Source organism: Arvicanthis niloticus, chromosome 15 (assembly GCF_011762505.2).
Source record: "Arvicanthis niloticus isolate mArvNil1 chromosome 15, mArvNil1.pat.X, whole genome shotgun sequence".
NCBI classification, from domain to species: domain Eukaryota; kingdom Metazoa; phylum Chordata; class Mammalia; order Rodentia; family Muridae; genus Arvicanthis; species Arvicanthis niloticus.
The window spans coordinates 21,144,080-21,287,858 of NC_047672.1; the positions used below are offsets into that span (position 1 = coordinate 21,144,080).

Consider the following 143,779-nt stretch of genomic DNA (forward strand, 5'->3'; position numbering starts at 1 on the left):
CCATAGTATATTATTTTCAAACTCAATAAATAAACAGAATTCAATGTAAACTGGAGACTCTGGTTTCATTTTGTTTTTCTTCTAATTGAAGAAATAGTAGTGCAAAATTAAGTTAGAATGTAAATGGAAGCTTCTTTTCTGCAGTAGGTGCTGCTCAGGATGAAAGGGAAAGCAAGAAATCACATACTTCCCTGGGGCACTCAGTAAGGAATGCAGCCTTGTGCACATCTAAATTTTATCCCAGTGGAATCCATTATGGACTCTGACCTCTAAAACTATGAGGTAATTATTTTATCTTGTATTAAGTCCCAAAGGTTGTGGTACATTCTTATTTCAGCAATAAGAAACTAAAATAGGCACACATTCACAAAATATGAGAAACTTAGAAAATTTATAATAATTGTCAGGATCCACCTAGGAGAAGTTCTTGATCTTAGCCATTGATTGGTGTAAGGTGGAATCTCAGGTCATTTTGATTTGCATTTCCCTGCTCGCTAAGGACATTGAACATTTCCTTAAATGCTTCTCGGCCATTTGGGATTCCTCTGTTATGAATTCTCTGTTTAGTTCTACACCCCATCTTTTGATTGAGTTGTTTGTTTTTTTAAATGTTAGCTTCTTGAGTTCTTTATATATTATGAACATTAGTCCTCTATGGATGTAGGGTTAAGTCCAAGTGGATCAAGGACCTCAACATAAAATCAGATACACTGAATCTAATAGAAGAGAACGTGGGAAAGAGCCTCGAACTCATTGGCACAGGGTGGGGGGAAATTTCCGAAACTGAATGCCAATGGCTCAGACTCTAACATCAAGAATTGATAAATGGGACCTCATGAAACTGAAAAGCTTCTGTAAGGCAAAAGTCATAGTCGGTAGGATAAATCTACAACCTACAGGTTGGGGAAATTATAATTTTTAACTTTAAATGAACCTGTGAAGTTAGTGGAGGGTAACAAATGTTTAGTTAGATAACTAGTATTAATGGAAACATGGAAACATCTCTGTTGTTACTTAATTAATGATTTGCATTTATGTTTAAACTTGTGTGAACTCCAGAAAACGATGCTTGGAATACCATGTGATCTATTCTCTTAAAAAAGTACAAAACCTAAAAATGATGACATTAAGGAGACTTATGTAATGGGTTGGCCTAATGTTGCTTGTATTCTAACGCTAATTTGGGTTCCCCAAAACTGTCTCAAAGACTAGAGTCTGAATAGAAGACACTGATGGACCTTGCCCTCAGTTAATTGTAATTGGTGAATAAAGATGCCAGAAGCTAATAGCTGGGCAGAAGAGTAATAGGTGGGGTTGAGTTTTTTCAGGGTTAGAAAGAGAGACCAGTAGGAGGGGAGAAGAAAGAAGAAGCCACCATGGAAAAAAGAACTAGTAGAAGAGAGAAGGCTGCCTTGGCCTATGGGCCAAGAGAACATGGCTCAGAGGGCTGCCTGGTTGGAGTTGAGAGCAGCCCAGATGGAACATAGGAAATAGTGATCGATAGTTGGGATTATCCATGGGGAGGTAGACTCTAACAGCATGGAGGGCAGGCAGTTGCCCAGCAATTGTGCTGTGTAAGGAATATTAAAATATAAAGGTAGTGTGTGTATCTTTCATCCAGGAACATAAATGGTCTAAGGCAGGTGGCAACCTATCTTTTATTAGTAATTACTACAGACAGAGGGAGAAATAGATATTACAGCAGAAGGCAGAAGAGTAGAAGAGACGTAGGGTAGGAGCCAAACAGAAGCAATAGACACAGATAAATTTTTTAAGAGATAGGTTTTTCCCTTTTTTTCTTTCTCTTAGAATTAAAGATTAGAATCACTTTGCAAAGTGTTTGGCTTTTCCTGCAAGTAACTTTCTCTAGCTGACAAAGAGTTAAATAAACTCAAATCCTTAGGATGGGGAGGAGGAGTACCTGTAAAGAAAAGAACATAGTACCTCTTTACTTAATTCTTCCCCTTCACCCCAACACTCAGTCCCCTACTCCTGACTGTTTAACAGTTGGATAGCTTCTGGCCTTAGAATAACTTAGACAGAGACAGGTAAAATATAGAAAGCAACCTTTATTCTTGCAGAACAAAGTACTGCCACCCTCCTCAAAACACACACACACAAACACACACACTACCACCACCAAAGCTCTATCCCCTTGTCTACCTTCCAGAGCTCTGGGGCTAGTCTCCAGCAGGTAATTATTGGAATATACTGAGATGTGTTAGACCAATTTATGAGTAAGCTCATAAAGACAATGAAAAACAGATTTCATTTGATATATTACATGATAAATTTTATGGAGAAAGGCAAAATTTTCATTCACCATTCCCTGCACCACCTATGCAAGAGGAAGGTAAAATAGTGCTGAGATTGTTTTTATATGTTTGATGGACAGATTTTTAAAAGGTTATCATTTCTCAAATCTTGTATTTCCTAACAAATGATTGAAGCTATGTCAGGGTGCCCCTATCCATCATTCTCACAGTGTCTGATGAAGGAACAACTGCTGCCTAGAGAAGTCAGAAATGTTCCTGAATAATCTAATGCACAGGTTAGCCCCAACCACAAAGCATTATTTAGTCCAGTATGTTAATAGCTACTAGTTTGTTAAGAATCCATGGGTTACAGTGGTGTAATGATGACACAAATTTTTGGGGAATAACTAACCACTTTCCAATTGGTTGTAAGACACATTCCACAAGATATTATTGCCTAAAACTATTAACTGGGTCAATAACTCATACCTGAGTAGCTCACAGCCCTAGAGGAGAGCTTACTATACTTATTCGGCAGAATACATATAGTAGTAAACTATACACTAAGTGTTTATCTTTCCAAGCATAAATTTGGGTACCTCTTCATCTTCATTGAAGAAACACATTTTTCTTCAGTAGACGACTATTAACACAGTAACTTACAACTGGTAGAAGTACAGAGAATAAAGTATGGTGTATTGCTTTAGCCCAAATAGGTCATCTATATTAATCCTCATCCCAGGACTGAGGAGTCTTCTCAGAAAAAGGACAAAAAGGATGGCAAGAGTCAACAATAGTCGATGAACTCTGGGAAACATTGACTTCTGGTCATGACAGAGATATTGTACATATGAACTCACAGACATTGTGATGCCATGAGTAAGTCCAAACCAGCAAAAGTCCCAACATATATGAAAGGGGCACACAAAATCCCATCCCTACCTGAGGAAATATTGGCAACTGTTCTAGTGTGCAGAGGGGAAAAAAAGCACTATGTATCTCTAGTAGAAGGGTTGTTACCATCCAAGAGGTTCTGCTTTGTAGGGAGTGGAGGAAATCTTAGGTGGGTGAAATTCTGAGTAAATCCCCACTATTGACCAGGACACAGTTATGTCAAGGAGACCAAGGCCTCAGAGCTGTTTAAATCAGCAAAGCCATTTCCCCACATGAGTCAGACTCAGAAGAAATGGCAAAGCTGTCCTCAGAGTCATTGAGTATGGAGTCACTGACATGAGTATGAGTGATTATGGACAATTAATCAGTATGTATACAACCTGACAACTACAGCTCCCTCCCCACAATGTTTACCTGGAGACACCGTCTCTAGAAAATAGCTTGCCCCACCCCTGTGTCATACCTAATAAACATGCTGAGCTTCCAGGTTGCAGGTGGAGACAGACCCCAAACTTAGCATTCCTGTACATGTGTCTCTTCTATTTTCATTTTCTTGATGGTCCAGAGGAACAAAGGACAGGGAGTAAGAGACAAAGACAGGAGATAGAGAACAAGAGAGAAAGGGAAGGGAACAAGATAGAGGAAAAAGGGATATTTGTCCAGGAAGAACAAATGACTGTCTCTGAATAGAAAGGAGACAGACATGGCCCATAGAAAAATGGCAGTTTACACAGAGAAAAAGGGAAAGCCTATGTTAGGATAAGTTGGGTTCTTTTCATTGAGCATGTTAATTAGGGTAACCAAAAGGAGGCATTTGATTTCTAGACTTCAATACTTTGATAGCTGGACCTAGGTAGTAAACCTCGTGGGGAAGAAGTGGCCAGATAAGGGAATAGACCTTAGTGACTAGTATTAGGACTTGCAATCTAACAGTTTAGCAAGTAAGAGGAAAGCGGGGAAGGGCAAAGCCTGCCAGAACCTTGTTTGCCATGCTCAGGTCTACTAGAGCCCTCTAGAATCTAACAAATCTTCAAAGTATAATAAGTAATATAGAGTCTGAAGAATGGGGAAAAAATTGTAGTCCCTCAGTATACCATTAAAAAGTCCTGACTTCATAGGAAATCCAACTGACATAAACAGGATAGTGCTATTGAAAAAGTAATTCCAGTGCTAAGAAAAGGGAAATAGAAGATATAATAATATAATAATATAATTTAAAGAATTTTCAGAGACTTAGTCCTACATTTGTCTTACTGAGATTTTTATTTGAACAATAATTTTTATGTAATTGTGCTTTTAAAAGAAAAACCCCAAGTGATAGTTTATGGTTAATAATTTTTGAAGTTTTATTCTGAAGTACTTTTCAGTACCCAACTTTTTGAAAAGTTGTGTGTAGTGACTTTATTAAAACACTGTTTCATCTTCTCACTGAAGCAACAATACTTTTCCACCTTTTACTGAAAATGCCTTTCGCACACATGAAAGGTAGGTCATTTCAAAAAATATTTGAATTTACATAAGGTCTAATCCATTGTGAAAGTACAGTTAAAAGCCATATAAAACAAAAAGTAAATAAATTTAGAAAAATGTGTGACTATGCTAATCTGTCACTGTATAACCAGTGCTCTCACGATCTCTGCTTCCTAAGTAAAAAAAAGCTGAAAACATATTCACATAAAGACTTCAGATAAAGGGGGAGTAGTTTAAGGGTAAACATGTCATGGAATGGAGAAAAGTTACAAACATGTATCCAAGGGAACAGTCACAGCTCAGAGGATACAGCCTCTTCCTGTGTCTTCCTCTGTGATAATGACATGCAGGTATTATGTAGGTAATACCACTCTTGACTCTGTCCTTTTGTCATTGAGATCTTATACATTTTGTCATAATTTGGGGATTTATTTTGCTTCTACCATTTAGAAAAAGGACTTGTAAATTTCGTAGCTATTAGTCCAATTTAATATTTTACTTAGACACCATATATGTATGTATGTATGTATGTATGTGTTTATATATATATATATGCAATAAAGTCTTTTAGAAATTGGTTGAAGACTGTCTACTAGTACCTCGAATTTAAAGGTTTCATTAACTTTATAGTAACTAATATATAAAAACCTTTGGTTAATCCCTTTAAGGATGAAGAGCTTCATTTTATCTTTCTGCAGTTGTTCATGTTAGCAGAAAGCCATTGGGGCTACATGTAGATGGTTATATACAATAACATCTTAAAGGCTTTAACAACCATTTCCTCAAAATGTTGACTCACTCAGTAGCTGACTCTGATTATATAGAGTATGCATTTTTTGACCATTTCTACAAACCAGAAAAAAATTGCATTTCCAGCCTTCTAGAAACACTATAAACTTTTCTGAAAGGTATTTGCATACATACCTGTGGACAAAGTAAAAGTCAAGAAGAGGTTCATGGCATGGTTCATGACATTAAACAATGCAAGAAAATTGAAAGGTTAGTGGGTTTTTTTAATTGTCATGCCGTATAAATCAAGATTGAGTAATGGTGGGATCTCAGTGACAGTGCAGGTTAGCTCCAGTGTATACACTGCTGGCATAAAAATATACCCACACGTCACACCCCACAGTCACTCAGCCTCCTGCATAACATCACCAGTCATGACATGTCAGTCCCACCCTTGTCTCCATGGCAATAACTGTCACATTTGAGTTGGGTACAGAACAGAGAAACAAAGCCCTTTTCTTCAGCGATGTTCAAGATTCCTCAGGTTTTCAGTTTTGATGTGAACCCATAGAATTGTCCCAGAAGTTTCTGCCAAGCCCCCTTCACTTCCTTATTCCTTAGACTGTAAATCATGGGGTTCAGCATGGGCGTCAGAATTGCATAGAAAAGAGAAATCAATTTTTCCTGAAGGACAGAGGGGCTGGAGTGGGGCTGAATGTAAGTGAAAATGGCCATGCCATAGCAAAGGGCAACCACAGTGAGGTGGGAGGCACAGGTGTGGAAGGCTTTCCTTCTTCCCTCTTTGGACTGGATTTTTAGGATGGTAGAGATGATCTGGATGTAGGATAGGAGAACCAAGCAGAATGGGGTCATCAGGAGAATGATGCTAGATACCATGATAGCAACTTCATTGGCAGAGGTATCCACACAGGCCAGCCTCACCACAGCAAGAAGCTCACAGGATATATGGTCGATGTACGTGTTCGTGCACATGGGCAGTTGGAAGGTGATAGCAGTCTGCATGACTGAGTTGATGGAACCACCGACCCAAGATACAAGAGCCATCTTACTGCATAGTCCTGTATGCATTACGGCAGAGTATCTCAGTGGATTGCACACTGCCACATAACGGTCATAGGCCATCATTGCTAATAAGACAAACTCAATACCTCCTAAGCCCAGAGAGAAAAATAACTGGGCTGCACAGCTCAGAAATGGAATTGTTTTGTGTGAGGCAAGAAAATGAGCCAGCAGCTGGGGCACTATGCTTGTGGCATAAGACACATCCACCAAGGACAGGTTGGTGAGAAAGAAATACATGGGAGTGTGGAGTCTGTTGTCCAGTCTGATCAGAACAATGATGAGGAAATTCCCCAACACTGTCACCAGGTACATCAGCAAGAACAGGATGAAGAGAGAGACTTCAGTATTCCAGTCACTGGAGAGACCAAGGAGGATGAATTCATGCATCCATGTCTGGTTGTCTGTTCCCATCGAAAAATGTTCATCTACACTGAAAGTGAAACAGATGTTCATCAAGAAGCACAAAAATAATACTTTTGATTCATCTGTGTAACCTTCCCATCTGCCAGTCAGGCACTTGGAATCATGATGGGCCTGATTCCAGTGTGTATTGTGCTTACTGTGGCTCAGAAGGACAGATGAGGGCCTTCATGTAGACATGATTTGGTATCAGGCGAGTCAGCTAAAGCCTGAAGATTAGATGCTACTACCATGCTAACAGCCTTACCACTTCGATAACCCATCTTCAGTTCTAGAATGAGCAGAGCATGGTCCATGATATTAGCAGATAAAATAATGAGCAAAAAAGAATGTAATTGGACTGGGAAGGAAGAGTCTTAAGCCATGAACTAGACTTGTCTCAGTGAAATGCATTAATCTATTATACAAGGGAAGATTTGGAAGAAGTAAGGCCTGCAGAAGGTATTAGAGAACCAAGACGTGAAGCAGTTTTATTGTGCAAGAGCATGACTTTGGTTTAATGTTAAATACACACACACACACACACACACACACAATTAATAATACAAACCTATACATAAGTTCAAATGTGGCTAACATGAGCTAGAAACTTTAAGCAATGAATTGAGGAACTGACATAGTTATATATGAATGTTAGTAGCAACATGACTTCCGTGTTGAAACAGCAAATATGATCTTCCCTCCCATCCCTCCTATGAATTCAGTCACAAATATCCCAGGAAGTAGACTTCAATACATCTCAGAGCTCACATTTGGTTTCAACCTTAAGAACTTAGGGAGCAGTGAGACAAATGGTCCTTTTGAAAGCCTTTCATCTCTTCAGCCTTCAGTTAGCAGGGAAGATAATGGGATTTTTCTTTTCACCTTTTGAGTTTGTTGTTAAGAATCTATCCTTTTGGTGGCTCAAGAGACGAGGCACCATTCATTGCTCTTGCAAAGGATCAGGGTTTGGCTTTCAGAACCTACATGGTAGCACACCGCCATCCATAATTCCTGTTCCAGGGGATCCAGTACCTTTTGACACCTGCAGGCAACATGCATGACAGTCTTGTGGTGCCCATATATGCATGTATGCAAAACATTCATACACATAAACTAAATAAATCTTTTCAGAAATATTCAACTCTATACTTTGCACGTAGTTTTCATGAAAGTAAGAATAGAGATGTTTAGATGATGTAAATAAAAGAAAAATATTTAAAGTCCAATTTTAATCACCCAGGCCAGAATAAAGTAAGAATTTTGGTGCATGTGTCGTTGAAGAGAGGTCACCATCTTGATTTTGCTGGGCAAGAACCTTTTCAGTAAACCTACTATATTATAATTTGAATGCTGACAAGAATCTAGTTTCATTTTACTTTTTAAATTGGCTCATTCTTGCTTCATGCTTGCCTATTGACTGACATTCACTTCATCAGCACAGAGGTGGGAGGGACTGAGGGCAGGAAGAAGCTTGGTTGGAGTTAAATCTCCAAGCTGGAAGGGTGACACTGTCACTGCTTTAGCTCTCTTACCAGACAATGAACAAAAGAGAGCAACCAGTTCCAGAAATTTCTGTGTTGTACATGGTCTACCCAACCACATGCTCTCAATCAAGTCCTCTCGAATGGAATGTCCTCCTCATAACCTGTCCCCTTTTCACAGTTCCTCCTTTGCTGCTCAGTCCTGTTCCTCCCACGTGTACTTACCGTGCTGCTTTTCTGAAATCACAATCAACCTGTGAAAGCATCTAACTGTCATTTTAAAAGGGACATTCAATTTAGAATTTAAATTCAAAAAGTCTTTTTCAAAAACCCAGTTCATTAGAAAAGAATATTTCAGCAGATGAGTGATGACTATGTAGTAAGTCTGGCTTGAATGGAGTCCTCTCCTCTGTTAATCTTACAGATTCACTTAGCACCACTCCGCCAGAAGCTGCCATGTCAGGATGCATACCACCCTCCCCATTTCAAATTGCCAAGCAAGAGGATGGAAAGACACAGAACCGGAATGGAACACTGGCTGGTGATTGGTGCCTGCTGTACTAGCCTGCTGCCTGAAGATCACGCAAGTGTTTGACTCACGTGCTCCTCGTGCCCACCTCCAGCGCCACTACTGCCAGGTTGTGTTAATAAGCCTCATATGCTTTGCAACCTTTGTAACGTCTCTCTAAGGCCTGGAGGAAGCTACATAGGCTCCTGGAGTGTATACACACATAGCCTGAGTGACTGAAAGGGTCACTGGTGAAATTAAAGTTGGGAGATGAGCATGCGTATACAGAGTTCCTGCGCACACAGGTGCCAATTCTTAGTTACAATAACTCATTTTGATTTCCTGCTCTCCACCTCCCTTTTCTTTCTTTCTCCTTATCAACCTCACATTTCTTTGTTCTGGAGTAGGCATCACCTTCACATTTCTCTCTCATTATAGAAAATATGCATATGCAAATCTGTGTTTGGGAAACTATGTTTATTATGTATGTATTCTAGAATTAGTGCACCTCGTGACTGACTTCCACTGTCCAGATTCTCTTCCTATTATTTGTCTTATAAACTATGGAAAATTCTACTCATTAACTTACAAAAATTCAAAACTTATGATAACCTGCAATCATTAAGTCCACAGATTTTTTGTTCTATGTTTAGTCTGCCTTTATTCTTAAGCAAATCAGTTCTATCTATTGCTCATCCAGTGTTCAGCTTCCATTTTAATATTCCTCTCTATTTTGCTCAATTCTCTGGCAGGGTTGCAGTGAGCATTTCCCAAGACCGTGTGCTCAGAGCTTGTACTCCTCTCTTCTATTATTGTCTGGGCAATGTTGGTTTTGCGACCTTTATTATCTAGTTTATGCAGCCCAAGTTCAATTAATTCTACAGTAGTCTCCCAGACTTTTCCCTAACATAGATCAAACAGCTTAATGAATACTTCCTAAATCTCTCACCAATGACTGCATTCATCTCCCTACACACTAGATTATTTCCAAACCTTTTATATTAATAATAATAATCCCCCCTCCTTAGATACATATTACATATCTCTTTAATCTTTCTTTATTTCACTACAAATAAATGAGGGTCCAAATACTGATTTCATTATATACCACTCCGGTCAGGGAGCCAGAGCTTGGTCTTTGCAGCCACAAACAGTCTGTAGGTTCTATTGATCTCCCTAAATTTATGGTTTCTCATGGGCATAAAAAGCATAAAGTGGAACAAATGTTTGCTCTATTTAAACAAGACAAAAAAAACAAGACTGTATGCTTTGTCTGCATAAACAAGACAAAAAAAAAAACAACCTATGAGTCAAATGTAATCCCATAGCTGATGTTAAGAACACAGTGGCATTGAACAGTGAACATGGTGTCCATGTTCGTTTTACTGAGCTCTCCCTCCTACACAACTGGACTGCATGTCCTCTGTTCAATATTTTATCAACTGCAGACATTTCACCTGTTTGCTAAGCATCCTTCATTCTCCTGTGATGGATAACAAAATCCTATTTTGCATTATTTGAACCATAGTATCCACATATTCACCACATCTCAACACCCTGTTAAATATCCCTTTAAGATATATTGATGTGTTTAAAACGACCTCATCAATCAGAACATCATGTTGAAACATGACCTATACCCATGGCTCACTGCCTTCTCACTGACTGAGAAGAAAGGACTTTCTTCTACTATGTTTTATAAATTATAGTAAGGCAGTATAGCTATTGTGGCCATAATGAATACAACATAGTAAATACTACAGCAAGAGAAACTTTGCAACTAGGGGATAGTTTAGGAGTAAAGGCATATACTTACCATGTGTGGGGTCCTGGGTTTAATCCCTGGCATGAAAAAATAAAAGAAATAATGAAGGACAAAGAGAAGAGGGGAGGAAAAGGACTCTTGAAACATTCTATGAAATATTATCCCCTCTGTCTTTCCTATTACACCACTATCACCAAGGCTCAGGAAGCATCTCAGATGATGGGGAAGAGAGGTTGTAATATGCAGAGGTTGGGAGGACTAGAACAAGACCTCTGAACTCATACATTTACAGTATCCATAGTTCCATAAGTCCTGCACAAGATCATACCAGTCAACATCCCAGCATGACAGCTGATGGTCATTAGGGAAGGCAGAGTCAGTTTTCTTTAAGGATATGGCCCTGGTAGGTGGATCATGCTCCAGTGAATGGCCCCACAATCATGACTGTATGGACAACACACATTTTATTTGTCAGGCACATGAATAAGAAATGATTATCTTTGTTTGGCCCTGGTGAAAATTACCTTCTTGTGCCTTTGAGAATTATCTAGTAATTACTCACTGAAGTAATTTATCAAGAATTAAGTGTGTGTTCTGTGACAAAGAAACAAAAAGCAAAAAAACAAAACAAATAAAAAAGAAACAAAAAAGCACCCAAGACCCTTTAGAAAACTTCTTTATGTAATTTTTAAAAATCAAACATTAGTCAGTAAACCCTTTTTTAATGAAGGAAATCTGTTCAATGATTACATAGAAAATGTCATATTTTTATCATGATATTTTTAATCTAGTTCTGAACTATAACAAATCAAATATGTTCTTTCACTAATTCAATCTTATATACTCAGCCACTATTTTACATACAGTTTTTCTTACATTCTTTATTTTCTGCTGCTTTATAACTTCTTTAGTTGGAAGTATCTGTGATCTGGAAAAATATGAAAAGTAAGGAATTATTTCTTACAGCCATACAAATTGGTGTAAAAACCCAGATTGGCATTTATCTACACGGTGTAGGTGAAGTTTAACTTTAGATTTTCCTGCTTTCCTTGCTCTGAGTTTGTCTTCTACATGTCACCGCTAAGCCATGTAACATTATGCAATGCTTTCCATCTCTCTGCACTAAAAGACCTTTTAGAGGACAGGGCTCCTCCCTGGAATCACACTTTTCTCCCCTCGTTTTTTATCCAGAACATTAAAAAAAAATCAGGATTTGATGTCCAGTTACATATATTTCTGTGCTAAACATGGTGATTTGGTTACATTTTCTGTGAACACTTGGTGTTTTAAGGTCTTGAATTCAGACATCGCTTAGGCTGTTGTCCAGAGGAAACTCCTATTCTCACCCAGTCCCTACATCACTACAGAAGGCCTTCTTATTCCAAGTAAGAATAGAATTTCTGAAAATAAGATCCCCATCATGTTTTAGCTGGCACACTTTCCTCATACTGGGTCCAGCATAAATGATACATTAAAAGAAATGTGATCAGCTGATCATTGGATCAAAAATGAGAGACATGACCCATAGATATTCACCTAACAGCAGAAATGCTTACTCAACTGGTGCCACACAGTCATCACACGTGAGTCTGAAGATACCTTCTGATGCTTCTGTTCATATTGCTTTCTAAGCACGTTTTAATGGCATTTAGTATTCCTTGGTGCCAACATTCCACAAATGCCTATGCAAAGACAGAAGCATCCAGGGCTTGGAATTTGGTTATCATTTCCTTTCCCAATAGTCACTATCATATTATATTAACCAAACCAATGAATGTATTTTGACTTTAATTTCTGGTTATTTCTGTTGGCTAGATGCTTTCATAACTTATATGCCACCATATCTCTCCCACGGCTCTCACACATACTGAGAAATAAGTTTGATTTAGGACACATAACAGCTTTTCACAGTATTAAAAAATTTCCCAGTGCCCCTTCAATCTTAAATTTAGAAAAATAATTCTTTGCATTATTTCTACTAAAGTAAATACTAGGTTATCATTGAACTCTTTGCCTCACTCTTAAATTACCAAACTGTAGTACAAATTGAAGTCAGGAATAGTGAGACCTCAAAAAACCTTTTATTGTTAAATATTGTTTTAGCTATCCTGTGTTTTTTGTTTTCCCATATGAAGTTGAGACTTGTCCTTTTAAGGTCTGTAAATAATTGTGTTAGAATTTTTTCTTTTTAATTTATTCTTCTCTTATGTATTACATCCCAACTACAGTTTCCTCTCCCTCCTCTCCTTCTAACTTTCCCCCACTATCTCCTCTCTCCCCTAGATCCACTCCTCTTTCTTTTCCCTTCATAGAATAGCAAGGCTCTCAAAGATATTGATCAAACATGGCATAAGAAGAAGTTACAATAAGAGTAGGCATTTCACCTTATATTATTAAGGTTGGGTGAGGCAACCCAGTAAGACATAAAGTGTCCAAGAGCCAGGCAAAAGAGTCAGAGACAGACTCTGCTCCCACTGTTAAGAGTCTCCTAAGAACCCCAAACTACACAGACATAACATATATGCAGAGGATCATGGACAGACCCATACAGGCCCACTGATTACAAGTTCAGGTTTGTGAGCCCTTATGAGCTCTGGTTAGTTAATTCTATGGGATTTTTTGTGGTGTCCTTGGTCTCACAGCTTCTACAATCCTTCCTTTCCCTCTTCCACAGGGTCCCCTGAGCTCCACCTACTGTTGAGCTGTGGGTTTCTGCATCTGCTCTCATTGTTGCTAGATGAATCATCCCTGATGATAATTATGATTAGGCTCATGTCTAAAAGTATAGCAAAATACAATGAGGACTCATTTCATTGAATTTTTCCCCAGTATTTTTGCATCTATTCTATGTCTCTGTGCTGTCCTGCCTCTAATTCCTGGGCCTCCAGGCAGTGTCAGACATCCATTCCCTCTCACGGCATGGGTCAAAAGTTAGAGCAGTCATTGCTTGGCCACTCTCGTAAATTCTGTTTCACCTCTACCCCAGCACATCCTGCATGTAGGACAAATTGTAGGTTAAAGGTTTGTGACCGGAATGGTATTTTAATTCCTCCAATGGAGGTCTTGCCAAGATACCCACTTTAGGCTCTATATCCCCCATTCCTAAGAGACTTTGCTATGGTCACACACGTGTGTACCAGGGAGTTTCCAATGCACTAGATTTCTATCTTACCCCTGAAATACACCCAAATTATAGTCATCTATCCCAGTCCTCTCTTCCTCTATCTCTCACCAACCTGATCCCTCCTACTCCCATCCCTAACTGCCACTAGTCCACCTACAAAATCTATTTTATTTTCATTTTTCCGGGAGATTCATTTATCTCTTCTTGAGCTCTCCTTGTTATTTAGCCTCTCATGGTCTATGGATTATAGCACAATTATCTTTTACTTGCCTATTAATAACCATTTCTAAGTGAGTACATACCATTTATGTTTCTGAATCTGGGTTGCTTCACTCAGAATGAATTTTTTCTAGTTCTGTCCAATTGCATGCAATTTTCATAACGTTATTTTTTAACAGTCAAGTAATAATTAATTGTGTAAATGTATCACATTTTATTTATCCATTCTTTAGTTGAAAGACGTTAACGTTGTTTCCAGTTTGGGGCTATTATAAATACAGCTGCTATGAACATATTTGAGCAAGTGTCTTTGTGGGAAGATGGGGCATCCTTTGAGATTATGTCCAGGAGTGGTTCAGCTGAGTCTCAAAGTGGATCAATTTCCAATTTTCTGAGAAACTGTCACATTGATTTCCAAAGTGGCTGTACCAGTTAGCACTCTGACCAGCAACGAAGGAGAGCCACATCTTTGCCAACATGAGCTTTTACTTGTAATTTTGATTTTAGCTATTCTGACAGATTAAAAAAAAAAAAGAAAAGAAATCTCAAAGTCATTTTGATTTGCATTTCCCTGATGGCTAAGGATGTTGAATATTTCTTTAGGTATTACTCTGCCATTTGAGATTCCACTGTTGAAGTCTCTGTTTAAATCTATATCCTAGTTTTAATTGGATTATATAGTTTGTTGATGTCTAGTTTCTTTAGTATTTTATATATTTTGGATATTAGTTTCTGTCAGATGTGGAGTTAATGAAAATCCTTTTTTCATTCTGTAGGCTGCCATTTTCTCCTGTTGACCATGTCCTTTGCCTTATAGAAACTTTGATGTTCTGTTCAGTAGGGTGTCTCCTATGCCAGAGCATTCAAGGCTATTTCCCACTTTATTACCATATAAACATGGTATGTACTCACTTAGAAGTGGTTATGGTGTCTATGGGTGGCCGGATTTATGTCTAGGTCTTTTTTCTATTTCATTGATCAACCTGTCTGTTTCTATGTCAATGCCATGAGGTGAAATCAGAGATGGTGATACTTCTGGAAGTTCTTTTTTAGTACAGGATTGTTTTAGCTATCCTGGATTCTTTGTTTTCTAGATAAAGTTGAGTGTTGTTCTTTCAAGCTCTGTAAAGAATTGTGATGAAATTTTAATGGGGATTTCACTGAATCTGTAGATATCTTTTGGTAGAAAGGCCATTTTATTATGTTAATTCTACCAATCCATGAACAAGGGAAATCTTTCAACCTTCTCATATTTTGCTTTAATTTCTTTCTTCAAGTATAAATATGGGTTTATTTGCATTCTTCTAAATGCAGACATCCAGTTTGACCAGCACCATTTTTTAAAGATGTTGTCTTTCTCTTCCCAATATGTATTTTTGTGTTCTTTATCAAAACCAGGTGTCCATAAGTCTGTGGATTTATGACTGGGTCTTCAATTTGATCCCACTGATAAATAGTCTATTTTTATGCCAAACCCATGCTGTTTTCATTGTTATATCTCTGTAGTACATCTTGAGATCATGGATGGTGATATTAATGAGAAGATCACATAGGTTTTTTTCTCTGTGTATTCATATGGTGGGTTATATTTACTGATTGCCAAGAACCAGCTTTAGCTAAGTCGTTTCCTGAAAGAAGGGATATCTGGTAGTGGCAAAACAAAGAACTCAAAGTCAAATCATGGGTCCAAGGTGATGGCTTATGTTCTTCTTAAGATGGCTTTCCAAACTGTGCTCTCTGTCTCTGTCTCTCTGTCTCTTTGTCTCTTTCTCTGTATCTCTCTGTCTCTGTCTCTGTCTCTGTCTCTGTCTCTCTCTCTCTCTCTCTCTCTCTCTCTCTCTCTCTCTCTCTCTCTGTGTGTGTGTGTGTGTGTGTGTGCGTGTGTGTGTGTGTGTTCTGCTCAATACACATTTTCAGATTGCTCTCTGTGTTCTGCTCTGCTCAAGACTTCTTTCTTTTGCTATTGTAAAATCCTTTTAGATAGCTCATCTCTTTCAGATCAAAAGCCCAATTTTTTAATTTACATATCAATTCAGTCATTACCCCCAGGTTCCCATTTGATTATCCCATGAATCAGCATCCCAGGACCCTAGCTCCTTGATTCTTAGAAAAAGAACAGCAAGCACAAAAACAGACAATAAGATAGCTGGATGGGACCTTGCTCTAAAATTACCATTACTTTGTAAACATAAACAAAAAATTCAGCTGGGTAGGACCTTGCCTTGTGATCACCACTCCTTCCTTTATATCTATAAAGCTCCTTCTACAATACATATTGCATCCTTATATTTTGCATAGTTGAGAAATTATGTATTTTCAAACTCATGCTTTCGGCATTCTTTCCCACAGCCTTAAAGGCTGTCCTGAAAGTCACAGCATTCTACCATTTTGCTGAGACATAAATATGCCCTCATCTCCCACATTAGTGCTGCCTGGGATTATCATGAAGTCACTAACCTTGCAGAAAGGAAACTCCTTGGAGAAAAAATTACACACGATTCCACACACAAGCCTTTCACACATTGCAACCATCAACACTCGTGGAGGCCCACACCCTGCTGGCTCTGTTTCAAGGGCAGGAACAATGTCATGCTGCCCCTTATACGTGGTCAAGCAAGACTCAGCAACTGATTTTCATATGGTGAATTAGTCTTGCATCTCTGGGAAGTTTTCTTGGATTCTGTTTACATGTATTTTATTGAATATTTTTTGAACCCATGTTAATGATAGAAACTACTCTGTAATGCTTTTTCTTTGTTGAGTTATTATGTGATTTGGATGTCAGCATACGCATACACGTGTCCTCTTAAAAGCATTGGAGAATGTTCCTTCTGTTTCTATTTTGTGGAATAATTTAAGGAGTATTGGTGTTACCTCTTCTTTGAAAGTCTGGTAGATTTCTGTACTAAAACTGTCTGTCCCTTGGCTTGTTTTGGTTGAGAGACTTTTAATGACTGCTTCTATTTCCTTAGGAGTTATAAGTCTATTTAATGTGTATCTGATCTTGATTTAATTTTAAGGTAAATGGTATCTATTGTAAAAAAATTTTTTTTCTTTTAGATTTTCAAATTTGGTAGAGTACGTGTTGCTAAAGTATGTCCTTATGATTCTCTGCATTTTCTCTGTGTCTATTGTTATGTCACTCCTGTAGTTTCTGATTTAATTAATTTGGATATTCTGCCTCTGTCTTTTAGTTTAGACAGGGTTTGTCTATCCTGTTCATTTTCTCAAAGAACCACCTCCTTGTTTCATTGATTCTTTGTAATGGTTTCATTGTTTCCACTTCATTTTGATTATTTCTTGCCACCTACACCTCTTGTGCATGCTCACTTTTTTTTTCTTCTAGAGTTTTCAGGTGTACTGTTAAGTTGCTAATATGAGATCTCGCCAATTTTTTATGTAGGCACTTAGTGCTGTGAACTTTCCTTTTACCACTGCTTTCATTGTATCCCATAAGTTTGAATAAGATATATATTCATTGTCACTGAATTATTAAAAGTCTCTAATTTCTTTTTTTTATTCCTGGCCTGACTCATTTTTCACTGAGTAGAGATTTATTCAATTTCCATGAATTTTTAAGCTGTATGCTGTTTCTGTTGTTGGTGATATCTATCTTTAATTCATGGTAGTCTGATAGAATTCAGGGTGTGACTTTTAACTTTCTTGTATCTGTTGAGACTTGCTTTGTGTCTGAGTATGTGGTCATTCTGGAGAAATTTCCATGAGGTTCTAAGAAGAAGATATATTCTTTTGTATTTGGGTGGAATGGTCTGTAAATATCTGTTAGGTTCTAACATCAGTTAAGTCCAGCACTTCTCTATTTAGTTTTTGTCTATATAAATTGTTCATTGGTGAGAATGGAATATTGAATTCTCCCACTGTCAGGAGCCATCTAGGAAAGGCTAGGAAAAGCAGGTAACCTTCCTGACTGCGACCTACCTTTTTGCATGGACTAACAGGTGAGCTCTGAGAGACAAGGTCCCAAAGAGACTTCATCTCAAGATTGCTTCTTGCAGCTGATATGCCTTTCCTGTCATTATTAAATTAATATACTAATCCATGGGCATTAACCCACCCTACTGAGCAGATTTTCTGCAGATCAACATAAAGATGAACTTTCATGAATTAATGCTGTTTAGATGAATTAAAATTTTTCTAGAGTTCCTGATTTGATTCAAATAATCTTAGAAATTAAGTTTCAAGAGATGATTGCTTTGCTACAAAGATGTAATAAAGTTAGACTCAGGAATAGAATGTGACCACTTCTCATAATACTAAGTAAAAGCTGCATAATAAGGAGTGCAACTAATAGTTACATTAAAAAAGAAATAGGGTTGGAACAAATTTGTGTCCAAAGAAAAATATTCATTCTAGGTCAGATCCAAGGATGAAGATACACATGTCAACTATGATAAGACAGGGCCATATGAAATTATTGTTTTGAACTTATAATGAGCTTACAGATGAATCACTGCTTTAAACTTAATTTGAACTGGGGAGTGGAGGGCAGATCCAGGATTGACCTTTCAATTCTCACCATTAATTCCCACAAAGCAGCAGACCCACATTTTAAAAGAAGCACTACTACTGCTTAAATCGCATATTGATCCTCCTATACAGATATTGGGATGCCAGAAGCCTGCCCCAGCAATGGTTCTCCTTAGAAGATGCCAATGATGGTGGAGCATCGGTGATAGGCAAAACTTGGCTTTATAAAAATTGCTTAGTATATATAATATTTACACTTCTTGATTCCTCATTATTCTGGAGCCAAAAGCACATGGCTTCAGATAAATTAACACTTGTTGCTCAACGAGGGGGGGGGGGGAGAAGGGTGATTAAGTAAAGGATTTCTTGCTAGTGTTCCCTGCATCTCTCTCCACTCTGTCTCTCTCTTAGCTCTGCCTCACTTTTCCCTATTCAATCATAGGCCTCCCTCTACAAATAGATTGGTCAGGGAAATTTCTGCTACACAAGCCCTCTTATCAAGGCTGGACAAAGCAACTCAATAGGAAGAAAAGGATCGAAGAGCAGATAAGAGAATCAGAGACACCCTCACTCTCACAGTTACGAGTCTCACAAAAACACCAAGCTAAGCAATCACAACACATATGCAGAAAATCTAGCACAGACCTATGCAGGTTCTGATTGTGGCTTGAGTCTCTGTGAGTCCATATGAGGCCTGCTTAGTTGATTCTGTGGCTGATGTTCTCCAGTTATACTGAATCCTTCTGGCTCCGATGATCCTTCCTCTTCCTCTAACATTGAGTTCCTCAAAATCTGGCTAATGTTTGGCTGTGGGTCTCTGTTGCTAGAACAAGCCCCTCTGATGGTGATTGTTTAGTCATTGATCGGTGAGTATAGCAGAATATCAATAGGATTCATTTCATTGACTCGGATTTGTTTGGTTTGGTTTGGTTTGGTTTTGACAGTTGTGTTACAAAATATAGCCCGTTCAGGCTTCATATCCTTAAAGTTTCCTTATTACTAGGAAACTTTACTAGGTCACCCTCATAGGTCCCAAGGAGGTTCCTGGAAGCACTAAGTGTAGGATTTTTCAAAACCTACTTAATAAGGGTTCTTATATGCTTCAACCTTCCTTCTATCCCACCAAGCAAAGGTAGGGGAGAAAGATGGTTAATTGGACAAGGGGGGTGGACCTGTTTAGAAGTAATTATTTGGGGCAGTTCCAATCTTTGTTTTCAGGATATCAATGGTCTAGAAAACATTAAACAGGAATCAGTACATGTGGCAAATGCCAAAAACAAATCAGTATCAGCAGCTCAATCCAGAAGAAACCTCAAGGCTCTGGCAAATTGGCACAAGTCTGTAGAAGTGGCAAGAAGTAGTCAGAATACCGTGAGAAGTTCTTTGGCCCATTTTTCTTTACCAAGTCACATAAAATGAAGATTAGAGAAGACCAGAAAAGTGTTGCAAAGCAAACCAATACAAGAGCATAGTCAGTGGTTCTACTTATACTCTTTCCAAATATCGAATGTCCTCTCAAGTGTCTGTCTCAGCAAAACATCCTCTCATATGTCAGCTTCAGCAAAACATCCTCTCCTAAAGCAGCTTCCAGAAAAACATCACATGACACCGTTTAGTCTCCAAAGAAAACAGAAATTTCCACTTCACTAGGTTTCTACATTGCCTACCTAATGGCCCCAATTTCAGTTCTCTCTCCCTGTACTCTCTTCTTCTGTCCCTCCCTCCTTCACTTAACCTCCTTTGTGTCCATCGCCACCAGCCCCTAGTTCACTCACAACCTATTCTATTTTCCTTCTGCAGGGAGATACATGTACTTCTACCCTTGAGGTAAAAAAAAAAAAAAATGCCTATTTTTGGAGGGATGTCTCTCAAACCTGCATTTCTGACAAAGAGAGAAAGGGAGAGAGAGAATGAGAGAGACAGACAGAGAGAAGGTAAATAAAAAGGAAACTTAATATCTTTTTTTTCCACATAAGCTTACATGATAGAGTTTAGGAGTCCTTGACTGCTTGAGCTCCAAGGCTCTGAAATCATCTGAGACTTATCTAAATTTTGAGGAAACCTTTGAAGAGAAAGTTCATAAGTGTCTTCATATTGGATCACATACAGATCTCAGGAAGTACAATAGCAACTGCATTAATAATGTGTGACTGCCAGAGTCCCCTAAGGAACTCATTAGTGTTCATTGCTGTCACCAATCCTAACCCTCAAGAGAAATACTTCCATGTTGCCTTGTCCCTATGGAAGGCTGTTCCCCTCTATCTCTCTCTGTTTCTAAATGCCATTGGAGACTTTTTCCTTCAAGGTCACAGAAGCCACATTCATGGAGCTTTAGGATGTTCTCTGCTTCGAGCTTGAATTTTAGTCCTCGTGTGATAGTCTGTGAGTAGTCATCATGCTTGTTTGCCTGGGAAACAAAGCCAATCTCATTGTTAACTCTAAAATAGATTTATCCTTCCATAGACCAGAGAACAGTTCCTCATATAGCAGTATATGCAGGGGCAGGGGAAACTGTGCCAGTGAACATCTAAGTATGTTTTCACAGTACTGTTTACCTTCCAAAATCAATACTCAGTGCCCAACAACAATTTCATCTTCCTGTCCATGCTGGCAAACAACTGTCTATCATCTCAGGACTCACATGTTCATCTTCTTTCCTGCTCATGCACCTATTGCTAAATTCTATCATCTACATGCCATAGTTTATATACTCAGCCTTAAATTACTATCCCAGTAGCAAGATCAGCTTCTAGAAACCAAGGAAGAAACAGAAACCAGAGATAAAATCTAACAATCAAGTTTTTTTTTTTTTATTTTCATACTCTATGTCCACAACTAGTTCTTTTCTTTCTCCCTCCCTCTCTCTTTTCCTCTCTTTCCCTCTTCCCATCTCCCCCTATCTTCCTCCCTCACCTATCTATAGCTACTCCTTTATTGTTTAATGCACATTATTAATTTATTAGGTTGGCTTGCTCCTACTCTTTTCTTCTTATTCTGATCATTTTCATGCAAGCATACATCAGCATCTCTATGTAATACTCAGTGTTTTCTGTTTGTCCACATGGAATTCACTCTGAGCAGATCTAGCTATGCTCACTTCAGCACCACTGCCACACCTTAGTTCAGATTTGTCTGCTATCTCAGTACTGTTCCTGAAGCAACAATTTAGTCCTTCTTCTGGTGATTTCCTCTCTAGCTCATTTGCCAGGGTGATAGTTCAAATACTAAATCTAATCACGCTCTATCTCTACCTCCAAATCTTCACCAGCTGTCCAGTGCTCCTGAGGTGGAGTTGAATAACTGGTAACTTGGCATCAGAAACACTCCACAGTCTGACCCCTAGGGACCGATTTCTCAATACTTACTCTACAACGCTTGCTCCACATATAACTGGGCTCTCACTCTGTCTTCCATCATTGTTCTCAGGCATAGGTTTTTCTTCTGCTTGGATTGCTTATATTCTAGATTCTTTGGTATCAGTTTTCTGGCTTTGATCTTGTCACTTTCAAGATATATTTAACATATTCTTTTTAGACAAACCTTTGTGATGTTTTCCAGGTAAGTTTTGTATTGGTTACTTTTCTGTTGCTGTAGTAAAATACCATGACCAAAGACAACTTACAGATGAAAGAGTGTGCTTTGAGTTACAGTTCCAGAAAGGTTGTTTATAATGGAGAGGAAGGCATGACCACAGGTACCTCTAACTGGGAACTGGATGGTTGCATTCTACCAGCACCCAGGAACCAAAGACAGAAAACTAGAAATAGAGTGAGGCTATAAATTGTTAAAGCCCACACTGGATGACATACTTTCTCTGGCAAGGCTGGCCCTCCTAAACGTTCCATAACCACTCCAAATAGCACCACCAAATGGTCACCAAGTATTAAAATATATGACTGTATGGGAAAATTTTCTCAGTTATACCACTCTTGGGCATATACCCAAAAGATGCTGCACCATAATGCAGGGGTACATGTTCCACTCTGTTCATAATGGGTTGATCAATGGTAACCAGAAGCTGAAAACAACCCAGATGTCCCACAATGGAAGAGTAGATACAGAAAATGTGGTTCATTGACACAATAGAATACTATTCAGCTCTTAAGAATGAGGATATCAAGAGTTTTGCAGACCAATGGATAGAACTAGAAAATATCATCCTGAGTGAGGTAACTCAGACTCAAAAGGACATGCATGGTATGTATTCACTAATAAGTGGATATTAGCCCAAAAAAGTACAGAATACCCAAGATACAATCCACAGAACTCAAGAAAGTTAACAAGCAGAAGGGCCCAGGTGAGGATGCTTCAATCCCACTTGGGAGGGAGAAGAAAGTAATCATGGGGGTCTAGGGGCAGAGGGAAAGAGGGACCTGGGTGGGAGAGGGAACAGCAAAGGAAAAAGGGGGACATGATCAGGTATGGTGGAGGGAACAGGAGTAAAACCCTGAGGGCCAGCAGAATGAATGGAAATATGCAACCTCAGGAGGAAGGTGGTGGGAGAACCCTCTAGAATGTATCAGAGACCTGGGAGGTGAAAGACTCTCAGGACTCAAAAGGAGGGACCTTAGATGAAATGCCCCTGCAGTAGGGAGAGTGAACTTGTAGAGTCCACCTCTAGCAGAAAGACAGGGCATCAAGTGGAGGGAAGTGGTTGCCATCCCACAGTCAAAAACTCTGACCCAAAATTGTTCCTGTCTAAAAGAACTGTGGGGACAAAAATGGAGAAAAGACTGAGGGAAAGGAGGTCCAGTGAACATCTCAAGGGAAGGCTCTAAGGCCTGACACTATTACTGATGCTATGGTGTGCTTACAGACAGGAGCCTAGCATGTATGTCTCCCAAGAGGCCCAACAAGCAGCTGACTGAGACAGAAGCAGATACCAACCACTGGGCTGATGTCAGGGACTTCTGTGGTTGAATTAGGGAAAGGCTGGAAGAAGCTGAGGAAGAGGGCTACCCCATAGGAAGACTAGCAGTCTCAACTAACCTAGACTCCTGAGATCTCTCAGATACTGAGCCACCAACCAGGCAGCATACAGGAGCTTGTCTGAGGCCCTTGACACATATAAAGCAGAGGACTGCTTGATCTGGCCTCAGTGAGACAAGACATGTCTAACTCTCGAGAGACTTGAGGCCCCAGTGAGTGGGGAGTCCTGGTGGAGGGGATATCCTCTTAGAAACTGGGGTTGGTGTGGAAGAGAAATGGGATGAGGAACTGTGGGAGGGCAGACCTGGAGAGGCATAATGACGGGACTGTAAAAAGGTAAAACTAAATAAATAAATAAGCAAACAAAAAAAGCGCTAAAGGTCTCAAACCCACAATTCTTCTCACACAGATTCTCAAATTCTGGGGTTACAAGTCACATCATACTTGGTTCTTGGGTTCTTTTAAACAGGAACATTCTTGCATGAGAGGCACATTTTGTAACACTTGCAACATCACTAAATTATCATTTCATTGTCCATCATCACTGCCATGGAACTACACCCTTAGTTTTCAGGAATTACTATGGAGTCGTCCAGTGTGAGCAACATGCAGTAAATAGTTCACTGGTATTGCTTCAATTCAAGCCAATCAGAACTTAGTCTGTTGGCATTGTCATTTCTTAATATATTTGCCTAACTTACAAAACTTAGAATAGTGTCACAGGAAAATTTCAAATCAAATGTCAAAGGGTCTTGGGATTACATGAGCTTTAAATTGTGTACCCTGGAGTTCTTTATCAGGACACTTAATCTGTGCCTTTTTAGATTAACAATATTTCTGACATTCTATATATTATCTAGTGTTTAAGATGGCAATATTGTTTCCCAAGTTTCAGAGAAAAGTTGTGAACATTTTAGACATCAGAAATATTTGTTAACTTTCTACATTTTCAGTTAATTAACAACAATTATACATATTTATGGAGTACAGTGGGCCATATTTATGAATGTATGTGACAACTATTATATAGTCAGAAAAATTCTTCTTAGTACTGTGATACTGAAAACTGTGTGATATTATGTAAAACAGTCTTTTCTTTGACAGTACAAGCCTCCTTTGGAAACACCCTTTGGCTATATCCTTATCAGAATGAAGTAAGACTTCACTTGATCCTTTACCATTTATCCTTTTCTGTACTTAAACAGACATGGTATACTAAGTAGTGGGAATCACACAAAAACATTTCAATCAGCCTTGATAAAAAATACTCTCTTCATCATACTGACTCATTATTACATGTGACTTCCATTTTTTAAAAGAAGTCTTCAAAAGTGAAAGTGAATTTTGTTTTTCATTGGAACACCAAAATTGTTTTCCATAATTGGTTTAAAAAGAAACGCCCTCATCCTACATAACACTAACCAGGTCTATGACTGCAGACAATAGGATGAATTAACTGCCGTCAGCCATAAGGTGGAGATGACGTGCAGGAAGTCTTGTCACAGCCATGATTAGCTCTATGTACACTCTGCTGTGACATAAAAATACACCCACACTTCACTTCCCAGCAGTTACTCAGCCTGCAGCATAACATCCCCAGTCATGATGTGTCAGTATTGAATCTAATCACCCGTATCACCATGGCAATGATTGTCACATCTAAGTTGGCTGCAGAATATAGAAGCAAAGTCCTTTTATCCAGTAATGCTCATGATTTTATGGATTCACATCAGATGTGAATTGTCCCAGTAGTTTCTGCCAAGCCCACTTCAGTTCCTTATTTCTTAGAATAAAATAAAATACTGTAAATCATGGGGTTCAGCACAGATGTCAAAAATGCGTAGAATAGATAAATGAGCTTTTCCTGAAGGACAGAGGGGGTGAAATGGGGGTCTATTATGTGAAAATGGCCATGCCATCGCACAGAGCAACCACTGAGGTTTGAGGCACAGGAGTGGAAGGTCTTTCTTCTTTCCTCATTGACTGGATCTGTGGTTCAATGTGTATCATCCCCTTTGGACTGGATACTGGAACTGGTCTGGATGTAGGATAGGAGAAACAGCCAGGATTGTGACAGAATCTGCATCAGTTCAGAAAGCCTGAATAACAACTTAGATAATACAAGACAATTTTTGGAAGCTCCACATCTTCACTGGCCAACCTTAGTTTCTAAGATGTAGAGATTTGTGCCTTGTAAATTAGAGAAGGGTTGAACAAGAACTCAAGGTTCATTCCTCTTATATTTTGCTCTGAATGCCCCTCCCTAAAGATAAGTGCAGTAAAGCCTTGCTTTACTAACCAACACCACTTATAAGAAAACCCAGTCTCCACCTTAGCTCAGTAATGGATCAACTGTTGTGGCCTCCCTGTCTTCTCTGTTCCCATCCCTAGTGGATCACTCAGATATGCTCCTCCAACCTTCCTTTCCCTCATTCATCCACAGACCCAAAGAAGCTAAACAAGAAGGAAGGCCCAATTTAGAAAACCTAAATCTCACTTAGAAGGGGGGATAAAATAGTCTTAATATGTATATGGAGGGAGGGAACAGGGAGAGAAGGGGGATGGGGAGGGAAATGGGGGCTTCGGGACCAGGTGTGGGGAAGAACATGCGAGATGGGTAGGTTGCCATGAGAATGAATGGAAATCTGCCAGTGATGGGGATGAGGTGGAGGGCATCTCCAGGATGAGACAGAGACACCCGAGAGTCGAAGGCAATGACCTTAGCTATGAATCACGATATTGGGGATATAGAACCTGGAGAGGTCACCTCCTTTAGCCAGGCAGAAATCTCAGTGGGGCAATAGAGATATCAACACACCCACAAAGCTTTCAACCTAAAATTTATTCTATCTACAAGAGATGCAGGCACGGAGGACAGAGCAGAGACTGAAGGAATGGCCAACCAATAACTGTCCCATCCCATGGGCAAGCACCAGTCCCTAATACTATCTGCACTATCTGCTCTGCAGCAATCTGTTTGGGTCCCTTGAAGTGGAAGTGTCTAGATATGTCATGTGATGCAGAGTCACATGGTGTTTCACTAAGACAAACTCACATGCTGTTTTCCTGAGGCACAAACCTGTAGGAAGACACGTGATTTTTGGAGAAAGTATAAATAGGACTCATTGAACAATGACTGCATACTTGCATATCTAGCTTTGAAATGCTTTGTTGGTCTCAAGTCTTCATCTTCACTGATCTTCACTTTGTTGAGCGAGGCAGGGCAGAGGACTTCTCCTGTCATCCCTGCTGATTCTGGTTGCTCCCGCGGACTCATTGCTCATTCAGTGGAGGCCTGACTGTTTCTGCAAGATCATGCCGCCACTGCTGATTCATGTTTGGTATCCTGACACTACTGAACTCCACTGAAGTTATCCTGACAAACAGTGATTGGAATAGCCCCAAGGGAGCACTTCTAAACAGGTCCACAACCTTTTGTCCTATTTACCAACTTTGTTCTCCTACTGTTGGTTTGTGGGCTAGAAGGGGAATCGAAGTGTTTCTGAACCCTTATTAAAAGTAGGTTTTAAAAATCAAAACCTAAAACCTCTCCTCACTCTCTGCCTCCATTCCTAATGAACTAATCAGGTACTGATGGAACACTCTGCTTTCCTTCCTCCTCTGAACTCCCTCAGTTACCCCTTATTCTAGTACATCCATATTACTAAATATTAACTTCTAACACCTGGAAACAGATTGTACCCAAGGCCTCAAATGACCACACCTAGCAGGCTTCTCAAAGTGTTTCCTCTGTGATAACTCCACCCTCTTCAGATCTAGTAAGGACAACAGAAACCAAGGAACAAAACATTCACCCAGTAAAGACGAGAGCAGGTATCAGCATCCAGAATTACAACATCCCCAAACCCAGATGCCCAGACACTAGTGTAAAGACACAGTCACTGACAGCAAGGACAATATGTCCTGTAAAGGTGCACAGGATCATCTGGTCTTTGTCACGCAAGTACTTTTATGGCAGAACTTGGCAAAATGAAATTTGCTGAGATTGTCACCAGAGGCAGCAAACAGTTCAGTTTCCAGATTTGGTAAATGTTCTAGATCTGAAAGTAGCCAGGGTAGCAAGGGGGGTTCATTACATTATGAAGTTCAGACCCAGAGTACTACAATGATGTCTCCACAGAATCAATAGTACCAGATCAGTTTTGAACATTTTCCCAACATCTATCAACTTGGAGGCTAGTTCTCAGACACTATATAGGCTTTTTAGTACCTTTCAGAAATGTATTTTCTGCTCACGTTAGCCCATGTTTACTTCTGTAACTCATTGCCAAGGAGAGTAGAAGACAATGATGGGTGATAGAAACACGGAGCATAAGCCAGTGAGATGTTCCTTTAAATTTTTTATGTTGAACTATCATAATAAAAGTTAAAAATGAGAATATTTGTTTTATTTATTTTTCATTTGCTCATTGGAACTGTGTTTTAAACTGTGGCCCAAGCTATAACCACAAGGAAAAGACCTTCAAATGATGATTACAAAACTTAGCCCATGAACCCAGGCATCAGACTGAGCTTTTTGAGGCTGCAGCTGCTGGCTTCCGTCAGCCTTGCCCTAGAGATGATGACTCAGCCCAGATAAGAAGCACAAGGCCTCCCAGGCTGTCAGCAGTGGCCTCTCTGGACAGCTTTCCAAGTCTATCTTCTATCCTAAGCACTCAGCACCAACTTACAGAGATCCATTTAGATGTCTTTTATGACAGCCTGTATTCTTTAGGAAACTCTCACCGTCTCCTCTCCTTCCTCTCTCCCTCTCCCTCTCCCTCTCCCTCTCCCTCTCCCTCTCCCTCTCCCTCTCCCTCTCCCTCTCCCTCTCCCTCTCCCTCTCCCTCTCCCTCTCCCTCTCCCTCTCCCTCTCCCTCTCCCTCTCCCCCGTCCCCTCCCCCTCCCCCTCCCTCTCCCTCTCTCTCTCCTTTTTTTCTTTATTTCTTTTTAACCATAAACTCATAGGTTTTGACAAAAGAGGATGGAAGGATTTGTAGAAGATCATCCAAGACCAGTGGGAACTGGAATAGCCACTGTAGAAACTAGATATAACTCTGTTGAGGCTGTTCTAAATACACAATACCTTATTGTTATTATAATTTACATATGCATAAAATACAAAATTTCCAAATTTGTCATTCTTTTCCAAGTTTCTGTTGTCTTTCATTATTCCAAGGTATAGGGATGTATTGTAGCCTTGTGGTAGACTATTTTCTTATCAGGCTCAAGACCTAGGCTTAAATCTCTTCACCTATAAAAAGCAAAAACAAAATGAATGACAACAACAACAAAACATACTCAAATGAAAGTCACTGTCATCTTTGGTTATCTATTGGGAACTAGTTCCCAGACTAGCTCACTAGACATGAATAGGTCAGCATAGCATAGATCACATGATCTATGTCCACCCATCCTCTGCCATGAGCTTTGTGTCACATCTAGAGTCCTTACAAGATGCAATGCCCATGCTAAGTTAGTTCAGCGAGCAATGACAAGGAAGAAAGTCTGAAAATGTTTGTGCAGATATACTTTTTCCCAAATATTTTCAAACCTCATGGGTTGAGATGCATGTTTGTAGAAGCTTGTGGACACAAAGGATGGCTCACAGCAAAGAGCCAGAAGACAGCTCTTGAGCCATTTTGTAGAGTGGCTCAATTTTCTTTCATAATGTTGAATAATTAGGCTAATAAGCAAACAGAATAAATGTTACATTGGTTTTACCTAACAAATCTAAAAAGAAAGATCCAAAATAATCAAATTCCCAGGAATTTAACTGCAAGCCAGAGCAAAGCCCACAGCAATAAAATGGTTGTCAAAAATATGTAGCACTGAAATCAATAAAAAATCACAGTGACATAGCAACTGCATATACAAATGAGGTAGGATAACATGACCAATTTTATGGGGAAAAATAAAGGAGAGAATAATGAAGGTCTTAGAACTCACAAAATAGCTATACAGGTTCTGCTATAACCTATAAGACAAGAATTGTATTTTAAAGCATTGCCTTGTTTAGCTTGTGTCCCGGAGAGTCACCACAAATTACTGTGCAGAAATTAAAAGTAACATTTTAAAAAGAGCTAGTAATAGCCTGGACATACAACATTTTTGCTATAATGCTAAAATTATGGACCTGCATATATAGTTTCTTTGTTTTATAGCCCCGCCAGTAAACCATTTAATCATTATCAACCTTTAGTCGTATAAAATGCAGACAATAATATCTTCCTTATCTGACTGTGTGAGAAAAAATGGCAGCTGTATACATGCTCAATTCTTTACAGCCATTGTAAAAACTACATCTTCCTATGGTGCTCATCACTTAACAAATATCATTCACATTTTAAATGATTTATTTCCTATCTACTTAGATTGAGGACTTGATCACTAACATACTTCTAGGTCCCAGAACAGTGTCTGGCATACAATGTTCAGACATTATATTTGTAAGGATGTATCTACTATAAGGAAGAGCACAAAGGAGTCTTGTGATGGGCCAGTACCAGGTATTGATTAGTGTGCATGCAAACTTATTCACATAATAAAATGACATAAAATGATACAGGTATGTGTACAGAGGAGCACACTCAAAAGTGAGGAAGCTCCAATCAGCTCTGCAAAGTATACTAACCCTGCTTCCTGTTTGTAATACATGAAGCTACACCCAGCATGGTTCTTTTTGCAACGTCCTCTGAATCTCTATTTCAAAATTAAAAATCGCGAATGTTTTTATATCACATTTTATATGTTGTGTGTTTGCACATATATGTGCCACAGTGTCCGTTTGGAGATCAGAGGTCAAACTGTGATTGGGTCTCCTCCTTCCACCTTGTCCATCCCTGGGATTGAATCTGGTTGTCAGATTGGAGGCAAGCACCTTTACCTTCTGAGCCATCTTGCCAACTCTAAACGTCTTGAAAAGTTTAAATTAACCAGTAAGGCAGAGCTTAGAGCTGTTTTTCCCCCCTTAGTAAAAAATTAAAGTAGAGATAAAAAGATTTAACAATGTTGAGTAGCTTTCTTTTACAGTGAAGGAGATTTATTTTACCTTTTTATTTAATCTCTTCATGGAAAAAATATAAGGAGCTCTGAGTTTATTTGTTCTTTGGTTTTTTTCTTTAACTATTCAGTCCATCTTCTTAACAGGAAGAGCACTGAGATAATCTTTGACATGTAAAGGCATCTACTCTCCCTAGCTCCAGCTCCTGAAGTCAAACTCTTAATTTTCAATAAGGTCAGGGTGGCTGCACAGCATACCAAACCTCATGGATTATTAGGAAAGGGGCCTTGAAATTTTCTGATACAAATAATCCTCTCTAAAAAAAAAAAAAAAAAAAAAAAAAAAAAAACATTGCTCATTTTTCCTTCTGCCTTTCTCACAATCTGTTTGTCCAAAATTTAAATATCCCTGGAAGATCATATTTGCTTATTCTTGGCTACTTTGCCAAAAGGAATTTTTTTTCTCCTTACCCCTCCCATCTGAAGCTGAAGACAATGGTCTCTGTCATTTGATCCTAATGTCCTTGCAACAGCAGGGTTCATGATTAATAGTTCACATTCAAAGAAAGCAGCTCATCTTCTGACCTTGTGTTTATTTATTTCAATGGACAGTAGCCTGCATTTCTTTATTATCTTTAGTATCTGTGTGTACTTCCTTATCTAATATCCACTTGTTGATCATTTGTAACTACCTGGCAGATGTAGACACCTCTAAGCATGTATTAAAAAGTGCTTCCAAGAGGAAACTTTGCCAGATTCAGTACCTCAGACAGAACTTAATATTTTGAAAAAGAATAATGTAAGGAAGCTAATAGAATGTCAAGCATTTTTATTTAAAAACAAACAAAAAAAAGAACAAACAAACAAAAAACAGCACCGCTCTGTGATTAAAAACTCCTGTAAATTTCCTGTGGTCAGAAACACATTCACCCAAATGACAGTCCCTCCCACCTACCCCATCAAGTCTCTGAAGATGCATCTCATCATGGAACTCCTGTTCTAACAATGATGAGGAAGCCTCACTTCTAGGCTAATAAGTAAGGATCCTTCACTGAGGCTATGTAGAATCTTCAAAATTGCCAAGGCTATCAAAGCCAAGGAAAAATTGAAGACTGAAGATTTAAGATATAAGGCATTCAAACATCTTATGACCTGCAGTCATAAATACCATTTTGAGGACAACTGGCCAATCTCAAATTGGATATGAAAAGTCGATATTGGTAATGTAACAGTGGTAGGCATTTTGTTGTTCTGTATTACTTATAAAATGGATTTTCTTGCTACTCAGAAGGGATTGAAACATTTAAACAAATTGATTTTAAATGCTTAAGTGTAGCAGGATACTTATTCTGCTACATTGTATTCACAGTGGAGCTCGGTGATTAGGCAGTAGAAGAGGAGGTAGAGCTGAAAGAAGAGAGGAAGGGGAGGGGAGAAAAAGAAGGGGAGGGAGAAATAGAGGAAGGAGAAGAGAAGAAGGAGGCTATCTGCCGTGGAAAACCACGGAAAGCTGTACTGGGTAACAACTTCAATCAAAAGTTTAGATAATGAACTCTAATTGTGTGGGCTTCTTGTTGATTGAGCACTTCTAAATATATAAATCCTTTAGATAAGCATTAAGCTTTAAGAGTCTCATTTCTACTGGGTACTGTGAGGATGGCAGGTATTGTCTGGGGTTCAGCTGAGTTTTGTGGATGCAGCATGGTGGATTGGCAGTGCCATCCCCCACGCTGGTGTCTTGTGGTTGCCAGGGCCTGCACATCTAGCTAGCCAGAGCCCCAGACAGAGCCCCAGACAGAGCCCCAGACAGAGCCCCAGACAGAGCCCCAGACAGAGCCCCAGACAGAGCCCCAGACAGAGCCCCAGACAGAGCCCCAGACAGAGCCCCAGACAGAGCCCCAGACAGAGCTCCAGTCAGAGCTGAGGAGCAGCAGAAGCATGGTGGCTGCCTGGGACCAAGCCAGACAGGTTGCCATTTTCTAAATATCATCCCTACACTTAGTTTTTCTCTGGTCTTTAAACTGTGTTACGATTTGGGTGATTTTTAACAGCAATGGAAGCATCTATCAAAAGCAGTTTCACATAATCTTTTGTCCTCTCTAATAAAATGGAGTTGATTTTCTCTGCATTCAAAAGAATCTATTACTAGACCATATCTCATAATCAGTGTCTAAAGAAGCAACCGCAGACCATTGATTCTGTGTCTCCCTGGAACAGGCTGTCTTCTAGGTACATCACATTGTAATGTCATGGGGAGAAAGGCTGTTTCTACCCTTATGTGAGATTAGGAAGAAAGGCTGGCCTTTATTATCTTGTCTTTCTAGTTGAATTACTCACAAAAACAATAACATGCACAAATTTTTATTATTACTAAAATCCAATTTGGAAATTTAAATGTCCCAAAATTTCTAGAGATGTTGCTCTTAAAGTTGATTTTAAATAACAGCTTTAATTGAAATGTATATTCAGCTTCCAAATTAATAGGAATTCAGAAATATTTGATAGCTATTCCAAAAGAATTACCTAAAATGGAGGTGGAGGAATTTTTCAGATTTTCAAAGGTATACAATATAAAGAGTCACATGTGTAGACATGTGTATGTGGTGCACATGTGTATGAGTGTATTATGTACACGCATGTGCACATAGAAATCACCACAAAGGCAGTTCAAGATGCCGATGCAGAAGAGATTGAAAGCCCTTATGGATGGTGCAGTGGTTGTTTGTGAAACTTTCCAGCCTGTGGACAAGTGCTTCCCTAAGTAATATTTGGCCTTGCCACAGCCACATGGAGAACCTGAAGGAAAGCCAACACTTACTAGAGTCGTTTACCAGCCAAGTCTTCCTAGTGGTTGGCCTCACAAACTAATTACTTGCCCCCCAAAAAATAAAACAAAACAAAACTGAAAGCCATTACAAGAAGAAGATGTAGCCGAAATACAACATGCTGAAGAATTTATCCAAAGTGGTTCATTTAGACACTTCTCAGTGGTCCTTGTTACTAAAGATTTTTGTTAAGCTAAATCTAAGGGCAACACACTATACACCCATTCCGTGTGGTTCAAATCCTCTGAAGAGGGACAGTGGAGACTATATATCAGGTTTCATTAATCTTATCAAGCCCTCTAACCCCTCTTCCCATAAGGTGGTAGTCTAGATCTGACCGAATACTTCAGGTAGAGAAGACTGGCCACAGTGGCACACTGGATGCCAAAGTGACTGGTTGTTTAATTGTGTGCATTGAACGAGTCACTCATTTGGTGAAATCACAACAGAGTGCTGGTTCTAGAAATTCTGACAGGTGCCCTGTTTCAGCGACCCTCACTTAATGCTTCAGTAAAGAGGCAGCTTTGAGTAAGGACTATCTATGAGAGCGAAAGGATAGAATAGGATCCTGAAAGAAGATTAGGAATCTTTTGGGTAAGCTGGGAAGTTGACACCTACATTTGGACACTATGCATACACTTTGGCTTGATACTAGGAGTTGGTGGTCAGATGCAGGAACTTTGGAGGGTGAGTTCTGGAGTCATGAGGTAAAAGGACCACATGGTGACAATGCATGATGTCCTCGATGCTCAGTGGCTGTATGATAACCATGAGCATGAGAGTTACTTGCGTGCTGTTTACCCTTTGGGAAAGCTGTTGACATCTCATAAATGTCTGGTTATAAAAGATAGTGCAGTGATTGCAATCTGCTATGGGGCCAAGATCATGCTTCCTGGTGTTCTTCAATATGAGGGTGGCATTGAGGTCAACCAGGAGATTGTGGTCATTGCCACTAAGGGAGAAGCTATCTGCGTGGCGATTGCATTGATGACTACAGCAATATTTCTACCTGTGACCATGGTACAGTAGCCAAGACAAAGAGGATGAGCATGGAAAGAGACACTCATCCTTGCAAGTGGGGTTTGGGTCCAAAGGCAACTCAGAAGAAGATGATGATGATCAAGCAGGGCTTCTGGACAAGCACGGCAAACCCACAGACACGGAACCAGGATTACATTGACTACAGTGGTTCTGGCAAGAAAGCACCGGTTGTTGAAGCAGTCCAAGCTCCTCAGCTAGCTGCTGAAGCAGTAAGCATCATAAAAAGGAAGCAGGATAGTGAGAGTAGAAGTGATGGGACCCCCCCCAACAGTTCCCCAGTTGAAGAAGGAGAAGAAGGAGGAGGAGGAGGAGGAGAAGGAGGAGGAGGAGGAGAAGGAGAAGGAGAAGGAGAAGGAGAAGGAGAAGGAGAAGGAAGAGAAGGAGAAGGAGAGAGAAGGAGAGAGACGGAGAGAGAAGGAGAGAGAAGGAGAGAGAAGGATGAGGAGGAGAAGGAGAAGAACAAAGAAGAAGAAGAAGAAGAAGAAGAAGAAGAAGAAGAAGAAGAAGAAGAAGAAGAAGAAGAAGAAGAAGAAGAAGAAGAAGAAGAAGGAGAAGAAGTTGTTAGTAGTAGTAGAAGAGGAAGAAGGATAAAAGACCCAAAACTATGCTAGAAAATGGGGCGAGGCCGGAGATGGAGACAGTGACACCCACCACCAAATAGAAAAAGAAGAAAAAAGTAAAAGTGGTGCAAGAGATCTCTGAATAGTATAAACCACTTCTTGAAGCATTATGTCCCGCTGGGAGGAGAAATAAAAGCCTTACTGAAAAAAAAAAAAAAAAAAAAAAAAAAAAAAAAAAAAAACTTTTTGTTAAGTGGGTACTTGAGTCCATGCCACTCACCATTTCTAGTGTTAAAAACATAGGGGGTCCACAAGATGCCTCATCCTTAGCTTTTCTTTTGGAGACCTTCCAAGTGTTTTGCAATTCTGTGTCCCTTGCTCAACTCAAGTTGCCACATTGCTGGGATTGCCCTTTACCCACCAAGGGGGACATCATGCAGTGAACCATTAGAGATAGGATTACAAACCCAAATGCCTTCAAAGGTCAGACACTAATTTATGTGGCTACCACAGTGAGAGCTGCTGGGGTCTGGTGTGTCTGTGGATCAGAATTGTGTGAGAAGAGCTGTGGAGACAGGAGTTTGCAGACTACCAACTGTTTCCAGCGGACCAGGGCTCCTTGCAGCTGAGCTGGTGCTCACCTGCCAAGACAGATGCATTGTTTCCTTGCCAAAGCCTCCTTCTCTCAAAAAAGACAACCAACAGAATACATGCCTGAAGCCTTCCACACACACACACAGAGAGAGAGAGAGAGAGAGAGAGAGAGAGAGAGAGAGAGAGAGAGAGAGAGAGAGAGGGTAAGGGACCATTTTTAATTTGGGTTGTTCCTCTGTGGACAAAGGAACTCCAAAATACAGGCAGCAGAAAGGGTTTGTACAGATAGAAATAAAAGCTAACAATGAAACTTGGGTGTGCTCGTGCGAGTGTGTGTGTGTGTGTGTGTGTGTGTGTGTGTGTGTGTATGTGTGTGTGTGTGTTGATGTGTGGGTATAGGTGGAGGCCAAAGGTTAACTTGGGTATACGTTTTCAGGAGCCATGCATCTTAGCTTTGTTGTTGTTTTGTTTCATTTTGTTTTTAGACAGTGGTCAAAAGCTCACCAAGTAGATTAGGCTGGTTGTCCATTAATGCACAGGGATTCATATGTCCCTGCTTCCTCAGTGCTGGGATTACAAGCCTATGCCACTACATCCAGCTTTTTACTTGGGCTCAAACTCAGCCCCTCATGTTTGTATAGCAAACAGACGTTCTCCCTAGCCTACAGATCACTGGGCAGCCAACCCTCCCTCTATTCCTTTCCTCACCCCATTTTCAGCATCTTGGGTGATGCAGAGATACATTGTCAGTGCAGGGACCTCTTCCCTGCTCAGTATGGAGAAAACAGAAGTTATACTGTCCTTCACCACTGAGGTCCTTGTCACAATCCATCCTCTCCCAGCTCCAGTACTTCTCCTCTTCTGAGTGTTACATGCTCTTTTCTAAGAAGTGGTTGGCCCTGGAGAAAAAGAGGGAAGAGGGGGGCCTGGGAATTCTAGAAGGCTTTTCTCACACATTATCACAGCGCGTTCCAATTCTTAATGCAGCAGAATTTGAAGTGGTATTAAGTGGTTCTTAGAGATGAAGGCAAGTGTTCTGTTGATATGATCTGCCCACTACTCATTCTGCCTATGGAACTGCACTATCTCAGGGAGAAAGCTGAGCAATCCAGGAGGGGAAAAGAGGACATGAGAGACATGGCCTCAAAAAGAAGGTCAAAGAAAAGAGGCCAGCTAGAACTGGGGAGAAACAGGACCAGGCTACTATCAGTCAGGTTATAACCAAAGCACACTGTGACAATGTGTGAGAAAGGTCTCCTCAAATTCCCAGAGGATGTCAGAACTATAATGGGAGCCTGATGCTGCCTCCCCTCTTTTCTCTTTTTCTCCAGGGCCCAGTCCTACTTGGCAAAGAGCATGTAAGTAACACTCAGAGGAAGAATGGGGCATGCAGGGGCTGGGTGTGGCTGGGGCTGTGACAAGAAACCCCAGAGAATGATTTGATGTTAAGGTAGGTACCAGCGAGCAGAAGGTCAGTGATGAAGGGACCCACATTGCAAAGAGAATGTCCTAGTCACAATAGAGTGAAGTCAGTCAATGTGACAGTATGACACAATCATCCATGTCTGGAATTACCTGTCCCCTTTCAGGTTAAAATAGACATTTGCATGATCTTTGTCACATGTGCTGGTAAAGTCTTATTTTAATCCTGATAGAGACAAATATCACAGAACCCGGCCAAAACATCCTAACATACCTTTGGTGAAAGACACATGATCCCATAGAAACCATATATCATTTTAGAGCTTTGTAGGATACAATGCTACAGAACCAAGAAGTTGTAGTCCAGATGGAATTAGGCTTGCTAGTTATCTGACCCCAAGCTGAGAAGTCATTTGGATAAAACCAGTGGAATAGATACCAGGGTCCCCTAAGGAACTAAAAGTATCAGAAAGCTGAGAAGATGCCATAGCAGAAGTATAGGGTGGAGTGATGAGCCCGCTGTTTCTACAGACAGGACAGGTCCCAGATCAGGGAAAGTCAGGTAATTTGAGGCATTCTCTGGAAACAGGAGAAGGGAGGAAAATGATTCTCCCTTTGATTTTTCCAGAAAGAATGGTAGCTTTGCCCAGTGGGACCTATGTCAGGCTTCTGATGTACAGAACTATAAGATGCCGGAAGGGTGTTGCTTAATTCACCTCCTTGTCTGGCAATTTGTTGTAGCAAACACTATTAACTCATACACTTCCTAGTTTATGAAACAAAAGATACAACAGCTTCAAACTTTAGATGTTTGGGACAGTGAGAAGGCTCAGCGGGTAAAGGCTCTTTCTGCCAAATCTGACAACCTGAGTTTGATCTTCAGGACTTTCATTGTAAAAGGTAAGAACTGTGTCCTACAGGTGGACATTTGACCGCCACACACAGGCTAAGGCTGTGGCATGATGCACTCCTTCGTTAAAAATGTACACTCAGGCACACATGTGAGTGTGTACACACAAGCATGCATGCACATACTCTCACACACAATTAACGATGGGTGGATGGATGGATGGGTGGATGGATGGATGGATGGATGGATGGAATTGAGGGAAACTATGCAGCAAAACTTATTTTTAAAAACTCCAGGACTTTTACTGGCTTACCTAACTTGTCATATAACACGAGTTCTATTTTATAGTAATTCAGTGGTTGTGAATGCATGAATCAGGAGCTGACGTGTTCACTCTTAGTCTTCCTCTTACGTAAGATATAACAAAATGTGATCACACTCTCTTTTACCAAAACTTGACTTTTTCATTAAATTTAATACAGGACCTATAGATTTAATTCTTCTCTTAATGTAATTGTGTATAATTTCCGACAAAGCTCTATTGTTTTATCAGTGTTCTATTTGTTCAAAATGTTAAGCCTTATTATTTATTTATTTATTTATTTATTTATTTATTTATTTATTTAACAAATTGGCCGGCTGCACGTCCAAGGACTTGGAACGTCATCTCCATCCTAGATATAGGGTTGCATCTTGGAACAGAAATTGACACAAAAGAGAGCCTCTGAGATCTGGGGGCAGAGAGCCTAGCACCGCCCACATGCCCGTGTGGCCAATCAGCTCTCGGGACGGCCCATTGCTTGCTCTCCTTCTCTGCCAGTGACTTTCCACGTCCCCCAGCCACTGGTCCACCGCCCATTGCCTTGCAGGCCTGAAGCTTCCTCTCCTTGAGAAGCCTCATCCGTAGCCGTTGTGCCTCTAAACCATCATCACTTCAAGAAACAGCAAGGCAGAGTGAGTCGGGGGTCAGCGACCGGGTCTGCACCAGGAGAGGCCTGCGATGACAAAGGCCACTACCCGAAGGGTGGGGTACTTCGCTGGAAAGGGGGCGGGAGGTGGCGAGTGTCCTGGGGCTGCGTGGGGAACTGATGTGGGCACTCCGGGGCGTGCTGAGGTGAGATCTTCCTCTCAGTCCCTTTCTGAGCTTTCCTCTGCTTTAGATATCTCCTTCAGTCTTTCTGCATTGTTATTCCTTAGCCAGCCAGGAACTCCCTCCCCGCCGTCCCCATTTCCTTGTTAAGTGGTATGTGTTCAGCAGGGAGCCTTTGGGATTTAATCAAAGGAACCACAGAGGTTCCAGAGGGAGACTGCACACAGAATTCTTTAAGGGCCACACAGTCTCTGCTTAGCCTCCTGCCCCCACCCCCAGGTAAAAGTCCTCTCCCTGTCCTTTAACCACCCAGGGGCCTAGAGTGTGTTTGCTCTGAGAGATGGGTGGGAGGATGTGGGCAGGGTGCTGCTGGAATGGGTGTGGGGCTTCTGGAGAACGCAGGTCTGCAATGCCTTCGACCTGCAGCAGTAGGGTCTTAGATTACCCAGTTGGCAGATAAGACAACCCCCCAGCAGGCCTCCTGGGTTGGCCCAACCTGAAATGAAGGACAGAATGGGGGGAGGGGGGAATCTTGCCAATTAGACAATCATGGAAACGTGTGGAGGAAGAATCCCTTAACAAGATGAACGAATGTCTCTTGTCTATGGGCTGACCAGCCAACTATTTGTCCATTCTCCAAAGGATTTGCGGACTGATTGCGTTTCGGCTCTTCACTTTTGTTTGGCTTTGCTTTAAAGATTTAAGAATAAAAAGAATGTATACTATTCCAAAATGGTCTAATCTACAAGATAATGAAATAAATGCTTGACCGTCTCTTGGGTAAAAAATAAGGCTTTAATAGCATGTTGGACGGCCTCATTTCTGACCTCCCCTGCCTGAGACTTGGCATCCTTCTCCATTTTCCTTTGAATTACGCTGTTTGGCATAGTTCTACGTTTGTGTGTAAAACATACATGGGTTACTTTATGACTCTGTCATGCTTTCATATCATGAATATTATCCCGTATGTTCTTATATTTCTAGGATTCACCCTTGCTTATACCTCTTTTATTTTTATTTCTTACAGGTTTAATACCCTATAGTTATTCTACCATTGGGCATTTAGGATTCTAGCTTGGGGGAATGCATTCATTTTGTTTATGTGACAAACTATCCCAACATGTAACAGCATAAAATCAATAATAAACAACAACAAAGCTTCTAATATTTTTTTGCCACCTGCCAGTTTCTGTGGATCTAGACTCTGAAGTCTCTGGTGGTCCTCCCATGCTGTAGTAAAGGGGTATTGGCTCAGCCTGACTCAAGGCTCATAGGAGCTAACACAGGATTGTTGTAAACTTGGGATCTCCCTGGTTTTGGCTGGACATGTCTTTCTTTGTAGTGTGGGCCTCATTACAGACACTTGCTGTGACATAATTTCTTGCTTTCTCTACCGCAACCCCAGAGTGAGGGTTTGCCAAGAGAAAGGCAAGAACCAGAGTATCTTTTGCTTCTCTAATCTCAAAAATGGTATCTATTTTTGTCACTTCTATTCTTTAGAAGTGATTGATCCCAACCCCATGGAGTGTATTTCACATGGGCATGGACACCTGTATACTTGCAGACAAACATTACAAAGACTGTCTACTATGGCAACCACTTAGTGTCCTCTAACACCCATGACTATGTGTGCAAGTGCTTCTTTAGAGTGTGCATCCAAGAGTAGAATAGATAGGTCATAGAATTTGTTAGGTCATTTCTAAGTTCTTCCTCAAGTGCCAAACTAGTTGGCACTCCCCCACAGCAAAGGATCACAGATCTTGATGCACCACAGACCTGTCATAACAAATTATGTTTTAAGTCTGGCGAGTATGTAGTGGTAGCATTCCAGTGGGATTTTACTTAGCATTTCCACACAGCTAACAAGGCAGGCTGCCTTTTGTATATGCTGATCAAGTGGCTTTCTGTCTCCATTTCTGATACCTGGTTTGTACGTATTCTCCTAGTAAGTTGTTTTTCTGTACCTAATTGACTCATTGGAGTCTTTATACAATCCATGTCTTGGTCAAGATCTAAGTCTTTGTATGTGTTACAAATACCTGCTTCCAGACTGCTTCTGGGATTTTTCTCTCTTTATCGCTCCGTGCCTCTCAGTGAAAATTTTATGTTTAAGTTACTAGAAATTTCTTTTATCATTTGATAAGAATTGTATCTTCAAGAATTGTGTCTTTAAGGGGCTGGAGAGATGGCTCAGTGGATAAAGGCCCTTGCTGTGTGAATGGGAGGATCAAAGTTGGAATATCAAGCTCCCATGTACAAGTTGGGCTGCTATGGTAGCCACATGTAATACCAGTATAAAGAGAACAGGAATGTCTCCCCCACCCCAAGGCAAAATTATTAGCTAGACTATCAGATTCTCAATTTTAAGTCCAGGGAGAGACACTGCCTCAGTAAATAAAATGAAAACAATTCCATCCGTTGTTTCAGTGGCTGTTGAAAGCATTGTATAATTCATCAGGCTGAGATGGCTCAGCTGTTCATGGTGCGTACTCCCCTTCCTGAAGATCAACAATCAATTCTCAGCACTCTCAGGTAGTACACAACCCCCTGTAACCATCTGCCATCGACCTCTGGCCTCCACAAGTGGGAGCACACATACACACACACACACACACACACACATGGATACCACACACACCGAGGCACACACACAGGACACAATTGCATCCTCGGGATTATAATGCAACCTACTGTTTTGTTCTCCAATGGATTCTAATGGCACCAATGGTTTTGCATTTGGCATTCAGGCTTAATCCACAAGAAAACTGTGGAAAAATATGGATTCCACACATATGGGAAAACGAATCAAGTTTTCCATATGTGTATAATTTTTTTAGGCTCCCTACTCTCATTAATATACTGGTCTTTATATATTAATTTCTTGTCAACCAAATTTGATAGAATTAGTTAGTCATTTTATTTACCAGTTACCTGCTTTCAAATTTGCCACACGGACAATAATATCATCTAAAAATCGTGACAACTTTGTTTCTCTCTTTATCTGCATATCTTTAATCTTTAATTTCATTTTCCTTCCTTCCTGCTTTGGCAAGGCCCATCTGTACCCTGCTTAGAAAGGTTTTATTATGCAGACTTTTAAAATAGCTTATACCATCATTATCAGGTAAATTCTTCATTTGGCAAGTATGTTTGTCTAAGTGAATGTTTCATCAATTGTTTCTGTGGCTATTGGGAGCATCATGTAATTTATCAGACTAAGAGAAGGCTCAGCCATTGAGAGTATATACTCCTCCTTACCCAGGATTGGAGGTAGCTCACTACAGGCTGTAGCTGCAGCTCCAGGGGAGCCAACACCTTTCACCTCCATGGGATTCTGCACTCACATGCACACACCCACACACATACACACAGTACAAAATAAAATAAGCCTTTTAAAAGCAGAAGGTATCATGTAATTCTTTCTGTTTAAATATTTTGGTGACAAGGCATAGCATTTAACTTATAATAGTAAGCTAGCTGAAGTCCCTAGAATATCAGTGTATCTCTAGTGTGTATGTCATGGTACTTATTAATAGCACCCCGAGACAAGCATTATTTACATTTATGTAAGCTAACATTGGTCTACACTTATCGTTTTCTGTACTGTTCTGATCTGCCATTGGTATCATCTCAAAATAGCACGGGTAATGTTTTTATCTTTGGCTCTGTTATAGAAAATCTTCACAATATTGCAATTATCTAATCTTTGAATAGTAAGACTTTCTGGGATTGGAGTTCAGGGGATTTTAGGCTTGTTGGTTCAATTACTTTATTATAGTGAATGCTTTTCTTAAACTAGCTATTTGCTTTTACTTTTGTAAGTTAGTTAGAATAAAACAATTGGTATTAGGACTATCTTGTACCTCACTGGTACAAATAGGCAAAATTATGCTCTAATTGTATTTTGAGAGAAAAGTTTTATTTTAACAGGAAGGGTGATATGTAGGAGGAGCTAAGGGGGAAGGAGTACCGAGAGGAAGAGAAGGAGTAAGGAGAGGAAAAGAAGAAGGAGAGGAGAAGCTAGGTGATGAGAGAGAGAAAGAGAGAGAATGGGGGGCATGGAGGCAGATGTTCACGTGTCTCCACCAGTCAAAGATAGTTGATATATCTAGGTTGGGTATTGGGTTACACTTCTGTTTGAGCAATAACAAACTTATAAAGCTTTTGATTAATATTTTTTAAAAAAATGTATAAAATCAAAAAGGAAAAGGGGGCATGAGATAGGGGTTTTCTAGGTAGGGGAAATGGGGAAAGGGGATGGCATCTGAAATGTAAATAAAATATCCAATTAGAAAAAAGAAAAGAAAAACAGTAATTTAAGGGGAACAAGAATCAGGGCAGTGGGTATAATAATTGTTAACCTGAAGAACCTTGAGTGGGCAATTTCTTATGGAAGTCTTATCAAAAGAGATAAGAGGAAAAAAATGACCAGGAAGATGAGTTAGGAGCACCTGTGGTTGAAATATAAATTGTATTATTTTAAAACCAAAATGTATAGTATTAGAATAAAATGCACCTTATTAAAAAAATACAATTATAGCACTACTTAGGTTTTCTTATGAAGTCAATTTTGACAAATTGTGCATATATTTAGTATTACTAAAATAAAATAAAATTCAGTATTACTAAAATAAAATAAAATTCAATATTACTAAAATAAAATTCAGTTTTACTAAAAACAGGATTACTTAAATTCATTATTGGTTTAAATCTTTCTATTCTCTATTGCAATGACCTTTCTTTAGTAAAGTATTCCCACTTTTTTTCCTATAAGTTCGTGTACTTTATTGTCTCTTACACACACAGACACACAAACACAAACTTTTTTATCTCATTAGTTTTTACTTATATTAAAGACCTAAATTTGAGTACTTAGCTCGTTAATTCTGAACTTTTCTTTCTAAGCTTTTAACGTTTTAAGTTTCTGTCACCATGTTTTTAGCTATATCCCATAACCATTTGTGAACATTTTTATTATGCAGCTTTAAGGACTTACAATTAACATCACGGTCTTGTTCACATTTTCTTTAGAAATGTGTGTTATGTGTGTGCATGCTGTGTGTGCATATTTATGTGAAATAGAGTACACATGTATATGTGCAGAGATCAGAGGTCAACTCTCTGGCATTGTTTTTCATATCTGTCTGTCTTGTTTTTTTTTGTGACAAGGCCACTCACTGGGACTTGCAATTCACCAACTGAGCTATGTTGGCTGGTCAGTCAGCCACACATACAAATATGCCTTTGTTTCCCAGGTGCTGGAATTATCAACACATGCCACTGTGCTCAGCTTTTTACCTTGATGATGCAGTTCAAACTCAGGCCTTTATGCTTCCAAGGAAGAACTTTATCAACCAAGGCATCTCCTTAGCCCAGAAATGGATTTTTCAAATTCCAACTGGTCATAAAAAAGCGTCTTTTATCATCGTGTAGTAAATGCAAGATTCACATTATAGTCAAGTAGGATACAAATTCCTTTGAATTATTAAAATTAAGATAGAAACCAAATTTTCTTTGAACTTGGAAAGAATGTATAGTGTTTAATTATGTAATTTCATATGTATACCTTTAAAATGCTACACATTCTAATCCTATGTATCCTCATCAAAATTTTGTCTGTAAAAATTATTGTGGACAGTACCTTATGCTAAAATTTCTCATTATAAGGTAAACTTGCCATTTCTTATTGCAGAACTACAAAAATTTGCTTTGTATAAGATATTTTATTAGTTAATTTTGGTGAATTGGATGCAGGAATCCTGGAGAACTATCAATCTTACTTTAAAAATCTAAACTTAAGCTTGGTATGGTAGCACAGGTGACAAAGGAAAGTCACTCTCTATGAAGTCAAGGCTGGTTTCATCTACATAGAGAGTTCCAAGACAGTTAACACTACGTACACACAAACAAAACAAAGCAAAAAAAATCAAGATCAAATCAATGTTTTTGTGCCTGATACTTGCCTTATTTGTCTTTCAAATACAGACTTGTTTATTTCTAATAAAAAAATTAGGTATAAATTACATATGACAGAAGTTTACCTAGCTCAGCTGTACAGCTTAACAAATTTTACCTTTGTACATTAAATTTTTTTATTTATCTTTTCAGAATTTCATACATGTGTACTATGTATCTTGATCATAACTAGAGCATTCACCTCCCTCCAACTCCTTGATTTTTCTGCATGTTCTCCTTCCAACTTCATGTGTATGTCTATATTTACATACATACACACACATTATATACATAATGTGTATATGTATGTATATATGCATATATGCATAAACATATGTATGCATATGTTGATGGACTTTTTCTTTTATTTTTTCCTGTCCACTTGAAAAGAAACAGTTATGAATCTATCTTTTTAATAGACAAAAACTCTTATTACTATTAAACATACATCTAATTCATCTAAGTAGATAGTGACAGTTTTTGCAAAATGACTATAGCAATCTGGTGTCAGAAGAAATGTAAGTCCCAACAACTGCAGGCCTTTCTCACCAGTAGATATGTACCAATGTCATGGTTAGCCCTCTAGGGTTGATAGAAGTATCTATTGCAGATTTAACATGCATTAAATGATGACATGTTACATTAAACAGGCTTTTTTTCTTGGCCATTTAGGTTTCCTATTTAATAAAGTCTTCGGTTGTTTTGTTCATTTGGGGGTAAGACATGGTTTTGTTGTATTCTGGATATACATATGGGTTTTTCATTGCATTGATGAATTTGAAGTCTCTTCTTCCTTTTGCTTGCCTTTTCACTTTGATAAAATTCTAATAAAAGTAACTTTCACTTTACTTAATTTTAATTATATTTTAAAAAAAAAAAAATAACATATTTCAAGACAAAGTCTCACTTTGTAGCCCAGGCTGGCCCCAGATTCACAACAATGTTGCTTCTTCAGTCTTCCAAGTACTGGTCTTACTGGTGTGAGCCATAACACCCATCTAATAACCTTTGACTTTTATAATTAAAGCTAAACCCTTGGGATTAGTGCTGGAATCCTGTTTAAGAAAACTCTGTCTACCTAGTTTCCCAAATCTGCCCTATGCTTAGCTGCTTCTTTACTGTATCTCACTGTATGTTCATTCATCCTCAAGAGGGAGCTTTAGGCTCTTTTTCTTCCTACAAGGAAACTAATCACAGGTATTCTGCATTTATGCCATTATCTAACCTACATTGCCACCCAAAGTCTCCACATCCTTGTCAATTTGAGTTTCAACAAGTGAGATTTGGAGGGAAGCAAACATGTCCTTAACAATGGGATTGGAAATCTACTAAATTGAACACTGTTTTCACTTTGTGCTTGTGTTTATTTTTCTCATCCATTGGAATCAAATATTTTATAGTGTTTTCCCTCTATATTATTTGTGTGGATGTGTAGGTGTGTGTTTTGTAAGTACAGCACACGTGGGTTAGGGGAACACACTTACATATGCACAGAGACTAAAGAAACAAAAGGTATGTCCTACCACATCACTCTCTATCTTATTCCCTGGAAAGACAGTAACTCCCTGAGTATAGGACTTGCCATTTCTGCTACACTGTCTGGTCAAGAAAGTCAGGGGATCCTCCTGTCTCCACCTCACAGCACTGGGGTTATAAGTATGTGTTCTGCCAATCCCCCCATCTCACATATTTAAGTGAGTGCTATGGATTGAATTCAGTTCATTATTGGAGACCAAGTACTCTTACACTCAACCATCTCTCAGTCCCTACATTATTTTTGAATAATATAATTTTTACCAGTTTTAATAGTAATTGTACATATTACAGCTTGCCCCAGTCTTTATAACTGCAAATAATTACTTTTACCTATTTTAAAACAAAAATCTTAATCCAGTTCATTTCCATGAATCTAGTCATTTAGATGTGTTAGTCCTATATTTGATTTTGCTTTATACCCTACCACAAGATGTGATTTTTATTTTTAAAAAAGCCAATACTTCTGTACATAGTTTACTCTTTACAGAACACTGTTTCTTCTCACAATGTGCTTTGTCTTTCTGGGAAAGTTCTACTTAATCCTGAAGCGCTCTTTTGAGTAGCTCTTGTACTGGCTGTTCCCAAATTCGCTCAGACTACGGTTATTTAAAATTGTCTTTATTTTGCCTTTAATTTTCAGAGATGCTTTTGGGTGTGCATAGAATTGTAGGCTGGCAGATTTTATAGTTTCATTCTTTCAACTCTAGTGCTCTATTCTGCCCTTATTTCCATCATTTTTTTTTTTTTTTTTTTTTTTTTTGAAAGCCAACTGCAGTTTTGTTTCTTTGAGAAGAAAGTGTCCTTACCTCTGGCTGGTCTTCAGATCTCCTCTGTAAATTTGGTTTTCAGCAGCTGACTGTGCAACGTGTGGATTTATTTCTCTCTATTTATTCTGCTCAGGGAATATAGAACTCTTTGTATTTTAATGCTTTTCATCTGTCTTGGGTAATTCTCAGACATTAATTATGAACATATTGCTTCCCTTCCCTCCCTTTCCCCTCTGTCCCCTCCCCTCCCCTTCCCTTTTCCATAGAACATTAATTGTATGCATTTGTGGCTTCTTGCCATGCCTCACAGTGAGATCTTTTTTTAGATTTATTTTTAATATATGTATGCCTGTGTGTTTGCACATGTGGGTGTGGTGCATGCAGAAACCAGAGGAAGAGGTCAAATACCCTGGAGCCATGTGGCAGTGAGCAGCCTTGCTGGGACTGAACTCTTGCCCTCTGTAATAGTGATATCAGCTCTTAATTGTTGAGCCATCTCCCACCTACTAAAACAACTCTAAAATCTATTTCTCTTATCTATTGGGTTTTGGGTTTTTTGTTTTGTTTGCTTGTTTTTTGGGTTTGTTTTGGGGGTGTTTTATTGTTGTTGTTGTTGTTGTCTGGGCAGCATTTCCTACTTCTTAGCTGCCTTCAATTTTTTACTGAGATTAAAATGCTGTTGATGAATTACAGTTATGAAGTAGCAACAAAAATAATTTTATGGTTGGAAGGGATCAGTACAGCAGGTGGCGCTGTATTAAAGGGCCACAGCATCAGAAAGGTAGAGAACTACTTGGTCTAGAAAAAAAACTTCCAAATGCTTTTTGTTGTTGCTGTTACTGGCTCACCTCAGGTTTGACTTTGCTCTGAAAACATAATCTTTGTGGGTGACATATGATCCTTGCTAATAAATTATGACCTTTCTTATGTGTCAAGTGCATGTACAACTTGAGTACAAAAGTCTTCTTGTTGTAGCCTAAGGTCTGCTACTGTGTTTCAGCTACAGAAATGAATGACATTTGGGTAAGATTTATTGAAGTCTTTGCCTATATCATAGGAAATCTACATGTAGAATTTTTTTTTTTCATTCTCTGAGGTTCTATTTCTGAGGCCTCCCTTTGAGCTCCATTTGGTTTGCTAATCTTGAACTAACAGGACTGATAGACGCCTGGGTTATTTAGCACTATGGGTGGGAAAATGTTCAACTGGGGAAAGATAGGAAAGGTGGAGTCCTGCGTTTTCTGTCCCTGGAAGCCTCCATCAGGGGCCTTGAGTTGTTTTTTTTTTTGAAAGAGGCGTTCTACATTTCCCATTTTTTGTTTGTTTGTGCTGTCTTCAGTGGGTCTTACCCCAAGCATTCTCAAGACTGGCACAGCTGATCTCTCACCATTATGTGTTATATCTTGGTTTGTTTATCTCTCGTATTGTCTTGTCTTCCCTTCTTCAGATTCATTCTTTAGAATTTCCTTTAATCAGATCTGATAAATTTTCAGTATTTGTTGACCTGAAAAAAAAAATGTTTAAGAGATAGTTGGCTGGCTATATATTACCTAATGCTGCGGTATGAATAGAAATGGGCCCATATACTCATAAGGAGAGGCATAATTGGAGGTGTGGCCTTGTTGGAGGAAGTGTGTCACTGGGAGTGGGCTTTGAAGTTTCCGAAGTTCAAGTCAAGCCCACTGTCACTCTCTCTTCCTGCTGCCTACCAATCCAGATGTAGAACTCTCAGTTATCTCTCTAGAAACATGTCTGCCTTCATGCCACCATGCTTCCCACCATGACAATAATGGACTAAACCTCTGAACTGTAAGCCAGTCTCAATTAAATATTTTCCTTTATAAGAGTTGTGGTGGTCATGGTGCCTCTTCACAGCAATAGAAATCCTAACTAATACACCTGAAGTTTTTTTGTTTGTTTGTTTTATTTTGTTTATGTTGAAATATCATCATATCTCTATGTTTCTGAGAAAGCTGTGTGATGTGTAACCATCAGCTATGTTTCAATAATCCCAACTCTTTTTACCCACTGGAATTACTCTTACTCACCTACCATCAAACCGGTTGGTTCTTGATGCTTTTGGGTTCACTATAGTATACATTTGTAAAAAACATCTACCTTGTTTGAATGTGTTAGGCTTCCTACATCTGAGAACTTGGTTTTTCAAGAACTCTAGAAAATTAATGGTAATCACTTCTGCGAAAAGTAACTTTGGTGTTAATTTTCTTTAATATTTGTTTAGAGGTCAGACCAAACATGTTACATTTTCTTCCTGTGCCTTCCATATCTTTGATTTCTTTTTGAATTTTCTATATTCTTTTGCTTTACTCTATTCTAAATCCAGTTTAATAATTTTTACTTAATTTTCCTCTGTTCTGGACCCAGTGCAGAAATTTACATTTAATGTTGTTTATTCTTCCATTTAGTATATTCAGCATTTTTATTTTGAATTTTATTTTAACTATCTCATTCTTTCATTTCTGATTCTGTTTGATATCTTATAAATATAGCTATCTAATGCTCATATTTGTTTTGAAATTTTACCTTTGTTTTCTGTCTATTAAATGTTGTTATTTTATGTTCTATGCCTAATATTTCTCAAAGCTCTGTTTTTTTATTTTTTTTTATTGGATATTCTATTTACATTTTAGATGTTATCTCCTTACCTCATCCCCCCCTGCCCAGGAACGCCCTATCCCATCCCCCCTCCTCCTGCTTCTATGAGGATGTGCCCTCAACCACCTTCCCACCCTCAAATTCCCCCACACCAGCCACCAGCCTTCATGGAACCAAGGATCTCCTCTCCCACCTATGCCCAACAAGGCCATCCTCCCCTACATATACAGCTGGAGCCATGGGTCCCTCCCTATGTGCTCCCAGGCTGGTGGTTTAGACCCTGGGAGCTCTGGTTGGTTGGTATTGTTGCTCTCCTCATGAGGCCTCAAACCCTTTCAGCTCCTTCAGCTACTTCTCTCTACCTCCTCCATTGGGAACCCCTTGATCAGTTCAATGGTTAGCTGTGAGCATCTGCCTCTGTATTTGTCAGACTCTGGCAGACATCTAAGGAGACAGCTATATCAGGCTCCTGTCAGCATGCACTTCCTGACATCCATATCAGCGTCTACATTTGGTGACTGCACATGGAATGGATATCCAGGTGGAATGATCTCCAGATGGCCCCTCCTTCAGTTTCTGTCCCACACTTTGTCTCCATATTTGCTCCCTTGAATATTTTCTTACTCCTTCTAAGGAGGACAGAAGCACCCACAACTGGTCTTCCTTCTTCATGAGCTTCATGTGGTCTGTGAGTTAAATCTTGGATATTGTGAGCTTCTGGGCTAATTATTATCCAATTATCAGTGAGTGAATACTATGTGTGTTCTTTGTGATTGGGTTACCTCACTCAGGATATTTTCTAGTTCCATCTATTTACCTAAGAATTTCTCAAATCCATTGTTTTTAATAGCTGAGTAATGCTCCATTGTTTAAATGTACCACATTTTTTGTATCCATTCCTCTGTTGAAGGATATCTGGGTTCCTTCCAGCTTCTGGCTATTATAAATAAGGCTGCTATGAACATGGTGGAGTATATGTCCCTGTCCTATGTTGGAGCATTTTCTGGGTATATGCCCAGGAGTCGTATTGCTGGGTCCTCAGGTGTGCTATATCCAATTTTCTGAGGAACCGCCAGACTGATTTCCAGAGTGGTTGTATCAGCTTGCAATCCCACCAATAATGGAGGAATGTTCCTCTTTCTCCATATCCTCACCAGCATCTACTATCACCTGAGTTTTTGATCTTAGCCATTCTGACTGGTGTGAGGTGGTATTTCAGGGTTGTTTTGATTTGCATTTCCCTGATGACTAAGGATGCTGAACATTTCTTTAGGTGTTTCTCGGCCATTTGAGTTTCCTCAGTTGAGAATTCTTTGTTTAGTTCTGTACCCCATTTTTAATAGGGTTATTTGGTTGTCTGGAGTCTAATTTCTTCAGTTTTTTTCTATATTTTAGATATTAGCCCTGTATTGGATGTGGAATTGGTAAAGATCTTTTCCCAATATGTTGGTTGCTGTTTTGTCCTATTGACAGTGTCCTTTGCCTTACAGAAACTTTGCAATTTTATGAGGTCCCATTCTAACTGTTTCTGATAGCCTGTTTGTAATGTTTCCTTTTCATGGTCCTTTGCTTCCTAGAATGTATACAACTATTATTATGAATCCCCTTTTTGTGTGGATGTTTTTTCTCTTTAGCAACTGTTTATAGACATTGAAGTTAACTTTCTCCAGAAACAACCTGTATTAGTTTCTACATCCTTGAAATATTACCAAGCTGGATTATTCAAAGTTATTTTATTTTCTTAGAGTTTTAGTAAAAGTAGCTATCATTAAGATTCCAAATCTATATGAATAACTGATGCGAGGTTAGTATGAGTCTCAAAGGCTTTTCCCACTCCTCCAGGAAAACTAAGATAGACATGTTGCATTCGTTTCTTCTTTGATGGGCAAGTTACTTCATATTAAACTTAGCTCATAGACGTAGTCCTCTAGTGAGTGAGCCTTCAGTCGCACCCTTTAAAAATGGGAGCTCGCTCACACCGTCCTAGCCTGGTAATACCATAAAGTCACTCTTCATTTATTGTCCAAGGTTTTTCAAGAACATCATGGGAAAGCTAGCTCCTATGCTTGCTTCTCCCAGTGTGCCCTCGTTTTAGTTTATGTTGGTTTTGTATATTCCTTACTTTCATATCATAATGACACATGTATATTTTGTATTTATAATCTTTTATTGTTGATTTAACTTGGGGTATATAATCAAGTATAATCTTAGAACTAAAAAGGAGCTACCTTAATCTCTTATTAGCATAATACTTGCAAGAAAATTTCTACATCTGTGACACATGTTTGTGTAGCTTTAATGAATTTGTAAAAATTCAACACATCCTTGGTTCCATAATTAAAATGTTTAAAAAATAGCATATAAAACAATACAAACAAAAAAAATTAAAAATAAGCCACAGCACATTTTAGGCCATTCACTGTCTTATCTACAGATGAACATTATTCTAAACCTTATTCTTAAAGTTGGCTTTCTTTTTTTAAATATATTAGACTTAGTGTGTTTAGACTTGCCTCTGTGACAAATACTCAATAGAGAGCAACAATTAAAAAAAGGAATGGCTTGTTTGGGCTGGTGAATTTCAAGGTTTCAATCCATGGTAGACCCACTCCTTTGCTGTGGGCTGAGCCAGGATGAGAGGCCACAGTGACAAAGCAGACTGGGGAAAACTTGCTCATGACATCTTAACCAGGTCTGACACAAGGTGTCTGACCACAAAGGTCCTCATCCAGTGACCCACTTCTTACTAGGCCCTGCTTCTTATTAGCCCGTTCAGTTTGGGTCTGAAGTAAGCACCTTTATGATCTAAGCACCAGTCGTCATCCATGAACTGGGAGCCAAGCCTTCAACTGATGACCTTTGTGGGGTGGGCACTTCATATGTAAGCCACTGGAATATAAATATAGTCCTATATTTATTCTTGGGAAGAGACATCATGACCAAGACAAAAGCTGTTTCCAATGATATACTTCTTCCAATAAGACCACATTTATACTAATACAGCCACACCTTCTAATCCTTCTCAAACAGTTCCACTCCTTGGTTACCAAGCATTCAAATATATGAGCCTATGGGGTCATTCTTATTCCAAACCACCACATTTCTACAGCAAGTATTCTTTCCTTTTTTCTCCTTTTATGTTACTGCATTTGGTGACATTCAGCCATATTGGACTTATTATTGCTACAGCACAATATTTATTACAAATATACAATAATTTATATGAACACTATTGGTGATAGTATTCAGGTAATTGCTGGATGGCACAGTGCATGAGAAATCAGGGAAAGAAGAACTGAGTATCTTTCAGTTTTACAGTATTATAGATTCATCTTAGTGTATGGTTTTTATATAAATGTGTGTATGCAGTACTTTTGGGTAGAGACCTAAACATTATTAGCAAGTAATAGCATTTTTCCATGTCAAAGCAGGAGCATAAAATTTTCAATGAAAAAAAAAACATATTGAGAGGATTCATCAGTGTAAGAATTGAGCTAATACTTTTAAAAAATACTTTGTAGTTTGAATTGTTTATTTACTCACATATGGCATGCGCATCCACTTAATGTCTCAAGAGTTATTTCAACCCTTTCATAATTTTGTGGCAGTGTCCCTTACTCAGGGCTACGGAGGGCAAAAACCTTAAGCAAAACAAGGAAACTCGGGAAATAAGAAAGGGTATATAAAACTTAACACTGATTTAGTAGTATGGACTCTGTAACAGAGGAAGAGAAGAGAACCAGCTTGTTTGTTAAAGAAGGTATTGAGGGGCCAGAAAGATGGCTCAATAGTTAAAAGTGCTTGCTGCTCTTCCAGAGGGCTTCTGTTTAGTTCTCAGCGTCCACAATGAACAGCCGACAACCACCTCTAACTCCTGCTCTGGGGGGTCCCCATGCCCTCTTCTGTCTTCCACAGGTACTCAAATATGTACATGCATGCACATGTGCACAGGCGCACCCACTCGATATTAAGATAAAATGAAAAAGTTTTAGAAGGCATTTGGAGATATATAAAGAATAGAAAGGCTTAAGGGGGTAAAAATCAAATGAAAATGAAGAAGAGAAAGTGCATGGTGAAGAAAACTTGTAGTAACTTCTACATCTGGCAACTGTTACTTTTGCTTAGAAATGATTCTATACACTTCCTCACCTACAGCCACTCATCCTTTCTGTCAATCCAAACCATATGCATTGGTTACTTTTCTGTTACTATTATAAAATACATTGACAAAAGTAGCTCAATTAAGGTTTGGTTTGGTTTGGTTTTGCGTTTTGTGCACAGTTTGAGGTTGCTTATGGTGGGGAAGTCAGAGTGGCAGCTCCTTGTGTTGCCTCCTCAGTCAGCAAGCAGAAAATATTTGTGCTCAGCTCACTTTCTTCTTTTTATATAGTCCAGGATCCTGCCCTAGGGAGTGGAGCCTCCCATAGTGGGAGAGCTTTTCCACCCCAGTTAACCTAATCAAGATTACTTCCTACAGGCATTTTTAGAGGCCTATCTGTCAGGTGATTCTACTCTCATCAAGTTGAGAGTTGATATCAACTATCACTGTGGAATACTAGTGTATATGGCCTAGATAAAGTGAAAACTTGAAAGAAAAATAAAACACAGTTGTTAACTGCTACTTCCTCCAGATTGGGGAGTTGTTATAAACTCTTAAGTAAAACACTTTTGAAGCCTTCAACCATTGAATCTGCTTTCCTGTAAATATCCAATTCGGTAACTGCCTCTTCTACCTGGTACCAAGGGCACAGAGACAGAGACTTGAAGGGTGGGAGTCTGGAGAATATGTAGGAGCAGCAGAGACCTCCTTCAGCCTTTGGTTCCTCAGTGCCTTTCCCACAGGGTTCTGCCCTTGAGACCACATGCTACATAGACAAGGTTCAAGCAAGGCATGGCACAAAGCCGCGTCATGGCTATAAGGCTGGGTGTTGGATCCCTCCCTCAATTTTAAAAGAGTTAAGACTAGAAACAAAATTCAAAAAACCATGATACAAGTTTCACAAAATCGGTACCAGCAGTTTTACCAGGAATCTAACATCAACACTAGGAGGGCAGAAGCAAGTCAAAGCTAACTTAGGCTACATAGTGAGAGTTAATCTTTAAAATCAGTCATTGTTTATATTATTTATCTCCCGACGCACTCCCAGGATAAGCTTCTAGCCTGGGGTCTTAACTAGAGTCAGAAACTGACATTTAAAAGGTCCTGGGCAATTTAATTTGGTTTTTAATTGATTAGGTTTATTTGTTTCTATTTCAAAATATATATAATTATTGAAATGTTAATGAAGTGCATGAAAAATGAATATTTAAAGTAATAGTTACACATCTATATCAGACATGGTGATACATGACTGTAATCCCAGTACTTTAGAGGCTGAAGTGTGAGCCTCAAGAGTTGAAAGGCAGCCAAGACTATTTTAGTACTAATGGAGGAAGGGGTGTCAGAATTTATAAGTAATTCACTTTCTAATACTTTGATACATAGTTTCTATATAATCTTTATGTTTCTAGTATAAAATTAAAACTATAACTGTATTAGATGTTTTTAAGATAATATTTAATAACATAGGTAATGGGATGCATATAATAATATGATCTCATAAGGGAGAGAAAGGGAGACAAGAGAAGGAATAAAAGAAAGAGTGAAGAGAAAAAGGAAGAGAGAGAAGGGAGAAGAAAGGAGGGAAGGCAGAAACAGGGGTGGGAAGAGAAACGCGTGTACTCCAGAAGGCTCCTAATACTGGTCAATAAATAGAGATACAACTCATGCTTGGAAACAGCTGTGTATTGTTTAACATGAAGACTAAATGCAGCTGGACAAGGAGGCTTAGTCTAACAACACTAGGAGGGCAGAAACAAATCAAAGCTAGCCTAGGCTACATAGTGAGAGTTAATCTTTAAGATCAGTCTCTCTCTCTCTCTCTCTCTCTCTCTCTCTCTCTCTCTCTCTCTCTCTCTCTCATTATATATATATATATATATATATATATATATATATATATATATATATATAATTTTTATTTTTTTTTTCCAGCTGCACTCCCCAGGATAAGCTTCTAGCCTGGGGTCTTAACTAGAATCAGAAACTGACACTAAGGCGGCCCTGGGCAAACCGGAGTGACTGGTGGAGCTCCGCCCTCAGACCAAAGTGGCCAATTGGCTCTCAGGACCAGCCATCTCCTACGTCCTCTCTGCAGCCAATCTTCCACCACCCACCCTTTCCCTAGGCCATCTGCTCTACTTCCTGGTCACACTTCTGCAGAATGGACGCCCTTTCATTGGGGTGGGGGTAGTGGCCCGGGTGCGGGAATTGCTGGACCCATGGTGAATCTTCCAAGGATGGTTTCTAGAGCCGTAGTGTAGTGCGGCCCGGCACAGGATCCAGGTTAAGGGCGTCTGGGGTCTGCCGCAGCCTGGGTGAAAGAATGAAGTTTACTAAGTCCAAGAGCCTGGAATACTAACCCAGCTGGGAACTCTGGCCTCAGGGCTTGTTGGGCCCAGGAAGCTAGTTTCTGTCTTGTGCTTTTCCCACATCTGCGGTTTCTACCTCTCCCGCTCTTCAATGTGTTGATTTTTTTTTCCCTCTCTGGAACTTAACAAAAATCTGATCATTTCTGCGCTTAGACATTTTTCATTAGGAAATATTTCCAAGTGACATAAGGAAAAAGTAGTTTTTCAAATGCTGACATTTTGTCACCTTCGTATCCCCCCCCCCCCAACCCCTCACGACCCTTTCCTGAAATCTAGCCTCGTAGCCCTATCCTTGGAGGTAAATAGGCTGTACCCTTCCCATATGTATTTTTACATATGCAGCATGTGTTTTAGTTCTGACCTTTGTCTGCCAACTGCCCCTAAACTCATTAAGAGATTTTATTGTCAATCCTGATATCTCAGATCAGGATGTTACTCTGTGAGCCTGTCAACAGCCTCCTCCTCCTCTAGCTGGGAAGCCTAGGACCTGGACAGAAAAGGGGTTATACTTCCTGTCTCTTGAATGGTCTTTACCTGGTAGGACCTGAACTCTGCTTATTTTTATTCTAGCTGGTCCCTCTACTAAACCCCACCTCTGAGCTCATCCGCCTCAGGCTCTTTGCATGGCATTCATATTATTGGAAGAAAAGCTATTAAAAGGAGATGAGGGAAGGAAGTGGGCATCACAACCCTACTTGGATTCAAAGGCACACACACAAACACTGAAGCTTGGGCTGTCTGGATGTTTATTTTGTCAGATAACCACACAGCTTTATGTATGTCTGGTATTCACTTAAGAACAAATATCAGCCCATCCGTTTAAGCTTTCTGTCTGTGCTATAGGTATTTATTTATGATCCCCCATCTCCCAGAACATAAAAGAGGTATAGATTGAGTGTCTTAAAACCACACAGCTGGAAAAGCGCGGCACTTTTGATTTGAATCAGTCCCACTGATGATATCCTCCTCCGCATTTTAGTTGCTGGACCTGGCAGCATAACAGCTGGGGTCACCACACAGATAGGACCCGGCAATTCTTAAGGAGAGGTCAGCTGCTTGTCAGGGAGGAAAGACTTCCAGAACGATGCACTTCAGCCGTCTATTGTTCTTTTGAAATGTTATTTTGAATTTACCAAAGTCACACACCTAACAGTGAGATCAGTGAGGTTGTATGCAGTGCCTTTTTCAGATTAAACAGTATGAATAGTTAGAAAGGTCTCTTTCCTTTCTCATCTCCCTCTCCAAAAATTGAAAACATATTCAACAATCCCTGAAATTCGTGTGTTTCCCTGAGCAATATACCAAGGTCCATCTATCCTAAACTTTACAGGGATGTAGGTTCTGTGTAAGCATAAAATGTAATAAGTCGCAGAATGTACATGCCTTGGTTTTTCTTTTTTTTTTTTTTTCATCCTTTACCTTACTTGTAAATAGGAAAGTTTTAATAAAGATGACCATCTATACGGCTAGGATGAGACCTCCTCTAGGTGTCCCTAATCAAAGCCTAGTTGCTTGAGCTAGCTACACAAAGAAGAGCCGTTTCTTGCCAAGCGCCGCCCCTCGGGCTCCTACTCCAGCCCGGAGGAAGTAGGGAGGAGACTAGCTGGGAACCCCTCCTCTCCTCCGACTCGGATCTCCTCCCCATTAAGCTCCAGGCTTTCGGCTGCTGCTCCGAGGCGCCTTGGTGCTCCGCCGAGAATCCCCTCCTGGTGCGCTCCTAGAAGCGCCAAGACAGCTGCCTGGTGAGATCGCAGGGTGAGTGGCCCGCAGGAACAGCCGTGGGCAAAGGAGCCTGTGACCAGGGCCGTGTCCGGGTTTGGAGGCAGGTGGGGAGGGAAGCCAGTTCTGATCGGGGGACGCTGGAGACCTGTGAGAGGGACCTGGACGCTGCGGGCCTGGGTGTGTCCGAATCTGGGCAGAGGCTTCCTAGGGCTTCCTGTCTACCTTCTCTGGGTCAATTCGCTCTGCTCGGTGGCTGAGCATCCCACTCACACCCGAGACCTGGCGTTCTTACTGCTGCTGGCGTCGGTCTGACAGTGACGTTTATGTGCTACCGCTTTGTGTGGGCGAGTTCCAGACAGGCCCCACCAGCAGTGGCCACATCTAATCTAATGTGGCTTCCGAGGAGGGGGCTGGGCGTACTTGTCACACAGGTGATAGCGCACCATTCTATACTAAGGTTTATTGAACCTGACAAACAGGGTTGCTGGGACCCAGATCGCTAGCCCACTGGGCATTGTTCACAGGGGCCTGGGGTGTGGGTGTGTTTTGAGAGGTCAGTCCTGGTCCAGAGGCCTGGAGAATCCGCAGCCTGAGATTTTCCACTTAGCTGTCCTCCTCCTCTGTTAGCCGAACCTCCCTCCTCCTGCGCTCCCACCCCCTGACGTCACCCACATGCTCTACAGACTGGCCATTAGAGGGAAAGGAAAGAGGGGAGAGGGCCTTCGCCAGGCTCCTGCGTAGTTGTGACTGCCCCCGTGGTGTGGAAAGACCTTTATCACACATTTGTTAGAATACCTCTGGGGCAAGCCGACTCACAGCTAGGTGGAGGCAGCACCTAATGACAAAGGGCGGGTCTCCTCACTCCTGGGTCAGAATCCTCAGTTCTCTTGTTCTTGGTTACCCAGTGGGAAAAGTGAACAAATACGGTAGCGAACCAAAAAGTAGAAAAATGAAGAAGCTAGAGGAAGCCTGACCCATGGGAGCCAGCCCTGGGATGCAATAAGGAGTGTGGTAAGGCAAGAATATGAAACAGTCGCCGGGCGGTGGTGGTGCACGCCTTTAATCCCAGCACTTGGGAGGCAGAGGCAGGCGGATTTCTGAGTTCGAGGCCAGCCTGGTCTACAGAGTGAGTTCCAGGACAGCCAGGACTACACAGAGAAACCTTGTCTCAAAAAACAAACAAACAAAAAAAGAATGTGAAACAGTAAAAGCCAAGTTTTTGATCTTACTCCAGTAGAGGATAAGGAGAGTCGAAAGGAGGGATCCAAGGTAGGGCCTTGAGAGATACTTTCTTGGGAATATTGATGTTGTCAATCTTATCAATTATATGGAAGTTTAACTTTTTAACTGTGTTATTATCATTTTATTATCTATTCTCCAATATGCATTAAACATTCTTTCATGTGTGTGAATGAAACGATTTCTTAAGTTCAAATTAATAAGGACGTAGTGAAAAGTGTCCCAGGATGGAGCGCAAAAGAAAGAACTGAGTCGGTTTAAGTTCTGCTTTAGTAGAATGTGATGGACATTGTGGGAAAATAATCCGATGTAAGAAAAGTTTCTTAGAGCAAAGGGACATGGAAAAGAGAAGACACAGAGAATTGTGTTTCTGACAAGGTCGGGCTAGCTGTTACTGAGAATTATCCCCTGGTGGACCCATACCCTCACAGCATCTTTCAGTCATACATCCATCAAATACATCTAGGGAATAAAATGCATCCTCTGATCTCATATATATATATATATATATATATATATATATATATATATATATGTCTGTGTTTCAAGGTCAGGAATACAGGCTGTGAGGGATCCCTTCTTCCAAGATGGCCCCACCTCCCCTTCCATAAATCCTTCACCGGAAAAGCCATGTTTAAGTCTACAGGACTGCTCTGTGGTGGGATTGGAATGTCTGCTTTCTCCCCATTCTACAGGCTGTGCCTGGGATATCTTTTCCGCTGAAAGAGAAGGTGGCGAGTTCAAAGGGGGATATAGTTAGCATCAACGAAAGAGGGTAACAACCATGGGGAAACAATTTAAAGGATGAAAATTCATATGAAGACAAACTATTTACCTCTTCCTTTCCTAATGTGATGAGGCGGCTGTGTATACCTGTGTGGCTTCCACAGAGCTTTTATGAATAAAATAAACAAACAACCCCCCCACCCCCCCCCCCCCCGGAACATAGCAAGTACTAACATATTTGACATTACCCAGGGACCGTACTCTCAGGCAGATCGATTGCTCAGTGGTTAAGAGTATTTTGGTTTGGTTTCCAGCACACACATACTGACTGAAAACCACCGGTATGTAACTCCAGTTCTGGAGAGCCTAACTCCTTCCAACCTCTGTTAGTTCCTGCAGGCACATGGTCAACAGACATACTACTCAGACACGTGGTGTCCTAGTTACAGTTACTATTGCCATGATGGAGCATCATGACCGAAAGCAAGTTGGGGAGGAAAGGGTTTATTTGGCTTATAATTTTACCTCATAGACCATCACTGAAGGAAATCGTGACAGAGACTCAAACAGGGCTGGAACCTAAAGACAGAAGCTGATGCAGAGACCATGGAAAGGTGTTGCTTACTGGCTGGCTCATCTTGTTTTCTTCTAGAACTAAGACCACTATGTCAGGGAAGGCACCACCCACAACAGCTGGGCCTTCCCCTATCAATGACTAATTAAGAAAATGCCTGGACAGCTGGATCTTAGGGAGGCATTTTCTCAGTGAGGTTCCCTCCATTCAGATGAGACTAGCTTGTGTCAAGTTGACATAAAACTGGGTAACACACGTATACATGCACCTACAACAAATAAATATTTTTAAAAGGACTCTACTTCAGTTCTGCATTTCCTATATTGGGATCCCAGAGTCACCACTTATGCATCTATGTGATATAAAACAAGTGACAAATTCCCTGACCACTGAAAAGATCTGAGGTTTTTCTCCCCAGAAAATTATACAGTGGAAATGGTGCTGATATATACCCCATAAGTTTGTCAGAATTTAATAAATAAGGTGTTACAATATGAGAAACTTGGTAAGGAGTGTGTTGCTATGACTGTCATTTCTACAGTTGCTACACTGTTATCATTGCCCTAACCACAGAAAATATGTTCAAAACTTACCCAGTGGCTTGAGAGTCTCATTGAATGTATTATCTAGATCGATCTAAATAGATACCAAATAGATTTATCTCACGTACACACAGACTAGTTAAGAGAATGACCAATGAGGTGGACATATGAATATGAATAATCTTCTCTGGTGGCATGATTATCCATAATGTGGAAAGCATTGGCCAATACACAAGAGCTGATGGGCAGCAATTAAGGGAATGTGAATTAGTGTGAGGACATAGGCCACGGGAATGTCATGTGGTGTGCAAAGAATTATTTAGGAAGATTATGGAAAATAAGTGTGTGGTTGAATTTCAGATCCTGAACCCTTATACATAATAACAACCCTAGGAAACTCCCTTTGATCCCTTTGATCTATGTCCACTCTTGAGTTTCACTTACTGGTGTCCATTTGTAGTTTTGTAGGGCATTCAACATCCATGGACATATATCTTTAATTCTGCCTCTCGTATTACAAGGAAGTATGGGCAGGTCAATCAGTTATCTTCTCGTTCTCCTTCATCTTCCCCATCATCTCTACTCTGTCCCCTCTTTCCCTTAGTTCATCCTTTGATGATCTTAATTATATTTCCCATTGCATGACTCACGGCCCTGATTAATTTTTCATAGAAAATGTCTCGAATTTTCTCCTCTGTGTACATCTTAACCTAGAACAGTAGTTTCCATAGACAGAAAAGTAGCTGTGGAGATGTGAGAGGAAGACAGAAAAAGAGTTGGACTGGGAAGCAGAGCCTGTCCTGGGTAGTCGTTTCAGGGAGGATGGGAGGAGTCAGGAATCAGCTGTAAACTTGCTGGAGCTGCCACCCTACCATGGGTAAGGTCAGACCGACCAGGAGAAAGGAGTCAGGTTTTCTCCAGTGGATACAGGTGAATCCCTGTGGATTTCTCTTCAAGGACAAGATATTATTAGAGTACTTTCAGACTAATGAAGCTAGGAACTTCCTGGAGAGACTTGGACAGCAGATTCCTTCAGTCTAGACATGAATTACTGAGGAACCAAACTGGGTTCATCACACTGTGCTGGCGGATTGTCACTGCAGACATTGACAGGTCTTGTGATGGAAATGGGAAGAAGAGAAAGAGTGGACATTACTATGACTCTTGCACAATGTGCTCTCCTGGTTATTTGTGGACACTGGGAACGGCAAGCAAGAGACAAGTTTCTCACTAACCAGATATTGGGTGGTTGCATTCTTTAGCTATTCTCTGAGGTGGGTAAAAAGTTAGCTCTGGTATTTAACTGCAGAAAGCATCTGGTTCATGTAATTTCACTTCTTCCCCCACCACCACCCCCAGGGAAGTTTTGTTTGTTTGTTTTTTCTGAGGCAGCAGCTCACATAGCCAAGACTGGCCTTAAATTCCTGACAGAATTCCACTCTATCAGGTCCCAGAGGCAGCCACATTACACGACGACATGTAAGGTGGTTAACATAATAGGATTTTATTTCCTCACAGTTTGCCTCCATCTGAGGCAACATGCTGAGGTTTCAGAAGAGTGACAGAATACACAGCTCTAATGTTAAGGCTTCTGTAAGTTAGTGACATGCTACAGGCAGTCGCTGCTCTCTTTCAACAGGGACTTGAGTTTATTCGCTACATGGGATAAGGTTCTTTCCATCCATGGCTGTGGAGGTCATCTCCTGCAGGCCAAGGGCTTTCAGGGATTCAGAGACATATGTAAAAATAAATGCCATAGTCATTAAAATTGGTTCTAGCAGAAGCATTAATATTAGCTGCAAAATAGGAAAACTAGGAAACCACAGTCAACAAACACTCAGCCTGGTGGTTCCAATAACCAGCCACAGGCTAGACTACCTTGTCTACTTTCTGAGTATTCCATATTATTCGCAAATATAAAGTAAATGATTTACTCTTAACCAAACAAGTATATGTGCAAATGTGTGGTATGTGCAAAAGACTAAACACTGCTGGAAGGTTGGAGAGCAGCATGGAGGGAACGCTCCCAGCGAAGAAGCAAAGGGCATTTAAAAGTTGATGTACACAGGTACGGAGGAGTCATGTCTCGGGTGCATGGAAGAATCGGCCATAATTTCATAGCTTGCTACTTTCTGCTTCTTGTTGTCTGGGATATGGTATTCAACCACGGAGAGCTTTCATGTTCCGCTTATTCCGCTTGTGACTGACCCAAGCTAGGGATCCGTGAATATCCAGTCTGAGATTCTAATGCTTCAAACTGAGGTTATTTACTATGACTAGAGAAGAAGCCAAGATGGACGAGAGTGATGTGGGAGGAGAGCAGTCTACACTACTGTACCATTCTCAAGGCATCCATACCAAATGATCACAAATATGTTGGCTCGAAATGGTGATGCTATTTTTTTTTCCCTCCAAGTTCTAGAGCGGGGGTTCTTAACCTGTGGATTGTAACCCCTTTAGGAGTATAACGACCTTTTCCCAGGGGTCACATACCAGATATCCTGCATGACAGATATTTATATTATGATTCATAACAATAGCAGAATTACAGTTTTGAATTCGCAATGAAATATTTTTATGGTTGGGGGTCAACACAACATGTACTGAGGTTGCAGCATCAGGAAGGTTGAGAACAACTGTTCTGGAGGGTTAGAATATTAGTGCCCAGACTTGAACAATGCTGATTTCTTCTAGAATTTCAGAGGTAGAGTTTTTCCATGCCTCTATTACAGCTTCTAGGTTTTGCCAGCAATCTCTGGTGTCCCTCAGTCTGCAGACACATCACCGCACTCCCTGTCTTCATCTTCTAATGGTATTCTAACCTATGTTTCAATCTCTCAGTTTCCAAATTCAGCATGACATCCTGTTAACTTGGTAACAGCTCCCGCCAGAAACCCTGTTTCCAAACTGTCGTGTTCATAGGTAGCAGGTTACAATTCAAACGTTTCCTGTGGGAGACACAATTCGATCATTATTTCTCCTTTCTATGTTGCTTTCTTCTGTGGTGATATAGAATCCTATACTCTCTAATGCTGGGAATGGACTAATTGGGGTGGATACTGAGTCTTATTACACAGTGATGTCATTGTCATACCTGGTGGAATAAATACCTTGCTTGATTTTTTTTATTGTTTATTTTTTATTGTTTAACCATTCTTTGCTAAATGGAGTCTTCTTTTTTTTTTTTTTCCCTCTGCAGAAACGAACAGAACCATGGCAACTCCCTCTGCTGCCTTTGAGGCCCTTATGAATGGAGTAACAAGTTGGGATATCCCCGAAGATTCTGTTCCATGTGAACTGCTTCTTATTGGAGAGGCTTCATTTCCTATAATGGTGAATGACGTGGGTCAGGTCCTCATTGCTGCCTCTTCCTATGGCAGAGGTCGCATGGTAGTAGCAGCTCATGAGGACTTCTTTTTGGAAAGCCAGCTCTTTATCTTTCTTGTCAATGCTGTTGGGTGGCTTCGTTCCTCCCCAGAGTCGGCCATTGGTGTGCACTCATCTTTAGCTCCATTGGTGAAAATCCTCGAGAGCTGTGGAATAGAGGCAAAGATTGAGCCAGAAGTGAATGACTCCCTAGGGGTTTACTGCATTGATGCCTACAATGAAACCATGACAGATAAGCTAGTCCAGTTTGTGAAGCGTGGAGGGGGCTTGCTCATAGGAGGCGAGGCCTGGGATTGGGATATCCAGGGCGACGATGATAGAGTTCTGTTCGCATTTCCTGGGAATCTGGTGACCAGTGTGGCTGGTGTGTACTTCACTGACAACAAAGCAGACACAACTTTATACAAAGTCTCCAAGAAGATGCCTAAGATACCCATCTTAGTTCGGTGAGTATCTTACCATAGTGGGAAGTTGGTCTCACACTAAAAACCTGACATGATTCCATTTTCAGGTTGCTTCCAGGCTAAATGAAAAGGATGGAAAACTCAGACACTTCAATTGCCACAGTCAATTAAATGTTTTAATACTCTGAGGCTCAGGAGTGACACTGCCTCCCCAGAACAATCTGTTTAGCTCTCTGAGGAGAAGAATTTTGACTATGATAATCCTCTGTTGACCCCAAGAACTGGCCTGCTTTATGTAGGAAGGCTCACAGGAAGTTTCTTTGCCAGGAAAAGGAAACTATTAGGGAAAACACACAAACAAACAAACAAACAAACAAACAAACAAAATAGAAAAGCCCTCTGGGCCAGAGTCAGGAGAGCTATGAGTAGCATTTGAAATCTTTACATGCAGTTAGGATGGAAACAGGAAGCTGTGCATTCAGAAATTGAGCTGGAAAAGAGACGGCACAGTTCTATATACTAATGCTGGTCATTAGAAGATGTTTACCCCTGGAGTCAAATGATCTTCTAAGTGAGAGTGGAGGAAGCTGATGCTGGGTACAGGGCAAGCTTCACTGGAGATCCGTGGAGATTACCAAGTCTGGTTTTTTTTCACACACACTGTTGTATATACAACAATTAATAAGCATTCAGTGAACGTTTCTTAGCTGTGTAGTTAGACTGATGAATGAGAAGTATTTGAAGCTAAGTTCTTCTCAAGAGCAGGAAATGTACAGTAAGCCTATATATATAGGTGTATATACACACACACACACACACACACACACATTTCTTAGCTTTCTTGGAAGAAATAACACTGTTATTTCTGACTGATAAAAACAAAGGAATCAGATTGGGTGAGGAAGATACCATGAGGCCTTTAGAGGGATGAGGAATAAGCTAAATTAGTATTCATGACAAATTAACCTGGCAATCTATGTACCCTATATTTTTGGTAAGAAGTAATCTTGTTTGATTTTAACTCAGAGTTGAGGCTTCTACAAGGAGTTCAATCTCTTTTTGTTTATTTACCCATTAGTTATTCCAGAGTTTATTGAATATATTCTGTGTCAGATATTATTTCTTAAGATAAATTTTAGCTTTACATGGTAAGATGAGTTATAAAAATCTGAACATGAAGTGTGCAGAAATATTTCTAATGACAATATCTAGAAGACATTTAAAAAACCAGTAACTGTGTAGCAAGATGTTGTGCGTTATAGTGCAGAAGAACTGTATAGTGTGTCCTCAGAATGTCCTTTCAACTCTTTTCATCTAGAAGAGGATTGTTGGAGTCGAACCTCTGGGTTCCTCTGTAGGGCACCATTCTCTTTCAGGCTATGGATCTTCTGGTTAGAAAGATCCTTGGGTGTTCCCCAAGTCATCAGGCATTTTCGGAAATGGATGTCGGATAAATATTCATGTTCTGAATACCCAAGTGCTCTAAATAAATCCTTTTGCTTAAATACCACACTGAAATCTGAATTAGCCAGCTTGCAGTTTATGTTATGTGTGTCTTCTCCAGCCTGAATATTAGTGAAATGATATTGGCAACAGAAAAATCTTTTGACTTTCAGATTACTAAAGAGATTTTACAATTTTAAAAGTTGAAGATAAACATTATTTTGTCTCCACTAGTGGCTTGGAGAATGTCAGGGCAGGTGTAGGTAAGTATTTGTAACAGGGATCTGCAAGTCCTTACAGGTTGTTGCTAGTTATGTGTCAACGATGTGTAGGATAGAGTAAATCAGGAAAACCAATAATTGTATAATCGAAAAAAAATCAATAAAATGATAAGCCACTGGATACGCTGATCATGACATCAAGAGACAATTAAGAATTTCAAGAATGGAAGGGGGATCATTAATGAAGGTTTATAGACATTTAAGGAAAATAAGAGAGTTAATACAACTTATGCTAATGTGTTTGTTAACTTAAATGAGTTGAACAGACACAAATATGAAACTAAACATAAAAAAAAGACTATATACTTAAATAAGTTGAATTGTAATCAAAGCACCCCAGTATTATATGAAAGGTGGTTTACTGGTTTGAATCCTAGAAGTCACTTAGCAGAAAAGCAAGTAAAATTTATGGAGAGTTTTTCAGGCATGGTGGCTCATGCTTTTTTTTAATTTTTAAACATGTATATATGTATGTATGTATGTATGTATGTATGTATTTATTTTATGTAAGTACACTGTTGCTGTTTTCAGACATATAAGAGGAGGGCGTGAAATACCATTACAGATGCTTGTGAGCCACCGTGTGGTTGCTGGGAATTGAACTCAGGTTCTCTGGAAGAGCAGTCAGTAGTCTTAACCGCTGAGCCATCTCTCCAGCCCCCCCATGGATCATGCTTTTAATCCCATAACTCAGGAGGCAGATGTAAGCAAATCTCTACATAGTGAGTTCCAGACCAGCCTGGCCTATATAATGAGTTATAGGCCAGTCGAAGCTACATAGATAGTCTTTGTCTCAATAATAATTAATAATAATAATAACTGCTATAATAATAATGATAATGATAACAGTAATGAAAAGTTAGACATTTTTGTTCATTGACAGAGCTCAATATAAAGTCCAGACAAGCCTTAGACTAATAAACCCTGTACCTCAGCATTCTAAGTGGGCTGATAGACACTTGCCACTTGTCTAGCTATGTACATTAGTAACTTGGTAATTAGTAACTAGTAATTAGACAGTACTTAACCTGTGTTAAGTAAGGTCTTAGTTCTGCCAAGTGTAAGCCTTTTTAACAGTTAAACCAAGTTTAACAGTTTTTCAGTAATTATATTAAAGATATATGTGTATATTTAAAATCAACAAGAGCACAAACAGCACCCCAGTCCCCAGTAGACTTACTGATGAATTTTATGAAACTTTTAAGAAGCAAATCATGAGAACCCTACACAGAGACTCTTCTAGAACATAGGGGAAAAGCACCCCAAACTTTATTGCTTCACCAACATTTCTGTTGTACCGAAATTAGAGAAAGGGCCGGTGAGATGGTTTCAGTGGGTAAAATTCTTGTGATGTAGGCATGATGAAGACCTGAGTTGGAGTCCCTAAATTCCATGGTGGGGTGAGGGGAGTCAGCCAGGATAACATACCTGTAATCTGAACATTGAGAAAGAAGAACAGGAGGATATCCTGGGCTCTAGCTCAGTTGATGAGCCTGGATTCACAAAACTACCCTGTCTCAGAAAATAAGGCAGAAAGTGATTGAGGAAAGTACCTAACATGATACCACCCTTTGGCATTTGAATATGAGTACACACACACACACACACACACACACACACACACACACAAATAAAGTGGAAAAAGACTCCTTAAGGAAAAGAAACCTATAGAACAATACTTACTAACATAGATGCAAAGTTCTTGATTAAATATTAATAAGTGAAATAGTTTAATATATTAGTATATATCATAGCAAAATTCAGTTATTCTGGGTATGAATTACTGGTTTAGCAGTCAGAAGCCAAGTTAATTTAGCATGATAATGTTAAAAATGAGAAATTCAATGGATGCACACAAAATGCTTAGCAAGATTTCTTAATCAATCATGATAACATATCAACAGACTCCATATAAAAAGGAATGTCTTCCATCTGAGAAGAGGCATGCAGCTAGAAACCTTCTCACTCTGTCTTGTTAATTTTATTTTGTCTCATTGGGTTTTGTGAGAAAGGATCTCATATAACACAAGCTGGTCTTGATGAAGTACTGTGCAACCAAATCTGGCCCTGAACTCCATAAATCCTGCTGCCTCCACCCCCAAGTGTAGGATTACAGGGGTGTGCCTTTATATGTATATAGAAACATTATTAAGGATAAAATGGTGACTGCTTTTACCTTAGAAATGAGAACAAGGCAAGAGTAACACTTATGGTCTTCCTTTCACTAAGGCTTTGTATTGAAAGCACTCCACCAGTGCTATAAAACAAGAAAAAGAGGCATAGATATTAAAAATTGAAAAATGGGCTCTTCTATACATACCTAAATATACTAAAGTTTAATTTATAAATTAAGTACATTATTAGTATAACAATAGATACTAATAAAAAATCTAACAATTGTACAATATATTCTAATATACGAATTATCAATGTGGTCTCTCAAACTTTTTAAAATTTATTATTATTATTATTTACATGAGAGAGATGTGGAAGATGGAAGGCATGTGCAAGCACATGTGTGGAGGTCAGAAGAAAACAGAATCAGTTCTGTCCTTTGCCCTTTATGTGGATTTTAGGGATTGAATTCATGTCTCTAAGATTGAACAGTGAGCCATCTCACATGCTCTCAGAGCCCCTCTCCCTGCACTATACACACTCATGTGATCAATGGATGATCCAATGCCTGTGTACTGAAAAGAGGTGAAATGAACAATGAGATCGAAACACTGATACTGGCTTAAGGGTAGACAAATCGGTCGCTGAAACAGACCACATAGTCCAGAGAGATTCACTCAATGAGGAAAAAGCAGTGTTTTCATCATATGGCTCAGGAATTAACTAAATACCCTTATGGGAAAGATAAACTTTGATCCTTAACCTATTTCACACAAAATACTCAAAAACAGGTCTAGACCCAAGTACAAAAGAAAAATTGAAAAACTTCTAAATTACAGCACAGAAAAAAAAAAAATCACTTGCAACCCTGGCTGAGGCAAAGATTGCTTGTGGAAGACAATGTACAGGACCACTAAATGGTAGCATCCAGGCATCCCCTTCTGAAGTATAACCCAAGGGAAATTAAATAATGTAATAATGTTCTCACCAAAACTTCACATAACAAGCTGTCCTCTCACCAGCGCATACACTGAGATTTTCTTTTTTACCTTGGCTATTGTGAAAATGCTTCAAAGAACAAGAGGGTCTGGTAGGCACTGATCTTACTTGCTTTGGGTACACACCCAATAGAGAACTGCCTGGGTCATGTGATAGCTCTATTTTAGTTTTTCAAGGACTTTCCAACCCATTTTCTTTATTGGTACTGCCAGTTTACATTCCTTCCAGCCGTATGCAGGAAGTCCCTGTTCTTCACGACTTCATCAGACTTGATATCTTTTGACGTTTTAATAATACTCATTCTGGTAGAATTCACTGTGAATTTGATTTTCATTTTCATGGTGAGTAGTGGTGGCAAGCGCCTTTTTGTAGGCCTGTTGAACATCTGTATGCTATGATATGTGGTGATTCTTGTCCATATTGTAAGGTGCACTGGAATTCTGGACTGATCTTTGCTGGTTCCTGTGACTTCTTGTCACAAACAAATGGTCATCCCGGCCCTTTTGTTCCTTCACCTTCTCTTACTCACATGCATCCCACACTCTCCTGTTCCTGGAGATTTCTGATTCATCTGATTCCATCTACGTAGTGTCCAGTGTAAATACCCCCGTCTCCCACTTCGCTAATTGTGCCCTGTTATACTGCAAGTCTTTCTTTCTTTTCTGTCCCATCACAAAAGAGTAAGAAAGAGAAGTAAAATCAGAACCAGAAAAATGATTTTCATGGCTGTTGCCTCAGGAAGGAGAAGGCCAATCTGTTGCAAGGCCCCAGTTTCTTATCAGATAGTCAGAGCTCTGAGCAGCAATGGGACTGAAAATCCACTCTATGCTGGCTCCTGACTCATGACTGCCATAGTTTGATCCCTAACAGAAGTGACAGATTCGATCCTGGAATTGCAAGTGTGTGGAGGTCACCCTAAGCATCCAGGATTCAGTCTCCCTTTGGCCTTTATAGATGGCTTAAGGTTCTCAGCAGGGAAGGTGGTGAATTATGCATAGGAAAAACACCAGGGCTGAGCAATCCTTCCCCCTACCCCCCACCGGGACATTCCAACATTCCTGTTGGGCAAGCAACAGACAGGTGAAGTTTTAGATGTAGGCAGTGGTACTCCTCCCACTAAGGAGCCACAGGTCTCATGAGAGATAAGAGTGACTAATGACTGACCCCAGCCCCATCTTCTAAGATGCTGACTCCTCGCCGACACCATGAACTCTTGTTTCCCACAGACTTTTCTTTTACCACGTTAACGGTGGGAAATGTATCAGTGCGACTCGTTCTAAGAATAACAACATAATTCCTCACCCAGTGCTTTGCATTCCAGAATACATGGGTGGAATAAACATGAACTTAAGTCTAGAATGGGATGTCTGAAGTTTAGCGTCAGAGAAACACAGCAAAATTTTCCATAGAATTTCCTTGAAGAAATGGTGATTTGAAAATGAGCATAACAGAATTAATAGAGCTGTGTCTCCTTCCCACAAAATGTTCACCCACCCAGTTCTCCCAAATCTTCTACAATAACTGTAAACAGTATTATTTAAAGCAGTAGTACCAGGCAGCGTTCAAGGAACTAAAAGAAGAGTGGTTTTTCTAATCAGGTGTGTGTATCTTTTGCAGTTGTGATGATGACCTCTCAGAAGACAGAGATGAGCTTCTGCATGGCATCATAGACCTGGACATCACCAACTCAGACTGCTTCCCATCCCAGCTACTAGTGCATGGGTCTTTGGCTTTTCCTTTGGGGCTAGATACCTACCATGGCTGTGTGATAGCTGCTGCCCGCTATGGCCGGGGTCGGGTGGTTGTCATTGGTCATAAGGTATTATTCACAGTGGGTAAACTCGGCCCCTTTCTGCTCAATGCTGTCCGCTGGCTGGATGGAGGCCGCAGAGGCAAGATTGTGGTGCAGACAGAGCTGAGAACACTAAGTGGTCTGCTCGCAGTAGGGGGTATAGACACCAGCATTGAGCCCCAACTGACCAGTGACGCAAGTGTCTATTGCTTCGAACCCACAAGTGATGTGGGAATTAAGGAACTACAGGAGTTTGTAGCAGAGGGTGGCGGGCTGTTTGTTGGAGCCCAAGCCTGGTGGTGGGCTTTTAAGAACCCAGGAGTGTCCCCTCTGGCTCGATTCCCAGGAAACATGCTTCTCAACGCCTTTGGTATCAGCATCACAAGCCAAAGCCTCAATCCAGGACCTTTCCGTATCCCTAAAGCAGGAACAAGGACCTATCACTTCCGCTCTACCCTAGCAGAGTTCCAGGTGATAATGGGCAGGAGGAGAGGCAATGTGGAGAAGGGCTGGCTAGCCAAGCTGGGCCCAGATGGGGCAACATTTCTGCAGATTCCTGCAGAGGAGATCCCTTGTTACATGTCTGTGCACAGACTCCTGCGGAAGCTACTGAGCCGCTATCGGCTTCCAGTGGCAACCAGAGAGAACCCGGTCATCAATGACTGTTGTAGGGGAGCTATGCTTTCCCTGGCCACAGGTCTGGCCCACTCTGGAAGTGACCTCTCACTGCTGATCCCAGAAATTGAAGATGTTTACAGCAGCCGCTACCTGCGCCCCTCAGCGTCTCCCATCACCGTGAATGTCAATTGTACCAATCCAGGTATGGCAAAAGGATGGGAGCTTGGTTACATGGGCATCTGCAAAACAGGGACATGAGATTGTTGCAGTGTTGCAGGTTTGATCGCCTGCAGAGGGTCATCACTATCCTTCATTGCCTTCCTCTTCGAGATGATTGGGGTCGGGTATCAGGCAGTGTTTGAAAGGGTCACAGCAATATTGTAGGGAAAGGAGCAGCTGAAGTCATAAGGGGTCCGTGGAGCACTGTATGAAGCAGGGATGAAGCCTACCCTTTCTGTGCTTTGGCAGGCACTCGGTACTGCTGGATGAGCACTGGACTCTACATACCTGGAAGGCAAGTCGTAGATGTCTCCTTGCCTGAAGATGCTGCCTCTGCTGATCTGAGGGTAAGGCCACTGCCCATCTCACCACATGATGCAGAATTCAAATGGTCTTGCTATCCCAACTGGCATTTTGTAAAATGCTACTGGCAGTTTGGGGCAGTTTTTAAACACCTTTTCCTTCTTAATGGTGAAAAATATGTGTTTTGGTATATAACAAAATATATCAAAATGATACATCTTAGAGCCCAGGACTCTAAACCATCTTACCTCAGAACAGCGACCTCTGCTCTTAAAATTTGTTCTTTTAACTTATGTCGTACAATAAACACTAAGAAAGGCCTCACATGAAAGGTTCCCTGACATTTTGTAGGTATTCCATCGGTGAACAGTAGTTTACTTTCCATCATGTAACTTAGTACTACATCTTAGCATCTAAGAGATGCTACAATTTCAATACTATTTTACATGACATCATCAATGGTACATGGGGTCATAACCTAATGACCCTTCTGAGTCTACTTCCTATGCTCTCTTGTGCCACCCACATACTCCTTGTGACTGAGGGTGATTTCTCTGCTCCAGATACAAATTGGCTGTCATACTGATGACCTGACCAGGGCCAGCAAGCTGTTCCGAGGCCCCCTTGTGATTAACCGGTGTTGCTTGGACAAACCCAGGAAATCAATCACCTGCCTCTGGGGTGGTCTCCTCTATATCATTGTACCTCAGCATAGCAAACTGGGTTTTGTGCCCCTCACAGTGAAGGGGGCTGTTCGTGCTCCATTCTACAAGCTAGGTAAGTAGATACTATAAGGTTCACACTGAGAGGTGGGAGGAGCTGAAAATGAAGAGGTTTCTGGGGCTACTCAGTACAGGAGACAGGGGTAGACAAGTGGAGGGAGGTGATTAGTTTCTTTAAGTTCTGCTTTGGTGCCAAGAAAAATAAATAAATCACACCCATAGGGGCTTCTTCCAAAAGAGGTAGAGAAAAGAGATGTGGTTGTTTCTTAACTAGTGGCTCTCGTCTGGAGTCAAAGTTGTATGCATGTTTTAACTTAAGGGATTTTGGAGAAAGATATTTCAAGGCAATATTTCTATTGCCTCTCTTTATAGGGGAGACATCCAAGGAAGAATGGAAGAGGCGTCTCTTGGAATATCCAGGTCCGTGGGGAGAACTGGCCACTGACAACATCATCCTGACTGTGCCCACTGCAAATCTTCGAACTCTGGACAATCCTGAGCCACTGCTCCGCCTCTGGGATGAGATGATGCATGCCGTGGCTAGGTTGGGAGGCGAGCACTTCCCTTTGCGTCTGCCGCAGAGGATAGTGGCTGATGTTCAGATCTCAGTAGGTGAGTGCTTCGAAAGCTCTGTGTGTTCGCCCCCAGGTACCCTTCTCTCCATAGCCATGTAGCTGGAAGGCAAGGAGAGTAAAACTGTTTTGCTAACAAGACATGTAGATATATTCCTTGCTGTTTAAATGGAAAAGGTAGGCATTGCATATCAAATAAGTAGCTTACATCAGCATGTCAAGAAGTATTATCAAAGACATCAAGAGATGTGACCTGAGGAACCTCTCAGGGAATTTTAAGAAGTGGGAAAATATAGTAGAGGGCCTTGACCCAGTTGAGAGTACTGGAAGACTCTGAACAAAGAGCTATTTAAAAATGAACCAAGAAGCCTAAACAGAGGCTGTGGGTACAAAATGGAAGCACCATCAAACTTTCTCTAGATCCTTATTTTTATAATGCATGACTAATCTTGTATCAATTAGGTAATTCCATATCCAAGAATGGGGTGGAGGTACCCTTTACACACCCTCACATGGATAGCATCACCACCCTGCTCCCCAAAGCAGGACACTCACGTAACAGCGTGAACGGTCCTCGGCAACCTGTCCTCCCCAGGGCTCAAGTCATAAAAAAGGTGACAATGTCAGTGCAGAATGAGCAGAGGGGAAAGCCTGTGACTGTCTGGGCCTGGATGGTGTCTTAGAACAGTATGGATGTTAGAAGGAGTCTGGGACTACTGGACGTTTTGGAAAAGAAATGGTTCAGAGACAAATTTAGTGGTGAGGTGGGAGGATTCTTTTGTTTGTTTTTAAAGTATTTTTTTATCCTCTCTCACATATTACATCCTGACCAGTTTCTCCCACCTTTGCCTCTACCCACTACCCCATCTCCCTTCCCTACCTCCTCTATCCCTCAGTTCCATCCCACTCCACCTCTCAAACAAGAACAAGCCTTTCAGGGCCTGACATCAACCAAACACAGCATAATAAGCTACAGACCGGGCACGTGCTATCACATCTAGGCTGGACAAGGCAACCTAGGGGCAAAAGGGTCCCACAAGTAGACAAAAGAGTCAGGAACAGTTCCCATTCCCACTGTTAGGATTTTCACCAACACACCATGGCTACTCAGCCATAATGTATATGCTGAGGATCTAGGTCAGACCCCTATAGGCTCTACGATCTGTGCAAGTTCCTATGAGTCCCAGCCAGTTGATTCCATGGGCCTTTTTCTCATGATATGTACCTGACCCCTCTGATTCCTCTGATCCTTCCTCAAGCTGGGAGGATTCTGACCTTCTCTCTTTCCTCTGTGTTTCCAGGCTGGATGCATGCAGGGTACCCCATCATGTGCCATCTGGAATCAGTGCAGGAACTCATCAGTGAGAAGCTCATCCGGTCCAAGGGCCTGTGGGGTGCTGTGCATGAGCTGGGCCGTAACCAGCAGAGGCAGGAGTGGGAGTTCCCCCCACACACTACAGAAGCCACATGCAACCTGTGGTGTGTTTATGTGCATGAAACAGTCCTGGGCATACCTCGAGGCCGTGCCAATATTGCGCTATGGCCCCCTGTTCGGGAGAAGAGAGTCCGAATCTACTTGAGCAAGGGACCCAGTGTAAAAAACTGGAATGCCTGGACTGCATTGGAAACATACCTACAGGTACTGGGAAAGACTGGAGGGTGATGGGACTCGTGGGACTACCAAGGCCACATGATTAGATGATAAGCTGGTGACTCCGGAGACCAGCGCTGCATCTGCCTTCCACATTCAGCTACATGAGAACGAGAGAATCTGGGGACAACAGCATGTAATGGTGCCTCTTGGTACAGTATTTTATATGACACTACAAAGTGCACAGCCCTGAACTGACTCAGTAATGCCAACTGTACCCCCATCGAGAGGCACAAGAGCATAGCACTAAAAACAAATCCTAAACCTGGTTAAGGCACATAGAGTACTACAAATACACTTTTTTTTTCTCTCTCTGTGGCTTTAAAGCCAGGCATACCAACGACTGAAGCCCACCTTTCCTACTGAGTACTTATCAGGCAACCCTCATCACATATTCTATAATGGGCTATGCGCCAATTTTTCCTTAGATGTGTATACAGTCTCCTTGCTATGGCTTTGCTTTACCAGAGATTCCACCATATGTAGGCAACCCAGGATTCCTCCCTGCCATGGGTTTGGAGGTTCACCTTGCCTTTGAACTGTCATTCAGTGCCCTAGTTTTCAGCCCCAGTGGCTGAAATCAGGCCCTAGATCATTCTGGGGAGTGACGTCATGTTAGATTCAAGCCAGGCATGATTTATTCTGATTTTTCCACCTTTTTAAATCCTTCTCTGTCCTTGCCCACTGCTACTTTCTCCTTACATGAGTTACTTTGCTCATGCAGGAAATAAAGAGCAGCAATACCAACCAACCAGAGCCCCCCAGGGTCTAAAGCACTAGCCTGGGAGCACATAGGGAGGGACCCATGACTCCAGCTGTATATGTAGGGGAGGATGGCCTTGTTGGGCATAGGTGGGAGAGGAGATCTTTGGTCCCATGAAGGCTGAACACTGAGTGGGGTGGGGGGGATTTGAGGGTGGGGAGGTGGGAGTGGGGGGGTAGGTGGGGGTACACCCTCATAGAAGCAGGAGGAGGGGGGATGGGATAAGGGGTTCCTGGGTGGTGGGGGGAATGGGGTAAGGGGATAATATTTGAAATGTAAATATAATATCCAATTTAAAAAAAAAGGAAATGAAGACATGTTGGCTCTGGTGACTACCATATGGCCCCTTAACTGCAAAGCCCTGTGACCCTGGCTAACCTGGGCTCTTTCCAATTGTCTCATGAAAGTCACTGTTAAAGAAGTCATGTGACTCTTTCCAGTGGCACCTTCTAATGCTCTTTTTGTTGTTGTTGTTCTAGAGCTCATTTTTTTGTTCTAATTAACTAGACTGTCTAGAGACTTCTTGATTCACTTCCTTTACCAAAAGCCATTTTTAGTGGCCTTGTGAATTAGTGTGAGGATGACTGAGGATTGTGGGGATTTCCAAGCTATTGGAATTTAACCTTGTATCTGGGAAAGATAATGAGGGTTGTTCCACCCCAGCAAGGTTTAAATCCTTGTGTGTAAATCATATGACTCCCTTCATGATCTCATGAGCGAGTGAACAGTGACAGTGGCGGGAAACACTGACCACTGGAACTGCTTCTCTGTCCATCCCTCACAGAGGGTCTTCAAGCACTGCGCCAGCCTCAGCATTTTTCCTACGATTAGTAAATGAGAGGATGGCATGAAATGCACACAAAATGCTCAGTGACAGATGCAAAGCTAACGTTTAGCAGGTTGACCTCGTTAAAGTTCACTTGTGTGTTGGACCTTCTTTTTGTAGATTGGATATCTCACCTACTTCCAACTTTCCCTTTCTAGCTCCAAGAGGCCTTTGGTTGGGAGCCATTTATTCGTCTCTTCACCGAGTACAGAAACCAGACAACGAACCCGAACTCATCCACAGACAATGTCGACAAAATGAATCTATGGGTCAAGATGTTTTCCCAGCAAGTGCAGAAGAATCTGGCTCCATTCTTTGAGGCCTGGGGCTGGCCTATTCAGAAGGAAGTGGCTACAAGCTTGGCCTATCTGCCTGAGTGGAAAGAAAATATAATGAAATTGTACCTCCTCACACAGATGTAAGGAGTGCCCATCGAGGTGGCAGGTAGAGAGGTTTGGGGAGGTAGGCAGAGGTGCGGGTTTATTCCTCTGCCTCTGTCTTCTAAAGTTCTGGCTTTCTCCTCTTAATTCATTGCTTCTGTGTCTTATTACCGACTTCTGTCTCTAGGAAGTGGGTTAAGAACACAGCACAAAATGAAGCCAGAAGTTTTTAGGAACAAGGCCTGTGTTCATGAGGCCTGTGCTCTGCTTCTCAGTTGTCAGGCACCCTGCTGGCCCTGTATTGGCCTAGTGCTGGGAGTTTGAGAATTTGTTTCTATCCCACCATCTTGATGAGCCATAAAGGGCAATCCTTCCCTTGGCTTCCTTGGCTTCTGGATAGGTATGAAAGTCTCTGCCTCTTGGGGTGGACATGGAGAGTCTGACTGATGGTTGTAAAGAAGCTTGTGGACTATATGGTAGATGCCAACTAAAGGGTTGCTCCATTTCATGCTGGCCCATTAGCTCCCACAGCCCAGAAGTTAACATCAACCTTTCTCATAGACTCCTTGTGCCCAAACTCTAGGTCTTTAATTGACCATCTGTATGTTACCAACAAGACCCTTGCCTTCTCCATGACTTTATAGCCTAAACATATACGTTGGGATCTATGACTCATATGATTATTGGGAGTTGTACAATGTCTCTAAAAGTGATTACAGAGGTTAGTGGGTATTGAGAAAACGTCATTTGCCATTTTTGTTATCTAATTAACCCAACAACATTCTGAGGCTAAACTTTAGTTTTAGGCACTATTAGCAGACACAATCATGAACTTTTAGTTTCTCAAACTGATACATAAAATATAAAACCTACATGTATCAACAAGATACCATTTAATATGAATATATTTTTTAATACTTGAATTAGGCAAAGCACATCTGTCTCCTCCAATATCTGTCATTTCTACAGACCAAGCACATGCATAATCATTTGTTTTTGACATATGCAGTACATAACTCTTACCGAGTGCCAGAGAGAGGCCTCAGTGGGTAAAGACACTTGCTGCCAAGACCCAAAACGGGTCCGATCCTCAGAACTCACATGGTGGAAGAAGAGACCTAACTCTTGCATGTTGTCCTTTGACCTCCACATGTGTTCTATGATCCACACACAAACACACTAAATCAACTTAAAGAACTGTGATCTACCCGATCCTATCCTATACTATACATTTCAACCTCTAAAATAATTCTGGTACATTGCTTTATGACTCTAAAGTCATAAAGGAAGGATTCTAAAGATACATTGGAGTATTTTGCTGGCTGCGTGAGACAGCGCCTCTCTATGGTAGGCAGAGCATTTTGACTTCCAAAGCAATGGTCTTTCATCCTCAGCATCAAGTGCTGTGTTCCAGGTGTGCAGAGCCACACCTGCGCTCCCAATGTGGTCCTTTTTCCTTTGTCTTTTACAGCTGCTTACATTTGACCTCTTCACCCAGGTCTCTCAGCTTAAATTCCTGCTTTGATAAAATCCAGAGAAGAGATCTTGACAAAAACTAGAACAATCCTAAGATAGTGTTTAGCCATCGATAGACATTGTTTAGAAAACAATAGACGCCCAGTTTTAAATGGTATTTATATTCCCACAGTGATAGATTTAAGACATAATTGCTGTGGGGGTTTACTGATTATACATATATAGAAAACTTCACTTTGGAACAAGAAATTCCAAAGCGCTAACCTAACTTTCATTTAATTACTATACATTCAAAGATCTCTTGGTTTTCCCCCATTTCATTTAAAGTTTCTTTTGTAATTTTCATTAATGTTATATCTAGGATTGATGGATACACAAGCAGTTTTATGACTTCTTTTTATTTATTTATTTTAGTATAATCTGTTTTATTTACATAGCTTATAAGTGGGTGAATGCACAGACTATAAGACATTTGTGTGTGTATGTATGTGTGTATGTGTGTGCATGCGCCCGCACGCGCCTTTATTATACAACTTCTCAATTCTAGATTTATTTCATACATATCTATCATATAGAGATTTTCAACATCTTTAATTATTATCAATCATCACGTATTGATAATACGTATATCTGCCAGGCATTATATTGGTCCCTATATATAGGTTATGCCATTTAATTGTCTCAATAACCTTATGAAGTAGAAATTATTATTGCTCTTATTTTAGGACTAAAAGAGATGAGTTTTAGGGAGATTAAGTAAATTATGTAAGACTCTACTGCTAATAGTCATAGGTCTGTTATTTTGAGGCCATGCATTATGATTGCAGAACGGGTATTCCTAATTGTGGTGCACTGAATAACCAAATAAACAAATGAGCGACACAGAACGTTTATACTCCTGCTTGCCAGAGTCTGGGCTCTTTATACTTAGCCTCTGTCTCACCTTAGAAAAAAAAAAACAAAAACAAAAACAAAAAGACTGTTTCTCCCAAACATCAGTGCAGAGGAAGAATTTAAATCAGGTTCCTAAAGTGCTTCCTAGTACAAAAGCATGAGCCATTAGCATCAGGAGACTCTTCCAGGTTCTGATTATTTAGATTGTCATTCTCTCCTGGGTACCATGAAAGCAATTTTTGATTTATTAGATTTTAAATAGTGTAGCTCATTAGTGAACTCCCTGACTTCCCAAAGTCCTAGATGCTACATTTTCTCAGAGAGACAATAAGATCCTCAATCTTTTAGAGTAAGTTTTCTCCATTTCCACTCCCACCCCTTCATCTACTTTCAGCAGTCAAGCCTGAGATCTTTTCAATAAAGTTACTTATGCTCTTTCCCTGTCAACGTCTCCAGTGGTACTCCAGATTTGAGATGATGGACTAAACATGTAAGTTTGCCTTCCCTCCTTTCCCAGGCCCCACTGAAACCGAAGTCCAGGAATACAAAAGAAAATTGAGACCTCTCAGCAAAGAAAACTAAAAGCATTTGGTTGGAGAAGATCTCAACAAATTTCTGGAAGAGAGAAAGTAAGTGAAGAGAAATGATGAGCGGAAAACATGGCGGTCCATTTCAGACAGAATACACTGATCCAAACACTGGAACCCCAAAGAGACTTGAGCACTAGAAAACTCTAGCTACTAAATAATTGTACCAGTTGTAAATTGACCCCCGTTCTACTCAGCCCCAACCCTTGTACATAGAACACAGAAAACGTACCATTGATACTAGTGAAACTGTTATTGTTATTGTTGTTTGAATAAAGAAATCAAATAAACCACCTGAGGAGAGGTAAAGAATTAGTGCTCCAAATGATATTCTTTTCATGGAAATAAGTGCCCCACTGGCCTGCAGGTAATTTTCTTCTCAGAGTTGAGACCGTTACTCACATGCCCACAGGTTCTAGGTATAACAGAGATTTGCTGGAGAAACAGGAGTCATTTAACGAGCCAATAGTTAACAAAGGTTCTCAGTGTGGATTTCCTGATAGAAATTTTCATACATGGAAGAGACCAAGGGAGAAGCATAAGAAAAATAATCATTTAGACATAAAAATGTTGAAAAAAATTATTCCCCAGAGAGACTTGAGGTGCATTACAAATATACTAAGAGAAAAATTTAAAAGCAAAATTAGACTGCCAAAAATATTCAGCAGACAGGCTGGAAAACAAAATAGACTGAATCTCCCCAGACATGCATCAAAATGAAATAACGAACAATAGAAGAGAAGGAAAGGGAAACAGACAATCACTTTTAACTGTTAGGAGTTTCCAGAAGACAGGACAGAGATGGCAAAGACAGTGAAAGAACAAGGAAGACTTAAGGGATACCAGATTGAGGGCACCTGGCACCAACCACATCTAAGCATAGTCTTAGGAAAAGTTGGAACAGTAGAGCTAGAAGGTACATGTTGAGAGTTCAACATGGGAAAGAAAAAGAGCTGAACCAAACCTGAGAATAATCTGGCAACTTCAGCAGCAGTGCTGAATGCTAGAAGTCAAGGAACCAATGGTTGAGTTTTGAAAACTCCATATAGTACAGACTGTCAAGAGTAATGTAAAAAGAAAAACACTTTTGGGCAGGTGAATCTTCCATATATATATATGGAAGAAAGTCCAAAAAAGAAGAGGAAAGATGATCTGGAGACCAGTGGCCCTCACCTAGGATGTCTTTATCTAGAGTGGTAGATATCAGAAGAGAGCACTACCCTGGGCTCTGTGAATGTGTCAGAGTAGCACTGAGGAAATAGGACATTGGAGATATGGAAGGCCTGTAGTCTTTAATCACAAAATTTAAACAGAATGTTAAGAAATTTTGGCTAAACCATGAAGGAAAATAGAATGATAAAGGATTTCAAATACTCATGGAGTATGAGAAGAGACTTGGTTGGGCATCAGCGGTAGGTATGTTTCCTTTCCCTTGTTACAGGCAGGCATCACGGCATTGGGAGTGTAGAGAAAATAAGGTTTTTCCACTTGGCTTGGTAAACGTATTTTAATAGCCCAAATAATGTAGATGCCACTTATAGATCTTCAATGTTTTGATCAGTCAAGCAACAAAGCCTAAAAAGCTTAATATTACACCCAGAGCAGAGATGGAAAGGGACGTTGACCAACTGATGCAGAAAGCAAAGGCTGAGTTAGTTGAGAGAAGAGAAGTAGAAGGGAAAAAGAATGGGGCTACTTAAATATTCAAAGTGGGAATGAAAAGATGCTGTCTTCAGAAAATGGAACATAGTTGCATAGTTAGTGTGCTGGTCAATGCTATAAAATTAGACCCTCAGAAGAATATCTACCAAGCATTTGGAGAAGGGTAGGCAGGGGAAAGGCAGAGGTGGTGTACGTTAAATCCTTATCTTTTGTAATGGTGAAAGATTAAAGATTGTCTAATGTTAATAAGTCAAGAGATTATTGTTCAGACATGTTATTTAAAGGTAGTTTAGCCACCAGAAGATCCAAAAATAGAGATCATTAAAAGCATCTAGGAAATGAGACTAGAGAAGGGTGGGGTGGGTAACCATGTTTTTATTTCAAGTTCCTCTGTACAATTTAATTTTTTTTACCTTGTGCATGTATTATTTGGAAAAGTTTATAATAAACTCAAATAAAACATCCTTCAGAGTCTTCACATTGAGTAAGATGTGGTTGAACCAAACCCACTGACCAGCTGACAAGGCCAGCAAGCACTGGGTTTCATCTGATATACCAGGCTAAGTAGTCACAAGCCCTTTGTGACTCTACCTGCCACTCTATCTAGCCACTCTATCTGCCAAGGTTCGAGCATACTTCACCTTCTTTTATTTCTATAGATATTCTACAAAAACAAAACAAAAACCAACCAAACAAAACAAAACAAACAACAACAAAACAAAGCCTGCTGTTCTTGCCACATCTTGTGATTGAGCTTCCAGTTAGCAAGTTGCAATAGTTTTGGAATGTAGGAATCTTCAAAAGGGCATTTGTATTAGATTGTTAGCTTCTGTTCTTTCCCAAGGCTGCAGTGTATGAAACACTTCATGAAGATGCAAATAAGACTTTAAGATGTTCAATTCTGTTCATTTACTAACTTTAACAAGTTTTACTCTTAAAATGGGCCAGTTGTTATTTCTACCCATTTCTCAGTGCCTTTGGTATGTTTTTGTTTGTTTGTTTGTTGTTTTTGTTTTTGTTTTTGTTTTTGTTTTTGTTTTTGTTTTTACCACTGTCTATGCATAATGATCTAGTTTTTAGCTGTTTGGCTCCTGCCCTTAGAGAGACTATCTGATAGAAATCTTCATGCTACCACATGTTTTTTTTTTTTAATTTGTACTCTCTTAATAGCTATTTCTTCTTTGTCCTCATTACCATCACAAACCAAAGACAAATATTTGCATTAACACCATTTCTTACCTGAGTTCACCTCTTCCTACTTGGCATAAGCCTGCTAGATATCAAAGACTGAGACAAGAAGAGGCATTTAATAAGAGAAGAATGGAGAAACCACTAGGGACTACAGATAGCATTGTCAAAGCCTTTTACCAGAGACCACAGTAACTCATTGAGACTGACACAAGTTGGATTTATTATTTATGTAGTTCAGGAAAATATACATAGTGGGAACTATGGGCATTTCCATCAAAGAATACCAGAAGGAAGCTACTATGTGACACGGGCTTCGGTTTGAACACTTTAAGAGAGGGTAGAAAGAAACTAGGCTTTCCTGTGGATTGGATGCTGTCCAGGAACACTGGCAGTTCTTCAGACAGAATTCCAATAAAACCCTCAGCAAGGAGGCAAAACTAACAAGGATGTAAAGCTGTTTCTGGTTTTGAAAAAGTTGCAGCTATTCATGTTAAATAAGACAGAAGGCTGTCAGTATTTTTTGGGTTGCTCAGACAACTTGTATTTCTTTCATTTAAGATCCCACAATGGCCTAGTCTGATAGTGTGTTAGGAACCTGGTTATCTACAATAGGAAAATATGGTCTGACTGAGTGTGCAACAAAAGTTCCTGAACACTAAAGGCCTTCACAGAGGAGAAGCCTTTGTTCCTCAGACAGTGGTTTCAATGTGCATTCCTTTTAATAAAGTACAAAGAACAATGTTTTTTTTTAAAAAATGAGTATAAGGTACAGAAGAGGCACCCTGGACAATGGCTGTCTGATTAGTAGAAGGGTTTGGTAAACTGAAGTGAAACTAGAATAGAGTCAGATCTTCTGAGTCACGTGTTGGATGGTGGAAGCATCCTCACTTCCTCAGTACGGATTTTCTGAGAGTTTCCTGGGAAGGACAGGAAGTGAATTGGGGTAAGAGTCTGCATTTCCTTGGGAGAGATAACTATGCCATTAGGATCCACGAACCCTCCAGTCAGTGACCCATTTCACAATATTCATAAACTTTACTTGCAAACTGCTCTAATTGGACCACATGGAAATAAATGAAAGTCAAAATGAACCTGAATATTTATTTATTTATTTTAACGTATAGCTAAAATAAGCGTGTGTGTGTGTGTGTAGAATATATATATATATATATATATATATATATATATACATATATGTATAGATATATATATATATATCTATATATATATATATATATATATATATATATATATATATATATATATATATATACATATATGTATAGATATATATATTCTTCAGTACCGAAATTACCTCACTAAATTTACAGCCCAGGTGTGACAGGAAACTGAGTTGGTAATAATTTTGGCTTCATTTGACTTTCAACTTTTTTGAAAAACTAAATAAAACCACATGAATAATTGCTTCTCCATGTTAAATCAAAACTACTTCATGGGGTGTCTAAAGGGATGTCTTAGAAGTGAAGAATGCTTGCTACTCTTCGAGAGGATCAAACTTTCTTTCCTAGCACCCTCATGACAGCACACAAACACCTGTATCTTTAGTTCAAAGGAATCTGGTGCCCTCTTCAAGCTTCTTCAGGGAACCATGCCCACAGTTGGTACGCAGAATTATATTTAGGCAAACCACCCATACACATTTAAAAAGAACTTATTTTTTAAAATCTATAAATATGTCTCATAAACATGCATAGAATCTTCACAAATTTGGGAATTTTGTGTTGTAGCTACTCCAACATTTGGGTGCCCTATTTTACTCTAGCAAGTAAATTTATTCATAAATATTTATGTATATTTACCTAATTGTTTTATGGTCTAGAAATATAAGTATAAATAAAACAAATCCCTTGTTATTCTAGTTTCCTTTCAGTTGCTGTCACGAAACACTCTAATCAAAAGCAGCTTGGGTAGGAAAGGATTTGTTTGGCTTACAGTTCCAAGTCGTGCTCTATCATTAAGGAAAGTCAGGACAAAAACTCAAGCAAGAACTGAAAGCAGAAACCATGGAGGAACTCTGATTGTTGGCTCTCTCACTGGCACATGCTTGGCTAGTCTACTTATACAGACCAGGATTACCTACCTACCCAGGGAATGAATGGTACTACCCACAGTGGGCTGGGTCCTTTGCATCAAATAAAGGCCACTCTGATACAGGCAATCCCTCAGTGAGACTCTCTTCTCAGGTGACTCTAAGCTGCATACAGTTCAGGTAAAAATTAACCAGGACACTGGCCCTCAGGCTGCTATTTTCTAATTTTAACATTTAAAAGAAGGAGCATATTGAATGTGATGTATGAAGTATTGTGAAGGAATATAATGTGGATAAGTTTGAGGATGTGGATTTCTGGGTGCACTCCCATGAATGGGCACACTTGCTGTTTTATGTAATGCGGTCTAGGGAAGCCTCTGAAACTGGTATTTAAGCGGATTCTCAAAAAGAATGATATGGCCAACTATGCAACTCTAAACAAAGGGAAGTAAACTTATATGAAGCACGTTAAAGAAACACCAAGACAGACATTTTGGAATGCTGTTCATAAGTAGCTCTTTTCCCAAATGTAAATTTTTTCCCTGCTATTTATTTTTATCTATGTGCATGTGTATATATCTGTGAGTGTGTGTATATGTCATGTGTATACAGGTGCCCAAGGAGGCCCGAAAGAGACATCGGGTCCCTGAGTTACAGCTACTTGTGAGTCACTCGACATGAGTTCTGCTTCCTCCTTGAGAGCAAGCATTCTTAACCATCCCTCCAGCCCCAACCAGATGAAAGCCTTGATCACAGATGTCTGGTATAACCATTAAGCAGGACTGACTGACTGCTATGGTTTGAAGTATAAATGCCCTCCCCTCGCACCAACCCCACAAAACCACTCCTGTGTTAAAGGCTTGAACTCTAAAGGTGGCTGAATCTTTATGAAGCAGGACCTAATAGAAATGTAATCATTAGAAATATAGCCTTGAGAGAGGTAATGGAACTTTGTCTCCTACTTCTCTGTTTCCCCAATGCCACGAGGAGAACAAGTATACTACAGTCCACATCCCCTGCCATAATGCTCTCATCCAAAAGCAATGGGAGATGGATTATGGGTAGAAATGTCTTAAACTTGAAGTCCAAAAAGATCTTTTCTTTTTTCAAGTTTATCATCTCAGGTGTCTTGCCACGATAATGCATAACTGACCAATGCAGAGCCATAGTGGAAATTTACAACTTCTCAGTTGCAGCTGTGAGACTTCTAAATGAACTCATATTAGGCAGTAAATTTTTTGGTCTCTCCATTCTGAAATTACTGTCTCATAGGAGACAAACTGGGTTCGTTTTGATGGTTGCTATGTCTTCTATCAAAGGTGATGAATGGAAACACAATTCTATACCGTAATTTACTATATCTAGGTGATGATCAATGGTCTGGTCCATTCAGAGTAAGTGGACTTTTAAACCCAGTTCATATAAAGATTGATTCTAAAATATTGAGTCACTTTCTCAGCAATGAAAGTTTAGTGTTACTTATTGGGGCTCATATGGACAAAAGGTAAGGGTACTAGGCAACTCACGCTCCATTATTCTAGGCTGCTCATTTCATAACTACCTTTCAACCTACTGACCAGAATAATGTCTATTTGGCTTCAGTTGAAATTAAAGATAGCCATAATCAGAAATGTCAATATAATGGGAGACCTTGAGAAGGATTGGCTTTAATATCATAAAAAAGTTGGGGATATAAATCAATAATTGTTTATGTTTTTCAAAAAATGCAATGAAGGTGCTGGTTTTGTATGCACAGAGGTTAGCTTACTCATTCTCTGCACTAGGACTTTTTTCAGAGAACCTTCATTTTGTGGTGGTTGAGTAGAACCAAGAGATTTGAACATAGGTAATCAGTCTATCCCTAGGCTACCTTCCCAATTTTTTCTGTAGGGACATTGACCATTAGTTAGTTACAGATTCCACACTGTAACCACTTTTGCATCTCAGTATCTTCAGCATGCATACTCTTGTGCATGAAACTGTGAAGTTACAGACATCACTCTGGTCTTGTGATTGAGATGATTTGTTTATCATGCACCTGCCTAGTGGATCTGACATTTCAGATTCTGAGAAACATCCAGTGTTAGTTCAAGACTAACCACTTAATTTTGCTGAGTTCCAGACTCTTCAAGCCTTCAATACAATAATAAACTATATATGACCCAGAGGTAGTGGAGTTTACAGATATAAGACCATTCTTGGCTCTCACTAGAGGGGGAAATGTAACCATCACTATGTCATAAACTCTAAAGTACTTCTGTCCTAAGATATTAGTGGCCCCCACCACAGACGTTCCAATACCTCTAATACAGGAAGAGAAGAAAAATGTAGATTCCAGTTAATTTCACAAATCTACAGAAGGAGAATATGGAAGCTTTTCTGATTATAACTTAGAACTGACTACCTGTCAAAAGAAGCAAAGAAGTCCAGGTTCATTGTTTTCGATGAAGCAGATCAGTGCTTGCCCTTGAAGACAGACCATGAAGTAATTTGAATTAAAGATATAACAAATGTACTAGAGAATTAAATATGTAATAGTGAGTCTTCCACAAATATACTCAACTTAATAATCTTCCCCTTGCTCCTATTAGAAGACAACTTCAATAAATACACTTGGGAGATAGAATGTGTGATGCTATAACTATAACAGTGCTTTTGCTCTCCTGTCTCCATCAAGAGGAAGAAGCAGGGATATGATCCAGTGTGTTAAACATTTATTAAGGGGATGTGACTGTTGGATGATGTGAAGAGGGAAGCAGAGGGTGCTGGGAGTGGTGCTTCAGTGTGGGAGAAAGAAGAAAGCAAAGTCTGACCTTGCATGGAGGTCTTGGAAATTTTCTTCAAGGCCACTGTGGACATCTTGAGCCAAAATTACTATCAGCATCTCCTGTCTTCTAGGAGTGCCAAGGCCTGCCTTACAATCCCTGTTATATTCAGTCACTGGCTGGGAGAAGTCCTTGGCAGAATTGCCCTGGCACCAAGGGTCCCAGGACACACCAGCTGTGACCGATTGGCACTTGCATGGCCTGCATTTGGAAATCTGGGAACAGCACTTTCATGGCCAGCACATTATTCATTCTGTAGACACCTGTTTTGGGACATCTCTGTGGCTTAGTGAAACTCTCCAATGACTCATACCAGTAAATGCACATGAGTGGTTTCAACCCTCTCTTTTTCTAAATTAGATCAGAGCTAATCTTCCCCACATTCTTAAGAACATTGTGGGAAAGAATATAAAAGACCACATTCAGTTAAACTCATGGCTAAAAATAGTTGAAGAAGACCAAGGACCATTACTGGTAGTCCACAATTAGAAAGCACATGCATGGAGCGATCCCTGCATTTAGCTTACTAATAAATTGGACTCTCTACAGACATTCTAGTTGACAAAACTGGACCAATATTCCACATGTAACAATTATTTAAATTTCCCCTTGTATGGTACACAATTAAGTTTATTTATTATATATCTTTATTACATTTCTTTACTATGATAAAACAACCATGACCAATGGCAACTGGAGGGAGAAAGGGTTTCTTTCATCTTACAGTTTACAGTTTATCACCGAGGAAAATCAAGGCAAAAACTCAAGTATGTACCTGGAGACAGAAACTGAATCAGGGGCTGTGAAGAAATACTGCTTACTAGATTATTTCTGTGGCTTGTTCAGCTTACTTTCTTATACATCCCAGGAACATATGTCCAGAGGTGGCAATACCCCATCATGGGCTAAGTCCATGCACATCCATCATTAATCAAGAAAATGTATTACAGAGTTCCCCACAAGCAATAGAAGCAATATCTTCCCAGATTACTCTGGCTTTTGACAAGCTGACACATACTCTAACCAGCACAATTGAGCCCTTGTCATCTTGACACACCATTACTAGTAAGCCATAACCACTCCTGTCTTGTTTATCCCCAAGATCTCACATTAATATCAATATCACAGTATAAAACTTGAACAACTTGAGAAACTCCCACAGCCCTCAAAATGGCGAATACTCTCAAAGTTCAGTCTTGTAAAGTATCCATCCACTTTCAAAGTTCTCAAAGCTTCTCTCAAATATACAAGACTTTCTAAAAGTCTCTTAACTGTGTACTCCTATAAAGTCCAAACACAAGTTCGATGCTCTCTTATTCAAGAGGGAATAACCAGGACATATTTATACTCAAATCCAAACAAAGCCTAAGTGCAAAAAGATGATCTTCTGGGTTCCCAGGGGCTTTTTCTCTAGCTCTACCCTCCAAACCATACAAGGCTTGTCTCCTAGGCTCAGTTCGGCTCCACCCCACAACTGCTACTGTCCTCAGTGGATTGTATAGTCTTAACTTCTTAAAAGAGCAAAGACCCTCGAAACCCAGCACAAAAGTCTCTCTGGAACTTTCTGCATGCAAAGCCTATTGACAAGTTTACATGATGGTGGATATATTGTCTTTCTCAAATGAGGTTTTTCATATTCCTCTATCTTTGCTTTAGGATATAGCACTGTTTCATACTCTAGCATTCTCCACTAGACTCTTTCTCATGGACATTGTGTGGGTTCTGTTGTTCTTGTTGTTGTTTTTGTTTTGTCTCCAAGTTCTTCTCTGATCCCTTAAACAGTAATAACTGCTGCTCCCCTTTCTTCTCTTGCATTTAATTTGCAGCCAAATTTTGGTCCTTAGAAGAAATTTTAGCTCTGATACTATAGTTTTCATGTTATCTGATCTATATTATTGAGTTAAATATTTTCCTAGAGACTTATCAACCCTAGTATCGTGTCTGTTGACTGAGTGTCCTCAGAGTGGACATAGAGAAGGAGCAGTTCACCTTGCACTGAATAGTTTCTGTTTAAGCCTAGCTGGAGGGACTGTATCTTTGCATGACCAGTGTCCCTTAAGCTCAATTCCATGCAACTCATCATCTCTGATTTCCTAATTGTTAATGATCTATGAGATGTTTCTGTACTATTTCAGTTCCATTCTTCAGGAAAGATGTCATTTTGAATGACAGGTATATTGGCAATGGCAGACCTGCTTCTGCACTCTGAACTCCAGAAAGCCATTTTATTTTTTTCTTTTGGAGCTAGAGAGGTGGCTCAGAAGTTAAAGTCTAAGGCTTATAACCTGTGTGGTTTGAATAAGAACTGCCTTCATGGGCATATATAGTTATCAGGGAGTGGTGCTACTTGAGAAAGATTAGAAGGTGTGGTCTTCTTGGAGTAGGTGTGGCTTTGTTGGAGGAAATGTAAAGGCCAAACCCAAGCCCAGTGGCTCTCTCTTCCTTGTGTCTGTGGATCTGGACGTAGACCTCTTAGCTCCTTCTCCAGCATTATACCTACCCCTGTAGGTGCTGCCATGCTCTCTGCCATGACAATCAACTAAACCTTTGAAGCTGTAAGCAAGCCCCTGTAAGCTTGGATTTAAAAAAACTACTTTTAATAATGGTTTTTGAATGTTTTAATCTTTCTTCTAGCCCACCACTGCCTTTCACCAAAGGTAGTGGAAAAGAGAAGTTATTAGGATATGAGGGAAGTAGGCCTGTTTAGAAATTGTTCTTTGGAGCAAACCCAATCGGGGGTTGTCAGGAAATCAGCAGTTCAGTTTACACAAATCAGCAATGGCAGCTCAATCCACTTACAAACACTTCCACAAATATACCAGCAATTAGTTCAGTAATGTCAGGATAAGAAAAAAACAAATCAACAGCAGTGGCATGACCTAGCAGAAACAGCCAGGCCTCCTCAGAGTCAGCAGGAGTGACCAAGACCAGCAAGGACACCAGGAGCAGTTCTCTGCTGTGCCTCTCTCAATGAAGTGAAGATCAGTGAAGACAAACATGTGATACCAAGAAGCATTGCGAAGCGTGCTACGTCACTTCCATCACTGTCCATTGGGTCCTATTTATCTTCCCTCCAAACATTACTTGTCCTTTCCCTATTCTTGCCTCCCCACATGTGTTTGTCTTAGCAGAACTCCATGTGAGTCTCTATCAGCTGACATCACTCTGCCCATTGACCTGAGTCTGCAGAATTGGCAAGAAGCCACCAGGGCACCACTAGAAGTTTTTTTGTTGTTGTTGTTTTGGTTTTTTTTTGGGGGGGGTGCATTTTTCTCTATGGAGTTGTGACAAATGGAGCTCAGCAATGCAATGTGAGGCAAACCAATACATGCACGTTGTTAGCAAAGAATCCTTCATTACATGTCCTTTCACATGCTTTCTTTATAAAACATCCTTTCATCTGTGTTTGCTTCAGCAAAACATCAGTCGACCTAACTGACTTTCCAAAGATCAGAAGTTTCCACTTCAAGCCTCAATTAAATCCTTTCTTTTATGAGAGTTGCTGTGGTCATGATGTGTCTTCACAGCAGTAGAGTGGCCACTAAGGCATAACTAAAGGACAAGCAACAAACATAATTAGTTTTTAGAATGCACAGGTACTTTTCCTGTCAAAGAGAAATTTCTCTCCTGAAAAATGACTTTTTTTCTACCTCCTTTTGATCAATGCTTCTCTAGATCTTCCTAACCACTAGTTTACTCTAGCTCCCCCGCCTTACTAAGAACAAAATGAGGTGGGCATGGTGATACACACTTATAAACCCAGCATTTATGGGAGCTGTTGTCAGTGGATTACTAAATAACCATTTATACATTTATATGAGTGACTTTCTCAAACTGTGATAGCTCAGCTGTGCAGAACAGATGTGCACTTGTACTCCACACACACACACACACACACACACACACACACACACTTTAATAAACATCCTCAGCTTTTCTTATTCTTATCACTAATATTGTTTGCACATGTAAATTTTATTGGTTCTTCTTGACAGCGAATGAAAGGAGAACATGATTTGGTTGCAAAAGTGAACCTGCCCAATGTATTTTGTTTTACCTTAAAACCAAATTAGTAATTGGGCACAATTTTTATGCATGAATATGTGTGTACACATGTGGGGATCAGATGTGCCATGAGTGCATGTGCATATACAGGCCAAAGCACAGTGAGTAGTATCCTCAGAGATGTTGTCCATCTCCTTTTGAAACAGGCTTCCTCATTGGCCTGCAGCTTTCCAATTAGGCTAGATGGCCTGGCCAGAGAGCTCCAGGGATCTTCCCCTTGCTGTCTCCCAGTGAACCACTACATGTAACATTTTTATGCAAATTCTGGATAGAATCTCTAAATGTTTAAGATGCAAACACTTTCCCAACTGCTCCCCACCCCAACTTGTTCTGGGTCTGTGCAAACCCAGGCAGCAATATAAAAGTACTTATTTGATTTTCCTAAGAAATACATCTTTAACATTCTGTAACTTGCTTAAAGGAAGGGAAAGGCGTGTGTATTACTTAACCACGACAGCCATAACCTGTCACAGACAGGGTGGTTTGAATAAAGGCACTCCCAGCAGCTCTGGAGCCTGGCAGTCTGAGTTCAGCGGGCATTCAGAGTCTGCTTTTTTCTTTTGTTGTCCCTTTCCTTCCCTTCAAGAAACCAAACCAAACAACATGTCATAGAAGTAAAAGCAATTTGATGGATTTTTGTATATTGAACCAGCCCTGCATCCCTGGGATGAATCCTACCTGTTCATGGTGGATGATATCTTTGATGTGGTTTTGGATTAGGTCTGTGAATATTTTATTGAATGTTTTTGCATCAATGTTCACAAGAGAAATTGATCTGAAATTCTCTTTCTTTGTTGAGTCTTTGTTTGCATTAGGTGTCAGGATGACTGTGGTCTAAAAGAATGAGTTTAGCAATGTTCCTTCTGTTTCTATTTTGTGGAATAGCTTGAATGGAGAGAAACACTAAAATCGGGGACAAGATAAGGCTGTCCACTCTCCCCCATCTCTTCAAGGTAGTACTTGAAGTTCCACCTGGAACAATAAGACAACTAAAGGAGATTGCCGGGAAACAAATTGGAAAGGAAGAAATCAAAGTATCACAATTCACAGAAGACATGATAGTATGCATAAGTAATTGCAAACATTCTACCACAGAACTCCTACAGCTGATAACGTCTTCAACAAAGTGGCTGGATACAACGTTAACTCAAAGAAATCAGTAGCCCTCCTCTACACAAGCAATCAAGGGGTTGAAAAGGAAGTTAGAGAGATAGTACTTGTCACAGTAGCCACAAATAATACAAAATACCTTAGTGCAATTTTAACCAAATGTGTAAAAGACCTGTATGACAACAACTTCAGGTCTCTGAAGAAAGAAATTGAAGAAGATGTCAGAAGATGAAATAACCTCCCATGTTCATATATCAGTAGAATTAATGTAATGAAAATGACCATCCTACCAAAAGCAGTCTAGATCCAACGCAATCGCCACATAATTTCAACACAATTCTTTACATATCTTGAAGGAAAAATTCTCAACTTCATATGAAAAAACCAAAAAACTCAGGATACCTAAAACAATCCTGAACAATAAAAGAACTTCTGGAGGTATCACTATTCCTGATATCAAGCTGTACTACAGAGCAATAGTAAGAAAAACTGCATGGTATTGGTATAGAAAAAAACAGGAGATCAATAGAATTGAATCAAAAACCCAAACAGCTACAGACACTTGAATTTTTGACAAAGAAGCCAAAACCATACAATGGAAAGGGGATAACATTTTCAACAAGGGGTGCTGGTCTAACTGGAAGCCTACATGTAGAAGAATGCAAATAGATCCATATTTATCACCCTGTACAAAACTCAAGTCCAAGTGAGTCAAAGACCTCAACGTAAAACCAGCCTGACCTCCAGTAATTAAAAGGGACCTTGTAATGGCTCCAGTCCTCCTGTCATTGTCCAGTGAGGCATGAGGGCCATACCCATCCCGATGTCTTTCTCCTGGAGAGGGGATACTTTTGACATCAACCCCTATGCAGGCAGGCTTGCCCCTCAGGAAACCCAGAAACCTTAGAAGGGAAAACAAAATACATATTGGAGGTCAATGGAAGGGGTACTGGGTGGAAGAGGGGATGGGGAGGTGGGCAGGATGAGGGAGGAGAACATCATATGTAGGGAGAGGAGGTGAGATAAGGGAGATTGGCTGTGGTATGGCACAGTTTCTAGGATGTTTCAGAGGCCTGGGATGGGAGAGGCCACACAGAGTCTATGGGGGCTGAGATTTCTAGCAGTGAGGTATATGGATCCTAAAGGAGCTACTCCCCATAGCCAGGGAAGACTTCCAGTGGAGGAATAAGGACAGTAACCCACCCACAAGATCTTCATCCCAAAGTGTATCCTGCTTATGATATGTGCAGGGTCAAAATAGAGCAGATACCAAGAGAATGGCCAACCAATGAATGGCTGTAGCTGAGACCCATCCCACAGGCAAGAACCAAACCCTGGCACTATTAATGATTGTAATTGTTTGTATATGCTTGGCTCAGGGAGTGGCACTATTTGGAGGTGTGGCCTTGTTGGAGTAGGTGTGTCACAGTGCAAGTGGGCTTTAATACCCTAGTCTTAGCTGCCTGGAAGTTAGTATTCTGCTAGCAGCCCTCAGATGATAATATAGAACTCTCAACTCGCCCTGCACCATGCCTCCCTGGATGCTGCCATGTTCCCACCTTGATGATAATAGACTGAACCTTTGAACCTGTAGGCCGGCACCAATTAAATGTTGTTTTTATAAGAGTTGTCTGTTCACAGCAGTAAAACCCTAAGACAAAGATATTCTGTTATGCTTGCAGACAGGAACCTAGCATAACTGTCCTCTGAGAAGCTTCACCCATCAGACAATAGAAAGGGTTTGGCTCACATCCAGATATTAAATAATAGCAGAAACTCACACCCAAATATTAAACGGAGCTCAGGAAATCTTGCAGAAGAGTTGGACGAAGAATTGAAGAACCTGAAGAGGTCAGGGACTCCACAGAAAGACCAACAGTCTTTCTTACCTGGATCCTTTGGGGCTCCTAGAGAATGAATCACCAACCAAAGAGCAAGCATGGACTGGACGCAGGCCTCCTGCACATATGTAAGGGAATAGTGACACCCAGAGGGGAGCTTCTTCTTAAAAGAGAAGGAAAAGATGGAATCGGAGGAGGACTTCCATGAGGGTGAGTTTCTGCATCTCTTTCTATTGCATAAGGAGAGAAAAAGCTAATATAGGGTTGTAAAGTGAATAGATAAATCAATTAATTTTTTTAAAAAAAAAAGTAAAAACATTATACTACTATGCAAAGCTGTGTTCAAGCAGATACATTAATCCACTCTTCTACTTTCATTATTCTCACCCCCTTTGGGCAGAAATTCAGGCAGTATCCATGCTATAACTTTAGTTTAACTTCTACAGCTCAGTCTTGTCTGTGTAAGTGTTATCACAGTCAGGGTTTGGTTTGGTTTGGTTTGGTTTGGTTTGGTTTGGTTTGGTTTGGTTTGGTTTGGTTTGGTTTTTTGTTTTTTGTTTTTTTCCCCCAGTGAAAATATGCCTGGATCAGATTTCCTCCCACCCACCCCCATCCCGACAGCTGTACTGCAAGTGATGGCCACTAAGGGGCAGACCCTGCCGCCCGCCGGAGCTTGGAGATGTTAACAAAGCAGTGAGACGCTGGTGTGGCACCAAGCCAGCTGGAGTCAGATTCCTGGTCTGGCAGCGTAACTGTTGGGTGATGTTCGTCCTAAATTTGATAACTGGTGATTTAGAGTTTGATGTTTTCCCTTCTTGGTCTGTCAACTGCTATGCCGGGATTACCCTCTCCAGTTAGAGTGGGGTCCAGAATCAGGCTGGTCTGTGCTACCCTACTCAAGGTGAGGCTAGCATCACGTGGATCAAGGATCACTCCAGGTGCGGTCGGACTTCCCAGATACTGGAATAGTCCAGCTTCATAGAGGGCTTCGCATCGGGAACAGCCCCACAACTAACCAGTTCCCTGGGTAGCTCATCCAATAGGACAGTCCAGCTCATAACCAGCTCATAACCCTGCCCTGGAAAAGGTCCTGGAAAAGATCCGCCCCTGAGAAGTTCCGCCCTCGAGACTCAAATCTGCCCTCAAGAAAGCCATTCACTTGGACAGCCCGCTTTCATAATAGCCCCGCCCTCCGCAGCTCCGCCCCTGGAGGCCCCGCCCACGGAACACCCTTATTCAAACAGCGCTCCACTCTGCTTCTACTGTCGGCCCGCAGCAACCTCCATGGTGTGGGTTTTCTGTCCCGGTTTCTTCCAGTGTGAGGCTGGGTGTCTTGGCACTTGGGCGACGCAGAGAGGAAATCCTTAAAGTGCCAGAAGGCTACTGGACGCCATTCCCGACAGTCAGTGTATCTTCTCACAGGTCTGTTTTTCATTTAGTTTTATTTGACTGGTACAGTTTTCTGGTTAACTCAGAACTCATTTATCTTCGCTCTTTGAACTTGAGTCACAAATTTGAAAAATGTATGTGCTCGCAAGCGCGTGCAAGCGCAGTTAGTTACAAAGTGCTGGGACTGTTTTGGTGCGTTTGCTCTTCCTGCCAAACATGGGGAAAATGAGAGGACTTTCTTCTCAAACGAACTTAATGAGACATTGAACATGGGATTCCTGATCTACCTGCTGCCTTTCTCACCCCTAAGCAGAATTTCCCACAGTTCACTTTCCTGGGAGCAGGGCTATGAGGTGGGGGTGGTGAGGCACATACAGACATGTCAACACCAAGAAACATTTCACCTCACAGAGGAGTGACTGAAAAGTGACGGGGTTCTATGCAATTCTTCCTCAAGGATATGTAAGGTGGGGATGCATTCCTCAGACCCAGGCCAGCTCAGCTCAGCCTTTTCATGGCCCTGAGCTAAAGGGACTGGCCTATGAGGACAGGTGAGAGGAGAGACGGTCTGAGCTGTTAACAGTCCATATGAACAGAATGAACGAAGGAGATAGGAGGAACACGGGGGTCTGATAGGTGTAGGTTCTCCACAGAAGGCTATTTGGGAATAGAGCCCTGAAAAACCACGTGAAGAATATGTGGAGAAACAAAAAAATGGAAGGAGGGAACCCAGCAAAGGTGAGTGTTAGCTGTCTAGATCTGACTGCTACACAGCTCAACTCTTCCAGGGACCCTCCTAGGACGCACCTCAGAGAGGCCCTGGGCAAGCATCCATGGCTCTCTCGGCTTTGAGTACCTGAAACTAACTTAGGATGTCAGCTCACAGCCATTGGAGAAGTGCCCTGTCAATCATGTGAGTGAAGGTGGAGGAGGTCCCCCATGGTGAGCTACTCAGATGCAGGAATGACAAAGTTGTGTGGATCACCAGCTATATCTCATGGCACTCAAGGAAAGGGGACAGGGAAGAGAGAGAAGCACTCACATTGCTGACTGTGTTTATACCACATACAGTCTAATCTGTAAAACAATGGTCCTCAGGCCTGAGTGATTGGTCCAGAGAGAGAAAAGTCTGAGGGGGTACTGGAATAAGCTCAGCTCTCAACATACCAGGCTTCAGAAGAATTTGAAAAGACCTTGCCCATAGTCAAAAGGGGTGGGGTGGAGTGGGGTGGGGTGTTTCCACTAGGGTGGATTTGATCATTTGGAAGCCATTTCCAACAACGTAAGCAAAGCTGTCAGAATTGATGCACTTTCTGAAAGGTCATGGGACCCTAACTAATGCTGTTTCTAGCAGGTCATGTGACCCTTTTGCCTGAAAGAATAAAACAAACACCAAGTCAACCCCGGCATTTGATTCATCAGATCCTACAGGAGGCTGCACCTCCTTATCTGCCTCAGGGCCTGTCCCTCCCTGCCTTTCACTTACTGCTGCCCTGGTGTGCCTCTTACCAAATGTTCCTCCCACACCATTTCAGAATTCAGCTTTAAGCCCACATTCACACCAGGTCTTTCCTGTCATGTAGTCTACAGCAGTCTTCCTGTTGAGTGGTTCATAGTTCATCGACAGATGGAACTGGAAACTGCTGCAGCTATATTTATTTATAAGCCTACTTACTTACTGTCTCTACCCTCCTTATGTATTAGGTCATGAAAGTGGAGTCCTTGTCTGTTTTGTGCTTCACTTTATCCTCAAAGAATGAAACTAATCTATTTTTCTGGACCAAAAGCATTTAGTTAATTGCCTTTTATTTTTTATTGCTTCCTTATTCTGTTTTAACCAACCTGAGTCTGCTTCCTCTGCAGCAAGTGGCAGAACCATGGCAACAACTCCTGATGCTGTTTTTGAGGCCCTCATGAATGGAGTGACCAGCTGGGATCTCCCTAAAGAATGCACTCCCTGTGAACTCCTTCTTATTGGGGAGGCTGCCTTCCCAGTGATGGTGAATGACAAGGGCCAGGTGCTCATTGCTGCCTCCTTCTATGGCCAAGGCCGCCTGGTGGTCGTATCCCATGAGGGCTACCTGCTGCATGCTGGCTTGGCTCCATTTCTTCTCAATGCGGTGAGCTGGCTCTGCCCCTGCCCAGGGGCTCCCACTGCAGTGCATTCTTCCTTAGCATCATTAGTTAACATCCTAGGTGACTCTGGGATAAGTGCATCGGTTCAGCCTGAACCTGGAGAGGCTCTGGGAGTTTATTGCATTGATGCCTACAACGACACCTTGACTGAGAAACTGGTCCAGTTTGTGAAGCATGGTGGGGGTTTGCTCATTGGAGGCCAGGCCTGGTATTGGGCCAGTCAACATGGAAGTGACAATGTGCTGTTCAGTTTCCCTGGAAACCAGGTGACAAGTGTGGCTGGAGTGTACTTCACAGATGTCTATGGGGATATAAACCGGTTCAAGGTCTCTAAGAAGGTACCCAAGATCCCACTCCATATCAGGTGAGTGTTCCATTCCAACCATTTATAGAGTCTAACTCTTTTTAAATAGTGCTGATATCCTGTCTTCACTTAGTATCTATTTTCAATGTAAAGGATTATTTTTACTGTCTTCTAACTTCTGCAAATCAAAAACTTGGTCACTAAAATGGCCACTAAAGTACATCAAGGCCCAAGAAAAGCTGGTTCTCCTAGTCACTCACTTGGAGCAGTAATCATCCACTTAAGAGAAAAGCTTGACATATATGTTTCCACATGCCTGAAACTTAGAGGGCTTATCAGTATCCTAAACAAATCAGAAAACACTGGTGTATCTATGTGAACATCTGCAATTGGGCCCAGCCCTACGCTGGACACCGGGAATGTAGCAGAAATGAAAACAGTGTGTGCTACCACGAAGCCTACTACATATCAGTGGAAAAATCAGCTGGTAAACAAATCAACAGATAAGAACGCCTTCAGATGTTGAAAAGAGCCACAAGAAGAAAGAAAAGCATGATGTAAGGAATCAGAACCAGGGGGAGGGTAATGCTGTTTAACCCCTTCATGGAAGGCATGGAAATTAAGCTGTAGCAAATGCAACACAGAAGACGGCAGAATATAGACAGTGGCCATGAGTGCAAATGAACAGCTTGGAAAAGTAGCATTTGAAGAGACACCGGAATGGGCTGTGTTAGCAACTCGGAGGAGCAAAACAAAAGCCTTAAGCAGGAGCCAGCTTGGCAGATTCCAAGAACATGGAGGAAGCCGGAGTGGTTGGAGATGAATGAGTGAAGGTTTCCTCACCAGCAGGGGAGCACGAAGACCAATTGCTCTTTTTCCAGAAGAAAAGAATTTACCACAGTGGACTAACAGCTTCTGACTTTCTATGTCATATGAAGCATGACACCAGGTAGCCAGTCCAGGATCTTGACAGTGTCTCCATGATGTTCCTATCTCCACTGTGGATTGTTACTTTTACCCATTGTTAAAAGGTGGCCAGCACTGCCCCAGGCTCTATAATTATACCCAGGCAATCACTGCTGGAGCAGACACACTATCTGGATCTATCTTTTTAAAAAACTATAAAATAATCTATTTTCTTGTAGTCCTGATCATGAAATGGATCTCTATTGATGTTTTAATGATCAAAATGTAATCAGAAGGTCGAAATTTAAGGACCCAGAGGTCTGAGGGTATTTATAAATGGTCATCATCACTGAAGAAATTAAAATCTTGCTGCAAAGAAGAAAGGCAAGGCCAGTGAACAGTTAGTAGTTCCCTGCAACCATCAGCCCCAAAGAAAGTACCTGAGATTTTTTTTTCCTTACAGAGGGTTTCTGACAGGGTAATCAGGCACACAGAGGTAGACCTGATTTGTTCTAAGCTGGCTTTAATTCTATAGCCAACTGACAAGCTCTGGCTTGTGGGCCAGCATCCTGATTTTGTAAGTAGTGTTTTCCTAGAGCATAGCCATGATGACTTATTGCCAAATTGCTTGTGGCTGTCTCCAAGTCTCAGCAATCTTTTCAGCAAAATCCATGAATCCCAAAAAGTATTGATCTGGTTCTTTAAGAAATGTCACCAGACATCCAGACTCAGCAGCATAGTTGTCTCAGCTGCCTCAAAGAACTCTTTTTTTCAACTAAGGAAACCTGTTTCTCTTCATCTCCACCTACGTGTTCCACCTCTGCTACTAAAGCTGAATTGTCGTGGCTTTGTGTTGTCATGTTTCATTTTCTGTGGAACTTCAAGGATACACAAAAGTAGAAAGAACAAGACAATAGTCTCTGGGCAGTTGTGACCCAACGCTGAGAACAGTCAACTCATGGTCAGTCTTATTCACCTACAAAAGGAAATAAGTCAGTGGAAGAAAATGGAGGAACAGATGCAGGTCCACCTCAAAAGAGCGAGAGCAGACTTTATTGGTCTGAGAGATTAGCTCTCCCAAGCCCTGGGGCTCAGTCTGGGAAGGTCTAGGAAAACTTGCCATTTGGTCTAAGAGTCAGCTTCTACACTGGAGAGTGGAGAGGGAGAAGGGCCAGCTGCAGCAGGCCCGTAATCAGCTATGTGCTCAGAAGTGATAAGCCACATTACCTGTTTGGCCTCTTCCCAGGTCCAGGCTCTCAAATTCCATGGACGGCAGGTTTCTTGTAGCCTGTTTTATGACCGTGGTTTGGGGTTTCAATGGTTTTCCTTTCATCTACAGCCTCACTTCTGATTATTTTTAAATAATAGTGCTGGTACATTCCATCTGCATTGCTGTATATTTCTAAGGACACAAACTCTTGAAAACATAACCACAGCGGTATCACCAAGGCTTTGTACAGCCATTGCCAGGCTTCCATACAGTTTGCTGTGAGAGGTTCCAGGCCACTCGAATATGTTTTCTGTCTCAGAGCTGGCATCCATGATTGCTAGATGGATTTTGTTCCTTTTGTGGGCCGTGTTTATTGATACTAAGTTGATCAGCATCTATAAACCATCCAAGTGATTGAAACTAAGGGACATCTCCCTGTCTTAGGATCAATATAGACACCAAAGAGTTCATGTTGATACATCTCATTTGAATTCAGGATAATGGATTTTATTGAATCTCCACAGTCTCCTGTTGAGATCTGTTTATTTTTCCCCTCCCATTTTGTAAGACACCAACATAATGAATTATTTGCTTTACCGTAATATACACCCAAGAGTTTCAAAAATTCAAATGACTATGCTATTAACAGCTAAATGATGTGGGCTCCATCAGTGACAGGAACACCGCAAGTAGCATTTTTTTTTTTTTTTTTTTTTTTTTTTTTTTTTTTTTTTTTTAGCTAGCATTGCCAAGTTGGCTCTGTAGGTTGGGTTTCCTAAGAAAAGAGATGGAGAGATAGTAGATAGTGATTTCCCCTTTCCAGATTGGGTTTCTCAGAAAGCTGAGTCTAACAGGAACTGGTGTTCGAAGTTCCTTTAAACAGTGCTGTCAGTGGGGATAAAGAAGAACGATGAAGCAGGAGAAGGTACTCAGAGAGCAACAAACATTTCTTAGTAATTAGCCATGGCAACAATTATTTCCTCTCATCCTCATAGCGCATTTTCCTAAGGATATATTACCTTATTAAGTTAGGTTAGTGTCTTTTGGTATCCTTTAGAATGGTTCCCCTTTTTGTGCTTAGACTACTATGCAACTGGAAATTTCTGGTCTCTTGTTTATTTGCCTTTGCTCTTTAACTTTTTTGAACTGTGCCATATAGTTACACACACACACAACAGACACACACATACATGTACACACACACAGACATACATACACACAGAGAGACAAATATAATAAAATTTAAAACATTCTGTATGTTCCCCCATTCAATCCCCTTCTTCCCTCCCTGTTTAAATTCATTAACACTGCATTATTTCTTTATACACATAGGCAGACATATACATATGTGTCGGTGTTCTTCTCTTTCTTTAAGAAAGTAGTGGCACACTCCATTTTCTCCACTTCCTTTTTTCACTCAGTAGTATTCTGTATACTCAAGCTGGGTATAACTACAGAACAGCACACCAAGATACCCTGCATATTCTCTTATGCTTCCATATGTGGCTATTAAATACTCTATTCTTAAGTTCCTTAATGACAGACATTTGAATTTTTAGTAGTTTTTATTTTTCTGGTATTTTTACTGATGAGTTGGAGTGAATACACCAAGAGATGTATCTTTATAACCTTGCTGTGTCTGTGGAATTGGGAGGGCTCCTTGACAGGGGGTGTGAATGTGTAATCTGGTTAGCATTACCATGCTATGCCTATTACAAGTTGGGTTCCTTAAGAAACCAACCCAGAGACAGAAATTGTGTTCTAGAACCTTATTAAGAAGCATCCTCAAATCTGAAAAAGAAAAAACATGGTGTAGGGACAGAAGGTAAACTATGAGGCAAATGTTTAGTACATTTTTTTTTCTTTTTTTATTGGATATTATATTTACATTTCAGATTTTATCCCCTTACCCCATTCCCCCCACCACCCAAGAACACCCATCCCCCCTCCTCCTTCTTCTATGAGGGTGTGCCCCTACCTATCCCCCACTCCCACCTCACCACCTTCAAATCCCCCCCCCCCCACTCAGTGTTCAATCTTTGTGTGACCAAAGATCTCCTCTGCCACCTACACCCAACAGGGCCATCCTCCCCTACATATACAGCTGGAGTCATGGGCCCCTCTCTATGTGCTCCCAGGCTGGTGGTTTAGACCCTGAGGAGCTCTGGTTGGTTGGTATTGTTGCTCTCCTCATGGGGCCACAAACCCTTTCAGTTCCTTCAGTCTTCTCTCTAACTTCTCCACTGGGAACCCTTGATCAGATCAATGGTTAGCTGTGAGCATCTGCCTCTGGGTATGTCAGACTCTGGCAGACCTCTAAGGAGACAGCTATATTGGGCTCCTGTCAGCATGTACTTCCTGACATCCATATCAGCGTCTATCTTTGGTGACTGCAGATGGGATGGATACCCAGGTGGAATGGTCTCCAGATGGTCCCTCCTTCAGTTTCTCTCCCACATTTTGTCTCCATATTTGCTCCCTTGGGTATTTTGTTACTCATTCTAAGTAGGTCCTAGGCATCCACACTTGTTCTTCCTTCTTCATGAGCTTTGTGTGGTATGTTAGTTGAATCTTGGCTATTTCAAGCTTCTGGGCTAATATCTGCTTATGAGTGAGTAAATACCATGTGTGTTCTTTTGTGAGTGGGTTACCTCACTCAGGATGCCATTTTCTAGTTTCATCCATTTACCCAAGAATTTCTTGAAATTCATTATTTTTATTATTTATTATTTTTAATTTATTTTATTTATTATTATTTTTATATTTATTTATTAAATATAATAAATTAAATATAATAAATAAAATTTATTATTTTTAATAGCTGAGTAATACTCCATTGTGTAAATGTACCACATTTTTTGTATCCATTCCTCTGTTGAAGGACATCTGGGTTCTTTCCTATTATAAATAAGGCTGCTATGAACATAGTGGAACATATATCCTTATTATGTGTTGGAGCATCTTCTGGGTATATGCCCAGGAGTGGTATAGCTGGGTCCTCAGGTAGTGCTATGTCCAATTTTCTGAGGAACTGCCAGACTGATTGACACAGTGGTTGCACCAGCTTGCAATCCCACCAACAATGGAGGAGTGTTCCTCTTTCTCCACATCCTCGCCAGCATCTACTATCACTTGAGTTTTTTATCTTAGCCAGACCAATCTCTCTTATGACTATTGGTGCAAAAATACTCAATAAAATTCTCACAAACCGAATCCAAGAACACATCAAAACAATTATCCATCATGATCAAGTAGGCTTTATCCCAGGAATGCAGGGATGGTTCAATATTCGGAAATCCATCAATGTAATACACTACATAAATAAACTTAAAGAAAAAAAACCACATGATCATCGCACTAGATGCTGAGAAAGCATTTGACAAAATTCAACATCCCTTCATGGTAAAAGTCTTGGAAAAATCAGGAATTCAAGGCCCATACCTAAACACAGTAAAAGCAATATACAACAAGCCAGTAGCCAACATCAAACTAAATAGAGAGAAACTTGAAGCAATTCCACTAAGATCGGGGACTAGACAAGGCTGCCCATTCTCACCTTACCTATTTAATATAGTACTGGAAGTCCTAGCTAGAGAGATTAGACAACAAAAGGAAGTCAAAGGGATACAAATAGGAAAGGAAGAAGTCAAAATTTCACTATTTGCAGATGATATGATAGTATACTTAAGTGACCCTAAAACTTCCACCAGAGAACTCCTAAACCTGATACACAACTTTAGCAACCTGGCTGGATATAAAATCAACTCAAACAAATCAGTAGCCTTCCTCTACTCAAAAGATAAAAAGGTTGAGAATGAAATTAGGGAAATGACACCTTTAACAATAGTTACAAATAATATAAAATATCTTGGAGTGAATCTAACCAAGCAAGTGAAAGACCTGTATGACAAGAACTTCAAGTCTCTGAAGAAAGAAATTGAAGAAGATCTCAGAAGATGGAAAGATCTCCTATGCTCCTGGATTGGCAGGGTTAACTTAGTAAAAATGGCCATCTTGCCAAAAGCAATCTACAAATTCAATGCAGTCCCCATCAAAATTCCAAATCAATTCTTCATAGAGATAGAAAGAGCAATTTGCAAGTTCATTTGGATAACAAAAATCCCAGGATAGTGAGAACCATTCTCAACAATAAAAGAACTTCTGGGGGAATCACCATCCCTGACCTCAAACTGTACTACAGAGCAGTAGTGATAAAAACTGCATGGTATTGGTACAGAGACAGACAGGAAGATCAATAGAATAGAATTGAAGACCCAGAAATGAACTAACACACCTATGGTCACTTGATCTTTGACAAAGGAGCTAAAACCATCCAGTGGAAAAAGGACAGCATTTCCAAGTGGTGCTGGCTCAACTGGAGGTCAGCATGTAGAAGAATGCAAATTAATCCATTCTTATCCCCTTGTACAAAGCTCAAGTCCAAGTCAAGGACTTTCACATAAAATAAGATACACAAAAACTAATAGAAGAGGCGGAGAAGACCCTGGAATACCTAGGCACAGGGGAAATGTTCCTGAACAGAACACCAATAGCTTATGCTCTAAGACCAAGAATTGACAAATGGGACCTCATAAAATTGCAAACCTTCTGTAAGGCAAAGACACTGTCAATAAGAAAAAACGGCAACCAACAGATTGGGAAAAGATCATTAGTACATGTTTCTTAGTGATATTGTCACTATTAAGTGAAATACAATAAGACACTTAATATCTCCAATCAAAGACTCTTTAAGAATATATGGTATATACTACAGTTATAGTGAATAATTATGTGACCACTAAAAAATTCATATGTTCAGTGCTCGTAAAAGGAAAGCAGAATGCTCATGATATAGTAAATAATATTAAGACACACTATTCCATTAAAATTATGTATAATTATGAGACTAGTACTTACGCAGGTAGAAATATGAAAATAGAATATCATGACATTAGAATAACAAAACAATGTAATAATGGGTAGTTTACAAGTGGAGTGAGCTGTTAACGATTATTTTCAACTATTAAACATTTAAGCCTTCACCAAATTTTCTATAATTACAATATTAAAAATACACTTTAAATAACTTCATCTTATTAAAGCCCTTAACAGCAGGAAAATGCTTCTTGATCATAGTAAGAATCCTTCCTTTTCCTGATGTCATGTTGTTATTTTAGTATGACATGGCCCTCACAGATTTATGCATTGATGGTCTGGGCTCTTAGCTCATGAGAGCTCTGACCTCATCAGTGGGCTAATTGGTTGACAGATTCATAATTTGATGGCATTTTTGGGAAGCTGTAGAAACTAGGGCATGGACCACAGCCAGTGGCAGTAGTAGAACACTAGAGACATTCCCTAGAAGGGTGTATCTTGTTTCCTGCCCTATTTTTATCTTTCTTTGCATACTTTCTGCTTCCAAGCATCCATGAGTTGAGCCGGCTTGCTTCACAACATGCTCCTAGCTGGGCTTGAGCACAGCCCCGAAGCAACGGGTCCAGCTGAGCTGGGCTAAAATGAATGTCCTCTTTTAAATTATTTTCTTCAGGCATTTTGTCAAAATGCATTCAGCCTTCATGGTACCAAGGATCTCCTCACCCACCTATGCCCAACAAGGCCATCTTCCCCTACATATACAGCTGGAACCATGGGTCCCTCCCTATGTGCTCCCAGGCTAGTGGTTTAGACCCTGGGAGCTCTGGTTGGTTGGTATTGTTGCTCTCCCCATGGGGCCCGCAAACCCTTTCAGCTCCTTCAGTCTTCTCTCTCACTCCTCCATTGGGAACCCCATGATCAGTTCAATGGTTAGCTCTTAAAGATCAATGAATATTGCAATTTTAGTTTGGGACTCTGGGCTTCCATAATTTTATGCTGGGATGGGAAGGCTACATTTACAGGTATGTTACTATCTAGCTATTAATCCGTTGACAGTATTTCTGCTATAGCCAAGAAAGACATAACTAAAGTCATGGAGCTTCAGGCAGGTAGGCTTGAGGCTGAGTTCCAGTGTTTCACTTTGCTTTGCTTTGAGTTCATGAGCAAGTTACCTGACCTCCTCAGGCATCATTTGTGCTGACTGATGCCCACAGCAATGACAGTAATGACAAAATAAATGAGTGCATTGAGTTTGCCCTTTCTCCAGTATCCAGTACCTCTTAGTTCATACATAGCTCGTTGAATGCTTGTTAAATCCTACACGTTATTATCGGCAATGGTATCTAAACCTTGACAGAGATGACTGCTGTGAAAATAATTTTTCACATTGCTAGTTTCTACTACTTGCAAAATACAAAGGATGTGACGTTAAGATGCTGGAATGTGAGCTAAGGTGGGAGGAATACTGAGAGGAAGAAAAGGAGTAAGAAGAGAAGAAGAAGGAGAGGAGAAGCTAGGTGATGAAAGAGAGATAGAGGGGGGAGACAGGGAAGCAGATGTTCATGAATCTCCACCAGTCAAAGATAGTAGATATATCTAGGTTGGGTAGTGGGTTACACCTCTGATTGAACAATACCAAACTTATAAAGCCTATGATTAACATTTTTTTTAAAAAATGTATAAATGCAAAAAGGAAAAGGGGGCATGGGATAGGGGTTTTCTAAGGGGGGAAAGGGGAAAGGGGAAAGGGGATGGCATCTGAAGTGTAAATGAAAGATCTAATAAAAATATATATATAAAAAAAAGATGCTGGAATGTTCGTAGTTTTTATAATGTGACTCACAAAGTGTTTATCTACATGCATCTTTCCTTGCTGTGCATCCAACTGTGAAAGTCATTACATAGTCCTACTTTACGTTCTGTTTTTAAATAATTTGATGTTTAAAATGAATCTCGTTAATGAGAATTTTCAGTCACAATTTAAGGTCCTAACTTTCCATAAGTACGTAATTATTTCCTTTTGTTGAATATGCAGAATTTTAGTTTTGTATTTTGAGGGAGGAAAAAAAAAGGACACTCTAATCGCTCATGACACAATTCATATCTTTAAAATAATTTGGCACTCTCTAGCAATGCAAATAATAAAACATGTGGCATTAAATGTTTTGTTTTATTAAATAATTTAGATATCTAGGTGTTTGGGAATCTGGTTATTAAAAAAACTAAGCAATTAATATCGAAAACTTGACTTTCAAGTTTTTTCTATCATAGATCTCTCATCTCTTATGTTGCAAATTCTCCTTATACAAATTCAACACCACCACCCTGATCACAGGAACCCTCTCCCAGCCCTATTAAAACAGAACAGTCTTAGAGTTTCACTTTACCATACTTCTCCAATTCCTGGGCATGTCACCTAGCACTGTCTCCATGTTAGTCACTGGGTCACTTGCTAGTGTCTCTAGCCTACCAGATAGTACACCTCAGACAATGTCTGTATCCTGTTTCAATGTCTAGGGTTGTTGTTTTGTTTTGTTTCATTTTTTGATTATTGGTTTTGGGTTTTTGTTTGCTTGTTTGTTTGCTTGCTTGCTTGCTTGCTTGGTTTCTTTGTTTTTTAATAATTATTTTATCCATTTATATCCCAAATGTTGCCCCCTTCCTGGTCCCCCCTCACTGGCTTCACTGGGAGAGGATGTGCCTAATCCTGTAGAGATGCAATGCCCCATTGCCTTCTGCCAAGGTCCTTGAACCAACCCGTGTATGCTCTTTGGTTGGTGGCTCAGTCTCTGGGAGCTCCCAGGGACCCAAGAAGGTTGAAACTGTTGGTCTTCCTGTGGGGTTGTCATCCTCTTCAGTTCCTTCAATCCTTCCCCTAATTCTTATATTGTGGTCCCCAACTTCAGTCCAATGCTTGACTGTATCTGCATTTATCTCAGTCAGCTGCTGGAAGAGTCTTTCAGAGGACAGCCATGCTAGGCTCCTGTCTGTAAGAACAACATAGCATCTATAACAGTGTTAGGGATTGGTGCTTGCCCATGGGATGGATGCCAAGTTGGGACCATAACTGGTCCACCCTTCCTTCAGTCTCTGCTCCATTTTTCTCCCTCCATTTCTTTTAGACAGGAGCAATTTTGGGTCGAAAATTTTGTAGGTTGGTTGATGTCCCCATCCCTCCACTAGGGGTTTTGTCTGACTACTGGAGGTGTTCTCTTCAGGTTCCATATCCCCAGTGTTGGGCATTTCAGCTAAGGTCATCCACATTGAATCCTGGGAGCCTCCCCCATTCCAGGTCTCTGGGACTTTCTTAGGGGTTCCCTCCACCATGCACCCTCCAGCCCCTCACCCCCACAGCTGCGTATTTCTATTCATTCTCCTGGCTCTCTGGGTTTCTCTCTTGTTTCCCCCCAAACACACAGCATAACTGATCCTGCCCCCCCCTTTCCCCTCTCCCTCCCTTCTCCCACCCAGGTCCCTCTCTCCCTCTGCCCCCCCCCATGATTATTTTGCTCCCCTTTCTAAGTAGGATTTAGGCATCCTCATTTGGGCCTTCCTTCTTGCTAACTTCTTAGGGTCTGTGGGATGTGTCATGAGTATTCTATACTTTTTGGCTAATATCCACTTATCAGTGAGTACATGTTGTGGTAAATCTCCGACCCAAATTAGTCCAGTCAAAAAAAAAAAAAAAAAAAAAAAACAAAAAAAAACCACAACTCAATATTTATGGTTATAAACTGCAAGCCTAGGTTGGGCAGAGTTACCATTGCACTACTCTAGACCCCAGCTAGGAGATCTCTTACAACTTTCGGTTTTTCTAGGCCCGACTTCCTCTTCCGACTCCTCCTCTTCTGACTCCTCCTCTTCCAACTCCTCCCCTAAGCCTTTTTCTCCACCTCTCCTTCTACTGCTCAATCACTGGCTCTCGCCTTTATTTTACAAATTCAACTGGACAGAAGGTTCACAAGATTCACTCCTCCTCTGCAGCCCCTCCCAGGAAAGTGGAAATACCATCAAAACACAAGGCTGGGACTATCCACAACAAGTACATACCATGTATGTCCCAGAAATCACATGGTGGCTCACAATCATCTGTAATGGGATCTAATGCCCTCTTCTGGCTCGAAGGTGTACATGCAGATAAGCAGTCATACATAAACAAATTCAATGTTTTATAATTTCTGGATTTTTAGCATTTTTATGAAATGTCTCTTGGGGGTCTAATTTCTACATCCCATTAAGCCTTTCCAATACTATCTAATTACTGGCTTACTATATAAGGTTAGCATGATTTATTTAATCCATCTCCTATAAAAATTGTTTCTTTTTATTCTTTAAATATAAAACCTTATAAAATTTATTTTTATGTTGATCACATCTCAGTAAAGAGTAATGAATACTCCTATCATATTTGAGTAAGGATTTTCAAATTTTTTTACACTTATTTAGAGAGTATTGTGTGATGTTCATGCATGTGTGTGTGTGTTTGTATGAGAGAGAGAGAGAGAGAGAGAGAGAGAGAGAGAGAGAGAGGAGAGAGAGAGAGAGAGTCAGGTGTGCATGGATGTGGGTGTGGGTGGGCACACATGCCATGGTCAGAGGACTTACAGGAGTTGCTTGTTTCCTTCCACTACATGGATCCCAGGTACTAAACTCAGGTCACCAGGCCTGGTAAAAGCACATTTATCCTCTGAGCGATTTCATCTGCCCTAGGTAAAAATTTCTAGAAGATATATAGATATATAAATCAGTAGAAGCAAAAACATTTTTTTTACTTATAACATGTTCATTTCTGAGCAAGCCTGTGGGGAGCGTTGTGTGATATTTCTATAGTCTTAAATCTGAAGACCCACAACAGAAGAGGCATAGTAGGAGTGCTCTATCAGACTGTTGGGTTTTACAGCTTTGCTTATATGCTTTAATAATGTTTAAGACATGAAATGTGAGACATGGTATTCACTTGGCTGACTAATCAAGAATTCTTGGAAAGATTCATTTGGAGAATGTGGATTTTAGTATATATGAATACAATCATTAGCTCTCTCTTCAAATCTATGAAAACCTCAAGTATAAGAAGCACCAGTGTTTTGTTTTGTTGCTAAGCAAGAACAAATATGAACAATGATATGTGATGAATTATGAGATGGTAAAAAATACATTAGGTTGATAAGACATACTTTATTAAATTCCAAAAATAGTATGGGTAAGAAACAAGATTGATACAAACCATGTCATTTTTCTTCACTCAGTGGGCTGTACTGGGTGGCATGGTAGCTGACTACATCCTCTTCGTCTCTCTCATCTTCTTCCTAGGTGTTGGGAGGAGCTCGGGCGTGACCAGGAACAGCTTCTGGATGGAATCAGTATGTTGGACATCAGGACTGGGGGTGTCCCCTCACAACTGTTGGTGCATGGCTCCCTGGCCTTCCCTGTGGGGCTCGATAACTCCTTCCTTAGCTGCTTCCTAGCAGCTGCCCACTATGGCCGTGGCCGTGTGGTGTTGGCTGCACATGAGGCCATGCTTGGGGCTCCTAAGATGGAACCCTTTTTGCTCAATGCTATACGTTGGCTGTCCAGAGACCAGAGAGCTAATGTTGGAGTGAACAAAAGTCTCAAGAGTCTGAATTCCCTATTGTTGAAGCATGGCCTGAAATGCAGCCTGGAGTCACATTTGACTGATGATATGAGTGTCTACTGCTGTGCAGCTTATAGTGACCAGGATGCCAAGAAAATACAGGAGTTTGTAGCAGAGGGTGGAGGATTGCTCATTGGTGGTCAGTCCTGGTGGTGGGCTTCCCAGAACCCAGGCAGCTCTGCTTTAGGTAGTTTCCCTGGGAATGTCATCCTCAACACCTTTGGCCTCAGCATTTTGCCTCATACTATCGACCCAGGCTGTTTCCCTCTCCTTCCTATAGATATAAGGAACTACCACTTTCGAAGGGCTCTTTCTGAGTTCCAGGCTATGTTGAGCCACAAAGGTGGGAACTTGGAAAAGAAGTATTTGGGAAAGTTGGGAGTAGATGGGGCAGGCTTTCTTCAGATTCCTGCAAAGGGAGTTCCTGCTTATTTATCTGTGCACCGGATCCTGAGGAAGATGCTGAGACAGGCAGGCCTCCCAGCTGTGAGCAAGAAAAATCCAGTATCCAGTCACTCCTGTGAGGCTGCACTACTCCATCTAGCCACCCAGCTGGCACATTCTGGAACTGATTGCTCCCAGATAGTTCACAACCTTGACACTCAGACCTGCTCCTCCAATCTCTGCTCCTCAGAACACCCCATTATTGTGGAGATCAATGGAACCAACCCAGGTATGGAGTGAGCAGAGAATGCCCGGAGTATTCCTGGCCTGGGATAAGGTGGATTTGGCTAACATCCTTCCAGGTTCTGATCCTCAGGAAGGCTAGCTCCATGCTTTAATAGGTCTTTCTAAGACAGTGGGAGCCAGGGTTGTGCTTAGTTAAGCCAGGGACGAATGGGTTCAGGAATTATGGATGAATGGCTTGAAGTTCATGGAAGGAAAGTTGAATGTGTGGAAGACTCCAAGTAGAATCATGCATGCCATGTAAGAACAAAGAACTCAGTCTCCTTTATGACTTGTCTGTCAGGTGACAGAGATGTCTGGATGAGCACTGGGCTCTACCTCCTGGAAGGACAAAGCACAGAGATCTCTATCTCTGAAGCTGCTGCCTCTGCTGGTCTGAAGGTAAGGAGAGCCATCCAGAGCCAGCAACACCCCAACCACAGCAAAGACTCTTCCACACCCCACAGGTGTTCATATCTCTCCTAATGAGTTTATCCAGCAGGAGCTCAGGGGAAGGTTATTCTGCCCCTCTTGTAGATGGAACAGCAGAAAGTTCAAGCTACTAGTGACTCAAGCTCTTTCCTAAACCTAATTTCCATGTGTGACGATCTTACCTACCTAGATGGATAAGGAAGAGCAGTGACCAGTTTTCCTAGTAGCAGAGGCCTGAGTTTTACCTCTTCACCTTCTCAGTTCTGAGCATCATTTGCTACTACAATTAGGATTTTGTTTTGTTTTGTTTTGTTTTGTTTTGTTTTGTTTTGTTTGAGACAGGGTTTTTCTGTGCAGCCCTGGATGTCCTTGCACTTGTACTTTAGATCAGGCTAACGTTGAACTCTGCCTCCCAAGTGCTGAGACTAAAGGCATGCACAATTACCGCCGGCTTATACGGGGCTCTCTCTGATTCATCTACTTCAATCAGACAAAGGCAAAAAGGCAACCCCACGATTCTAGAAAGAGCAGGTAGGGTTGAGAGGAGAGAATGAGTTCTCTGCCTCCCAGCTTGATGCTGTAGCATCTGGATGGACATGTATCTGTTCCCAAAGAGTAGAATGGAATGCAATGCCTCACTTAAAACATCAGAGCCACCCACTGTTTCAGTCTCATGTAAGAGTCCAGGACTCTGCCTGGTAATGAGACTCGGTGAGTCCCTTATCAATTATGCCTGGTGATCAGCCCATTCACTCATATCAAATGGAAATTCATTGTTGGACTATTTTATACCCCTAAAAAATTAATTAAACATACTATGAAGTACAGAAGACTTTGTAGTGCTACAGTTTTATAGATTGTATGCATCCCTCACAGAAGGGAGAAGTTAGGATTTCAAATATAATAACTTCCCTCTACAAGCCCCTAACAAAGTCCTGCATGCTTCTTGAGTGCTGTATTTCCCTTCATATGATGAAATTATTTGTCCAGGTACAGATTGGGTGTCACACTGATGACCTTAGCAAGGCCACACAGCTGTTTCGAGCCCCTGTGGTAACTTACCAGTGCTGTATGAACAGATCCCAACAGTCAGTCTCCTGCCTCTGGGGTGGTCTCCTATACATCATTGTACCCAAAGGCTGTCAACTTGGCCCTGTATCTGTTACCTTCAGGAATGCAGTGCCTGCCCCATACTACAAGCTAGGTGAGTACACTGGGCATTGAGAAAAAATTGAGCTGTGGTTGTCTCAGTGGCTCTGGGGTTGTTAATAACAAGGATTAGTAAAGAAAACAAAAACAGAACTAATCAACCTGAGTCTTCAGGCAAGAAGTGGATCACTCTGTGTCTATGGAGACTTTGGATACAACAGAGGTGTCTAATGACTTGTTCTTTACCTGCAGCCTAGGGACCTGCATGATTGCAAGTTATATCAGTGCTTTCTTCTGTAATTCCTCTCTCTGTCTCTGTCTTCCCAACCCTCTCCTCATGCCAAATTCCCCCCCCCCCCTCTCTCCTCAAACAGAAATGGGTGGCAGGTTTCATGCTATGTATTTCTAGGTAAGACATCACTGGAGGAGTGGAAAAGCTGCATCCAGAAGGACCTGGGCTCCTGGGGAGAGCTGGCCACAGACAATGTCATCCTGACAGTGCCAACTGCAAGCCTCAAGACTCTGGAGGATCCAGAACCTCTGCTCCAACTCTGGGATGAGATTATGCAGGCTGTGGCCAGGCTCGCATCCCAGCCCTTCCCTTTCAAAAGACCTGAGAGAATTGTTGCTGATGTTCAGATATCATGCGGTGGGTGCTTCAGGGGAGTGCTCCTCGTGAGCAAAGTTCATTTTGTTATTACTTTATCTGTATTGTACTTTCCAAGAGTTGTAAATCATAATTATATATATTATACATATTAATGTACAAGAGGGGAGCATAAAATCATGGACCATGATGGAAGTGAAAAACATTTACAAATAAAAGGCAAATCATTGACATCTTCCATGATGCAGTTACCTAAGTCAATAATCATGTCCAGAAACTCGGTGCTGGGAGGTCACCAGTGTCTGTGAGGATCTTTTCAAAAAATATTCTAAATGGACTATTCTCTTCAGATATAAGTCAGAATTGAAAAATGAAAGGGGAAGATGAACAAAGATGTCTGTGGTAGGTACTGGTACCAAGGCCTTTGCCAAGAAGATACATAAATGTAGAGAAACCATTCAGAGTCCTGAGTCTCATATAAGAAAGATAAATTCTTAACTATAAAACTATCTCTACGTATGCCAGGCAAATCTGGTTAGCAATGCCAATTTGGGGAAAAGTGAGATTACCCTAGCTTCTCTAGTCCAGACATAGGGCATTGAAGAGGCAACAAAAACTCCTGAAAACAAAGCATCAAATTCCAGGAAGAACAGTTATGTAAGGGATTTTCTCACCCTTTAGGGTCAGTGTGAGGACAAGGCCAAAGCTCAGTTGGGAGAATCTGGGAAGAAGTCAATTACTAGAGGAAAGCCATGTGCTTTCCAACCAGCTCAGATATTCTATATCACTGGATATAAACAGCATTGTAGGAGCTCAGCAGTGAAAGGGGTGAAAGGAGAAAGTTGAAGCAGACTCTGTTCTCATGTTCCATCTCTTTCTTTCCATCTCCAGGCTGGATGCATGCAGGATACCCCATCATGTGTCATCTGGAGTCCGTGCAGGAGCTAATAAATTTGGCAAACATAAGAAGTGAGGGCCTGTGGGGACCCATCCATGAGCTCGGCCACAATCAGCAACGCAGTGGTTGGGAGTTCCCCCCACATACCACCGAGGCCACCTGCAATCTCTGGTCAGTCTACGTTCATGAGACAGTCCTGGGGATTCCCAGGGCTCAGGCCCATCCTGAACTGAAACTGGAAGAAAGAGAGAAGAGAATTAAAAAACACCTTCAGGAGGGAGCACCCCTGCAAAACTGGAATGTTTGGACAGCACTGGAGACATATCTGCAGGTACCAAGCACAAATTCAAGGAGATAGTGATAACAGACTCCTCAGTCACGTAGTAGCCTGCCTCATGAGAGTTTTCCAACTCCAACATGACTCCCACAAACCTGAGGCCACCACTACCACCACTGCTAGGTGTGGCTCACTGGTGGTAATTCTCAGATTAAATACTTGTATGATCAAAGTGACACCTATTCCACTCCCTGACCCATAATTTTGGAATATACATGAAAGTGGAAAGTATTCTGAGAAATTGCATAGCATGTGTATCTGGGCAGTCCTCACTTTGATGTAGAGGGAAGGCTCTGCATCAGATATCACTGAGACTGTCACCAGTCTGGCTCTCACTGGCTTCGTCTGTCATCTCCCAATAGCTGTTCAGGAATTGCCATTGCTTTATTACATTACAAGTGACTATTAACAGCTTCTTATAATGACAGGGATATATCTACAGGGTAACTGCATTATGCATACCTATTGTAGGAAATAAATCTACTAACAAGCTTCTTAGGCTTTTGACTACTCCACTAGAAGCAGAAGCATTGTTTGAATAAATAATGACCAACCAATAGGAGAACAAGGATGTCACAAGATTAATTCCTTTCCTGTGGATAAGCATTTCTCTCTGCCCCCTCCCAACAATGTGCTTTCAACGTACATGTCAAGTCATCAAAGCTTCTGTCCTTATCAGACCTGGTACACTTTCTACTGCAAACCTATGCAGAGGGTCTATATAACTCACTTGTCACAGGGGCTCATAAGTCATAAAGAATTTAACCACCACGTCCAAAAGTAAAACTCTCTTAAATGATAGATTTAGAGCTGAGAATCAGGAGTTGACAGCAAGTCTTAGCTTCTTAGACTGCTACACTCTAATTTTCCCCTTCACTGATTTTTGAAGAGTGAATGAGATATGTTCTCAATCAATGAGAAACTCAACTCAGGCTGGGGGAAGCGCTTATGATCTGGGTAAGACATTTTTTAAAATAAATCTAGTGATAGTCACTGTAATTTATTAACCCTTTTTTATACATTAGGGTTCCTGAGAACACCTTTACTAGATTGATAGCTAGGCGCTATTGCGATCCAGTGAGACAGCATTTATATGGAGATGGGGCCTGGGGTGGGACAAACAATGGGTTTGAAGCTGATGATAGGAATTAGTCACTGATAGTCTGATATACCTGTGACAGCAAACACAGACAGCAGTCACGTTGACAAATTCAATCCCACATTCTTCCCTTTCTTTCTCTTTCCAGCTCCAGGAGGCCTTTGGGTGGGAGCCATTCATCAGTCTTTTTGCTGAATACCAATCCATTTCTCAAATCCCTGAAGACAATGAGAGCAAGATGAACATGTGGCTGAAGTTGTTCTCTGAAAAAGTGCAGAAGAACCTGGTTCCTTTCTTTGAAGCCTGGGGCTGGCCTATCCAGAAGAAGGTGGCTAAAGACCTGACCTGCTATCCTTCCTGGCAGGATCACCCCCTGAAGATGTATATGGAGATGGAGTAGTAGGGGCCTTAGAGGTGGCTGGGGTGGGGTGAAAAAGCATTAGAGTGGGGTAAAGTGGGTGGGATAAGGCAGGACCACAGTACTAGCTTCACTGTCTTCTGGCTTGAGACACTCACTGCCTTAACTATTTTTCTCCACTGTTTGACTTTAAACTATATTTTGGGTTATTTTAAATATCATTCCATCCTTTTTTGAGAAAGTGACTTGTGATAACGAACCTAATGAATGTCCCTTTCCACATCTCATCAGCACATCCCAAACTTAGGGACCGTTTCCTCAGATACCACCAGTATCCCTTGGCTGATGCTTTGCACATGAAAAACCCTAAGAAATCACTAAACTCTCCTGACACAGAAGGGACAGTCAGTGTGTTGTCCTAAGACGTGTGTACAGCATTTTCTCTGAGATACATGGATAGACTTCCATCAGTTAATATCTTCTTATTACACAGGAGAAAATTCCATGGATATTAAACAACTTCTATACTCTGAGAAGAGAAAGTGTCAGATTTTACAGATGTCCATACAGTGATAGACTGTAGATCTTATCCTCAACAGATTTATAAAGTTAACAAAAATTTGCCCAAAAGATAGATGAAAGTTAAATGATCTCTAGTTGCTTTCCTATGTTCATTATTGAATTTTTGACTAAATGCAGAATTGAGTCTCTAAATGTTTTTAGCAACTGATCTTCTCTTTACCTTACCATTGATTCATCTGTCTTGAGGGGAATCCAGCTTTGGGAAAATATTTAAACCAAGGAGTTTTATTTACCAAACTGGTGTTATTCTTAATCATGATAGGAGGAAGGGGTGAATAGGAAAATAATACTGGAATTAATGGGTTATCTAAGTGACCAAATCAAATCCTAACCTTGTACATACCACCTCTCTATAGGATCTGGAGCCCTATGGTGGTTTCTTCTCACTCCTGCAGAGAGACCTTGGCTCTGCCTCTTGTTTTTATGCTCTTGGTTAATTATCTGTGGCTGCAATACCCACAGATTATGCTTGCATAAATTAAAAACAGATTTTTTTTCTACTCACAATTTTATAGTTCTATGTTTAGAAACCTTATTTAGGAGAAAAATATCAAAGAATAGTAAGCTCAGACAAAGTTCGAGCACAAGTGGGAGAGGAGTCATGAAGTGCCATCCCTAGTTGGAGATCTGTTGGCAATCTATGGTTGCTGGGACGAGAGTCAGCTTTCTTCAGATATGTGGTCCCCGAGAGGCTACCTATGCCGTACACCCATACACATATAGGTAGCACTAAGTGGACTTGCCAGACTTTAAAAATTAGCACATGAATTTAGGAGGGAATAGAGATGTGGGGATAGGGGATGAATAAGAAGGACGTGGGGAATGGTTTTGATCAAAGCACTTACTATGCATGTATGGAATTCTCAACTAATAAAAATGAACAAAAAGATAGTTTTAAAACCAGCTTTTCTTGTGATTTCTCTTAAACTAAACACTTTGGCTTAGTTACTTCCTGTACAAGGCACTGGTTTGCTTTGGTTGGGTCTCTTTCATGAGCTCCCTTCTTTTTTAGGTCAAAGCCTCATCAGTTCTCCCTTGTCGTCAATATAAAGAATCAAGTTGGTTTAGAAGAGTTTGATTCACTTGTAGCAGAGGAGAGCACAGGATTCCAGCTTTGCACATGTAATCTGTACCTTCTAATCTCAACTACTTCTTATAATGAAACTTGACTTATGTCAAGATGTTTAAGTGTAACTTGTAGACTTTTAGTGGATAGATTGGGAACCAGTCATTGCCTTTGGTATTAGGGAGAAAAGCTTGATCAGATTGCCCAAAAACTTAATCATTATAGTTAGACCAGAAGACAGTTGAGAGATGGTTTTCTTTTCTTTTTTCTTTCTTTCTTTTTTTTTTTTTTTGGTTTAGAATTTTTTAACATACTCATATTCCACACTTTAAAATTTCATAATGTAACCATATTACTCATAGCTATGAAAATAATAATTTTTAATGATTTATTTATTTTTATTTTATGTGCATTGGCGTTTTGCCAGCATGTGTGTCTATGTGAGGGTATCAAATCACTTGGAGCCAGACTACAGACAGTTGTGAGCTACCATGAGGTTGCTAGGAATTGAACACAGGTCCTCTGGGAAAGCAGCTAGTGCTGTCGACATCTGAGCCATCTTTCCAGCCCCAAGAAAATTTGCATTTTAATTCAAAGTTTTTCATATTTGTTTCCCCTACCCCAGATTCTCTCAAGTCCTCCCCACCTCCCTACCACCCAGCTTTATGTTCTTTCTCTATATATAATAAAATAAGATGATAGTTTTTCATTCTTTGATCCTTGTATATATTTCCAGATTTGTGTCTCACACATATCTTCCTTTCTTCTAGTCATGATGCCCATATCATTTATGTCAGCATTTCCCTCTTGTTCATCTCTAGACTGTTCTCTGCTTCTGTATCTTTCTTGCCTCTGTCTACCTGGCTTTCTTGTATTTCATCAAAGAGTAGAGACATCAAAGAGTGACTTCCTCTTTTGTAGAAAAAAAAAAAGAACAGACCAACAAAGGACATATCCTACTTAGAATTACAGTTTCAAAAATGAAGAGTCATAATACATAACTTTTATTTTTCATAAGAAAGTAACATTTCCCCATTGTATGCCATTAACTATTCTATGATCTTTATCAAGACAGCAAACATAAATAGCCTATAATCTTCTGGCGATACAAATAATTTCAACTTATATTTTATCTGTTATCTAAATATCAGGAAAAATGACCCGTATGGTTTGGTATTGCATTTAATAAAATCTTGCCCTGTAAGAAAAGATGTGTCATCTTAGGATACATGCTATAGGATCATGGATGGGGCATCTAACACTTGGGGTCAACAGAGAGTCCTTTGACTTATAAAAGCACTATATGAGCTGGTATGGCTTGAAAGGAGAGCTCTCTCCATACTAACATGGTTTAATATGTTGTTGCCTTTAAGGTCTCCTCCTCCTCTTTCACTAACCCTTACTCCCCCTTTTTTATTTTATCTTATTCCTCCTTCTCCAGATCCTAGCCTAAAGATCCTTTTCTCAGGCCATGTCCTCATGCTTCAGGCTTTAATACAGCCTGTGATTTTCTTTACACATCAGCACACCCTTGGTAATGACTTGTATAATGTCTCCCATTATGTGCAGACAGTCAAGGCAGGGGCCATGTCTCTCCTTCATGGATATGCCTGCCACCCCCAGTACATACCAGGTTGGCTGTGGGTATTCCCTGTACTAAAGTATACACATATATGAAGGTGATCTAAATGGAATTACCAAATAACAGGAAAAATAGAACCCCAACCAGAGATCTCTCATCATCAAATGAAGCCTCCAGTACCAGGAATAAGTTACATATTATTACATTTTTGGCTAAAGGGGCCCCATAAGAACCCACAAGAAACCCAGGCTATTGCCAAGGCTATCGGTTGCTCTCCACAAGCAGATAGTGAGGCTCTACTGCTGAACACAACACCTACACAACTTAATGAATTTGGAGAATTGGAGCTGCTGCCTACCTACAGCCTTCCTTCCTAATGACTAGTGTTCACAGTAGTTGGAGACACTCAGCACACTAACAAAGGAGAAAGATAAACACCAACCAGCTGCAAACTTTTCAATCTACGATGCTGATCTGCATGCAAAATATGTTCTACTAAAATAGTAGAACAAATTTTGTGAGGCTAACTAACTGGTTGAATTTAGAGCCCACTGAAACGCATCCCTGATACCACTTGAGTGGCCAAGAACCTGAAATTGGATAGGCCAGGAACCCAAGGACAAACCAAATACTATTATTTTGCTAAAGGGACATTGTAATAAAATGATTTTTAGTAACATTCTGTTATACTCATAAATCAGTGCCTCACCCAGCCATCATTGAAGAAGTTTCTTTCTGCAATAAATGATGATAAATAGACCTACTGCTGGACAAGGAACAGAGAGTGAGAAACCATGGAACACTGAAGCCTGTGTGGGGTGTCTCCATCAATTCCCATCCCTTGAAGCTCAGAGGGAAGGAAAGAATATAAGTGCTGGAAGGAATAGAGAACTCCAAGTAAAGACCTTCTAAACATCAAAAGAATGATTAACATATGGCCACACAGAGGTTGTTGCAGCATGAACAGGCCTGCACAGGTCTGAGCCCGATGGGATCCCAGTGATGAGAGGGGAAGAAAACACAAGCCGCCATCCTTAACCCAGAAGCAATCTCCAAATGACAACACTTGAAAAATGAAAATTTTAGTTTTTTCCAGTGGAGTCTCACTAGGTATACAAATCACTCTAAAGGACTCATGCCGAGCAGTAAATGGCCAACCCAAGATGAACTCATGATGAACTCAATAATATTTTAGGAGGTTTTGTTGTGGGTGTTGTTGCTGTTTGTTTGTTTACTTGTTTTGTCTTATAAGGACTTAGCTGACTTTTGGGTTTTTGTCTTATAATGCTTTAGCTGTTTTTTGTGAGGGGTGGTTTTTTGTTCGTTTTGTTTTTTATTTTTTTTTTCTTACACCACAGGTCTTTGCTTAATTATTATGATTTCTGATTTTGTGTTTTTAGGAGATTTCTGTTCATGCCAATGTGTGTTTCTTGTACTTTTTCTTTGGCTCTTAGTTCTTCTGTTTATTTCTTTGTTTTGTGCTATTCAGATTTGTTTGCTTTATTCTATTCAGGTTTGTTTGTTTGTATTTTTCTTTTAGTTTGGGGGTAATTTATGTGTTTGTTTATTTTGTTAGATGTCTGTTTGTTTTCTGAGAGAAAGCAAGAAAGGTGGGTGTATGGGATGGGGAAGTGGGGAGGATCTGGGAGGAATTTGGGGAGGGACAGCCATATCAATTAAGAAAATAATTATATGTGAAAGAATTTGCTGTTCTTTCATGAAGAATAACCTAAAGAAATCAAATTATTTTTATTGAGGGTTGCATATGGAAGAAGAGAATGAAGCAATAAAACAACAAAAAAGCGCCACTTTTTCTCATTTCCAGTCCATGAGTCCAGCCCCACAATGACTATGCATCCATTGTTATAGTAAATATTTAATCTCAATCAATAGTTTCTACCCTGTTATTGATCGTTCAGTTCCCAGATAAAAGACACACAACTTTTATGTTTATAATAAGCCTTTAAGGCACTAGAGCTGGAGAGATATCTACCCTCCGGGCTATTATGTCTACTTCCCTATAAATAACCCTGAGTTATAACTTGCTATGTTCCATCTGGGCTGTTCTTAACTCTAATTGGCCAGCCCTCATGGCCATGTTTTCATCACTGACCTAACCTGTGGTGTCTCTTCTCTCTCCATCTACTTCCTTCTCCTCTTCAGAGTCTCTTCTTTGATCCCATACACCCCACCTATCTTTCTTCTGCCCAACAATAACCTGTAGGCATCTTTATTCACCAATCAGGGATAACTTGGGGCAAGGTTACATTGCATCACTTGGGTCTAAGATAAGATTCTCTCATCCCTGGAGGCCAGGAGACCTTGGGGGCCAGTATTTAGCATTACAATACAGAGCAAAAGACAAACCCTCAAAACTCAATTACTGAACCAACAGAGATAGACCATGGGGAATTAGCATCAAGATAAGTAGCCTCACTGTAGAAAACCAAATCATCTAAGGCCACTCATAGTGATTAAAAATAAATTGTCTACACTTAGAAACTGAGTTCAGGCAAAAAAAAACAACAAAAAAAAAAAAAAAAAAAAAAAAAAAAAAAAAAAAAAAAAAAAAAACAAAAAAAAAAAAAAAAAAAAAAAACACGCTGTCTTGTTCCTGCAGGGACATGAATTTGAGGTGCTGTGTGTTTCAGCCAGATATACGTAAGTTAGATGCAGGAGACAGCTTTATCAGGGATGCAGCCTATAGGGTACCCTTAAAGTCCACTCCTCAGAAATACAGCTTTCATTTCTCTTCACTGATCCTTAATAGACCATTTGAACAGGTAGAGTGAGTAGACGGCCATTAAGAGCCATTCTGAATTATACTAGTTATTTGTAGATCGGGTCAGTGAACTATACTAGTGGGGCAGGGTTGGCTGTAATAACAACAAAACAAAACAAAAAAACCTCTGCTCTTATATAATTTCCCTGAAACCAAACAACCTAAAAATCTATATCTCAGCCTGTGTTGTCTACCAAGGATCTAATGGTTTGCTGTTTAAAATACTCTGTTTATTTTTTTTACCACAAGAACCAAATAAGAAGTTGTGTTACTGCCCCCATTTCTGGAGGAGAAAATAGGGATACAAAGATGAGAAACAAAAAAGCTGAAGTTCTGATTCTGGCAGTTGGATTCTAGACCTTGTGACAGGACAGTTCTAATCTGCTGTCAGAGCAGCATGGTGCATGGTTCTGCCTGCATCAAACCTTCCTCAGCTTCTCAACCACAGAGTCTGGATTCAAGCACAAAATGATTACTGGATGATAAAAGTAATCTATCCAAGGCATATATACCTTAGACCAGTGGCTCCCAACCTTTCCAATGCTGCAACCCTTTAACACAGTTCCTCATGTTGTAGTAATCATCCAACCATAAAATTATTTTGTTTCTATTTCATAGCTGTAATTGTGCTATCGTTATGGAATTGTGATGTAAATATCTGTGTTTTCCCATGGTCTTAGGTAATCCTTGTAAAGGATTGTTAGATTCCCCCCAAAAGGGGTCACAAGTCACAGGTTGAAAAACCACTGCCTTAGGGTATGATTAACATCCTGTCCCACTTACATGAGAGGGTTTAAAGCCTCCATAAATGAGAGTTCTCTGGAGTCTTAGAGAAACTTGGTCTTAAGTTTGGGGCCTAGATCTTTTTAAAGGACACTCCAACTGCATTGTTACTATATTGGACAGGAAAACCCTGACCTTAGGATAGGGTATTAGATCCAGTGTCTGAGAATTCTACATTGCTCGCATGATGAATGCAATTTGAGGTAAGACATCACCCTAACTTATTACTAGTTGTAAAGAAGACAAAAAAATACCCTACCTCTATGTCCTTTGCAGAATAGGACTACATATATATATAGAATATAGTCACTAGCTTGTTAACAAAGTGGATGGTTAATATCAGAAAAGTAGAACTTTGGTATAGCCTCCCACTGAGAAATACTGCTAAAAGGAAATAATAAACACAAGTAAGGGGAGTTGTATAATTTTGTGGTGAATAGGCCCTACTTATAGTACAGTGTCACTGTGTTTTTCTCTCCCCCTTGTGTCCATTCACCAACATTACAGCTTCTCTCCTTTAAATGTAATGGAAACTGCTCTATCAAGGCAAACTTAGTCTCTTGTCCTAGTTCTAGCAAAAAAAAAAAAAAAAAAAAAAGTTATGTCACCCCTCTCCTGAAGCAAATTATTTTTCAATATTATTTTAATTTTCTGTCTCTAAAATTCTAAAATTCTCCCAAATTACTATGCTTTAGTTGAAGGAAAATGTTTACATATACTTTAGCTCGCAATATTGTGTAAGAATGGATTTAGAATCATAGGATACAACAGCTCTGCCTTCACCAATTGAATACATACAATATATCTCAATCACACCTTGTTAAGTTTATATCTTAAAAGGATTAATAATTATTAGAAGTAATCAGTTCAAGAACTTTCAGAAACTGATGTCACATGGTTTGGGCTATCAAGACATCTAGACTGCAAAGAAATACACCATGAATACAAATATGGCTTCTCTCACTTAAACATCATCTTCCAAAGAAAACCTTGACAGGCCATTATGATTTCATAACTAATAGAAATATCTCATTTAATATTTGGACAGACTTCTCTTATCCAATCCTCTGGGTTCGAGGGTCTCTTAGGGAGGCAAGAAGATAGTTTGATTCAACACGACTAAGAAGCTGGTGTTGATTTAAACTTCAGGAGTTTATTTTAGGCATGTTAAGCACAACACAATTTAGAGGAAGTTTTCCTGGTGACAAATAATTCAATCCATGAGCACAATGAAGCTTAACACATGACTGCATCAAAGATCTTTGTAAAGTACAGGTGACATCTTTAATAAATATGGGTTCTATAGATTGGTTACATGTGACAGCTTTCATAAAGATGGGTTTTACAGGTTGACAGGCTCACAATAAGGGTCTGAAGAAAGATTCAGTGTGGTCTCAGTCACACAGTGTAAATGTCACCCATCAGAGGCCTGCCACACCAGGACCATTGAGGTTAACCCTCCAACCGGTGTCTACTACAACAAGAACACCCAGGGACCTTATTGCTTATTTCACGTGTTTTCTTGGATATAGTTTTCCTCCTTGGGTTGGAGGTTTTTTTCTAGTATTTTCTGTATGTCTGGATTTCTGGGTAGATATTGTTCGAATTTGGATTTGTCTCCATCTATGGTTATTGAGAGTTTTGCTGGGCTAGTCTAGGTTTGTAGGGTTGTAGGCTCACATTCACCCTGCCACAGGGCACAGCCGCCTCCCAAGTGAGGAGACAGAATGTGGAATCCAGGGACTTTGGCTGCACTTACTCCATGCTGCCACTGGGGATGATGCCAAGCTGTAGGGAAGCACCAGCACCCCAGCACCGAGGCACCACTCTGGGGGTGGGAAGGTGCAGTCTGACAGGTGGGAAAGCCAAAGCTGGTTCTGGGTCCCGAGGCTTGCAAAGAGACTGGGCCCATGAGGTTCTCAGACTCTTGGACATCCAGGCGCTGCTGATCAAAGAAGAGCAGAGATCAGAATCTGGGGCTCTCAGGGTGGGGACAGTGTCTAGTCCAAGGACAGAGGGTGGGAAGAGGAAGCTCTGTCTCGTCCCACAAGAGCACGTGGATTGTCCTTAGCTTGATGGATGCAGGCTTGGTGGCAATTGTGGCTGAGAGATAAGAGGCCTTCTACAGGAGATTCGGCTGTGGCTCTGTAGGCAAAGGCCTTCTTCACGGCTCCCCACAGCGGATCTCGATGAAAAGAGACAGTCCGTGGTTCCAAACAGTTTACTGTCATGGTGGAAAATGGGTGCATAAAACCATACCCCATTTCTCAATGTATGAGATTAAATACCTTTTGCAGGGAGGAATGTCCGTAAAGGGAAACTTATTGCCTAAGCCCTCTGGGCCTCCAGATACCTCATTAGCATGGAGAACTCTGCTTTGTGCCCACATGACCACAGGTTCAGTCTTTTTTATGTGAGAGGTATGGAGCGTGTTACAAGTCAGGAGACTGACAGGGAGCTGGGAGTCACCTAAGCCTCAGGTGTTTGCCCACCAAGTCTCCTGCTCTACCTTACCAAACTTCCTGGCATGGTTTTACATCCCACGTAGGTTGGCATCTATGGGGGTTTTTTAAGAGGTTGCAGGATATCTGTTCAGGTCCTTCTAGCTTTTAGAGTCTCTGTTGAGAAGTCAGGTGTAATTCTGATAACTCTGCCTTTGTATCTTGCCTGCCCTTTTCCCTTGGCTCCTTTTAACAGTCTTTCTTTGTTCTGTACATTTTGTGCTTTGATTATTATGTGGCAGAAGAATTTCCCTTTCTGGTCCATTCTAATTGGTGTTCTATAAGCTTCTTGTATGTTCATAGGCATCTCTTTCTTCAGGTTGGGAAAGTTTTCTTCTATGATTTTGTTGAAACTATTTTCTGGGCCTTGGAGCTGAGACGCTTCATTTTCTTCTCTTCCTATTATTCTAAGGTTAGGCCTTTTCATAGTGTCTCAGATTTCCTGGATGTTTTGTGTAAAGAATTTTTTTTTAGATTTAACATTTTCTTTGACTGATGTATCACTTTCCTCTATTGTATCTTCTACACCCAAGATTCTCTCTCCCATCTCCTGTATTCTGTTGGTGATGCTTGCATCTGTTATTCCTGTTCTCTCCCCTAGGTTTTCCATCCCCAGTGTTCCCTCAGTTTGTGGTTTTTTTTTATTGCTTTTATTTCCACTTTCAAGTCTTGCTCAGGTTTATTTATTTCCTTCACCTGTTTAATTGTATTCTCCTGTAGCTCTTTAAGTTTTTCATTTCTTTCCTCTTTAAAGACTGCTACCTGTTAGATTGTACTTTCCTGTGTTTCTTTAAGATTTACTCATTTCCTCCTTAAAAGTCTCTATCATTTTTATAAGATTGAATTTAAGGTCATTTTCTTGTGCTTCAGTTCTGTTAGGATATCCAGGGCTTGCTGTAGTAGGGTAGCTGTGCTCAGAAGTTGTCATATTGTCTAGGCTTTTGTTGATTGCATTATTTCAAGAGGCTTTAACCATCTGGATGGCTTTGATTCCTGAATTTTCCTGTTCTAGTAGGTATTAGAAGAGAGGTTAACCTCTATGGTGTTGGTGAGGCAGGTATGTGATGGATATACCTGGGTTGTATGATTCTGGATCTGTAGGTCTGTATGGTTCAGGAGCCACAGATCCAATCAAGGTGGGTAAAGAGGTGGTGGGAGAATGGAGGTCCAGTTGGGTTAACAGGCTCCTCATGGCAGCTGGATGTGCCCAGAGCACTCAGGAAGCAGAGAAGATGGGTGGGGGAAAATGGAGGTCCTTCTGGGATAGCAGGCTGTTCAGGGCCTTTCAACTTGCTCCAGAGGACTCAGCAAATAGGGAAGATGGGTGGGGGAAGCTCATATATGTTTTTAAATGTGCTAACTAAGACATTGTTTTTCAGATTTCATAATCTCTTTTTTGAAATTTGTTTTTAAGTTTCTATATAATGTATGTTTCACATGTTTCACTTCATACACCCTACACTGCTTTTCCCCATTTCTTCCCACTAGTGTTCTTTCACTCCCTCATACTTTCATTCATAGACAGAGAGAGAGAAAGAGAGAGAGATTATGAAATAATATATAATGAAATGTATATGCAAAGAGAAGCTTCCATGTTATGTATATACAGTACCTAACACATAGCATTATTTTCAGTCTACTTCCAATCTATGTATGCATTTAGCTCAGTGAATGGGTATTTTAGAAATGAAGAAGAAATAGCCTTTCCAGGGAAAGCAAAAATCAAGAGAATTTGCTACACCATGCCAACCCTCCAAGAAGTGTTTAAGACAAATCACAATTCTGAGTGAGAGGAAGAATGATAGTCATCATCATGAAAACACCAGAAGGATAATTCTCTCTAGTAGATCAGATACACACAAGAGAAAGATTATCAAATTCATCAGTAAAGAAAGCAGCAAATTAAAAGGGATGAAGAAAGGCATAAAGGATACGCAAAGCAACTGAACAGTCATAAAATGACAGGAGACAGTCCTCTATCAGCAAGAAGCATGAACGTAAATAGATTTAGAGGATAATAGACTAATGGCAAAACTCAATGTTGTGCTCTGAAAAGAAACTCTCTTCAATGATGAAGGAATATATAAACAGAAAATAGGGACTTACTATGGAGGAAAACAGAAGCAAGAAGGGAAGGACAGGTAAATACAGCTGATAAAATTTCCTTTATATCAAAAATTATGCATTGTGTATTAATCAAGATCAATTTGTTGGTAGGAAATAACAATTATAGACATAAATGTGCTTAATGCTGAATACACACCATTGTATATTTCAAAAATTCTTAGACATAAATAGAGAAATCAACTCCAATATAATGTCTGAGAACTTTATCAGTGAAGATTATTTGAACAAAATATAATAAATCTTTTATGAGGAAGGAAATAACAAAGACCAGTGCATATACATGTAAATAAAATTTACACTCAAAAAACAATGCAAAATATTAATTTTATAAAGAGATTTTTTAATGACATCACAAAAGCAACAGATTTTTTATAGACTAATAAGGAAGAAAGAAGAAACTTAATAGGTAAAAAAAACCATTACAGTTGATACAAAGAAATAAAAGACTCATGGGAGAATGTCATGAGTAATCATGTGCCAATTAAATTTTAGAAAACATGGATAAGTTCCTGGAATGATGTCATCCATTGTATGAATTATAGGTGCATTGCTGTGACAAAATTCCTGATAGAACAATCTAAGGGAGAAAGGATTTCTGTTGGTCACAATTTAAAGGATACAGTTGTTCATGAAGGAAAAGCTTGTTAAAATGCATGTTAGTAGAGACTCCACCCACCCCACCCCCCTCTGCAGACCAGAAAGCAGAGACATCCTGGGCCAGAACCTTGCTAGACAATGACTGTCAGGACTTACCTCAAGTAATGCAGTTCCTGCAGTTAGGCTCCATTCACCTCCTAAGGGGTCCATGACCTCTTGAAGCAGCACCACTAGTTGGAGAACAAGTGTTTAGATCTGTGAGCTAGTGGGTAACATTTCATATCGAAACCATGTCTATCAAGACTGAATCATGAATGAAGACTAGGTAAAACTGAACAGGCCAATAACAAATACTAATGTGAATCAGAAATGAATAGTTCCTAAGCAAACAAAGGCTCAGGGCTGATAGCTACACTACTTACCTTCATCAAAATTTTGTTGCTATACATTAATTATACAAAGTAAGGGGATTCATCATGAAATTCACATACCTGCACTTAACGTACTTTGCTTTTCTTCCTCCTCTCCTCATCTATCCTTTTTCTGTTGTTAATCTCACTTGTTTCCCCAACCTCCCTTCTTCAACATCCTAATAGCCCCACCCCTTTGTCCAGTCCTTCCCTCCTTTACCAGATTCCATACATGAGACAAATGTGATACTTGTTTCTATAGGACTGATTCGCATCCTCTCTTACAATGATTTCCACTTGCATCCATTTTCTAAAAAGCAGCACAATTTTATTCATTTCATAGCTAACTGAAAGATATTTGTATAGACAGTTTCTTTATTCATTCATCCATTTATGGGCACTGGGCTGATTTAATAATTTGACCACTATGAATATTATAGCAATGAGTATGGATATGCAAATATCTCTGTAAAAGCTGGCTTTGATTCTTGGTGTATATAAAAAAAATAAATCCATTTTTCTCAAACAGTTCCAATGAATTGAAAAGGATATTGTCCTTCCAAATCCATTTTTCTTACCCAAAATTACTGGGGTGCCAAAATCAAAAAAACACAGCAACAAAAACTAACTATAGACCAATATCTCTGACAAACACTGATGCAAAAAACAACATATTAAAATATTTGGATTAAATAACTCATCAAAAATATACATTTATTGAGAAATTGATTCCAAATATGCAAGAGTGGTTCAAAATATACCTATTAGTAAATATATTTTATCACACTAACAGAGTAAAGAACAATAGCCATACAATTGTCTGAATTGATGCAGGAAAAGAATTGGATAAAATTCTGTAACTGAATATGACAGGGGCACAGGAAAAAAACAAATAAAATTACTCCTAACAACTACTTCTATACTGACGGTCAGTGGCTTGCTCAGCCATCATCAGAAAAACCTCTTGCAAAAGATGGGAAATAACACAAAGACCCAAAACTGCACAATGTGCAGAGTGAGGGAGACTTTGGAGCACTCAATCCGATGTGGAATGTCTTCATCAAACTTATTCTTCCCTTGGGGGTCAGGGAGCTATATGGAAGAGAAGGCAGCAAGATTGTATGAGCCAGAGGTGATGGGTAATTCCACAGAAATCATGTCTTCCGGGCACAACAGGGCTTATGTACATATGAACTCACAGAGACTGTAACAAGTAGCTATGCATGTCCAAGACCTGCACAAATTGAAACCAGAGAGATTCCCAGCACTGAGAAGCGGAAGTAGACAGAAACTTTCAACCCCAACCAAGAAACTATCTGCAACTGATACCCACTGACAAAGTACAAAAAATCAGGATTCTCCAATGGACTCACACTGTAACTGTACTTCATGGTAGAAATAGAGTTCAATTCTCAATATCCATATTGTACCTGTTACCCCAACTCTGGGGAATCTAGCAGAATCCTCTGGCTTACACAGGCACCTCAAATACTTGAGCACACTCTTACATAGACATATACATATATAAAAATTGTATCTTTCTAAAAGAAAGAAATGTCATTATGCATTCCCAAATTGAGTATAATTATTGTATGTCTGTTAAAAATAAACATGGCAGTACATATGTTTGTCTTTTCCTGATCTTACATGTCTTTTCACCACTTACCCTATTATGTTTGACTCAGATTCTATACATGACTATTATCATGGATTTGGAAAGTTTGTATCCATTTTCTAAGAGATTTTTATGAAAAATCTTTGACTTTTAACAAAAAATATTTGTTTAACACTTGAATCAGTAATTTTTTAATCTATTAAATAGGTGAATGTAGTAATTTGTATTCTAATGTTAAAATAAATTCCCAATTAGTATTAACCTAATTAGTCATGTATATTAGGATCCATATAAATTATTGTTTACAGTTATAATGCTGTTTTTTGGACACTTTAATCTAAATTTATAGGTAACACAGGCCTGTGATTATCATTTTAGTGTTCTGACCATATATTTTTTGGGTTTTTTTGTTATTGTTGTTTCTGTATTTACTTATATTTTTTATTATTTTATTTATTTACATTTCAAATGTTCTCCTTCCCAGTCTCTCCTCCACAAATACCCTACCCCATCCCCCCTCCCCTTTGCATCTAAGAGAATACTCCCTCACCTACTCCTGCCTCATTCTTCTAGCATCTCCCTTCTCTGGAGTAACAAGCCTCCACATGACCAAGCACCTCCCCTCCCATTGATGAAAGATAAGGCCATCCTCTGCTACATATATAGCAGGGGCCATGTTCCCACCCATGTATACTCTTTGGTTGGTGGTTTAGTCCCTGAGAGCGCTAGGAGGTCTGATGTTGATATCGTTGTTCTTCCTATGGGGTTGAAATCCCCTTCAGCTCATTCACTTCTTCCCCTAACTCTTCCATTGGGGTCACCAGGCTTAGTTCGATGGTTCGCTGTGAGTGTCTGCATCTATATTAGCCATGTGCTGGCAGAGCCTCTCAAAGGACAGCCCTACTAGGCTCCTGTCTGCAAGCAGTGCTTGGCATCAGCAATAGTGTGGGGGTTTGATGTCTACAGATGGGATGGATCACAAAGTGGGGCAATCTCTGGATAGCCTTCCCTTCAGTCTCTGCTCCATTTTTTTTTTTTTTTTTTTTTTTTTTTTTTTTTTTTTTTTGCCCTTGCATTTCCTTTAGACAGGAACAATTCTAGGCTAAATTTTTTTGAGATGAGTATGTGGCCCTATTCCTCAACTGGGGGCCATGTCTATCTACTAGAGGTGGTCTCTTCAGGTTCTAACTCCCTGCTGTTGGTCATTTCATCTAATGTCATCCCCATTGGGTCCTGGGAGCCACTTGCATCCTACTATCTGTGACTTTCTAGTGGTTTCCCCTGTCCCCTACCCTCCACTGGTATTTTAATTCATTCTCCTGGCTCTCTGGACTTCTCTCCTATCTCTTCCCATACCTGATCCTGCTCCCCACTTTCTCTTCCTCCTCCTACCTCCCACCCAAGACCCTCCCTCCCTTTGCCTCTAGTGATCACTTTGTTCCTCTTCCCAGTCTCTCCTCCAAAATGTTGAAGTGTTGGAATGGGGAGAAGCAATGGGATGGGGGATTTGCAGGGGCGGGAGACAACATTATTCAAAGTGTGAGTTGGAAGCAGCCACACTTTGGCCTTCCCTCTTGTTAAGCTTCATGTGGTCTGACCATATTTTAACATCAAACTTACATCCTTCTTCATATAATAAGTTATGTCATTAAAATAAGTTAAGTTCTTTATCTTGCCTTTTTTGGAAAGGGTTTCATAACTTTTAAAATTATCTGGTTTTTGAACTTTTCAAATAGGTCACAAAAGCATGGCCTGGAATTTTTTTTTTTTACAATAAGTTTTATTTTTATATCAGTTAACATCAGGTTTCAGTCCAGTAAGGAAGTCAAGGTAACAGGAATTTGAAACAACTAATTGCATCTATTGTCAGGAGCAGAAAGAAAATAAATGATTGTTTTATCGATTGATTGCTTGTTGTCAGCTCATTTCTTCTACTTTTTAACAGTTCTGGGTACCCTGCCTAAGGAATGATACTACCCACAGTGGCCCTAAAATTCTGGTGACAACTAAACTTTATTAGACAATCCTAGGAGGTCCCTGATCACCCCGTGTTGAGGAAGTGCCAGAACAACCCCTCAGCCCATGACTGGTCGGTCACCAGTTACCCTAGCCAACCCAGTTGCAGCAGGAAGTGAGTAAGTAGGTGGTTGAGTAAAAGAAGCAAGCAAATAAGTGGCGGAACAATGGCAGACGAAAAGAAGCAGTGAGGTTTAGGCACTATGAAGTGAAGTGGAACTGGAGACATGAAGATGGTTGGGTGTTGTTCTTGCTCCTTGGGAAATAGTGAACTACACTGTCCATCAATAGAACCAGTAACAAATATTAGTGCCAGTGAGCCTGTGTCTTCTTCCTTTAAGAAAAATCCACCACTATGTGAATTACAGTACCTGCAGAATGGAGACTCACAACTGAGAGAATGTATCTTGCTGTTTTCTTCTCATCACTGGTCTATCTGCTCATCTCTCTAGTTGGTCGTGGTGGCAGTTCAGCCATGAGACTGCTCAACTCTATGTTGAATTATGGTTTTACTGTGCTGTGTTTAACATTGGCCAGAAATTTATTTCCTTTGGAATCTCTGGGTTGGATAAACATTTAAAGATACCTAGAGGTCCCTCAACTTCATGGCCCACCCTCAGCATAAGCTACTGTGATGTGCAAGTATGGGTTGGAGGGATGGAAGAGAAAGAGTATGGAAGGGTTTGAAAGCCATGAAGAGAAACTTGAGGGTGGAGAGGAATAGCCTGATGTGAGTAGCCTGAGATGCCACCTGAGGCCATGGTAAAGTCCCTGACCATGCTGCTTCTGAAGGACATGTTTGTGTCTGTGGTATGCAGCAGCAGGGTCTGTATTGATATCTATGGCCCATGTTAGTTCCAAAGGCCATGTTGTTGTCCCTGGTCTGAGCTGCTACCTGGGACCATGCTGATGTCCAAGAGCTATGCAGAGCTGGCCCCACCCCTCACTGACTGCAGCACTCAGGAGAGCTGGCACCACCATTAGCATCTGCAGCACTCAGTAAAGCCAGTCCTGCACCCCTCCCAGGTGGTATAGTAGAGCTGGCCTTCACAGCAGTGACAGGAGCCAGCCAGCTCTGAGGGCTTGAGCACAGGAAAGCTGTCCCTGCCCCTCATCTGTCATGCAGTGGCATGGGCATGAGTAAGGAAGAGATACCCTTCCCTCTCTCCCCTCAAAGATAGCAAGCCCTGGAGTTATGCAGATGGGAGAGCTGTCCCTGCCCCTCACAGGCTGCAGCACCTGGGAGAGAGGGCCCTGTAACTTACCTGGTCAGCACAGTAGAGCAGACCCTGGTAGGGGTTGAGGTGGAGAGTTGGCCTTGCCTATTGCTGGCTGCAGCATTAGCTGAGCTACCTGGGGTAGTGCTGGAGAGCTCACCCTATTGGTGAGAGTGTGAGAGAGCTAGCAGGCTGAGCAATTCAGATACTACCCAGGCCCAGATCCAGTGCTGTAAGTTGGCCCAACCCAACATCTACCCCATCTATGATTCTGGAACTTGTGAAGGGGCAGGTCCTTCTGTTTTAAATCTAAAGCTGCAGGATCTCCATGACACAGGGCAACAACAGGATATCTAAGAGGAGCCCTGGTGAGGACCCAGTATTGATAGTGTAGCAGAAGCCAGAGCTCCCAAACCAAACCAATGACTCATTGCAATGACGATTGCAAGTAAACATATGTAGGCAAAAGGGTATACTGTGCTACACACTAGGACACACTACAGCTTCCACTACAAGATATTTTTGTTGGTTGTGGGGGTGTTTTTCTTTCCTTTTTTTTTTCTTTTTTCTTTGTTTGTGTACTTTGGATTTTTGTTTTCTTGGGAGAGGGGCATTGCAAGGGCAGAGGGCTAATATGAAGGCTCCAGGAGATACGTGGATCTGGAGTATGTGGTGTGAAATTCACGAAGAATCAATACAAAGATTTTAAAAGCCGTACTTAGGAAACATACAGTCCTCCATAGACATAACCAGAGACCAACCCCAATGTAAACAATTCTTTATTGAGACTCTCTCCCTGGATCAGTAAAGGTTGTGTTGCATCAAGTTGATAATTCAAGATAACACTTTTCTTGATTGCTGTTTAATATCATGGAAGCTTCAAGAGAGCCCATTGCTTACCACAAAGAAAGACTAGTTTAAAGAGGAAAAAAAGCTGATTACTCAGAGCTATTGCCACAACTGAAGAAGCTGGAATCTCAGAACTTAAGTCACTCTGCAAGAGTTATGAATGCAGACCCCTCAAGAAATGACTCGCAGGCTCACAAAGAAGCACAGCCTGAGTGTCTCTCCAAGGTCCAACCCAAGCACCAGCCTTCCAAGAGGAAGCAGAAAGAAGGACAATACTAAAAAGTGATCACACCTCCCTTCTTATGTACAGAATCTCCAGTTCGTCTACCCTAAGTCCACAGAGACATCTCTTCTCCTCAGCAGACACAGCTACAGAAGACATCCAGGTGAGTGATATGGCTCTTGCTGAAATATTAGGTCTTTACTGTGTATTTCATTGAAGGAAGGTAGAAACACATCCTTTCTTTGGATTTTAGAAGTGAGAGCTATGCCTTGCACTGTGCTAATACTACTGCTGACTATATTCTCTAATGCTGTAAAAAAAAAATTCCCTCAAAGAAGTGGTTTATAAATAAAATATGCCAATTTTGGCTTGTAGATCTGAAGGCTGCCGAGTTCAAGATCTAGCAGCCCCACTGATAAGAGAAAGTCTTGTGCTATTTTACTTCATACTAGAAAAGGAGCAGGACAAACTAACCCATGTGGGAGAAAAAGTATGAGGAGAGGTCTTACTTTATGCAAACCCAGCTTCCTGGGGCTTATCCAGATCCTAGAAAGAATGCTTCATTCCTGCATGAATAAATAGTGCTCCTGGTATTACCAACCAACCAGAGCTCCCAGAGTCTAAACCACCAGCCTGGAAGCACATAGGGAGGGAAGCCCATGGCCCCAGCTGTATATGTAGGGGAGGATGGCCTTGTTGGGCATAGGTGGTAGAGGAGGTCCTTGGTCCCATGAAGGCTGGATGTCCCAGCGTGGGGAAATTAGAGAGCACAGAGGTGGCAGTGGGTAGATGGATGGGGGGCACATCCTCATAGAAGCAGGAAGAGGGGGAATGGGATAGGGGTTTCTGGATGGGGGGAAATGGGGGAAGGGGATAACATCTGAAATGTAAATAAAATAGCCAATAAAAATTAATAAATTCACTGAGCCCTCTTACCTACCCTATTCAAATGACTTTGAATAGGGATGTGTACCATGTCCTTCAAACAAATCTCCACCCATGCCCTTTCACCCGAGGTGCCTTCTCCTCATCCCTCACTTACAGATGCAGAAGCCAGCAGCAGCTTTTGTAGAACATCTACCCTATGCATGGCTTCCTATCTCCTATTATTAATTGGGTGACTGAATGTTTCTCTCTCTCAGTTCTAGACTGGCTTTACCACACCTAGAATTTATGATAAGATCTCCTAAGATGTGAGGAACCAAACACCCTTCCACCTTCAAGCAAGGACGGTAGATGAGTCTTTAAACCTTTCTCTAATACTTAGACTTCCCTCAGAAATGATGCTGAGTGTGAGCAGTATTCCTCCTGGAATTTGTTGATTGATATCACCCACTTCTTTGTTCAAGTAAAGGTTTCTTTGCATGTGTCTCTGGCTACCTCAACAACAGTCCAAAGAACCCAAGTGCTAGGCAGAAGATTGGCAAATGTACAGCTATGGAAAGAGCACGTAGGAGATAGTATACTTACACCTGTTCTTTCTGAAACTTGCATGGGGTAAGTTTTAACTGTCTGAAAACCAGTCATCAACAGTAGCTGACAGGTCAAGCTAATGCTGAAACTAATGTGTCTTGCCTGACCTTCTTGCTTCTCAAAATGAACAAAGCTCTCCCTTCACTCACTTGGTTGGGGAGCCTCTCAGTGCTATACTGATGTAAAAGAAACTCAAACAAATAAAATAAAATTGATGTTAAAAAGTAGTGGTTCTCAACCTTCCTAATTTTGTGACCCTTTAATACGGTTCCTCATGTTGTGGTGACTCCCAGCCATAAAATTATTTTTGGTGCTGCTACCTTATAACTGTAATTTTGCTAGCTATGAATTATAATGAAAATATTTTTTAGAGAGATGGGTTTGACAAAGGGGACAGAACCCACAGGTTGAGAACCACTATAATAAAGAATTTGCTTAGGAGATATTAGGTCACACAAGTGGAATTTAGCTTAAGGAGCACTGCCTCCAAACACCCCAAAGTATGTTAACCAGTCCTGTGAGAGATAAGCCGAATTTAGGGCGCTTGAATTTACACGTTTATTCATCTACTATTAGGCTCCATTCCCATAACAAAGAAGATTGCCCTGACTCATAATCAGCCATTATGCCCATCCTCAATGTCATATCTATAAGGGCAGCTCAAGGAGGGCAGCACTGGGTCACACTCATCATTACATCCTAGTCATTAAGTCCGCTGTAATCTTATCAGGAAAATATAATTCTACCAGATGGACAAGATGACCATAAGAAATAATTTTGGCAGCAGCTTTGCTGTGTAAATCTCCTAACTACCTAAGCAGCCAGACTTACAGTCTCCTGTCTCTGTTTAAATTGTTCAGAGTGTGACCTGGGACCAGGACAAAGGAGATTTAAAGATGACAGTGTTTAGGGAATGCATACACCTAGGTGTATATAAGTTAAAACTTTTTTCTCAACCCTAATTCTTATTTGGACGTTAGCCCCAGCCAGCTAGGCACTTTAGCAAAGAGCTTTTTCTTCATCTCTAAGTGTGCAGAGTTATCTCTCCCTGGGAAGGCAATGCCTATTCACATTCCGACTTCAAAATGAATCAAAGCCATGTTTTGAGTCTAAAGATCCTGTACCCTGAGCTTTCTAAGACAAGTCTCTGTTGTTGGAAATTTTGATTTCTGGCTTCTGTTAGAAAATGAGTATTGTAAGCCGGGTGGTGGTGGCGCATGCCTTTAATCCCAGCACTTGGGAAGCAGAGGCAGGCAGATTTCTGAGTTCGAGGCCAGCCTGGTCTACAGAGTGAGTATCAGGACAGCCAGGACTACACAGAGAAACCCTGTCTCGAAAAAAACAAAAAACAAAACAATACAAAACAAAAAAACCCAAAATGAGTATTGTAAAACAGCTTTAAAAAAAAGGTGGGTGGAGAAATGGCATTTTACAGGAAATGGCCTCTTATAGACTGAAAACCACAAGTCTAATTGTCATTTTTTAAAATAGAGTCTTTATTGAGATTAGAATGGAATATAGAGCTGAAAAGTCATACAAGGAGGGTGACTTCCATTTCTGGGCTGAAAGCAGGGTTCCTATTTTCCCAGGAGAGAGGTGCCATCTCTAGTTACATGTCTCTTGGACTAGCAAGTACCCTGACAAAAAGTAACATAGACAAGGAAGGCTTTATTTGAGTTCACAACTCCAGGTTCCAGTCCATCATGTCAGGGATGTCACAGAGGTGGGGCTTGAGGATGTCATATCACAGCTGCAGTCATGAACTCAGGGAGATGCATGTATCGTACCTACTACTGGCTCGCTGTAGAACTAGCTAGATTTCTCTACTCTTACATAGACCAGGACCCAACATATGAAATGATGTCTCTCAAAGTCAAATTTGGTCTTTCGACTTCAATTAACAATCAAGAGAACCACTCCCAAGACTCGGTTCACAGGCCAACTTGATCCGTGTAATTCCCGGTTGAGATTCTTTTCCCAGGTGGACCTAGGTTGTGTCAGCTGGACAATAAAAACTAACTAGCACAGAAAGTTTCTTACCAAAGGAGGATTTCCTGTGATCATTGATTACAATTGGCGCCTGAAATCTGAAGATCCCGGAACAGGCTAGAGGCACCAGTGGTGGAAAGAGATGTAATTGATATCTTGCAAAGTTTGATGATGGGGTGTTTGAAGTGGAGAGAGGACGAGGGCAAATGTAATTCTAAAACTGTGCTGCCCCCGATCATTCTGAGCAACTCGGGAAAAGGATAAACATGCAGGAGTCAGCTTTTGACAGATGCCTATGCCAGTCTCTAAACAAACAAACCTTTACATCAAACCTCTCATGGTTGATAGTATCTTCTTTACACAGAAAGAAATAAGTTCAAATGTTTGTTCTTTTGAGAAGGTAAAGATGAGCTCGGTTTCTCACAAATAGCAGTTGGAACTGATAGGCTTATGAAAACAAAGGATTTATGTGGATAGGAGAAGTATGGGCTGGGGTCAGCCATGGGGATCATTACAGCGCTTGTACATGAGGAGTAGCTGTAACTACAGTGTCTGATGGGCAGCATGGAGCCAGAAGAGAGGAGAACTAAGACAATGGAAGAAAGCCATAGTGAGCATCTGACTGGAAGTAAGGAAAGAGATAGCAAGAAATAACTGAGGAGTGAAAATGCACCCGAGGATAAAGCTCCCCAGAGGAAATCAAAGATCCTAACTTCTCAAGATTGAATACAGACTTCATTGTGTACGACTGTGAAAATACTTCTTGCTTTCATTTATTTAGCATCCATCCGTTCATTCATTCACCATCCTGAGTCTCTGCTTCCTCTGCAGCTGCTGGCAGAACCATGGCAACGACTCCTGATGCTGTTTTTGAGGCCCTCATGAACGGAGTGACCAGCTGGGATCTTCCCAAAGAACCAATTCCCAGTGAACTCCTCCTTACTGGGGAGGCTGCCTTCCCAGTGATGGTGAATGACAAGGGCCAGGTGCTCATTGCTGCCTCCTTCTATGGCCAAGGCCGCCTGGTGGTCGTATCCCATGAGAGCTACCTGCTGCATGCTGGCTTGGTTCCATTTCTTCTCAACGTGGTGAGCTGGCTCTGCCCCTGCCCAGGGGCTCCCATTGCAGTGCATTCTTCCTTAGCATCATTAGTTAACATCCTAGGTGACTCTGGGATAAATGCATCGGTTCAGCCTGAACCTAGAGAGGCCCTGGGAGTTTATTGCATTGATGCCTACAACGACACCTTGACTGAGAAGCTGATCCAGTTCCTGAAGAATGGAGGAGGCTTGCTAATTGGAGGCCAGGCTTTGAGTTGGGCTGTTCACCATGGCCATGATAAAGTGCTGTCCATTTTTCCTGGAAACCAGGTGACAAGTGTGGCTGGAGTGTATTTCACAGATGTCTGTGGGAATAGAGACTGGTTCAAGGTTTCTAAGGAGATACCCAATCTCACACTCTATGTCCAGTAAGTGATGCTTTCCTCGTGGGAATTTTATTCTTGTTAAGTAACAGCCCAATTACCCTATTTCAAAAGGATATTTCAGCTTAACAGTGAATAAATTGGTTATTACAGAGTGAAATAATTATAGCTACTGATGCAATTATCAAGTATGGTAGTTTTCTTAGTTAATGTTCTATTTCATGAAGAGTCACCATGACCTCAGAAACTCTCATAAAAGAAAAGAAAACATTTAATGGGGAGCTAGTTAACACAGTCAGAGGTTTAATCCATTATTGTCACTATGGATATGGTAGCACACAGGCAGATATGGTACTGGAGAACAAACTGAGAGTTCTACATCTAGACTGATGGGCAGGAGAGGAAAGACTCTAGGCCTGGCTTGAGCTTCTGAAACCTCAAAGCCCACCCCAGTGACACACATTCTCCAACAAGAAGTGCCATTTTCTAATGCCATTCCATACTTGAATCTATGAGGGCCACATTTATACAAACTGTCATAGTAGTTAAGCAACAATATCTTCTGTTCTTTAGTATAGACTGGTCGGTCATTTACTACCTTGAGGTCAGGGTATTTTGTTGTATTTACAATTGAATAGCCTCATCATAAGTAATTACAGAGGAGTGGTTACAACTCGAAAGGTAAGTTATGAAAAAGTCTACAAAATATATAAAATATAAATTGTGGGGTTTTTTAATGTCTGGGAAGATGGTTCAAAAAGAAAAAGTGTTTGCCAAGCAAGTGTGAGGACCACAATTAAATCCCAAGCAACCACATAAATGCTAGGTTGACATGGAGGCCATTCAATAATCCCAGTATGTAGGAGGTAGTGATAAGGGATCCGTGAAGGAAGCTTTCTATTGGGCTACATGAACAGGTAAGCTGTGGGTTCAATTGAGAGATCCAGCCTCAATAGCTAAGATGGAGAGTAACCAAGGAAGACTTCTAAACATCAGCCTCAGTCCACCAAGTCTGTGCATGTGCACTCTTAAATCTGTCTACACACAGATGCAAGTACACACATACTACTAAACAGGCATATATACACATACCCCTCACACAGAGAGATTTTAAAAAAGAATTGCATCTACCTCGCTTACCATTGTATTCAAACATCATGCAGGACCTGGCATTGTAAGTAGGGACTAAACATGAATGAATGAATGAATGAATGAATGAATGAATGAGTCAGTCAACCAAATACAATGTCAACCTATTCCAGGAATAGCAAGGAAAATGTAACATGAATAAACTGTGTAGCTTTACATTCAGAAATCTCCTTCTCCTTGAGCAGAGTAGAACCATCAGGAAAAGGTAATGTCTGAGTGGCTAAGTGTGGTGAGATAGCTAGCACCAGACCTGCAGCATCTTCTTCCGTAATAGACCAGAATTCTTCACAAGGATTAGATAAAAATTTGGGAAATAGTGGGTTTTCCTTATCTGGAAGATTGGAATCAACTGCTCAATGCTTTTGACTCCAAAAAAGATTCCATTAGGAGTAACTACAGTGTTGGGTGGTGATGGCCCAATCCCAGCATTTGAAAGCTGAGGCAGGCAGATCTCTGGGCCCAGCCTGGTCTGCAGAGCAGGTTTTAAAACAGACAGAGATACATAGAGAAACTCTGTATTGAAAAATGAAAACCAAACCAAACAAAAAGGAGTAACTACCACATGATGGAGGACACCAGAGATATAAGTTATTATCAATATTTGTTGTTAAAGTTTTCACATGAGTATCATATCACGTGCAAGTTTTCACACCTAGTCTAAGAAAGCAAATTCTGGATTCAAAAATATTTGTTTATGAGATGTTTATTGAAATTGAAAATTGCCACTTTAAATTGCTATTTTACTCATGACAAAATATAGCTTATACTATTACTAGTGTTGAATATTATGAATTTTTGCTTGATATTATTGTTACTATTCATTTGTGTTTCTGATTACTGAAATATTTATAGCAATTCTCACTTCTTTCTTGAAGTGCTTGCTCTTCATTTTTTTCTACTTTCATCTTTTCCTTTGATTATTAAGTGTTCTTTCTGTATTATAAATACTACTTTTTTGACTTTTTTACATGTTGTAAATATTTCCTTCCACCTTTTGCTCAATATTTTGGTTTTGTCTGTTTGGTTTTTGGTTTTGTAGTCTTTTGTTTTGGTAATTATTCTTATGCACACCTGCTGTGATTAACTTTATCAATTTTCTTTCCTTTCTTCCCTTCCCTTTCTTCCCTTCCCTTTCTTCCCTTCCCTTTCTTCCCTTCCCTTTCTTCCCTTTCCTTTCTTCCCTTTCCTTTCTTCCCTTCCCTTTCTTCCCTTCCCTTTCTTCCCAGTTAACAATGATTTGAAGATGCATCATGGTGAGGTAAAAGTATCACTCTCCTCTGTTCACTCTTGAGGGTTTTGGACCAAAAGAGCTGAGATCCAGAGAGGTCTCTGCTGACCTACCAATACTCTACTCACTTCTTTTGCAGACACTGATGTGAGAACTGTCTCTTTCCAGATGCGAGGATGAGCTCAAGGATGACCAGCAGCAGCTCCTGAAAGGGTTGTCTGAGATGGACATTGAGACAGGGGCAGTCCCCTCCCAGCTGCTTGTGCATGGACAGCGGGCATTTCCCTTGGGAGTAGACAATTCATTCAACTGCTTTCTTGCAGCTGCCCGCTATGGCCGTGGTCGGGTGGTGGTGGGGGGACATGAGAGTTTGATACTTAATCAAACTATGCTGCCATTTGTGCTCAATGCTTTACACTGGCTGATGGGGAATCAGACAGGCAGAATTGGGTTAGCTCCAGAAATGAAAGCACTGAAGTCGATGTTACCAAACAGCAATTTCCAGTGGAGTGAAACAGGACTTCTAACCAATGACTTGAGTGTGTTTTGCTGCCGCTCATTCGCCAATATAGATTCCGAGAAGGTAGAGGAATTTGTTGCAGAAGGTGGAGGCTTGCTAATTGGTGCAGAGGCCTGGTTGTGGGGCCACAGGAACCCAGACTCTAACTGCATGACTCAATACCCAAATAACATCATTCTTAAACGTTTTGGCCTTGGCATCATTAGCCAGGTGGTTCACAGAGGCTCTTTCCCAGTCCCCAACCCGGAGGTGATAAACTATCATATCCGTAGAGCCCTGTCCCAATTTGAGTCCATGATCTACAGCCCGGGGAGTAGCTTACAAGAGAGCTGGCTGGATAAGCTCTCACAAGACTGTTTCTACATGTTTCAAATGACGCATCAGAGGATTTCCATCTACGACTCGGTGAAGAAACATGCCCTAAAAATTATCCAAAGCAAGGGCTTCCCAACTGTGACTGAACAACACCCAATCACAAAGGGCAGCCCTCAGGCTTTTCTGCTATCCCTGGCTTATGAATTGTTCAAATCTGGAGTTGACAGATCTCAGCTGCTTCCCCCTCCGGCCTTACTACCTCCTACGGAATCTCCGATA

At 40.6% G+C, this 143,779-nt stretch overlaps 4 protein-coding genes and 1 pseudogene across 7 annotated transcripts in view; 4 read left to right on the forward strand and 1 right to left on the reverse strand.

Moving 5' to 3' along the window:
- Positions 1-2,054: 2,054 nt before the first annotated feature.
- Positions 2,055-11,039, reverse strand: LOC117720870 (olfactory receptor-like protein OLF3). Its single transcript, XM_076913440.1, has 3 exons — positions 10,916-11,039; positions 10,639-10,664; positions 2,055-6,861 (listed from the first exon to the last, which is right to left on the reverse strand). The coding sequence occupies exon 3, from the start codon at positions 6,840-6,842 to the stop codon at positions 5,889-5,891; it is 954 nt and encodes a 317-aa protein (XP_076769555.1). The 5' UTR covers positions 6,843-6,861; positions 10,639-10,664; positions 10,916-11,039; the 3' UTR covers positions 2,055-5,888.
- A 21,838-nt stretch (positions 11,040-32,877) lies between these two features.
- LOC117720994 (H/ACA ribonucleoprotein complex subunit DKC1 pseudogene) lies at positions 32,878-34,806 on the forward strand (annotated as a pseudogene).
- A 3,645-nt stretch (positions 34,807-38,451) lies between these two features.
- LOC117720354 (TRPM8 channel-associated factor 1) lies at positions 38,452-82,449 on the forward strand. Of its 4 annotated transcripts, none has more exons than XM_034518795.2 (9): positions 38,452-38,595; positions 64,079-64,712; positions 71,126-72,120; positions 72,387-72,484; positions 73,004-73,217; positions 73,535-73,774; positions 75,036-75,373; positions 77,133-77,418; positions 80,242-82,449. In XM_034518795.2, exons 2-8 carry the CDS (start codon positions 64,093-64,095, stop codon positions 77,394-77,396), a joined length of 2,769 nt encoding a protein of 922 aa, XP_034374686.1. In that variant the 5' UTR covers positions 38,452-38,595; positions 64,079-64,092; the 3' UTR covers positions 77,397-77,418; positions 80,242-82,449. The 4 variants fall into 4 exon arrangements, with proteins under 4 accessions (XP_034374686.1, XP_034374684.1, XP_076769556.1 ...); XM_034518793.2 differs by having other exon boundaries at positions 77,133-77,392; XM_076913441.1 differs by having other exon boundaries at positions 77,133-77,436; positions 80,242-80,383.
- Positions 82,450-96,282: 13,833 nt separating this feature from the next.
- Positions 96,283-118,548, forward strand: LOC117720355 (TRPM8 channel-associated factor 2). Its single transcript, XM_034518797.2, has 8 exons — positions 96,283-96,477; positions 98,308-98,944; positions 111,186-112,180; positions 112,478-112,575; positions 113,596-113,809; positions 114,164-114,403; positions 115,253-115,590; positions 116,844-118,548. The coding sequence occupies exons 2-8, from the start codon at positions 98,322-98,324 to the stop codon at positions 117,093-117,095; spliced, it is 2,760 nt and encodes a 919-aa protein (XP_034374688.1). The 5' UTR covers positions 96,283-96,477; positions 98,308-98,321; the 3' UTR covers positions 117,096-118,548.
- Positions 118,549-139,710: 21,162 nt separating this feature from the next.
- LOC117720893 (TRPM8 channel-associated factor 3) overlaps positions 139,711-143,779 on the forward strand; it is a 9,306-nt gene continuing 5,237 nt past the window's right edge. The window contains exons 1-2 of the mRNA XM_034519601.2: positions 139,711-140,333; positions 142,834-143,779. The exon at positions 142,834-143,779 is cut by the window's right edge and continues 19 nt beyond it. Coding sequence (XP_034375492.1) covers positions 139,711-140,333; positions 142,834-143,779 — 1,569 coding nt within the window. The remainder of the gene's footprint in view (positions 140,334-142,833) is intronic.

Bases quoted from the DNA above. Each gene is read 5' to 3' on its own strand.
- LOC117720870 (XM_076913440.1), bottom strand. From the start codon at position 6,842: ATGGGAACAGACAACCAGACATGGATGCATGAATTCATCCTCCTTGGT.
- LOC117720354 (XM_034518793.2), top strand. From the start codon at position 64,093: ATGGCAACTCCCTCTGCTGCCTTTGAGGCCCTTATGAATGGAGTAACA. The intron at 72,121-72,386 runs GTATGGCAAAAG...GTGCTTTGGCAG, and splicing joins TGTCAATTGTACCAATCCAG to GCACTCGGTACTGCTGGATG. The intron at 73,775-75,035 runs GTGAGTGCTTCG...CTGTGTTTCCAG, and splicing joins TGATGTTCAGATCTCAGTAG to GCTGGATGCATGCAGGGTAC.
- LOC117720355 (XM_034518797.2), top strand. From the start codon at position 98,322: ATGGCAACAACTCCTGATGCTGTTTTTGAGGCCCTCATGAATGGAGTG. The intron at 98,945-111,185 runs GTGAGTGTTCCA...TCTTCTTCCTAG, and splicing joins AAGATCCCACTCCATATCAG to GTGTTGGGAGGAGCTCGGGC. The intron at 113,810-114,163 runs GTGAGTACACTG...ATGTATTTCTAG, and splicing joins TGCCCCATACTACAAGCTAG to GTAAGACATCACTGGAGGAG.